The sequence below is a fragment of the Chionomys nivalis genome, chromosome 21 (genome assembly GCF_950005125.1).
Source record: "Chionomys nivalis chromosome 21, mChiNiv1.1, whole genome shotgun sequence".
NCBI lineage: Eukaryota > Metazoa > Chordata > Mammalia > Rodentia > Cricetidae > Chionomys > Chionomys nivalis.
In genome coordinates, this window is record NC_080106.1 from 21,659,827 (window position 1) to 21,801,066 (window position 141,240).

At 47.1% G+C, this 141,240-nt stretch overlaps 6 protein-coding genes across 11 annotated transcripts in view; 2 read left to right on the plus strand and 4 right to left on the minus strand.

Moving 5' to 3' along the window:
• Positions 1-1,722: 1,722 nt before the first annotated feature.
• On the plus strand, positions 1,723-36,362 carry Lrrc36 (leucine rich repeat containing 36). Its single transcript, XM_057753653.1, has 11 exons — positions 1,723-1,939; positions 5,758-5,846; positions 16,033-16,160; positions 18,243-18,291; positions 21,146-21,586; positions 24,552-24,838; positions 27,751-27,916; positions 29,397-29,542; positions 30,454-30,577; positions 33,107-33,221; positions 36,073-36,362. Exons 1-11 carry the CDS (start codon positions 1,815-1,817, stop codon positions 36,296-36,298), a joined length of 1,896 nt encoding a protein of 631 aa, XP_057609636.1. The 5' UTR covers positions 1,723-1,814; the 3' UTR covers positions 36,299-36,362.
• A 2,787-nt stretch (positions 36,363-39,149) lies between these two features.
• On the minus strand, positions 39,150-42,890 carry Tppp3 (tubulin polymerization promoting protein family member 3). The gene is made up of 4 exons (XM_057753866.1): positions 42,736-42,890; positions 40,070-40,264; positions 39,796-39,949; positions 39,150-39,677 (listed from the first exon to the last, which is right to left on the minus strand). The coding sequence occupies exons 2-4, from the start codon at positions 40,255-40,257 to the stop codon at positions 39,489-39,491; spliced, it is 531 nt and encodes a 176-aa protein (XP_057609849.1). The 5' UTR covers positions 40,258-40,264; positions 42,736-42,890; the 3' UTR covers positions 39,150-39,488.
• A 1,069-nt stretch (positions 42,891-43,959) lies between these two features.
• Positions 43,960-68,597, minus strand: Zdhhc1 (zinc finger DHHC-type containing 1). Of its 6 annotated transcripts, XM_057753947.1 has the most exons (13): positions 68,351-68,597; positions 59,594-59,672; positions 57,753-57,799; positions 55,914-56,156; positions 50,282-50,457; positions 48,486-48,587; positions 48,037-48,161; positions 47,794-47,952; positions 47,448-47,560; positions 45,001-45,083; positions 44,717-44,810; positions 44,503-44,581; positions 43,960-44,393 (listed from the first exon to the last, which is right to left on the minus strand). In XM_057753947.1, the coding sequence occupies exons 4-13, from the start codon at positions 56,154-56,156 to the stop codon at positions 44,131-44,133; spliced, it is 1,437 nt and encodes a 478-aa protein (XP_057609930.1). In that variant the 5' UTR covers positions 57,753-57,799; positions 59,594-59,672; positions 68,351-68,597; the 3' UTR covers positions 43,960-44,130. The 6 variants fall into 6 exon arrangements, with proteins under 6 accessions (XP_057609930.1, XP_057609931.1, XP_057609928.1 ...); XM_057753948.1 differs by lacking the exon at positions 59,594-59,672; XM_057753945.1 differs by lacking the exon at positions 57,753-57,799 and having other exon boundaries at positions 45,001-45,080.
• Positions 68,598-88,302: 19,705 nt separating this feature from the next.
• Hsd11b2 (hydroxysteroid 11-beta dehydrogenase 2) lies at positions 88,303-93,705 on the plus strand. Its single transcript, XM_057753966.1, has 5 exons — positions 88,303-88,672; positions 91,723-91,935; positions 92,052-92,237; positions 92,349-92,486; positions 92,625-93,705. Exons 1-5 carry the CDS (start codon positions 88,408-88,410, stop codon positions 93,026-93,028), a joined length of 1,206 nt encoding a protein of 401 aa, XP_057609949.1. The 5' UTR covers positions 88,303-88,407; the 3' UTR covers positions 93,029-93,705.
• A 495-nt stretch (positions 93,706-94,200) lies between these two features.
• Atp6v0d1 (ATPase H+ transporting V0 subunit d1) lies at positions 94,201-139,245 on the minus strand. The gene is made up of 8 exons (XM_057753733.1): positions 139,006-139,245; positions 108,354-108,525; positions 100,506-100,684; positions 99,118-99,197; positions 95,399-95,476; positions 95,097-95,273; positions 94,926-95,003; positions 94,201-94,817 (listed from the first exon to the last, which is right to left on the minus strand). Exons 1-8 carry the CDS (start codon positions 139,133-139,135, stop codon positions 94,656-94,658), a joined length of 1,056 nt encoding a protein of 351 aa, XP_057609716.1. The 5' UTR covers positions 139,136-139,245; the 3' UTR covers positions 94,201-94,655.
• A 710-nt stretch (positions 139,246-139,955) lies between these two features.
• Positions 139,956-141,240, minus strand: part of Agrp (agouti related neuropeptide) — a 65,883-nt gene continuing 64,598 nt past the window's right edge. Inside the window, exons 3-5 of the mRNA XM_057753319.1 lie at positions 140,555-140,687; positions 140,329-140,411; positions 139,956-140,138 (exon numbers count right to left, since the gene is read on the minus strand). Coding sequence (XP_057609302.1) covers positions 139,956-140,138; positions 140,329-140,411; positions 140,555-140,684 — 396 coding nt within the window. The 5' untranslated portion in view covers positions 140,685-140,687. The remainder of the gene's footprint in view (positions 140,139-140,328; positions 140,412-140,554; positions 140,688-141,240) is intronic.

Here is a 141,240-nt window from a genome sequence, read left to right on the forward strand (position 1 = left end):
GACATAAGGCTTAGGACACACCCAGAGACTCAGGTGATGATGGTGCACAGGACACACAGTTTAGGACACACCCAGAGACTCAGGTGATGATGGTGCACAGGACACACAGTTTAGGACATACCCAGAGATTCAGGTGGTGACAGTGCACAGGACACATGGTTTAGGACATACCTAGAGACTCAAGTGATGATGGTGCACAGGACACACAGTTTAGGACATACCCAGAGATTCGGGTGATGACAGTGCACAGGACACATGGTTTAGGACATACCCAGAGATTCGGGTGATGGTGGTGCACAGGACACATGGAAAACACTTGCCTGTTTTGTCACTGAATTTTTTTCTAGGAAGATCAAGAAATGGTGATCTCAATAAAAACCAAAAAATGTCCATGTCAGGGGAGCAGAGGGCAATACAAGAAGTAGGAAGAAGGGCTTAGCTGGTAAAGTGCATGCTGGGCAAACATGACGTCTTCATTCTAGGTCCCAGAACCCATAAAAGGTCAAGGTCTGATGAAGCAAAGATAGGATGATGCCTGGAGCTTGCTGACCAATCAGTGAACTCCAGGTTCAGCGACACACTCTGTCTCAAAAAACAAAGTGGTGCCAGCTATAGTGGCTCACGCCTTTAATCCTAGCACTTAGGAGGTAGAGGCAGGAGGAGCTCTGTGAATTTGAGGCCTATATAGTGAGACCCAGAACAGAGTTCCAGGAGCTAGACAGTAAGACTGTCTCAAAAACAAATAACAATTTAAAAAAAAAAAAGGTAGTGAGCAATTTGAGGAAGATTCTTAAGTCATCCTTTGACCTACACACACACACACGAAGAGACAGATTTGAGTTGAACAGTGTTTATAAGAACCAGTTGCCTAATGTACTTTTTTCTTTCAGGGCATTCAGTATTTATGTTCACTCCAAGATCTGAACTTATATTATAACAACATTCCTTCATTAGTGGAAGTGTCCCGACTACAACCCTTGCCCTACCTCAAAGAACTAGATTTGAGACTCAATCCTGTTGTGAGGAAAGATACAGATTACAGGCTTTTTGCCGTATACACGCTGCAAACTCTGGAAAAACTAGGTGAGATCCTCCCTCCTCTTGCATTCCTTCAAGAACTTTAGTGAAGTAAGCTGCCTCTTAACCTTTGGAAGTTGAGCCAAAGTGTGCACTGGCAGGAGACATTTGTTTATCAGTCAACATTTATGGAACTCTGTGTTGGCAGGATGTATGACATGTACTTTTATTGTTTATTGAATGACCATCTATGATTTTATCAGTTACTTCCACCTTTAGTCTTGTTCGGCTGATGGTTTCTCCACTACTTCCTCCTCGACAGAACATTTCTAAGTTGAGACTTATTTTTCCAGGTGCCCAGTTTTATCAATTATAGTAGTAAAAGAAGTCCAGTGCTAGTTTGCAAGGGACAAAAACTATTCCTGAGAATGTGCTAGGCTGCATTTATTTCCTTATAATTTCATTGCTTAATATATATTTTCTATTGATAAAAAATTTAATTTCAAATGGCCCTGGAAAAGTTATTGTTGGGAAACTAAGTTAAAAAAATATTTCAGAAAAATGTGACATTCGGTCTTAACATGAGATTGTTTGCTGTCCAAACTTTGCTTTCCTGAAGGAGTGCTTGACCTGGGTAGCAATTGTTGCTATGACATCTGAGTTACTGCTTGCTCTAGTGACAACATAATAGAATTGTGTTGTGACTTGTCTCTAATGCTTGAAGATGGGTCTGGTCTTCAGTTTTTCCTCTGTAAATATGGTTTTCTGACCTACTATTATTGACTCTGAAAAAGAAAATGCTCAGACCCCGGTTTCTGCCTGCAGATGACCGAGCCGTGCGTGATAGTGAGAGGAAAGCTGCCAAGCTGCATTTCAGTCAGCTGGGAAACAGGGAAAATTTTCTTTTAGAGGTGGAAAAAAGGTAAGAAAAAAAATCTCTTAATTTTTTTTTTTTTTTAGTTTTGTTGAAGGGAGTTTTTAGTTTTCTTTCCTTACTTTCCAGCAGAATTCTCAGATCTGGAATAAAATTGTTTATTTACAAACAGGTTCATAGGGAGGAGAATCAAGCCCTCTTTGTTCTTGAACTATAGTTTCTTTTGGATGTAATTGCTGTAAATTCTTCATCATTGTCACAATGTATCAACAGAGACACTGCAAGATTTCTACCCTCTCTTGGCAGAATTACCACCCATGCACGGTCTTTTCTTATTGAACTAGAATTTCATCACCATAGGCAAATTTCTAACAAAACAAAAACTCTACAGCATAGAGACCTCGAGGCTCTCAAGTATCTAGATAGTTTTCCACTTCTTGTTATAAAGTCCTCCTAAAGGAAGATATATCTGCTACACTAAACCCTGACTTTTGAGAGTTAGCCTTACTAGGGCTGGTGAGATAGCTTAATTGGTAAAGGTACTTGCTACCAAGCCTGGCAACCTGAGTTCAGTGCCTGGGACTCACATGGTAAAAAGGAAGAACTGGCTCCTGAAAGTTGTCTTCTGATTTCCATACAGATGCTGTGCACACGCATGAATGTACATACCACTCTGAAATGAACACATGTAATTTTAGACTTTTTAATTAGCTACATTAGGTTTTTTATTTGATAGAAATTATTCATGATGTAAATAATTTTTTAAATTTTATATATATATATATATGAATATGAGGTTCTATCTGCATGTATGGCTGTGTGCCAGAAGAGGGCATCAAATCCCACTATAGATGGCTGTGAGCCACCGTATGGTTGCTAGGAATTGAACTCAGGACCTCTGGAACAGCAGTCAGTGCTCTTAACTGCTGAGCCATCTCTCTAGTCCCATGATGTAAATAATTTTTAAAAAGTCAAAATTAATCTATTTTGCTACTAAGAGTTAACTATTTATAATACTTTTCTGTGAATTCTAAATACACATGAGTATATTTATATTTATTAGTCTGTCCATTTGGTCTAATGTATTACTCACCACCTAGAAATAAATACTAGTTATATTTCTTGTGACTGGGGAGGTGATTTACTCAGGAAAAGTGCCTGCTGCACAAACATGAGGACATTAGTTTGGGTCCCAGAATCCATATTAACAACAGCAACAAAAACAATAAAAATAAAAATAAAAAAAACAGGCATAGTGGCACATGTCTGTGACCCCAGTGCAGAAGCAACAAAGACAAAAGGATCTGGGGGCTCACTGGCCCCCTAGCCCAGCCAAATAGATGTGCTTCAGGTTCCAGGGAAGACTAAGTCTTAAAACAAATAGCTGGAAAGCAGTCAAGGAAGATAACTGACATCAGTTTCTGTCCTGCACAAATATACACTCACATGAACACACACACACAATAAACAGAGTAATGTTGTTAGATATATGTGTATGTTACATGTACATGTGTGATTTGTGTGTAATATGTGTATGTATGCATATCTGACTTTATAGTATTTTGCTTCCTATACATACGGTGTTTAACAAGATATCATAAGCATATATCCACATTATTTTTCTATTCTTCATCATAATAAGTCTGTTACTTATCTATTTACCTTTAGTATTCTTTAGTACTGAGGATTGAATCCAGGTCCTTTGGCTTCTTAGGCAAGTCCTCTACCACTGAGCTATTCCCCAACCCATATTGTTTACTACTTATTTTCTTCCCCCTAATTAGAATATAAACTCATGAAACTAATGAGATTAGGACCTTGTTTATTGTAGTATCTTTAGTGCGTGCCTACAGCAATGACTGGTTTACGGAAGTTGTTTAAAAAAAAAAGTTTGTTTAATGAGGAAAACTGGGGCTGATCAGATGGCTCACCGGGTCTAAAGGTGCTTGCTATGCAAGTCTGGTGACCTGCATTTGATCTCTGGAACTTCTATAAAGATGGGAGGAGAGAAGCAGCTCCACACAGTTGTCTTTTAACCTCTGTACACACACAGTGGCATACTTGTCCATGCATTCACATTATGCATACACAGTAACGGTGATGATAATGATGATGAATAAATGAAGCCAATACCTGCTGATCTGACATTTTCTTTTCCAAGTAATCTTAGCTTTATTTTTTATTATTTGTTTATTTATTTGGTTTGGTTTGGTTTTCAAGACAGGATTTCTCTGTATAACTGTCCTGACTGTCCTGGAACTTGCTTTGTAGACCAGGCTGGCCTCGAACGCACAGAGATCTACTTGCTTCTGCCTCCCTAGTGCTGGGATTAAAGGCGTACACCATCACTGGCTTATTATTTTAGCTATCTTTGTTCTGCTATTTGTTCCATGGTATAACCTTCAGAAAGGATCCTTAATTTTCTATTTTTTTCCTTGTCTCCATATTTTTAAATGTAATGTTTATTGAGGATAATTTACATAAAAATAAAATTTATCTTACTGTAAACAAATGGAATTTTAAAATATTTATATATAGAATATATATATAGTAAACCAAATCCTATTTTATTTTATTATTTTTTTTTTTTTTTGATTTTTCGAGATAGGTCGAGACAGGATTTCTCCGTAGCTTTTGATTTCTGTCCTGGAACTAGCTCTTGTAGACCAGGCTGGCCTCGAACTCACAGAGATGTCCACCTGCCTCTGCCTCCCAAGTGCTGGGATTAAAGGGATGCTCCACCACCTCCCGGTCCAAATCCTATTTTAAATATATTGTAATTTACTGTTTACTATAATAAGATAGAGATAGATCAATATATACTGGGTGAAATTTCTACTTAAAAAATGCCATCATTAATCTATTAAAGTTACCTTTAAGTGACTGCTAAACCAGAGGTTAAGATGTTCTACTTTGTCCAATATCACAATGTCTTATATGGTCCCCAGTATATTAGATAGTTCTTAAAGACTCTCTGAGTCTCAGTTTACATACCTATAAAAGGGGGATAATAGTAGAGGGGATTTTTAAAAATTATTTTAATGGTTTATTTTGTGTATATTAGTGGTTTGCCTGCATGTATGTCCATGTAAGGGTGGAAGATCCCCAGGAACTGGAGTTATAAACAGTTGTGATGTGGTTGTTGGAAATTGAATCTGGGTTCTCTGCTCTTAACTGCCAAGCCCTGTAGAGGGGCTTTTATGATTAAAAAATTAATGAGTATTAAGAGCCTGCACACGGCTACGTTTCCTGTATTTCCCAAATAACTACCTCAAGTACAACACTTCCCTCTTTTATCTGTCTTTCTACCTAATAGCTACAGTAGCCTCTTCTATAATTCGTGTTAGCAGAACCATGTGACTTAACTACGCTATTTTTATTTTAAAAACCATAGCTTCTCTATTCTTTTTTTTTTTTTTTTTTTTTTTTTTGGTTTTTCAAGACAAGGTTTCTCTGTAGCTTTGGAGCCTGTCCCGGAACTAGCTCTTGTAGACCAGGCTGGCCTCGAACTCACAGAGATCCGCCTGCCTCTGCCTCCCGAGTGCTGGGATTAAAGGCGTGCGCCACCACCGCCCGACCCTGCCTCTCTATTCTTTAGACTTAAGTTTCAGTTAAAAAAAACCAGAACATTCTGAATTTTCCAACTTTTCCACTTAAAAGTTGGTGTTCTTTTTTATCATAGTTTTCATTATAAATATTATGACTTAAAAAATTGTGGCCTCTACGTAGATATCTGTAAAGTATGGTTATGTTAATATGTCCTAGAGCATTGGGGAAACGAAGAGCGAATACTTTCTAAGCAGCATAGACAGGCGATATCAGAAGGAGCGTTCTTCTGAGCCTAAATAAGTCTTTGTCCGTGACAGCTCCAGGGGGGAGACAGTGAAGACCTGTGTGGCAGATGCGGGCTGTGCGTCAAGAGTCCATCCTGAGATTGACACCAGGATCGAAACAGGTCAGCATTGTTTCTGTGATCGTAAAATAGCTAAGACATCAGTTGTCTTTGCTGCCATAGCCAATCTGGGGTAGAATGAAGACAAAGTAATTGTGAAAACACAAATTCAAAACAAGTTCAATATTTACTGGCTGATTTTTTTCTCTCTTTCTCAGTGCCAGAAGTACCCTGTGTTATACAGCACCTTTCAAAACACAAGCTGTAGACTCAAGGAATTCAGTTTCATCTACATCCTTTATATCTTTTGTTTACCCTAAAGCTACAATTACCCATCCCCATAGGTTTCTGGACATTGATTGTTAAAGTAATTTATTTCCTTAGTCAGAGACTGGTGATTCACCTGTATCCATTGCTGCTAGCACCCTGAGCCTCCTAGGCTTCCCAAGCAAGCAACTTCCCAGCTGCAGAATCTCTTGTGTGTGCTATACATAATTTGACTGCCTCTTCTTGCATAAGCTGAATTAGACTCCACTAATATTGTTCCATTAGCACAGGCAATGATTCATTCCATGAGTTAAAATATACAATGAGTGTAAAGTATACAGTCTGTATTGAGAGCAAACAGTCTTAGTAGACAGCCCCTTTGCAGAGGGTTTGGAAGCACCATTACTGGTGTTCCAGCACAACTAAAGTAGTTATCTCACACTAATGGCCATGCCTCCCACTGGGAGAAAGCTTTCCATCAGAGAAAGTGTATCTGGGGTGCCCTTGTGTATTTGCCTGCCATTCTCATGCCGTCTACATCAGAAAAGAACTCTACTGATAAGAGATTAGCTGTGTAGTTCAAATAGTAAAAGTTTTCAGTTGCTAACATATATTGCTTCATTTTTCTGACTTTGTAATCTATCCATGTGAACATTTATTAAGTCATTTTTCACAGAATCTCAAGATAAATTGTAATTTTTCTTCCCCCTTGATATCTCAGTGAATATAAATGATAGAACTATGGGTTTCTTTGTTTTGCATTAAAAAGTATTTTTATATTTAGAATAGATGCAATTTTTAAATAATTTTGGAAAATGCTGAAATGTATGAAAAACAATATTCTGCTTACTCAGAATCTCACCACAAAGGAGAATCATGATCCCTACTCCGGCCAATTTTTTCGTCTATCTACACACATTTGTGTGTCTGTTTTCAGATGACAAAGGTGTTTTGAAGCAAAATTTGACTTCCCCCTTATATGAGCTAATTTAGAGCTAGACTTCATTAATATGATGTAAGAATTTGCTCCCAGAGTTAAAATGTCTTAAAGTTTACAGTCTTTACTGAGATAAATTGCTGCACTAGGCAGCCAGTTTCCAAAGGTTCTTTGAGGTACCATCTGCTGCCTAATTTTTTAATGTAAAATTTATTTTGCTCCTTTGAGACATTAAAGAGTTTTGTTTCCCACTGCAAATTGTGTTTGTGCTAGATCCTTAGGGAGGATGGCCAGTAAGCTTCGTTGGTAATGCAATATGACTAATGTGGTTTTGCCTTGTTAACGGTCATGCCTCAGGCCTTCCTACAAAACAGCCCCCACCTGCTCAGTTGCTCAGAACAGTGGTTTTGAATAGGCAGGGAACGCACACTGCTTGAATTCTTGTCCTATTCTCTCTTTCTCTCTTTTTAGATAAAAATACCAATCCAAGTTCCCACTCCCTTCCTCCTCCCTGTTCTCTTATGAGAACACATAATCCTTGACACTCTTCTCCCACCCTCAAAATAAGCACACTTGGGCTTTATCTTTAGCCTCCCTGTTCTTTCTCTTCCCTTTGTCCTTGTTGATATAACCCATTTTCATTTTTGATTTTTTTTCCAAGACAGGATTTCTCTGTAGTCTTGGCTGTCCTGGAACTCACTCTGTAGACCAGGCTGTCTTCAAACTTAGAGATCTGCTTGCCTCTGCCTCCTGAATTATGGGATTAAAGGTGTGCCTGCCGCCACCACCACTCCCACCACCCTGACACATTTTTATTTATAAAGTAAATATATTTATTATTTGTTCTCTATTTTCTCATTTATTAAAAATACTAGTCTAGCTTGACAACTGTACCAGTGTCTCACCAGCCCCTCATCTCTGTTAACTAGAATCATCTTGGTCTAACATTCCAGCCCCTCTAACTAAATGTCCCCTCAAAGCAGACAAAACCTAACGAGGTCCTTGTGTTTCATGGGAATCATCCCACCTCTGCTATCATCCTGGCTCATAATCACATGGGTGTTGTCCTAGTTTTCTCTATATTGCTATGATAAACACCACTACCAAAAGCTACTTGGAGATGAAAGGATTTATTGCCTTACAGTTTGCAATTTACAGACCATCATGGAAGGAAGCCAGGCAGGAACTCAGTCAAGCAGGGCAGAAACCTAGAGGCAAGTACTGAAGCAGAGACCATGGAGGAACACTGCTTTCTGTCTTCCCTATGACTTTCTCAGCTTGCTCTTTTTTTTTTTTTTTAAATAGAACCTAGGACCATCTTCCCAGAGGTAACAATGGCTGGGCCCCCCACATCAATCATTAGTCATGACAGTGTCCTATAGACTTGCTCACAGGTCAATCTGATGGAGTCAGTTTCTTGATTGAGGTTCCCTCTTCTCAGATGACTTCAGCTTGTGTCAGATTGACAAAAAACTAACTAGCACCAGGTTTCATGCTACTGTTCCTCCAAGTTTATATCCTTCAGTGTGATCCTGAGGCCTCCCTCCCTCCCTTCCTTCTTTCCCCCTTCTTTCCTTCTTTCCTTTCTCTTCCTTCTTCCTTTTTCCTTTCCCTTCCTTCCCTCTTCCTTCCTTTCCCTTCCTTCCTTCTCCTTCCCTCCATTCTTCCTTCCTTCCTTTTCTTTGTCTTTCTGTCTCTCTGTCTGTCTCTCTCTGTCTGTCTCTCTGTCTCTCTCTCTCTCTCTCTTTCAAGACTGGCCTTGAATCCAGAGATCTGCCTGCCCCCGCCTCGAGAGCTAGGATTAGAGGTGTGCACCGCCACCGTCCAGCTTTTCCATTTGTTAATAGTCTGTATAACAGGCATCTTAATACTCACTAAGTACAAATCTGGCCCAGGCAATGTCTATGATCTCATCTCATCCCATCCTCATAACCTTGATGTTGGATTGACAGGTAAAGAAACTGAAACCCAGACAGATGAAATAGCCTGTCCTACTTATACAATAAATGGCAGAATTTAGGTGCCAAATATGGTCTATATCATCAACATTCTTTCTGTGACTTTTTCCCCATTCATTTGGTACTTTGATGCCAGATTAATTCCCTTAAAACACAGCTGAGGTAATTAATTATACACTCCTATGCAAAGATTTGATGGCTCCCAGCCAACTGCTACATTAATTTTAAATTTCTTATGCTGGTATACAAAGTTCCCCCAAACTTGGGCCTCATCTCCTTTCTCCAGCCTACCCTGAAGCCTTATCTCTTACTTGTCCACTACAGAATACATTGCTTCAACAAAACCAGACAATTTCCTCATTGTAAACAGGAGACTGTGCTGTCATTTCCTGGCCTCCAAGACCTGAATAATCACCCAGAACTATATTAATTACAGCACTGTTTGACCTATGGCTCAGGCATATTTCTAGCTAACTCTTACATCTTAAATTAACCCATTTCTATTAGTCTTTGTATTGCCACATGGCTGCGGCATTACCTCATTTTCTCCATGTCTTGTTTCCTGGGTGACTGGGTGGATTCTGATTGACTCTGCCTACTCTCTCTCTCTCTCTCTCTCTCTCTCTCTATATATATATATATATATATATATATATATATATATATATATATATATATCTGTTCGGATTTCCTGTCTGGCTTTACTCTGCTAAGCCATTGGCCAAAACAACTTCATGCATTAATCAATAAAAGCAACACATATACAGAAGAGTACCCCACATCACCTCCTCCCCCATTCAGTTCTTCCTGTCTTTCCTCTGCAAACTAATGCATTCCTCTGGGAACCTTATCTTTTCTTTATGACCCAGCTCAAAGTCTTTACATTTAGCAAAACCTTTCAAATTTATCAACAAAAACATTTTTTGATTTTTAAAGTCAAATGCCTATTTAATATGTATTTGGGTGCATGTACACATATGTGTAGAGACAAGAGGTTGATGGGCCTTTCTCAATCTTTCTTTACCTCACCTGTTTTTTTTCATTTTGCATGTGTATGTGTGAGTGTTGTACATGGGTGGTGTTTGTATATGTGTATGTATGTGAGTGCGCATGTTTGGGCAGGAGCAAGTATATGGAGGCCAGAGGTTGATGTCATGTTTCTTCTTTGGTCATTTTTCATCTTGTATATTAATTAAATAGGATCTCTCACTTGAACCCAGAACTTGCCAATTCAGATAGCCAGCTTGCCCATTAGGTTCACAGGCAGGCTGCTGAGCCCACCCAATACTTATATAGATGCTAGGGAATCCAAACTCTGATCCTTATGCTTGCATGGCAAGTACTTTAATCCCTTAGCCTCCTTTCACCCTTCCCTCCTCCTCCTCCTCCTCTTCTTCTTCTTCTTCTTTTTTTTTTTTTTTTTTTGTCAGAGTGTCTTGCTGAATCTAGAACTCACCAATTCAGTTAAGCTGGCTGACTGGAACTCTCTATGTAGAACAGATTTGGCTTGAATTCATAGAGATCTTCCTGCCTCAGCATCTTGAGTACTGGGATTGAAAGTGTCTGCCACAAGCAATAGATAGAGATGCATGCCTATAATCTCAGTTCTTGAGCAGCAGAGGCAGGGGAATCATTGTGAGTTCCAGACCAGCCTAGTCTACAGAGTGAATTCCAGTACAGCCAGAGCTACATAGTGAGACTCTGCCGTGGAGGAAAAGAAGTGTGTACCACATGCCTAGTTCTTCTGTGACATTTTGTGTGTGAGTCACCCCCAGAGACCACTTCATACACCACAGCCAATGCAAAAGCATGAGGATTTTATTAATTCTGTCATGACAGGGTCCCCCAGCATTCGGGAAGCCGAGGGACCTCGAATAGCTGGTACAATCTACTTTTAAAGGGGCCACAGAAGCAAGGGGGGTTGTTCTTTGACTATTCTGGTTGGCTTATTTGAAAGGGCTATTACCAATAATTGACTGGAGAGCTGTTGCCAGATCAGGTGAGGTAAGAGGTCATTTTGACCCCGTTTCCCAGGGGACTGAACCAAAACATACGTATATGGGTAATTGTTCAGGAACTGAGTACGTGCGAGTGTAGCTGTTAGGTCCTTGGTTCCCAGGGGAGGAGGGGAAGCACTATGGCACAGAGGCTGAGAGGATTCAGAATTGTCAAAAATGGCTTCAGGATTGTCTTAAAGTCTTACAGTAACAGTCCTGGCTGTCCTGGAACTTGCTTTTGTAGACCAGGCTGGCCTCGAACTCACAAAGATCCACCTGCCTTCCAAGTGCTGGGATTAAAAGTGTGCACCATCATTGCCCGGCTTGTTAACTCAGTTTCTTAAGGGCATCTTGATTGCCTCTAAAACTTGAAATTATAATGAAAAGGATACTATAAATATCCTCGTACAAATTTTGCTTTGTTTTTTTTTTTTTTTTTTTTTTTTTTTTTTTTTGCTTTTTCAAGACAGGGTTTCTCTGTGGTTTTGGAATCTGTCCTGGAACTAGCTCTTGTAGACCAGGCTGGTCTCGAACTCACAGAGATCCGCCTGCCTCTGCCTCCCAAGTGCTGGGATTAAAGGCGTGCGCCACCACTGCCCGGCAATTTTGCTTTGTTTTGAGACAGGGTCTTTGTTGTTGTTGTTGTTTTGTTTTGTTTTTTGGAAACAGTGTTTCTTTGATTAGCCCTGGTTGTCATGAAACTCACTCTATAGACAAAATTAGCTTGAACTCAGAAATACATCTACCTCTACCTTTATAGTGCTGGGATTAAAGGCATGTGCCACAGGTCTTTCTGTATGGCCCTGGCTGTCCTAGAACTTGATGTCTAGACCAGGCTGTTCCTAACCTCTAATTCATATAGATCTGCCTGCCTCTGCCTCCTGAGTGCAAAGATTAAAGGTGTGAACAACCATACCCAGCCCTCCTTGTACAGATTTTTCTATAAACATGTCTTCGGTTGCTTGATATTATACAACAAAAGTTGTGTAGACAACAGTCAAGGTGTCTGGAAGCCTAGAGCAGCCTAAAAGAAGGATGAGCAGCACACTCTGACTGGCACGAACAGCTTTCCTGAAAATGTGATTGGGTAGAATCTGATCAGATTATAGAGAACAATGAATACTTTATTAAAGAGAATTTATACCATGTGGGTGGCACATGCCATGAATCTCAGCACTCGGAAAGCAGAAATGGAGGCTTTCTGTAAGTTTGAGGCCAACCTGAGGCCTATGTAATGATTTCTAGACCTAGACTATGTAGTCAGAGCTACATAGTGAGACTGTCTTAAAAGACAGAGAGAATTTTATCCTATGGGTGTATGTATATAGAACACACGAATTTGGATTTCAAAGGGACTCTGTTCATTCTTTCAGCCAGTCCTTTTTGCCTTTAAATAAAATCACACTTAAAACCCAGCTGGGATAATTAATTATATATGCTTATTTAAAGAATATGTTTTGTTTTTAAAAAGCAAAGAAAAGCCGGGCGGTGGTGGCGCACGCCTTTAATCCCAGCACTTGGGAGGCAGAGGCAGGTGGATCTCTGTGAGTTCGAGGCCAGCCTGGTCTACAAGAGCTAGTTTCCAGGACAGGCTCCAAAACCACAGAGAAACCCTGTCTCGAAAAACCAAAAAAAAAAAAAAAAAAAAAAAAAAAAAAAAGCACTAGAGGGAAACCAAGTGCTGGGATTAAAGGCGTGCGCCACCACCGCCCGGCTTATGTTTTTTATTTTTATTTTTATTTTTGGAGACAGGATTTCTTTGTGTACCCCTGACTCCTGGAATTTGGAATTAAAGGAGTGCCTCTGCCCCCATCCCCCACCCCAGCTACCTGGGTTATCATTTTGGTCTTAAATTTCCCTGACTTCACAAAGGCCTTCCTGCAAGTTGTCCTCTGACCCCCAACATTACACTGGCGCACGAGTGCCCACATACAGAGAATAAATGAGTAAATATGTAATAATAGAGAAGACCTTGATGTGTCTGTTAGATATAGGGATGAACCACTGAGGTGAATTTCTTAAAAATTGCCCCTTACCCTGTGTGTGTGTGAGTGTGTGTTGTTTACCACTGTTTACCTTAGTTTTGAGGCAGAGTCTCTCCTGTCCCCACCCCTCCAACACTAGGATTACAAACACGTGCCACTACATTAGCTTTTTATGTGAATTCTAGGGATCTTAACTGGGTCCAGGTACCTGTCTAGCAAGTACTTTATTTACTAAGCCATCTCTCCTGCCCATGAAGCAATTTTTTGTGACCAATCTTTCTTTGCTTTTTTTTTTTTTTTTTTTTCCGAGACAGGGTTTCTCTGTGGTTTTGGAGCCTGTGGTAGCACATGCCTTTAATCCCAGCACTTGGGAGGCAGAGGCAGGCGGATCTCTGTGAGTTCAAGGCCAGCCTGGTCTACAAGAGCTAGTTTCCAGGACAGGCTCCAAAACCACAGAGAAACCCTGTCTCGAAAAACCAAAATAAATAAATAAATAAATAAATAAATAAATAAATAAATAAATAAAAAACATAAAACAAATAGAAAGAGTGAAACGATAAATGCAGGGTAACTAGCAATCTCTGCCTACAGTGCAGAGGAGAGCAGTTTAGCTCTGTGTGTCTGCTGGGCAGAACTTGTGCTAGGCTAGCAAGGAAATGACACAATAGTGTCAAATCTTCATATACTTCCAGTCAGTCCTGAGCTATTTATCAGATCTAATTAGGTCACAAGTCAGGCTGAGACAAGAACGCTACTGTGACAGAGACAGAGAAGTGGGAAGGAAACAGTAGCTCTCAAATACTGACTTGGGGCCAGGGAAATGGTTTCTAGATGGGAGATGCTTGAGTGGGCATTTAGTGGGCATAGCTGAGAAGAATAGGCTGTCACAAAGAAGCGGTAAACACACATCTGAGAAATGAGGAAATGTGTCAGCAGTAAATCCAAGTGACAGGTCAGCAAATATTGGTATAACAGATTAGGACGCTGACTCAGCTCGTGACTGGCACCCAGACCAAGTTGCTAAGCACCTCTTTACTAATAACTGTGTCCATGTTTATACTCATGTGAAAATGGGTAGCAGTTTGTTTTAAAGAGGCCTGAGCATCTGTGTCCCTAGAGAGGTAACTCAAGCTAGATTCAGTCAAACGAGGACCCATCTGAAGATAAAAATAATAATGGGAGGCAGAGGCAGGAGTTCGAAGCCAACCTGGTCTACAAGAACTAGTTCCAGGACAGCTGGGGCTACTATCACACCCTGTCTTAAACAAACAAACAAACAGACAAAGGATGTTTTGATTTTGGATCATTTAGACTTCAGTTATTGCTAAAACCCGGGAGGTGTGCTAGCACTTGGCAAAGAACTCAGACATTGGAGGATTTCCTTAAACCAAAAATTAGGTTGAAGGAAAGAAAAGGAACCTGGAAATGGGTGTTAAGCGCTGCACAGAAAAAGCCATCTTCTGCAGGGTGAGGATGAGGGCGGCCCAGCCCAAATCAGTTTACTTTTCTCCGGTGATCAGATTGCTCCCACCAGTCGGCTTCACCTTGTTTTGCCCACAGTGCCATAGTGAAGGCTATGAAAGAACACAACATTTGAGAGTTTCATGTTATCTTCAGAAAGTCAGTGATAAAAGAGTTATCTTGTATTTTCAGACATTTCAAACCCAGAAAGCAACTAAAAATTGGCTGCATCTCAGAGTCCCAAATGAACTCAGGGGCTGTTGCTCAGAAGGCTGCCTTTGCCATCTGTGTTTTCATTTGCACAGCTCTTGGTAGTTTTCTGTGTTTTCATTTGCACAGCTCTTGGTAGTTTTCTGTGTTTTCATTTGCACAGCTCTTGGTAGTTTTCTGCTGCCAGAAAACTTGCAGAAGAGCACATTGCTTGAAGAAGGCCCAAGATTTTGAAACTGTCTTGATTCTTGCACAATCCTGCTAAAAAGAATTTCCCTAAACCAATGAAAAAAAAAAAAAAAAAAACCTTACACTCAAAAGTTCCTCCAGAAGATGGCGGCTGCCCTAGAACTTGTAAAGGCCATGCTTGGGATCCTCTTGCTTCAGCCTTTCCCGTACTGGGATAAGTACACAATTGTGTGCCATCAAGTTCAAATTGTAACTTCCAGGGTTCCTACTCTTGGGAGTTACATACTTCCTATTTTCATTTTTTTTAATTTATTTATTTATTATGTATACAATATTCTGTCTGAATGCCTGAAGGCCAGAAGAGGGCGCCAGACCTCTTTACAGATGGTTGTGAGCCACCATGTGGTTGCCGGGAATTGAACTCAGGACCTTTGGAAGAGCAGGCAATGCTCTTAACCACTGAGCCATCTCTCCAGCCCCCCTATTTTCATTTTTATAGTTGTTTCTCTGATTGTATGTAAGAAATACTGAGATACCTAAGAATTTAGTATTCCTTATGAAGCAGGTTCTGGTTAGATGTTCTTTTTTTTTTTTTTTTTTTTTTTTTTTTTTTTGGTTTTTCGAGACAGGGTTTCTCTGTGGTTTTGGAGGGAGCCTGTCCTGGAACTAGCTCTTGTAGACCAGGCTGGTCTCGAACTCACAGAGATCCACCTGCCTCTGCCTCCCAAGTGCTGGGATTAAAGGCGTGTGCCACCACCGCCCGGCTAGATGTTCTTTTCTTACAAATGAAGAAACTAATGATGAATCAGTGCAGCCTGCGGATTAGAGCCCTGCAGATATAGAGAGCCAGGAGTCTATTCTCGATGCTTGCTGTGGAAGGAGATTGCTGAATCACTGTCAGGCAGTATTATTTACTCATGTAGGAAGTGTGCAAAGTGCTATTTGCCTTCCAGATGTCTGCCTATAGGTCAAAATTTGTGCGACCATTGCATATCCATCCATGATCTTGTTTTTGCTTCCCTTCAATGCTGAAAGACAGGTGGTATAAGTTTCATTATCACTGTTGAACTAACAAAGAGAGAATTCATAGTGCTGAAGCAATTTGCCCAAGTTCACATGATTTCTACATGGTGATGCCATGAATTAGCACCCAATCTTGTGACTTCCCCTCCAGTATCTTTCTACAAGACATGCTGTCTTTGAACTCTGTCATAATTTCATTGTATTCCTTTCCTTTTAATATAGACTCAAACAAAGGACTTTTTATTCCCTTCCCCAGCCGGGAAATAAAGGATTCAATAACCAGTACTTCTGCAAACCAGGGTAGTGGCACACCAGCTCAAAAGTTCGACGTTTGTCCACTGGGAACACAGGTAATGTATTCACTGCCCTGCTGATGTATTAATTAGCCAAAGACTAATACTATTTGTTTAGTGTTTATATTTACCTATGTACCCTTAGCACAGTATGTAGGTATTGGTCCTCAAACAGGGATGCATCTGTTAAAAATTCAGAGCTGATTATAAAATTCCTTCTTTTTACCAAATACCTCCATCTCTTGTTCTTTGATCTCTCACATTTTCTACCTCTGCCTTTTAATTCAAGTCTTATGTATCAAGGTGGCTTTCCCAAAAGCTGCCTCTTCTGTGTAATTATCAGAAGGAAAGGGATAATGTGGCACAGGAGTGACAGGCAATGAGAAATTAGAGGTAATGTCAAATTTGGGAAAAATTAAAAATAACAAGTTTTCAGAGAAAAACATGGTAGTAGAATCCATGTAATCATTTTATTAAAGTTATCGTGTGTGAGCAAATATGACGTCAAACAGAACTGACAGCTTCTCCCTTTACTTTGTCTTTGATAATCTTATAAGCAACAGAACTGTGGAAAACAGCCAGAGGGAGGGTGAATGGGGAGGTAGGTGACCAGGGCTGTTTTAGTGAAGAGAGAGTGAGTATTTTTCAGTATATATGTGTGTGTGTTATAACACCTTCTAATTTTAAATACAGGCTAGCATTTGTTTCTTTGTTATTGTAAATTTTGTAAATTCTACTTGGGTGCTAGGAAACTATTTTTGTTGCTTTTTAAAAAAATCTTGCTATTGATTTAAGGAAACAGAGATAATATATATTCCAATTTACAGTTAAATAATATTTCTCAGAAAAAAAAACTCTCTAGAATTAATTCCTGAAACAAAGAGAGAGAGAGAGAGAGAGAGAGAGAGAGAGAGAGAGAGAGAGAGAGAGGAGAGAGAGAGAATTGAACTTATTTCTGGCCACGTAAATTGTATATGTCGTATACGTGATGCCTGGGTGTGCTGGACTAGAACCCAAGGCCTTGGACATGCTTGTCTAGCCCTGTGCCACTGAGATATATCCCTAGCCAAGAAAATGAACATTTTAAGATATTTTTAAATGCTTGTTAGGTGGCTTTCTTTTTGCTTTCAGTTCTTGCCTAGTTATGCTTCAGATTAATTTACAGTTTTTTTTTTCTTTATGTTTTTCAAGACAGGGTTTCTCTGTAGCTTTAGAGCCTATCCTGGAACTAGCTTTTGTAGACCAGGCTGGCCTTGAACTCACAGAGATCTGCCTGCCTCTGCCTCCTGAGTGCGGGAATTAAAGGCGTGCGCCACCACTGCCGGGCATTTACAGCTTCTTAAAACTCTAGTAGTTGCTTGGCATGATGGGCACACACCTACAGTTCCAACACTTAGGAGGCAGAAGCAGAACTGTAGCAAGTTTGAGGATACCCTGATTATACAGGGAGCTCCAGGCCAGCCAGGGCTATACAAGACCTTGTCTCAGGAGAAAAAGAAAAACAAAAATTCTTGTTAGTTTCTGTAGCTGGTACTCAGGTTTATTAGAAAATGAAATAAATAGAATAGTCCTTCCAACAGAAAAGATAAAATTGGAGAAAATGATGTGGGTTGCGGAGAGTGTTCAGTGGGTAGTGTTCGCTGCACAAGCACGATGATGTGGGTTTGGATCCACATAAGGTTGTGATTGGAACCCAAGTGCAGGTGGCACAAGGTGCGCAGGTGGATCCCAGCTCACTGACAGGCCAGACTAATCAAATAGCTGCGTAACAAGTTTAATGAGAAGCCCTGTCTCAAAAACTAAGGTGCACAGGAACAGGAAGACATCAACCTCTGATCCCTAGCTCACAAGTGCATCATCACAGGGAAAAGAAAAAGTGGCCTTATCTAATTCGTGTGCAGACAAAATACAGTAGTTCAGTGTTTTGGTGTGCCTGTTACCTTCTTAGGACAGTTTGTGTTTTCAAGGAGTCTTCTTCCCTGCTCTAGACCAACCCTGGAACCTCCTCGTGTTGACCCCAGCTGGAAGGTCTAGTTCCCTCCCCTCCAGGGATGAATGACCTTGGAGGAAAGACTCCCAGTCTTGGGAGCTCACGCCTGAACAAATGCCTTTCTTCCTAAATCTTCAAACTTTTTTTAGTTGCAGGAAGCAACAAGAAGGGAGACCAGTGACACTCACAAGGAAGACGGTAAATATCCCGCTCACTGGGCATCCAGAGGAGTCTGGGTGGGGAGAGAATCGCAGCAGCTCTGCTCTGGGCGGCTAGCCTGTTTTCCCAGGGACGGGGGCTTACAGACGCTTTTCTCCTCCTAAAGCGAGTGTTTCTTTTTCTTATGTTTCTTGCTTTCCTTTAGAGTTGTTGTTTTTCTACTTGTTCTCTCTCCCTCCCTCTCTCTCTCTTCTCAGATTTTTAAGTTATACCGTTTGAATATTTTTAGTATTATTCTCCAAATGACAATATGTTCTTGACTTATACAATTTAAAAATTGTCAATATAGTGATCTTTTTCTTAAGTTTTCTCTCAGGTAATTTAAAGACCTTAAAGTATCTTCATCCTTTTAATCTTCCACTCCCCAAAGATATTAATCCTACAGACCTTTCCTTCTGCTTTCATGAATTGAACCTAAGACTTCATGTATTCTGGTCAAGGACTCCACCCCTGAGCTACATTCCCAAATAGAGTTCCTATGTTTTCTTATTCTACATTCTACTTTTTTTTTTTTTAGGATTTATTTATTTATTATGTATACAACATTCCTTCCGTGTATGCTTGCATGCCAGAAGAGGGCACCAGATCTCATTATAGATGGCTGTGAGCCACCATGTGGTTGCTGGGAGTTGAACTCAGGACCTTTGGAAGAACAGTCAGTGCTCTTGACCTCTGAGCCATCTCTCCAGCCCCTTCTGCATACTTTTTAAACCCCACAAGATGTTTTTATACAATTTTCATTTAAATTTATCTTTGTTTTCATTTCTTTCTTTAGCCCAGACATCTTATCCCTTGTAGAATCGTTATACAGTCATAATACATCCTTCAATGTGGGCCTTTTGGTGATGAACTCTGGTTTCTTTGTTTCTTTTTTTGTTTTTTGTTTGTTTGTTTGTTGTTCTTGTTCATGTTTGGTTTCTTTTTTTTTTTATTCTTTTTTAATTAAAATTTCCAACTGCTCCCCGTTTCCCATTTCCCTCCCCCTCATGTTTGGTTTCTTGAGACAGGGTTTCTCTGTAGCTTTGGAACCCGTCCTGGAACTAGCTCTTGTAGACCAGGCTGGCCTTGAACTCAGAGATCTGTCTGCCTTTGCCTCAAGAGTGCTGGGACTAAAGATACGCGCCACCACTGTCCAACTCTGTGTGTTGAATTCTTAATTCCAAATTTTTTTCTTCTCAGTCCTTTTTTTTCTCTTCTCAGTTATATATGTTTAATTTAGTCTAAGTCACCTTTTCTAAGAAAAATGTAGGCTTTTTTTATATTTCCTTAAACAGAATAAACTTAGGTGCTTTATAGCTATATGGTATATATTATTCATAGTATCTGAGATCTTTATAGGTCTATGTTTTTTCTACTGCTTTCATTCATGTTAATGCTTTTGGGTTTTTTGTTTATTTTTGGTTGTTTGCTTTTTATATTTTAGTAATTATTTGAACAAAAAATTATTAGTCTTATATGTGTTTGTCTTTTCCAGAACAAACTTCCATTTGCTTTTGCCAAGTATTAGAATACTATCAGTCTGGAACTGCTTTAATCCCAGCACAAGTCACTCTCAGAAATGGCTTATTTTATCCTTAGCACTGCATCCTGCCCACATTTCCTTCCGACAATGTGTGTGAGCTATGGGGAAGCAGTTGCCATGTCTCTTACCTTGGGCAGAACCTATGCTTTTGTCCCTTTTCACCCTAAATGACTTTGGGTAAATGTGATTTTCTGTCCTAGCACACCTTTAAAATTTTGTTTATTTGTTTTGGTTTTTTGTTTGTTTGATTCCTAATTTGGACCTAGAATTTCCTAACTATCTTCTTAGCTCTTTGTTGGATTTATACCATCCCAGGAAGATAAAATATATAATTTGTCATTACTTAAAAAACCAGTTCTTTATACCTAAGTTATTTTTGTTACCTAAGTAAAGATACTGTTCTATGGCCTTTGCCATGCGATGTATGTTGACAACGGGTGAGCCAGTCCTGTAGGTCCTAGAAACACAGGGCTAGAAGAGTTAGTGTAGCTAATTCAGAAATGACATATTTTATTCCTAAGATATCCCATCAAGCACTACAGACTCTGAAAGTACCAAGGAGCACAGAGCCTGCTCCTTTGTCTACTGTTCTACTTGCTAAACTGTGAGACTTATTGAATAGCAAATAGCTGTCTGAGAGAAATTCTTCAGAATTAGGATAGCACCTAGGCCAGGGATTTTCATACATTTTGCATTCTCTACTATTTAACTAGCTTAGGTATCAGTTCCCAGTGGGTGAACTAAAACCTCTGGGTGTAGTTTAATAGTGAGAGAAGGCAAGGAGTCTATAAAATCATAGACCAACTGTTGTCTATAAACTCAATGCATAAAGCTACAGTTGTTGTCACTGTGGAAGTATGCCAACTTTTTATATGAAATTGCTGTCTGGAAGCCATGCATGCAAGTATGGTAGCACACATCTGTAATCCCAGGAAATGGAGGATGCAAGAGGGTTGTGAATTCCAGGCCAGTCTAGGCTGCATAGACAGATCTTGTCTCAAAGAAAAAAAAAAAAAAAAGCAAAAACACTGCGTAGAAAACTCTGAAACTACAATTTTAAGAGAACGTTCTTAGGTTATTCTATTATTTTGAAGTTTGTCTCCATAATGATACAGATTCTTTATTGTTTACAAGATGTCCTACATGTCTTGTTGTCATTGTCCCTGTGGACATCCCTTCATCACTTTGCTATCATCTATTAGAATTAGAAACCACCTCCTTTTAATACCCTATCCTAGTGAACAAAGATACCCAACTGGACCAAGATGAATTCTCATTATGTTTTGTTTTGTTTTCTTTGGTGAGGCTTAGAATTCAGACACTACCTGCCTCATCAGTCCACAGTCCGATCTCCAGAGAAGATGACTAGAGATGGCTACCGAGTATCTTTTTTAGACACTAAGTCTTCAGGTTCTTCTCCAGAAAAAGACTTGATACCAAGACCTGACACCTATCCATGTATCCATGATGGCTCATTGGGTAAACGCCTGGATGTGGGTGATTCTAACCAGATCCTTCCCTATCAATTACCTTCAGATGTCAATCTGGACTGTTATGATAATCATTATTCTCAAACTCTTTCCCTGCACGGAAGTCTTGTCAAAAAGCCTCAAAAAATCAAGAACTACCGAGAATATAGCATAAAACCTTCAAATGACATAAAAGCCACCTCATCCCATTCCTGTGGAGATTTACTAACTTCTCTGTCAAACCCCGACTCCAGTACAGGAAGGCTCTTGAAGCTTAGTTCAGGTAATAGCTGTCAGTTTGCAGTCTTTTTAAACACATGAATTTTGGATTTTATTGAAACTGAATTTGTGGTTCTTCAGTTGTATATTAGGGTCATTAGTGGTTCATGGAATTTCCAGAAATCTGGAGGGTTTGGGTGCAACATGATGGATAATTTAGAGGAAAAAATATAGAAATATGAGTTTTACAACTACATGTTATTTTAGTTAGTGGCATCGCAAGACCTATTCCCAAATGCATCTAGTTCTCTCTGGTCACCATCATCAACCTCTGGCCTCCACACACATATGATCACATGTGAACATGCACATACATGCACATGTATGGTGAGGAACAACAAAAGAAAAAGAGCTAGTCTGGGTCTGAGTTGAGCATGGAATGATGCAAGTGTAGGAATAGGAAAGTTCGCTCTCAGGAGAAGATAGTTTCAGGATAAGTCATAGAGACTGGTCTTTGGCTATTAATTTATTCAACAAAACTCATTGGATACCTACCATGTGCTGGACACTAGTCTAGTTCTAAGATAAAGTAAAAGCAAAATCTAATTCCATGTATACGTGATCATAAGTTATGTCTCTAATTTTATTCTAACAAGGTAAAATAGATAATAACTTAACATATAAATATATCAATTTATAAGTGCTATGATGGAAAATGACAAGTATATAAGAAATAATAAGGACGAAGCAATGTTTCAGATTGGATGCCAAGTCAGACTTCTATGTTGAGGCATCATAAACATGAGACTCGAGTGAAATGAAAGTATAAGCTATATAGATAACTTGGGGTGGAACTTTCTAAAGTGGACACAGCAAATGAAGAATTCCTGAGGCTGTGTTTATGGAACAAGGAATCTAGTATGGCGGAGTAAGGGAAATGAAGTGTATAGACAAGGCCAGAGTGATGGCCAAACATTTATCCCGGGTGAGATGTATGGTTGGAAGATTTATAGTAAAGGATTCTCACTTACGCATTTCTCTGAGGGGCTAGGAAGTGAGTTAGGTTGGTAAAGCACTTGCTGCACAAACCTAAGGATCTGAGTTTAGATTCCCTGGTGAAATCTGGCCAGGTGTGGTGATATGCACCCCTTATTCCAGTGCTGGGAAGGCAGACACAGCAGGAGCTGTCTGTAGGGCTCTCTGGCCAGCTGCACCTACCAGTTTGGTGAGGGACCCGTCTCACTGCACAGTGACTGAGGAAACAGCCATCATCATCCTTTGGCCTCCATGCAGACATGTGAACATGTACCTGCACATGTATGAGATCTGGGATGAGAGAAAGAGACAGAAAACCAGAACAAGAATTACTCTGGATACTGAATTGAGAATAAAATGGGACAAGAATGGAAATAGGAAAACCCATTTAAGAAGTTAAAATTTAGATAAAAGTCGGTAGCTTCAACTAGAAAGACAGTGAAGGTAGTGAGCAGATGACAGATTCTGACTATATTATAGGAAAAATGCCCTTGAATTTGTTGATGGACTTGGAGTAAAGTGTAGGAGAAAGAGAGTCAGTGATTCTGAGGTTTCAGCCTCGCTTACGAGGAGAATTTATGATATAAAAAAGACTAGAAGAGAAATGAGTTTTAAGATAAATATTGAATCTTGTTTTATATACCTTAAGTTTGAGGTGCTATTAGAACTTCCTGGAGGGGCTGGAGAGATGGCTCAGCGGTTAAGAGCATTGCCTGCTCTTCCAAAGGTCCTGAGTTCAATTCCCAGCAACCACATGGTGGCTCACAACCATCTGTAATGGGGTCTAATGCCCTCTTCTGGCCTGCAGGCATATACACAGACAGAATATTGTATACATAATAAATAAATCAATAAATATTTAAAAAAAAGAACTTCCTGAAGATGGCACCCTAATAATTTGACGTAATAGTGTGGATTTCAGGAGGAAATGTAGTTGGAAATATAAATTAGAGAATTTTGCAGGGACAGATGACATTAAAACTGTGAGTGGATGAGCTACTCATCTAAGGAATAAACTTAGATAGGAAAGAGATCCAAGATCTTGAGTCTTGTGAAAATTTAAAGTTGAATAGATAAAGACAAACTACCATGAAGAGTGAAAGAAAAGGAGAAAGCCGATTGTTACGCTGTGGTGCTAAGTGAAAAATATGTGATAAGAAGGAGGAAGTAGTATTCTATATTGGAGGCTGCTGGGAAGGAGCTGGACTGGCAGTTATTTGGAAACACAAGGAATTAGTGAATAGCTTCAGGGGATACATTAAAATAAAAGCTCCATTGAGGTGAGTTAAAAACACACACACACCCTGGAAATGAAGCAACAGAGAACTGAGTACATACAACTCCTCAAGGAGCAGAGAAATGGAAGAGGGGATGGAATCTTATAAGACTGATAAAAATCACCGGCAGAGGGATAATTAATAATGATGTATCAGAAAACAGAAGAGCTCCTTGTCTAGTCCACAAGAGATGAAATTTAGTCATCTGGTAAAGAAGCAGTTAAGCAGCAACAGTTACAAGAAGGAGGCAGGGGGTTTATTCAGACAGCCGATAAAGTGTAAGTCAGTTGATAAATTCAGTGGTGAGATTGGTAGGGACATTTTCTTTGGTTTTCTGTTTTCTTGATGAGATAAAGGATGGAGGAGATGATATTCAAAGCTGGAGAGAAAAGAAATGTGAAATAATTCTCTCAGGAAATAAAATGAATTGACTGGAGTAATATATAAGGAAAGCTGGGCAGTAATAAGTGTCCAAATAATCTAGCAGTCATGAATGAAAGTGAGAAAGGTCAGGACAGATGTGCACTGTTCTCTAACCACTGCTCTGGTATACGCTGGGAACATGTAGATAGTTGAATTTATTCAGAATTGAGGTTTGGTCAGATAGAGGGAGACAAAGAAAGGAGTTATGTTAAAGAGTGATTATTATAACCCTAGATACCAACAGCTGTAAGAGAGTTGAAAGGCAGGTTCATTTGCCAGGCTTTTTCTCCACAGATCTATATGCCACGACCCATTTCAACAGTGACCCTGCTCTGCTGGCCAATGTAGAACAACAGTTATCTAGCAGTCTCAGGGATTTTGCACCAGCACCTGGTTCTTTCCCAGGCAACCGTGTCCTTGGAAACTCTCTTCGGACACTGCTGTTACCTCCTGGGACTCCAGAAAACAGGGAAATTCCAACGCAGAGGTCATTAAGCGGAGGATTCAAGCGGAAGGACAATGTTCTTGCCAACCTGAATCTGAAGTGTGGTTTCCAAGAAGCTACAGGCAGCGAGGCGCAAGTATTGACTTGTTTGTGTGTGTACAAGAAACACAAAGGCTCAAGAACAGAATGTGCTGCTCTTGGGGTTTCCAGTGGTTCCACCAATATTGCTAGAAGTTTTAGGGGATTTTCAAAGACCTGTGGCCAGCACTACCAGGCTATAGCCTGTGACTCTTTTGCCCCTAGGAAGAGTTATACCACTTTTCTATTTGTTCAGCTTTCTATCTCAAGGGAACTGATTTACTCTGAAAGCATAAACATGGTACATGGTAGGAAGACACTTGAGTAACTAACTGTTCCTGCAAGAGTTTACTAGCAGGACAAAGTGGAGACATTGTCACAAGTAGCTAACTTACTTGAAATGGCTTTTACAAAATCTTTTTCTCACATTATAGAACAGGCTGACCCTGAACTCACAGATCTACCTGCCTCATCCTGCTCAGTGCTGGGATAGAAGGTGTGCATCACCAACGCCCAGCTAAACATCATTATTTTGCTTTTCTGTACAGATACTCAAATGATTCTATTCCCCGCACTAAAGTATCCATAAGCAAGTGAATTAGATTTCCAGGGGATTTTTAGCTGAAAGTGACTCTGAGAATCAAGACCTGTATTTTCTGAATGTTAATTTTTCTGCAGGTCTTATTGCCGCCAGGGAGCCACAGCTCTGAGAGCCCGCGATCCCTGTCATGGGAATCGTGTGTCAGTCGTGTGCTGCCTTGTAAGGAAGCAGAATATTTGGTCAAAAACTCTTTCTAATCATTTTAAGTTTTTAGTTGTTGGAAATCTTTTTGCACGTTAGGATGATTTAATGGAAATTGACGTTTCTTAACCCTTTGAATCCTTCCTGGTCTGTTTTCAGAACTGCGGAGCTGAGAGCCGGGTACAGTTTGCCTAGTTTGTGCAAGGCCTAGGCGCTCTCTCCTACATCACAGTAAAGGAGGAACATGGCGGCCTCTGAGACAGTCGTAGTTTTTGTTCACTAAAGGGGGCAGTCTTGCAATACTTTCTTTAGTTCCTGGCTTGTTTTACATTCTCACCCACAAACGCCCATTTGATCAGACAAAAACACTAACTGTGATAATATATTTAGGGTAAAGTCCCAGGAACACTTAGGATACTGGGATGTTTTATTACTAAACAGTCTAGGAAAAATTTTCACTTCTATTTCATGTCACATTGTTAAAAATCTCAACATTTTTGGATTGTCTTTAATATTATCATTTTTTTCCTGTTAGACATTGTTTTTCTTAATATGGAAAGCTTTCAATGTGCTGACTTAATATGAGCATAAAAGCAGACAGTTTTTTCGCTTTTAGTGGAACCCAGGGCTTCACACATGCTAGGTCCTTGACTGCAAATTATATGTATATATGCTGTTTGGTTTCTGAAATCTGAAATTCTCAAATTTCTAAAGTTAAACTGGATATGGTGGAGTCTACCATCAGCATTTGGGAGGCAGAGGTAGGAGGATCAAAAGTTCAAGGCCAGCCTAAGCCCCACGAGACTCTGTCTCAACCAACAAAGAAAAGAAAAAAATTAAAACCAGTAACAGTAAATTTTATTTTTAAAAAATTTCCATAAAGTAGTTTTTTATATGACTTAGACTCTGTTATGCTTTAACCCCAAATCAGGTTAACTTCTCAAATGACCCCCTTTTGTGTCTTTCATAAATCCACAGTCCTTACGCTGTACTGATCAGGACCAGGCCTAGACTTCCTGGAACATGTTTATCCTCGTTGTAACGCCATTCCCTACCAACCGTAGCCCACACACGTGACTCAGCTCATATCACTGTCTTTGGGTGCTGTGTTTCATTACCTAATAATCATCTTTAGTTTTTTACATCAAGCAAAATTGAGAAATAATTTGACTGTCTTTAATGTATGTCATACTGTGTGTGTGAGTGTCTGTGTGTGTATGTCTATGTGTGTGTGCATGTCAGTGTGAGTGTGCATGTCTGTGTGTGCATGTCAGTGTGTGTGAAAGTGTGCATGTCTGTGTGTGCATGTCAGTGTGTGTGTGAGAGTGTTTATGTCTATGTGTGTGTGCGAGTGTGTGTGAGTGTGCGTGTCTGGATGTGTACTTGTCTGTGTGTGTGCATGTCTGTGTGTGTGAGTGTGCATGTCTATGTGTGTGTGTGTGTGTGTGTTGCTGGGGATAGAACCCAAGGCTTTGCACATGCTAAGCAAGCCCTGCTGAGCTACCTCTCTAGCCTGCATTAGTTCTTGAAGTCCACAAAACTCTCTAGGAAAGACTAGGAGGTAGACATATAGAAAATGCATAATATTATGCATGTCAGCTTAGAATGAAGACTCTTACTATATAAATCTATCTATGGTTTCTTTGAATAAAAATATACCATTAGTACTTAACAATGACATTTAACTCAAAATTCTTATAATGTTAGAGGGCATTTATGTTCATTTAAAATAGAAGCTTATTATGAATTTTAATTTCTTATTAAAGTGCTGTCAATTTTATCTTATTATATATGGTACTTCTTAAAAATGCCCTGCCGTTTCATCTTCTTTTTGTATTACATAATACATTGAACCACACGTATAAGGACTAAATAACACATTTTTATTGTTAATAAATTCTGAAAACCTGCATAGAAAGTCATGATAGTGGTTCTGCTGCTTTTGAAATTTCTTTGACAGCCTAGAGATGAGGCTCAGTGGTACAGGGTCCTGGGTTTAATCCCTAGCACCATCAAAGGGAAAGAAAAAAGAAACATGAAATTGCCTAGAATATCTCATATGTTTGTCTTGAACATGTAATATGAGATTCATATCTAAACCAAAAGATGAAGCTTTTTTACTTTAAAAAATTATTAATGCTTTAAATGTCTGGATCCTTATTTCCTTTGTTGTGTAAAAATGACACAAATGGTACTGGTTTTGGTTTTGTTTTGTTTTGTTTCTTGAGCCTCTCTCTAGCGACCTGGGCAGTTTGCATGGTTTACCAGGAAACCATAGTCCCCCGATCTCCGCCAGAACCCCCCACGTGGCCACTGTCCTCAGACAGCTCCTGGAGCTGGTGGATAAGCACTGGAATGGCTCTGGCTCCCTCCTCCTCAACAAGAAGTTTCTTGGTAAGTGCATAGTTCTTTGTGCAGTTAGGAAGGCAGGACCTTGCTTCTGCTCTGTGGTTTTTTAATAGTCATCCAGTTCCCTTAGCCTGCAAGGAAAAGTGTGTACACTTAACAAAATTTTCCAGAAACACCACGGTTAACAATTTTTTTTTGTTTTGTTTTGTTTTTCAAGACAGGGTTTCTGTAGCTTTGGAGCCTCTCCTGGAACTAGCTCTTGTAGACCAGGCTGGCCTCGAACTCACAAAGATCCGCCTGCCTCTGCCTCCCGAGTGCTAGGATTAAAGGCGTGCGCCACCACAGCCGGACCAAATTTTTATTTTGTTACATTTGTCTTCCCTATTTTTTTAAATAATTTTGCAAGTTGTTTTGTAGCAATTGTTTTCCCCTTCCTATGGTGTGTGAGCTCATGTGTCATCTTTGCTAATATACTGCATGATCAGATATATGTAATTGAGAGTAGTTATATTAATAATTGCAAAATTATGTTATGGTCCTTTGGAAGTGCCAGTAATAAATACAGCATAAATTAGGTTTGATTATCAGAATTTTGCAAAGACTATTGAAATGGTGATGTAAATAATGAAATGAGTAAATGCCTTGGGCCCTTTTTAGGGAATACCTTTTAGGGACATGGGGCAAATAGTTTTATGAATGTTGGTTCCCGGTGTTTATTTGTTGTTTAAAAGAGAAAAAATTCAAGGAACTTTTGCTTTTTAGTAAATCTTTAACTAAAAATGAGAACCTTGAGAGTTGTTTTGGCTGTAAAAATTATTTGTAATTTATAAGGGCTGAGCGTATCTAGCCCAGTGGTAGAACACCTGCCTGGCTCGCACTAGACACATCCCATTTCCTGAAAGACCTTAGCTTCAGTTGTGTGTACGCTGGTGTCTGCATGTGTACGTGGTGCCCAGAGGCCAGAAGAGACTGTCAGGTGCCCTGAAGCTGGAGTTACAAGAGCCTGTGAACCACCTGAACTCTGGTTTTCTGCAAGAACAACAAATACTCTTAACTGCTGAGCCATCTCTCCAACCCCCACACCAAATTTTTTAATTAAAAAATTATATGGGACGAGGACAAGAGAGGGCAATTAATGTGTGTATGAATATAATAAAATGTGTGTGTATATATATATAAAACTGTCTTGATAAACCCATTATTATAAATAATTAATATGGTAATTTTTTAATTCTAAAGGGACATAGAGGAGAAAGAATCAGCCTTCCTTCCTATGTTGACCCATTGTTGCCATTTTGTAGGAAATCACCCCTCCCACACACTCGGAGCAGAATCTCTGGACTAGTGCAAACAGGAAGGGCTGTGTGTATCCTCCACAGAGGATTCGGGGCACAACGCCTCTTACAGCCACTTAAAACTCACGTCAAAAGGCCATGTTTAGATACAGAGCTGGCCGTTACTGACTTGAAATTCTGTGCTTTAGTTTTTAAGATTGGCCCATGTGCCCAACCTGAATTTTTGGCAGGTCCTGCCAGAGATTTGCTTCTGTCTTTGGTTGTGCCTGCACCTCCTCAGCAGTGTCGCTCCCAGCTTGAAGACAAGGCAGGGAAAGCCTTCTGCTGGAGGGAGAGCCAGCTAAAGGAAGTCGAGCGGCTGGTTCCTAACGACGTGGTATGGCTCCCTCATCTTTCTCTCCTCTTTCTTCACTAGAAAAACATAACATCCTGACTAGAACGGTCCAGGGCCCCAAGGAGCATAACTACTGTAGACATTTAGAAACTCCAGAACCAAAATGTGAAAAAGTCAGGCAGAACGATCAGGAATACGGAACTCGTTAGGATGGGAACAACATGCAGTCTTCAGGGATGACTCCTTCATTCTAGTCCAAATCCCAAAATCCTAAAGAAATGTGAAAGGGCAAGGAGGGGAAGCAGACGAAAACTCTTGAGTAAAAGTGTATAACACCACCCTGTTGAAGGCCATGGTGTGATCCCAATGATGGAAGGCAAATGCCATCGTTCTCCCTTCTGATGGAGCAGAGAGTCTAGGACCAGCACCATATTTGAGTATCTGGCTGCTGGATTCAGGAGAAGATGAAGAAACTCTTTAAAGTTTCCCTTTTCTTAGCTTCAGTGCATTTTCAGACAGCATGTTCAGCACTAGAATCTTCAGTTGATGACTCAGAATGCCAGCCCCTTGCAAACCTACCAGTGTTCAGCAAGAATTGCAGATTACCGGCAAGAAAGATAGGCCAGAAGGTGGTGGCGCTCGCCTTTAAATCCCAGCACTCGGGAGGCAGAGGCAGGCAGATCTCTGTGAGTTCAAGGTCAGTTTGTTCCACGGAGCGAGTTCCAAAGAGCCAAGGCTTTTACACAGAGAAACCCTGTCTCAAAAAACAAACAAACAAAAAAAGATTTTACATTTGACCAGTTTGAATGCTGCCCTGGAACTTGTTTACCCATGAACTGAACTTCTAGTGAGGTCTCATAGCTGCACCTTCCCATTCAGTCTGTCACAGAGGAAATGGCACTGCTAAAAATTCAGACTCTTAACACGCTGATGTGTTGTTTTCTGGTCTAAAGGAAAATTTGAAGCAAAAACTGGTCAAAGTGCTGGAGGAAAACGTGATTTTGTCAGAAAAAATTCAGCAGTTGGAGGGGGGTGCTGCCGCCTCAGTTGTGAGTGGGCACCCATCTCATTCACACGGTAAGTTAGGAAAGCCATGTGTGAGGTTGCCCAAAATAATTGTTGCTAAATGGCCTGTTTAATGAGCGTTGGCAACCAAAACTCTCATGGCTGCCTTTGGTTCTCCTTGGCCATTATTTTTCCTTAGGAAATAGTAGAAATTGTAATCTTACCTCAGAGAGTTATTTATTTTTGTGGTGCTAGAGAATCCAATCCGGGCAAAGTCCCTCGCTTTGCTTCAGAGAATTGTAGTGCAGATGTCTTTGAATTACATATGAAACGCTGTGTTCATGTAAAACATACATGAATGTTGTTTTTAAATCATTACAGCAAGAGAAAATGTATAAGGAAATACAGATCCATGACCCAGCAATGACTACCATCAGTATTTATGAATTCTTTCTTCCGGTTTACCTCCATATGATAAACATTCAACTCAAAATTTTAAACTATACCCTGATTTTTTTTTTCTCTATGTAACAGCCTTGGCTGTCCTGGAACTCACTTTGTAGACCAGGCTGGTCTCAAACTCACTCACAGAGATTCACCTGCCTCTGCAGGGATTAAAGGTGTGCACCACCACCACCTAGCTATACCCTGATTTTTTTTCAGGATAACTTAATACAACACAATATATTCATCTTAAACTTACTCTAATGAAAATCTAAAACATTTCTATAACTCCAGAAAGTTCCCTTACATACCTGTGCAGTCATTTTCCCCTCTGTACCCCAGGCAGCCATAGAGCTATTACTACATCCTAACTTAATGGCATAGGCAGCTCCCACAATGTTGCCTGTAGCCCTCATTTTTCTATCAAACACCATATTGTTTCTAATACTTAATAACTATAACGTTGCATTTGCTTACAATAGTGACTGTTTAATTATAATATGGAGAGAAAGTTAATGATTCTAAAGAGATTCTGACTATTCGAAAAAAAGACCTAAGGCAGAAGAAAGCCTAGAATGAAACTGTTTCTCAGAGACCACCTTTCTTCCCTGGTGATGGGACTAGGACTCCTGATACATATGCTATTATATTATATTATATTATATTATATTATATTACATTATATTATAAATAATGCTGCTGTCAAAAGCTGCCGCACAAAAAGTACACGTCTACATCTGTGTACAAATGTATACAAGTGTGTACATTTCAATTATTTTCCTAGGAAAAGCCAAAAAGAGCATAGACATTTTTGAGGGTTTTCATACACATTGCTAAACCTCTCTTGAGAAATGTGGTTTTGATAATCACATCAGTCACGTGTTTGTGCTCCCTTCTCACTCCGTCTCTGTAAATACTACTTCGTTTGTTTGTTTGTTTGTTTGTTTGTTTGTTTGTTTTTTGAGACAGGGTTTCTCTGTGTAGCCCTGGCTGCCCTAGAACTCACTCTGTAGACCAGGCTGGTCGTGAACTCAGAGATCCACCTGCCGCCGCCTCCCAGGTAGCAAATGCTACCTTTTAAGTTTGTGCTTAGGCTGAGGTGGCTGGCGCACCCCTTTACTGCCAGTACTGAAGGCAGAGGCAGGTGGATCTCTGAGTTCAAGGCCAGCCTGGTCTACAGAGCAAGTTCCAGACAAGTTCCTGTTCAAAAAATAAATAAAATCTACCCTCTACTTCAAACCTCTAGCTCAATTTTTGTAAGTAAATACAGGCACTCATATTGCTATGAGAAACTTGACATGGAAGCATTGAGCCACCACTGTTAAAACTCAGCCCAATCTGACGTTCACAAAACACAGATGGTCATCAGTCTCCTCCCACCTACTTCAAAAATAATCCTTTCACTCAGTCGCATGCACCGGTTCTGTACAGTAGCTTCCGGGGGTTAGTGAACTTACAGCAGCCCTGTTTCCACCTTCCAGACCTTGCCACTGAAAACATGATCCATGGGAGCATCACCTGGGAGCTTGCTAGGCAAGGGAGTATTGGCCTCTCCAAGGGCCTGCTGAACCAGAATCTATTTTCAATAGAATCCCAGGCGATTGGTACGCTTACTAGCATTCGCAAAGCGGTACTCCAGAAAACTGGCTCCTCTAGGACCAGAGTCCCTGCGCCTTTTTGCCTTCCTCATGACTGTCGGAGAGGCGGGTGTAACTGTCTTGACTATCACTGAGATATTACAGCTTGAAAATCTTGCAGATTGACACAGTTCTAGATGTTTCCACAAACTTGGTAGGGAGAAAGGGCGCAAGTTTCCCAACCAAAATGTAGAATGCAGGAGATTGAGTATTGTTTCCTGGGTCCAGCAGTGAGGGCAGGTGTGTCACTGGAACCTCGTGGTGGTCCTGTGGGCTCTGGTGAAACTCAAAGGCTGGTCTAATATGTCTAATTGTACGTGGCTGAGCTGTAATTCAGGTCTGTTACCAAATCCATATTCCTGCCAAATAACTCCTGTCTCTAAGGGAGGAAATGATGAATAGCAGGTGGAGGGAAGTACTGGGAAGGGTGGGGGCTGGTTGAGATGTCCCCAAGTACTTGAGCTCTACCGAAGGTGAGCTTGGAGTTCCTGCTCACTCCTGGCTGTTGTACCCTTTGTAGATGATCTTCTGCGCAGGAACCAACAGCTGACCCTACAGGTGGCTTGCCTGAACCAGGAGCTGACTCAGCTGAAAAGGCTGGAGGAGACAGTTGCTCTTCTCCATGAGAGTCAGAGGTAGGAGCGGTCTGACTGGCTGGCTTCAGAGCCTGTGTTCACTTCTCTTTATCTGCTCTGCTTTTCTTGGAAACTAGACTCAACACCTGTGTAAATGAGTGTATGGAAATCTCCCATGCTAGGCCACGTTAACTCAGAGATCAAAGGACAGCTTTTAGTACTGCCTTCATACACCAGGGACAACCCTTTGCTGGCACTGGTGGGTTGGAACTACTCAGCAGTTAGTTTTTCAGTGGCTACAATGGGACTTTAGGGTCAGCCAATTGTTTTGGTCATTACATACCCCTCAGATCAGTCATCTGGCTCCTCTGGAAAGTGCCTGTTTGCTATTGAGCACAGAAGACTCACTAAGAGCACTCAGTAGGGAGTAATAGGGAAAGAATCCAAAGTAGCCCTGCCTCTTCACAGAGAGCACCTCCTGATGGGTTGGGGGAAGGGCTTAAGGCAACCAGCAGTTAGAACTTTCACTGATGTTTAAATAACCAAACCTCCTACCTTCAAACTCAGACCTCATCACTGATTTTCAGTAGAGTAGCATTAAAACCAGAGGGTCAGATCCAGGCCCTTTCTGGATAGCTTAAAACAGTCAATAATAACAACAAACCACCCCATAACTTTTCATTTGGGTATGGTAGGACATGGCTATAACCCCTGTGCTTGTGGTAGTAGGATGGTCAGCCTTGGCTACATAGTAAGTTTAAGGCTAGCCTGTACTATCTGAGACTCTATTAAAAAAAAAAAAAAAGAGCAAGCAACAACAAAACTCTTTATAACTATTCCAAGCTTTGAAGAGTAAAGAAAGGTCAAAGTCATGGTTCTGCATTGGAATTACAGGAAGGATTTGTTGATTTGCTGAAATGCAGAATTCTGATTGGCACTATAGGCTCCGAGCTTGAGTATTTGTGTTTCTGATATTCCCTGTCTGTGCTATAGCTGTTGGTCTGGGGCCCACGCTGCGCGGTAGAGCGTCTCCTCTAAGGGATGAACACTCAAAATACCTATCTCAGATTAACTTGAAACAACTCTGTTTTCCTAAATCACTCAACTTGTTTATTTCATTTTTACTTTGGTTCTTAGGGAAATTTTTTGGTTTGTTTGTATAGTTTTATTAAACATGTATATCATCTTAAAGTCAAATCCATAAATAAGATTGAGAAGTATCTAGCCATTTCCTTCCCCTCACCAGCCTTCTACAGCGGACTCTGCTGCTGCTGTTATCTGCTCAACTTTTATAAAAAAGGAACAACTTTTGCTGGGCAGTGGTGGTGCACACCTTTAATCCCAATACTTGGGAGGCAGAGGCAGGCGGATCTTTGTGAGTTTGAGACCAGCCTGGTCTACAAGAGCTAGTTCCAGGACAGGAACCAAAACCACAGAGAAACCCTGTCTCGAAAAACAAACAAACAAACAAAAGGAGCAACTTTTATAAAAAGGTGTTACTTTTTATATTCACTCTTATCTTTAACTTTAAAAGTGTCATAGTCTCTGCCTATGTGCGCTTTGCATGTCTGTGCGCCAAACTCATGGAAGCGGGAAGAGGGTTCCAGGACCCCTGGAGCTGGAGTTACTGATGTTGGGAGCCACCGTGTGGTGCTGGGAACTGACTGCCGTCCTCTGGACGAGCAGTGCTCTGTGAGCCCCCTCTCCAGGCCTGCTTTAATATTGTAAGTTATTTATTTATTGGGAAAGGGAGAAAGGATTGAATATGCTAGACTGTGGGTGGAAGTCAGTGTACAGGGTTGTTTCATTCCCTCTACCATGAAGGTCCCAGGGATCAGATTCAGGTCGTCAAGCATGATTACTGCATCTTTATCCACTAAGCCATCTCATTGACCCAACATTTTTACCTTAAAAAAAATCAGGTCACGCAGGGCAGTGGTGGTCCACACCTTTAATCCCAGCACTCAGGAGGCAGAGGCAGGTGGATCTCTGTGAGTTCGAGGCCAGCCTTGTCTACAAGAGTTCCAGGACAGGCTCCAAAGCTACACAGAGAAACCCTGTCTTGAAAAACTAAGACAAAAAAAATCAGTTCACAGTGGCCTGAGTTAGCTCTCAGTCCTTTTTATGCCTGCCTAGTACTCATTGTGTGGTTATCCTTTTTTAAAATTAGTCCTCTATTATAAAATTACCAGTTAGATGAACAATATTTGACTGCAAAAAATAGTCCAGTATGAGCTGAGGGGTGTGTGTACTTAGCAAGTGTGAGGTGCTCAAGGTCAGTTCCCACCTCCAATCCCTGAAAACAAAATAGTGCTGTAATTAATACTATGGGTATAATTTTTTTGAGACAGGGTCTCTCTACATAGCCCTGGATATGCTGGAGCTTACTATATAGATCAAGATGGTCTCAAACTCACAGAGATCCGCCTGCCTCTGCCTCCTGGCTGGGATTAAAGGTGTGCGCCATCACACCTGGCTGTATACATCATCTTTTGGCTTTTAGCGTTATGTGGTAATTCAGAGTCCAAGAATGCAGTACTGGCTTGTACCGTTAGTTAGCTACAGAGGCAAGCTAATAAAAGAAGCAATGATTCTTGAGTGGGAATTGCCGGGCCTGATAGGAGCCGGTGCCCTAGTGCTTCTACTTCTCATCAAGAAAGTGCTTTGGAAAGAATGGACGAACCACTCCATAAAATGTGAAATATAATTGCTCCAGTCAGTCTGAACACAATCACATGAATTGTAACAAAGGAACTGTAGGTCTGCTTTAAGATAGTCCACCCTATAAATTGGACAGTTCTATTGAAAGATGTCACTTCATTGTGTATTTGTCTTTAGAAGTCATTTCAGACCTGAATGGCATCTACTTTGCTTTTGTGATTTCATGACTGCCTTTTCCCCTGGGCCTCAGATCCCTGGTGGTAACTAATGAGTATCTGCTGCAGCAGCTGAATAAAGAGCAAAAAGGTTATTCTGGGAAATCGCTCCTGCCTCCCGAGAAAAGTCATCCTTTGGGGAGATCGTCGCCCTTTGGGAAAAGCACGCTGTCTTCCTCCTCACCAATGGCACACGACACTGGTCAGTATCTAATACAGAGTGTCTCAGAAGCTGCCCCCGAGCCTAGTTTGTGGAGCTAGCCCTGAAACCTTCACCACCAGCTCCCTTCCAGCCATGGAGGGCTCTCGGTGCCATTGTCACGGTGTTGGGTAGTGGTGTTTACCCCAAAGATTAAGAAAAAACTTTTATGATTATATTGTCCCTCTTTTATTTCTATTTGTTTCCTCCCGTTTGGTCATTCTTTCCTTCTGCCCACACAGATTGTTAGACACCATTTCACACAGAAACATTTGATTGAAAATGTCAGAAAAGGAAAAACAGAGGATACTTTTCAATGTCCTTTGAGGCTGTGGCAGGAAGTTACAAAAGGACATCTGTCAATGTCTTTTGTGTTAGATGAATTCCAGAGACTCTGAAACATTTGGAGTCTCCTCTGCCATGGTGCAAAGGTATCCACTCTGGAGGAGCCCACAGCCTGGTAAGACTCACATGATGGACATCAGAGGTTGGTCTAATGAGAGCTTGGAAGAAGAGCTTGCAGATTAGGATGGTTTCAAGGAGATGATGGAGAGCCTTCTAGACTAGGAATGCAGAGTCTGGTGACCCTTGAGGAATCAGGGATCATGGGTCAGGGACAGAAGTGGGACATGGTAACCTAAGAGTATATGATAGGACATCCACCAGTCCTAGCCTGGAGAGTGCAATGTCAGGAAAACGTCTCCAGAGGACAGTCAACCGAGACCTGAGAATAAACAGGTTATTAGGCAAAGCATAGGATCAAGGACAAGAACAGGAAAATAGGAGCTGTGCTGTGTCACAGAGTGGCATGTCTCCAGGGCTGTGGAGGGCAGAGGAACTTAGCTGCATGGCTCCTTGTGGACTTTCCAGTAAGGAGCAGAAGAGTAGGGCTTGCATTTAAAAGGCTTCCTCTCTAAGGAGACTGGGTTACAGTGAAGTAGAACTGGCCTAAGCACAAAGAAGCTGGACAGCAGAAGCAACAGAAACAGGCCCACCTCACTCGGCTCGTGAGCGTGCCTGGGTTCAGTGTCCACTTCACACGTGAGGAGTGTACTTACTTTGATCCTGGTTAATCAGGGATCTTAAGCCTCAGTGGTCTACTTCTGTGTCAGCTTTCTCCGGAGCAGCTAATGTTGCCAGGAAACAAATGCTCTCAGACCTCTTCACCTGTTAATCCATGTCAGAAAGGGAGGCAGGGGACTGAGACACTGTCTCATGTTCCTACTCAGATGCCATGCAGGGAAGGAATCTCACTGCTACACTCACGCTGTGAAGCCCCCGTGTTTCTGAATTAGAAATAAATCGACAGACATTTGGGTTTATCTGGCTTTAAAAAGGAGCCAAAAAATTTTTGTGTGCATGATCCACAAGGGCCATCTTCTCCTTGTCCCATGAAGAAATCTCCATAGAGCTTAAGGCTCAGACAGAGAGGGGAATGTCTGGGTTGTCACATTTTAGAAACACAACTCAGGGTGCAAATCAATCTACTATGCAGACCATCATGGGCAAATCCCATAGTTCTTGTCCCCCCCCCCACTCCTCCCTGCCTCTAGTGTGATCATCTAATGGTGGCAGCCCAGCATCTACTCAGAGCACTCCCTCTCTCCCTCCCCTCCCTCCTTCCTCTTCCTCTCCCTCCCTCCCTCCAAGTCATCCCACCACTCACAGGAATGAACAGGCTGCTCCCCACACACACCCTGCAGCTCTCGCTGAGAGTGAGACCAGGTATGGACACAGGTGGACCCATTTGCTGTGAGGAGCTCTCAGTAAGTGGGAGCTGGAAGGATTTACAGATCCCATAACGCTCACTGTGGGAAAGCTTGCAATCCAAACAGACTTCCCAGGCTAGATGAAGGGACCACTCCTTTACTGCTGGGGAGGAAGAAGCTGAAACCCTACCCAGGTAGCTTGAGAGAATAGGGACAGCCCAGTGAGGAGCCAGCCTGTGCCCTCTGCTTTCCAACCGACCTTTGTCCCTGTCCATCTCACACCATTTGTCTGCATCTCTCATCCCTACATGGTTTGCAGGGCTTGAGCCCAGTCTGAGCAGCAAGCACATCCCAGGACAGCCTGTGGGATGGAGGGACACACAGTTACATTCCCTCACTTGTGCTCAGGTCAGAAGCTGCCCTCTCAAGGACAGGCTCCAAGTCTCCGTGTCACAACAGCAAGGAAGGAGAGTTGGCAATGAAGCCTGTGCTTGGGAACAGCTCTGCCCAGACACCAGGGACTCAGAACTGATGATCTGGAAGGAAGCAGAATGGCTCCACCTTCCCCATCAGAATGGTGAACAGACGGAAGGGAATCAGCCAGAGTCCCTCACTGGGACCCCAGGCTCATCATTGTCCGTGAGGCTCCGTTCTTTTGAGAAACAGTGTTGGGGTTTGCTGTGCCAGAACAGGGCTGGCATGAAAGCAAGGCGCTTACAGTCCGGGCCTCATCTGTAGAAGTCTTTCTTCCCTGGGCCTCAGTTTCCTCAGCCATAAAATTAGGGAATCAACCGTTTATTCTCTCAGGTTCCTTCTAGCCCTGACTATTCTGAGATTCTGGGCTATAGCCCAAAATGTCTTACCCTAATAGCCCCCTGCTGGCAGCCATCGTACTGAGTCCTGGTGCTGAGCCTCTGCCAAGGCTTGGCTCAGGCCAAGTGTGCTGTTTCATCCTTCCTTCTGCTGTGCAGACTGAGGCCCTTAGCGATAGGACAGCGGGCTGTGATGGCATCACTCTGGGGTCAGGGCCAGCAAAACACTTTACATCTCCCTGCGGCTCCGCTCTGCACTAATAGAAGAGGATCTCATCCATTCTCCTGGGCCCAGCTGCCAGTGGGAAGGAAGAGCCCAGCAGGGTGGATTACAGGAGGTGGTGAGACTGAGGGGCTGCAAAGACCCATCACACCCAGTCAGTCCATACTGGTACAAAAGGTATCTTTATTGAGGTCTGGGTAAGAACTAGGCACTTGGCCAGAGCAGCAGCTTAAATATGAGGCAAGCAGGCAAGAGTCAGCCATACCTGGGACCAGGCTGGGGAGGTGAGGGTGTAGGCACTGACTCCCAGACAGAAGTCAGGGAGACAAGAAGAAGGAAGGGATACAGAAGTCTGGGTCAGAGGCCTGGTGGGATGGCCCTGGGACTAGGCAGGAAGCTCTTGGTGGCAGATCCAGCAGGGAGGGAACCAGGCTTTCTTGTTCTGTGTGACCCTTGACCCAGGCTTGAGCCTCCAGTGGAGCAGCCTCACTGGGGGCCTTCCCAGGTCTCACTTCTTCACCTTGGCATCATAGGTGCCGGCATTCTTGTAGGCGCTCACGTAGCCACTGTCGTCCAGGATGTCCTGCCGTCCAGCAATACCCTTGCCCTTGCCACTCTCATCGAAGCGTTCCTTGTGGGAACCTGTGTACTTACTGGTGTCAGTCAGCCGGTCCACAGCACCTCCTGTTTTTGCTTTCTGTTTGGACAGAGTTCCAACAGGGTCACCCGAGAGGGAAACTGGCCCATCCTACCCACCCCACTTCAGCTGAGATTCCCCACATCCCTCTCAGCAGCAGGGCTAGCAGGGCACTTACAGTGACACCCAGATTGGCTGGTTCCTTGCCTGCTACCAGCTGGCAGATGGCATCAAAGGCCTCTTCCTTGCTCTTCCCCTTGAACCTCTTGGTCGCCAGCTCCTCCAGGGCCTTCTTGAACTCCTCGTAGTTGATGACTCTAGCTGACTTCGCCCTGCCAGGCCCCACGTGCACCGTAAGGATTCTCCCTTCCTGATACCCTCCCTGACCCCAGCCCCCAACCCCCAACTCCCCACTTTCTGGGAACACGAGAAACGGGCTGCCCAGCACTCACTTGACTTTGGAGAAGACGATGTCCACATCCGTGCCCGTCACGGCCTTTCCGTCAGCCACCTTACAGTCCTTGCACAGCTTGGCCCAGTTCTTGCCGTTCATCTCTTGCCCGCTGGCCTTGGGGTCGCCATGGATGGCAAACTTTCGGAAACTCTCCTCCAGCCCAGCTACATCGGTGCTTGCTGCCATGCCAACCCTGTGGGAATCCACCTCTGTCACCGCCTGAGACCCAGACCATCCCTGCTGCCATCTCAAAACCAACAAGGGGTGAGCTGGCTGCACGCCTGGTACAGTCCCTCAGAGAGAGGGGGCACCTTGTGTCTTCTTGTGCCCCAGAGCTGAGGAAGAGCCACAGGCAGAAAGGTCCTGTCACACTCAATGCCAGTTCTGGTTCTCAATAGAGCTCAGGAGATGAGATCATGATGCCCACACAGCACTGAGAACAGAGTGGCACTGTCCAGAAGGGCTGTGCGGGTAGCAGCTAGGGCATGGCTTTGTCTGTCCCTGGCACAGAGTTTGCTTGGGTGGAAGGGGGGGGCAGGAAAGCCCTCCCTCCCTAAAAGCTCCTTGTCAAACTGGGTCAGTTCCAGGCAAGGCTGGCGTATGGGCAGGTATTTCGTGAGGGCAGTGTCTCTCTAAGGGTCATGAAGACCTAGAGAGGCCCAGCCTAAGCCTGACAAGGGAGCAGGAACAAGGGCAGTGGTGCATGCCCTAGGCAGTGGTGCATGCCCTAGGCAGTGGTGCATGCCCTAGGCAGGGGTGCAGCTGGCCCAGCCCTGGCCTTGTTACTATTTGCTGTTAAACAAAAACATGAGGGGAGCAGGAACTTGGGTCTGGCCTGGCCACAGTTTGTGAAGCCTGGAGACAGTTGCTAAGGGAGGTAGTACTGCTTGGAGAGTGTTGCTAAGGGTAGGATGGTGTCAGGGCGGCTTCAGGGAGAAGCTCCCAGTGCTGCTGGGTTGGGCTGGGCTGGGCTGGGGATCAGGGGCCCACGGGTGGGGCATGCCAAGCACTCCCTAAGCCTAGGGCACAACCGTGGCTTCCTGGCCCCTTGCCACTGATTGAAGCTGAGCTCCCAGTCTGTGGAGCTTAGGAGTGGGAAACTGGAAGCAGCCTAGGTGGAGGCTTCTAGAATAGCCCCTAAAGTCCTCCATGCTAATGGGACCATGATCTTGGTGCTTCAACCCTTCACTGAAGCACACATCCCCTTGTCTATACTTCAGCCCTCCACTAAGGTCTTTTCATCACACCCGGAGGGCGACCACACCAGTCCACATCCTCACAGCTCATAAGCACTGAGCCCTGGCTCTCCACACCCTCAACCATGTACCCCCTGACCCTACCCACAGCCCTGCACTGAGGCCTCCTCCAGCCACACCCAAAGCCCAGAATTTGACCCTTTTTTCCACTTCCATCTCGGCGCAGACCCTAAGAGTCCTACATTGGACCCCCTCTCCAGCATACCCTCAGCCCTGCACTAAAGCGCGCCTTCCTAGCTCCCTCCTGCACCCCCCCGAGCCACCCTCACTCAGCTCCCTCCTGCGGCCCTCTGACCACACCCTCAGCCCCACTGTGAAACTGCCACTGCAGCTCACGCCCTGTACCTCACTTGCGTCCCCATTTTGCATGCTTTTCCTTCACATCCTAAAGACCCCAACCACACTCACTAACCTGACTCTGCACCCACAGCCCTTACAAAGGCCCCCTGACCATACCCTGGAGCACCCCCCTTCATCCATATACCTGCAGCTTCTGACACAGCCCTGCCTTGAACCCCCCCCCACAACGTCCAGTCTATGCAATAACAATGTTGAACACCCACCACCACAATCCATACTGCAGCTTCCTGACCACACTGTCGCTTTTCCTACAATTATCTGTATACCTAGAGCTATTGACGCAGACTGCCCCAAAAGCCCCTCGGCATCCCCATATTCCTGCATCATATTAAGATATGCCACCATCACCACACCCACTGCAGCATCCTGACCACACCCTCATTCTCAGCCACCATCTTTGCCTTTTAGAACAAAAGTCACCAATGACCACAACCCCCCACCCCCCACAGCTTCCTCTTCTTCCACTACTATACTAGTAAGTAGACACTGAAAGGCCCTTCCTGGTGACCACACCTGCTCATCCGTAAGTTGCAGTTTTTAAGACGGGGAAACCAAGACTCCACATTGCAGGGGACCTCTGTGGGATGTAACCCAGATGGTACTGCGCTCCCTTTGCCTCTTCCAAGGTGCAAACCCCAACCGGGAACCCAAAGCCCTGCACTTGGTCACCAGCAGTAAACATACCCAGGGGAGTTTGAGTGCTATGTGATGCTCGTCTCAAGGATGGGAGGATCCTGAGCCTATTGCTCATTTCTGTCTAGAGGAAGATGGATTTGGGGGCTGTTCAGGTGGAACAAAATCACAGACAACTGCTCTGGGGTCTGTAGACCTTGGATGGAGTGACCACACCTCTGAACTGAATCCGCCTGTCAGCTCCTGCTGGGACAGCTGCAGTCATCAATCAGCCTAGCAAGGAGGTGGGGGTAGGGGTGTGTGTGGAACGCTTGGGGCCAGGGCCGGGGTGCATCCAAGGTTGGTACAGGCTGCTCCCACCCACCCCTCCTTGTGGAGGATATTAATCAGGGTGGTCGATGTTCAGTTCTCCTACCGGCTTCTATCTCGTGGCTGCTCCTGAGTGTGCCTTCGGATAGACAGGACCCAGGAACTAATCGACAGATGCTGGAGACCAGGAGGCTCCACAGCTCCGCTCCCTGCCGGCTTCCGGACGGGACTGCAGCTGGGGCGGCTCCGTGGTATTATCCCTTGTTTCTCGGTCACCATAGAGACGGTGAGTCCCACCCCCTAGGCAGTCTCGGCGGGAGAGTGACCAAGGTCACACTGGCTCCTCCCACCAGACCCCGCCCTGTGTGCTCTGTAGGCTAAGGGCCCTTGGATTTGCGGTGACTTCCCCTCCCCTTCAGCGCGGTCCTCAAGCAGCCAAAGCTGCCCTCTGCAGTCCTGGATGTCCTAGGTTAGGAACTTCCATGGCCAGTGGGAAAAGAGCACCCTAAAGCTCAAGTGGGGTCCCCAGCCCTTAAAGGACTTCTCAAAGAGTCATCCTGAGACTGTTTAGAAGCTGAATTGAAAAGACTGAATTGAAAAGAGCGGGATCATCTCCCTCACTGACAAGGACTACAGCTAACTAAAGACCACAGTTGTTGCCAGCTACCCCCAGGTTCTGAGTAGAGTCCAGATTCTGGCCCATCGGGGGAAGATCGGGACAATCAGTGGATCATACATACCTAGCCCTGGAATGCTAGGCGATGACGACCACTGTCATGAAACAATTCCGGACTTTTTTTTTTTTTTTTTTTGGTTTTTCGAGACAGGGTTTCTCTGTGGTTTTGGGGCCTGTCCTAGAACTAGCTCTGTAGACCAGGCTGGTCTCGAACTCACAGAGATCCGCCTGCCTCTGCCTCCCAAGTGCTGGGATTAAAGGCGTGCGCCACCACCGCCCGGCTCCACCTCAGTCTTCAACTGCAAATACTACTTAACTAAATAACATTGCTGGGTGTGGTGGCACACGCCAGTAGTCTGGGTATTCAGGAGACTGAAGCTGTGGATTCAAAATGCTGAGGCTAGCCTGGGCTACAAAGGAAGCTGGAGAAGGAACGGAGTGGAGGGAAGGCGAGTAGTAGTGCTTGAACATGAACAAACCCCGTGTTTGATCCCCGACCCTTAAAACAAAAATCCACTCCAGGGAATCTTCCACCTCTCCTGACCCACCCCACACTCTGCCCCAAGTCAGCTAGTAACAGTCACGGTCGGCTTCAGGAAGACCACGGTTCTTTCCATTATGAAAATAAGCCCTAAGCCCACAAAAGCATTTAAAAAAAAAAAAGTTTATTGGAGCATCAGGGCTGGTGGAGTGGATATTGCTGAGTATTGGGCAAGGGAGGCCGATCCCGCCGGCCTTGAGGCCCGCATTCGGTGCGACAAAGATGGGGTGTTGCATAGAGTCGGGCCGGCCATTCCTCCACGGCCCTGCCGCCTCTAGTCCGCACTAAGGCAGGCTATCTTCACCGCCGCCAAGTGACCCGGGCTCGCCGCTGCTCGGGCTCACGAACACGGCCGGCGAACGTGCCTGTAGCGCCAGCCCAGACTCTCGGCCCCTGGCTCCTGGGGCGCCCAGCGCGGCACTGCCCAGGCGTGTCTGGGCCACTGGAATCTCTTCCATGGACTCGGCTGATGCGGAGTAGTAGGCGCCTGGGCTGGCACCGGTGGAATCCGACGAAGAGCTGGAGTGGCGGCCAGGGGTCCCAGTCTCTGCACAGTGAGGAAAACTTTACTGAAGACAAGGGCTGCAGCTAAGGCTTTAGAACCTTTCCCTCCCTCGAACTAACCCAATAGAATCCAACCTGAGAGGAGTGCTCACCCCGTAACCTGGGCAGCGGGGGCTCCAGGTCCAAGACCCCAGACCTTGGCAATCTATACACACGCTGCTTCCTCTTTTTCTGCAGAGACAGAGGGGGTGTGGGCCACTTCCCCAGACCTCATTTTGCCCAAAGCAGCAGAGGTACTTCTAAGAGTGGAGGCTTCTTTTCCATCTCCCTCTTCTTGGGCAGAGGATCAAACCCAGTCCCTCCTACCTGGGGTTGGATCCGTGGAGGCAGAGCCAGTGTGTCTGAGGAGGAGGGCAGTGGTGGCTCCACTTGGCCTTGGGTGGCAAGAAACTGGGAAGGACTGAGGTAAAAGCCAGAGAGCAAGCTCTAGATGCTGCCCCGGAGCCCTTGCCTGCTAGAGGTTCCTGTCCTAGCAGGACAGAGAGACACTGATCCATCCAAGACTTTGCTAAACTGGCCCCAGACACGTTTTGACCCTGACCTACCTCCCTTTTTCCCACCACCCATGGGGACAGCCAGGTAGTACTTACTTGGCATTTAATGCTGCCGGCGTGGCCTGGCCAGAGGGCTCTGGACGCACATGGCTGAAGTTCCTCAGGTAAAACTCCATCTCCTCGGGAAAGAGGGGGTCAGAAAGGCTGGGAGGCTATGTCTGGAGCCACAGCCTCCTAAGCCCTGGGCACACCTTGTCACTGGCCTCTCTAGAAGCTTGGTGGCCTCATGTCCCAAGGGTCTAGGGCTGTCTTCCTGGATCTCAGATGGGCTAGGAAAACCCTTCTGCAGGGTAAGGTTTCAAGCACTCATTTCCATATCTCACGCCATCACAAGGACTCTCTTCAGCTAGTCAAACTCCAGTTATTCTACTTGAGGAAGGCTGCAGCCCCTCGGGTACAGTATGCTTAGCCAAGAGATTCTTAGGGACAAGACACTCAAGAGTGGCCCTCATCTGCTCCTGGCTCCTCTTCGGGCTACAGTCCTCAACTAACTTGTTCAGAGGCCAGGAGACCAGTTTGTGTGCTCCAGCACTAAGGGGTCAGTTCAGCTGCATACTGAGTACATCCCTCGCTCCCAAAGAACCAGGAGGATATGGGTACAATCATTGTCCCTGCTCCCCAGAAGGAAAGGGTACAGGTGAGGAAAGAGTGCCGCAGCCCTGAATCTTGGTTCATACAAAGAGAATTGAAAGGCGGTCAAAGTAACAAACCCTGAAGCAAAGGGCTGGGAGTGACTGGGCCGGCACCTCCGCATGCCCGACGCCTCCAGCTTTTCTGGAGAGAACTGCAGGTGAAGAAATAAAAGCCCGGGAAAAGCCAGCTCAGGAAGGGCGTGGGGCAGAGGGCAAAGGGCGGGGCCAGTGAGCTGGAGGGAGCACCCAGACAGCTGTCGCCTACTAGGCAGGCGTTTCCATGGTGACAGAGGCGTCCTGACTAAGTCAGAGACGACACTGTAACAGAAAGCCGTCTCTAAAACAAGCCTATGTTTTGGGGGCAACGGCTCCAGAGAGGGGCCCCTCCCAAATTCCTGCTGGGCGGGGGTGGGAGGCTGCCTGCTGGGTCCCTGAGAGTTTTAGGGACTAGGATAAGGCCCAGCCAACTACTGGCTGGCTGCACAGGTACAAAAACTGAGGCCACAGATAAAGTCCCATGCTCAAACTCTGCCCAAGATGACTCTTTGGGGAGGGCATGGGGATACCTGTCCAAGCAGAGCGGCACAGGCCAGAAACTAGTCCCAGGTACTCACACCTTTCTCCCCCACAGCACCCAGCAGAGGGGACAAAGGCTACCTTGGACCCCTAGTCTGCAGGATAGAACAGAAGCCAGGCCCTAACCAGCTAAAAGGAAGTCTGAAGATATCACCAGGAGGTGCCCACTCGGCCTTCCCTCCTTTCCTCAGAACTGACCCTCAGGTTCCTTCCTCAGAAACCTTCAAACATTTGCACATTCCTGAATGCACTTTGGAAGCTCTCAGTCACTACATTCTCTCTTCTGTAAAAGAGGACAAGCACCCGGCGCCTATGGGGCAGGCTTCCCTCGAGTTATCTACAGACAAACGGAATTGACTTAAACGGCTTTGCTGTTGCCAAGCTTGGCCCCAAAGGTACAGGACCCTGAAGTCTGGGCATCCCAGAGCAAGTCTTGCTGACTTACTTGACAGGTACTCTGGGATGCACACAGACCAGGGCAGGTATGTGCCAGGGTGACAGGGTTCTCTAACAGTTGCTAGTGCTCCTCAGCCTGGCCCATGAGCAGGGTTCAAGCCCTGGGGATGAGAAAAGGAGAGGCGGGGTCCTTCTCCAACCCGCCCACCAGCCTGTGTTTGTATCTAGTTGCCATGAAGATTTGGGATCTCAGCCTTCCCAGCAAAGCCTGCCCGGGCCCCCTGCCTTCCCAGTCCCTAGGGCCTCTGAGCACTGGACCACCTCCATCTCCAGCTGCTGACCTCAGGAAGCCGGGGGCGTGGGAATGGGGATAGGCTGGTCAGCAGCTGGGCTGGCCCGGCCAAAGCCTAGGTTGCAGGGTTCCTGCTTTGTCTCCTATGTGTAGATGTCTTAACTCTTCCCAGACCAGACTTCAGTTTAACCTTTCTGAACCTTAATGTGCCCATCTCTAACAGACTGTCAACAGCTGCCCCTGTTCTAAAACTAAAATAGGATAAGAGGTAAGAAGTCAAGACTACAGAAGAAGAGACCCGATGGCTACGGCCTAACTACCCAGTTGACAACCAGGGGTCAGCTTCCTCTCGCAAGTGCCTGGTGCCTGGACAGGAGGACACGGGACTGCGGAAACACTCGAGCTCCTTTTGGCTATGTTGGTGCCCATGGACCAGCAGAGGCTGGGTCCTGCTTCCCAGTGCCCACTCCAGCTGCTGTCCTAGGCTTGCTTCGCTTGCAATAGTCTCCTCGATGGCTCTTGCTGCAAAGCCCCACTCCCCGCCACACACATACACTCATGCCCAGGTCTCTGGGCCACCTCTATACCTGAACGGGCGGCATCTTGCGGGGGCACGACTCAAGCTCCTTGTGGGTCTCCTTTGCTTCCTGGGCTGGGCGGTGCTGCACAATGTACTCATAGGTGGTAAGCTTGTGCCACACTGGTGGGTGTGGGAAGAGAAGGGTCAGCAGTGGAGAGGTGACACTGGAAACTGGAAGGGCGGGCAGCCAGTACCAGGTTCAAATCCCCAGCCACAATTATACTAAGCAGTGGGGCAAAACCAGGCCTACCACAAAGAACTGGCACTGGATTTCATGGCTCTACAGTTCAAAAAGGCACCTCCCTGCCGCCGAGACTCCCTCCCTTCCGTGTGAGCCTGGAGGAGGCACTCACTTAGATAAATGTGGAAGCAGAGCAGGTGGCCGAGCAAGGCTGTAGAAAGCAGGCCTAGGAGGATGAGTAGGGCAGCCAGGGCCAGGATGGCAGGAGCCTGGGTCTCCACAGGGGCAGCAGGCAAGAACACAAACCACACATCTGTGTGATTCTTCAAGACTGTAAGGCATAGGCAGTCTGTGCTTAGCCAGTGGCCAGGGGTGCACTGACTAAAACATGTCTGTGTCTAGAACCCACACTGACCTTCAAAGTGTTGGTTGGTACGAAGCTGCATGGGGTTGACAAAGAACTCCACAAAGACATATGTGGCCACCAGCACCAAGAGCAGAACACCCAATAAAGCAGATGCCACACTGTGTAGAAAGAGCCTGGCCCGGCCACAGGTAGCTGTGAGCACTCAGGACCTAGGGCTTGGTAACAGCCAGAAGCCCAGAAGCCAGGCTCCTGACCCCAAAGCCCCAACTCCTCAGAAGTCAAAGTCATAGAGCCTTAAGAGGTAACCACTTATCAGGCCCCCCATCTTTGTCTGGACCAATAGGACGGAAGACTCCAAACCCACCCTCATCCATCCCAAGTACCACCTTCTCAGCATGCACGCACCCCTACCCACAACTGTGCGCCACGTTACAAGCAGTCTACAATAGAGCCCAGACTCAGAGGGCATGAGTCCCCAGACCCCAGGTGACTCTCACCGATAGTTCCTCTCGCCCACGCAGTTGTTGAGCCACTTGCAATGATGGTCGAAGCCGCAAACGCACTTGTTACAGGCGCTGCAGTGTTTGGATCGCGCACTCCTGCGGAGGGTTGGGGAAGGCACCTCGCACCGGCCAGGCAGCCCACCTTGGCAGGTGTAGCGATCAAGTCAGGCCTGGTTCCTAATTACCTACAGGCACCTCCGCCCCTCCCGGAGCGCTGCAATGAGGAGCACACGCGCCCTCTGGCGGAAACACGGGGTGGGACACCTGGAGAAGGTTCTGAGAACCATGGTAGAGGGAAGAGGGGGTGCTCTGTGGGGTCCTACTCTGGAACTACATACCTAAGTAAGGTTCACATGAGAAAGAAATGGGGCGTCCTTTGCAAGCAAGGACCTCTGTGCCAGACCACACACAAGATGCAGGTACGGAACCTGAGGCAGAACGCACAGCTGCCCGACTGGTGTTTTAATTGCACTTCTAACAGCCCCATTTTGGGGTCCCTTTCTTTGTCATCCTACGGGAATTTTCCTGGCACTCTTCCAGAAGGCCTGTGTGGGCTAGCTGTAAAGGAGCCGAAAGGAGAGGTGTTCACTGTCATCTAGGGGCGTTAAGGAAACCCGTGGGCAAGGAACCCATGAGAGAATGCCACATTAGGAGACAAGTGGGGTCTCCCCCAGGAGGCACAATGGAAGACCCAAATGAGTATGGCAGGATCTCTCTCCATCGTTCATGGAAAGTAACTGCCAGAGCCACTCAGAGCACATGCTAACTGCTGCTTAGGGAATGGCAATAGGCCTTTGGTTCCTTTACACAGACCCCTCTAAGAGGCTACTTTAAGCCTTCAGTTTCCAAGAGTGGAGCTGGCCTTGGGCTACATGCTCTCCCCCAACACATACCTGAGTCTCGAGATTTCGAAACTCCAGTAATGTAGGGAAGACTCCTAGAGAGGCACTGGGATTTGCCAAAGGAGACCAGGTGTTCTGTCTCCTCAATAGTAAAATATGGAAGCAAGCCACTTGGCCTCTTTGGCCTCAGACCCCTCATGGGTAAACGTGCTGGGAGCAGGGGCTACACAGCTAATGTGGCCTTGACTCTGCTGCTCAGTATTTTTGTGGCTCAGGACACCTCCTAGCTTTCTGACAATAGGTTCTGGCTCTTTTGTTAAAGAACACGGCACTTAGCACAGAACACATAAGGCTGACCTCCCTCCTGACCCTGGGAGGAGGCAGCAGGTGCAGTGAAGATGCCACTGGCAGAGTTGGTCATTTAGACTGTGGTGCCACCCAGTGGCTCCTGCTTTCGCTACCGGAAATGTTAGCCCTTGTCCTCTCTCCCAGCCACTCTCAAGTCACTCCGCCAAGACTTTGTTGTTGTTTTTGGTGGTGGTGGTTTGTTTGAATCTGTGTCTTACTATGTAGCCCTGGTTACCCTCAAGCTCACTAAAATCCTCCTGCCTCAGCCTCCCAATTGCTGGGATTACTGGTATGCACCACCATGCCCAGTTCTACCAAGACTCTTTCTGTCTTGTTTTTGAGACAGGATCTTTCTAGGTGTCCTGGAACTTACCACGTAGACCAGGCCAGCCTGAACTCCCAGAGATCTGCCTGCCTCTTGCCTTCTGAGTACTGGGACAAAGGGTATGGGCCAGCACACCCACCCTCTAGCACAACTCTTGACTATGCAAAGTACAAGTGTTCAGGGGCACAAGTATAAGTGTTGAGCCTGGCGTGAACCTCTGGTCATCCTCCAGGCGCACTCACGGGCCACCCACTGGCTCGCACACATCCACTCACACGTCCACGTCACAGAGGTTGCAGTGCAGGTCCTCGATGACGTGTGCATGCTGGCTGCGGTTGAAGATGGGTAGGGGCCCAGAATAGCTCTTGTCCCGCACATTGGCATCGGCTGGATCGATGGAGACAGCAGTCAGGTGCACCACGAGGTGGCCAGCAAAGATGGCACCCATGCACTAGCCCAGCAGGTTAAAGATTCAGTCCGTACTCTTTAAACCGGGAGCCCACCCACCTTCTTGGACAGAGGACTTCCCTGTCCATGCAGATTTCCTTTGTACAGAGACTCTGCCTATACTATGTTCTCCTGCCCTCACCAGACATTTTTATCAGACCCCTAAACCCTCAGCAGAATAGGGTCCTATGACAATGGAGCCCAAAGGCCAGTACCATGTACTACTGCCACCAAGGGGTCTAGCCACGGGGCTTAGGCCTGCCAGTTTCTTGCCTCAGATTTCAGGTGAAAGTCTGAAGGTCGTCATCCCCTAAGGTCCAGAGACTAAAGCTGAAATTCTGAGCTTGGTTTCCTTGCTCTCACAGGAAGCAACTTCTAAGACAGAAGCCACTGCCCCCTTTCAATAGCTGGGGCCAGATGGAGAACCCCTTGCAGACAGAACTAATCTACCGGCTCCCTCCCCACCTCAAGTTCGGGTGCTTGGCACCCTACGCTGAGTGTCTGGGATAGCCTCACATGGTCAGGGCTAGCCAGGGCAGTGCAGCTAACTCCTGGAACTAACACAAGCACTTCCCATGGCTTTGTTGAGCCAAATACAGGAAATGAGCAGGCTCACCCACAGGCTCCACCCAGGTGGATACTACTTGTCCCTCCACCTACTCCCCATGAGCATCCTTTGTTCTCCTACTAGCCAGGCGGGTACCATCCCTCCACCGCTCTGTGTTCATCCTTTACCCATCACGGCAGCTGCCCAACAGCCTTTTCACTCTCCCTCGGTAGCCAGATTCCTCTCTCTGCATGAGCTAGGCTCTTCCAGAATGTGCTGTGCCACAGCTGAAGAGCTCTCTATCCCATGGCCAGGGCTATGGGTCAGCTCTCTGCCTCTTGCCTGGGTTACCTGAGAACCTCACTCTTCTCCAGAGTCTACCCTTCCTGTGTTCCAGGAGTGAGTTTTCAGAAGCCTGCACTTCCGCTCTTCCCTGCATCAAGGCCTCCAGTGACTACTGGCTCTCTGGATGAAGGTCATGCCTGAGCCCAGGCCAAAGCTCGCCTTGCTCTGGCTTCTCCCAACTCTCGCCACTCACTGTGGGCAAACATTTAGCTTCCTGCCTTCTCCTGGTTTTCCTACCACTTCACGCACTCGGCTGTTTACACGGTTCTTCCCTTTGCACCAGGCATGAGGAATATGGCAAGGGTGGGTCCTGGGCCCTCAGGAGCCCGCTGCACGACCAGAAAGCACAGGCACTAAGCAAATAACAGGTCAGTCCCATCAGTTTGTACTGATGACTTTATCTACTCAGACAGGCTCTTGCTGAAGCAAAGACCTGTATTTTGGTTACAGCCATCTTAAGTTCACAAGTTAAGTAAGCTATTCAGAAGGCTCTGTAGGGAAAGTTCTGGGATCTTCTTATCTCCCTAAGTTAAGACTGTCTATAGGCCTGCAGATCTGTGGATTCCAGGCACCAGAAGTGATTAGCATTTCCCCCTGGAAATATTTACAGACCCTCAGCATCCCCTTATCTCTTCCTAACAGCTAGGGGATGCCTCCAGACCTGACATTCCAGCATCCTACCCTCCCCCCTGCCTGTTTGCTGTATAAGGCTCCTGAGAAAAACTAAAGTTGGCAGCTTGATCAGAACACAGACTTGATGTCCATTTCTCCTGTCTCTTGCCCCTCCATTCCTCTCTTCCAGGTTACCAGGGACCCTGATTCTTGTCCTGCTGGTTGGGACAGATGGTGCCTGAACAGGGACCTGAAAACACCGTGGAGGTCTGGGAGACTTCTCTAAAGAAATGTCATCGCAGCTGACGTGTAGAAAGGAATGTCTAACAGGGCCTTGGAAGGGAAGGCAGAGGGAAAAGGGCTGGGCTGATACCAGAACCGTGCAGGCTGTCAATCAGAGGGATGGCTGAAGTATTGTCCCAGCTCACGACTGCTATATGAGGATCCATGCTGCCAAATTCTGAGCTTTCCAAGGGAATTCTAAAAAATCTAGGTGGCGCGCACCCAGCACTTAGGAGGCAGAGGCAGGCAGATCTTTGTGAATTCAAGGCCAGTCCTGGTCTACAAGAGTGAGTTCCAGGGGCTGGAGAGATGGCTCAGAGGTTAAGAGCATTGCCTGTTCTTCCAAAGGTCTTGAGTTCAGTTCCCAGCAACCACATGGTGGCTCACAATCATCTGTAATGGAGTCTGGTGTCCTCTTCTGGCCTGCAGGCATACACACAGACAGAATATTGTCTGCATAATAAATAAATATTTTAAAAAAAGAATTAAAAAAATAGAAAAGAGTGAGTTCCAGGACAGGCTCCAAAGCTACAGAGAAACCCCGTCTTGAAAAGAAAAAGAAAAATAGAAGACCTGTGCATTTTGGGTATTTATCATCCTACACTGCCAAGCAGACTGGCCCAATGGGATGTCAGCTCTTGACCTCTGACTCAGCTGGCTGCTGAGGCAAGGGCTTCCAGGAAGAGATCACTGTTGTCAAAACAGGGAAAATAAATCTGAACAGACAGGCAGACTTTACATGCAGAAAGTCATGGAGGCTGAATGAGAATCTTGAGCCTCATTTCTTTTTTTTTTCCAAAGATTTGTTTATTATGTGTACAGAATTCTGCCTGGAGATTATATATATAAAGAGGGCACCAGATCTCATTACAGATGGTTGTGAGCCACCATGTGGTTGCTGGGAATTGAACTCAGGACCTCCAGAAGAGCAGCCAGTGCCATTTTCAGTGTGTGTGTGTATGTGTGTGTGTGTGTGTGTGTGTGTGAGAGAGAGAGAGAGAGAGAGAGAGAGAGAGAGAGAGAGAGAACTCTGAACTCTGACTGCAGGATAAAAATGGCCAGGAGAAAAGGAGGGGACAGAAAGAGAGAGAGAAAGAGAAAGAATGTGAAAATGTGAGGGAGTTCAGAGTGTTCTGACTGCGGCTGCAGCTGCAGGTATCCAGGAATGGAGTACACAGGGAGATTTACTTGGAAACTAAGCAGCCATCTAGGTTAGAGAGGCAGGGAGTGGTGGGAAGGAGTGGTGGGAACTGGGAAAGAGGGTACACTCCACAGTCCTATGACTAACCGGCTACCAGCAGTGGAGGGAGGGGCGGCCCATGCAGACAGGCTGGGAGAAGGGGCTGCAAGCAGCAGGTGCATTGCTACAGATGACGCCATTTTTCTGCTCCCCTCTGCTGTCTGAGGCCCTTCCCAACATCTGCATGGGTGTGACCACTGTGCCCCACCTGCCAATCTGCCCTCCTCCTGGTCCCTAACACCCAAAGTCACCTTTGCATTCCTGAAGCTCAGGCCCATTCTGGGCCCACAGTGGGGACTTGGTCCCCACTTCTCTCTCAGAGGCCCTGAGAGCTTGCTTTAACGGAAGGAGATTTTGATGGAACCATACAGCCTTGGTCAGACTGCTAGGCTAGGTGGCTCTGGGAGCGTCCATGTGGCTCACAGAAGATAAAGAGAGACAATGAAGTAGACCAAGCCCTCAAATCATTCCGTTCTGGAAGTCACTATCCTGAGCCTCTTTCTTCATATGGTCTTGAATGAGAAACGTCCCCCATGTGTTCATGAATTTAAACTTGGTCACCAACTGGTGGCACTGCTTGGGAGGTTGAGAGCTTGTAGGAGGTGCAGCCTTACTGGAGAAGTCCACCACTGGGGGACAGGATTTGAGGGTTCATAGCCTTATTCTACTTCCTGCTAACTGTCTCTGCTTCCTGTGTGCAGTGAATGCGATCAGTTTTCCTGCCTCATGCCCGCCTACCTGCCACGCTTCCCCACCACATGAACCCTATCTAACCCCCTGGCACCATGCCCACCTACCTGCCACGCTTCCCCACCATATGAACCCTGTCTAACTCCCTGTCACCATGCCCGCCTACCTGCCAGGCTTCCCCACCATATGAGTCCTATCTAACCCCCTGTCACCATGCCCGCCTACCTGCCACGCTTCCCCACCATATGAACGCTATCTAGCCCCCTGGCACCATGCCCGCCTACCTGCCACGCTTCCCCACCATATGATCCCTATCTAACCCCCTGGCATCATGAACTGAAATAAACTCTTTCTTCTATCACTAGCTTTGGCCGTGGCATTTCGTCACAGTTGCAGAAACGTAACTAGCCCACTGCATGAATGGTTGTCACACGGCCCTGTCAAGTGTGTGGCACATGTAAGGGCTCAGTCCGCGCTACTGTGTTTGCTGTCACTGCTCTGACCTCCTCACTTCAGGAGAGTGCCTGAGGGGACCTGGGTGACCTGAGTCAGGGATGGAGCTACTTCAGACCACAGGAGACTGTCCCACCTAATCACATGAAGGCCCACGGTCCTCTTCAGGAAGGTCATTTCCTATGCACTTACCCAGCTGTTGCCCTGGCCTTGGCTCCTGTGAACCAAGAAGCCCCTGCAGACACTGCTAACGTCCGAGGATGACGATCTTCTCTAACCCCTCTACTCCACTGCCTTTGCCACTCACCAGCCCAGGGCTCTGGGGTCTCCAAGAAAGCACACTTGGATTAACAGCTGGAGCCCTTTATGTTCACAAACTTCCTAATAAGCGCTCATTGTCATCCCAGTCCTTAAAAGCAAACAGAACCCCTTCCTGTGGACCAGAGAGCTGCATTAGCTCCTCTGAGCAGCACAGCCCAGAGGAGCCTGAGCTGAGAGGAAGCCCCGTGGGCATGTGCTCTCGAGCCTATCCCATCTCCCTCTCTCAGGACTCCTCTTCAGGAGGCTGATGCCAGCAGACAGTGAAGGAACTCTCTGATGGGGCACACGGGGGTTTACTGCATCCTACACCCTACCTTGTAGCCATGCCTTCTGTCCTTGGGGGTTGCAACCAGGGCTAAGACAGCCAGACCATATGGCTCAAGCAAGTTAGTGTTTGTCACTGTTCCCAGGAGCTTGCAGGGCATTTCTATGCCACCTTTTGCCATAGCAACCCTCATCCTAACACCAATAAGTGTGCAAATATTCCTAGGCATAGCAAAATAATGTCTATAAATAAAACCACATTTGAAATGGACCGAGAAACTTACTATGTGAGAAAACTGCACCGTGACAAATCCCTTCACAGTGGAATAACTGCTCCCTAACTTGCTGTTTCAAATGAGCGCTGAACCCAGGACCTTGCACATGCTGGGCAAGTACTCTACCAGCTGAGCCATGTCCTCGCCCCCTCATTTCCCTTTCTTTGCTCAGGCATAATCAGTCTGAAGAAGCCTTAGGAGTCTCTGTCAGCCCTTCTCTGGAATTCTGTGCTCTGAGGAGCTTTGGGGCTGCCCACTCACTTTATCAGAGGAAGGGTCAAGTGAGAAGTCCAAGCCAGGCAGAAAATCAGCTGAGTCGACTCTGCTCTACACCACAAGCTCCCTAAGACCCTGAGCCCAGCCTCAGGCTTCTGCCTTCTGCTACCTATCCACCTCCCCAGCTTTTCCAGTCCCATATAGTCCAAGGATACGGCATAGCCAGCAGGCACCCAGGGGTGAGGCAGGAGGGGAACAAGCACCCCAAAGCCAATCACAGCGAAGAAGAGGTAGAGCAGCCAGGCCACAATCTGCAGCGGGTGGGGGGGCCAGCTCCATCCGTTCCGGCGAGACCGCTGGCCCTGCAGTTCTGGGGAAGGGCCACTGTCCTGGGAGGGCGCTGTCCACACGCTCTTCTCAGGGGCTGTCTTGTTGGAGGGTTTGTTGCAGATGTTCATCTCCAGGGGGAGAAGAGTAGACAGCATTAAGCCCCAAAAGGCCCCGTGGGAGCACAGGGCCCTGGCTGCAGCCACGATTTAGCAGGAGCATAGTGACCAGCAGGGCTGTGCCCTCTGCAGGGGAACCTGGGGTCCTAGCTTGACAGAAATAGACAGTTCTCTAAACCTTGAGAACAGACTCTGACCCAGCCTAGCCAGGTCAAGGGAGGATGGTTCAGACTTACTCAGGACACTGTGGCTGCCCATTACTCAAAGTCTTCCCTCTCCACAGCCATAAGAGTGAAACTCAATAAGACATGTTCTCATCTGGTAACAATATCAAGCTGGGGCCAGGGCGATGAGAACACATGCTGATTCTGTTAGGATTAGTCACCTCCGTCCCAAGATCCAAATCAAGTGTCAGAGAGGGCCCCCCCATCCTCTGCTGAGGGAAACAGGCAGTGGGGGTGTTCAGAAAGGAGATCTGGCCTCCGCTGCTTAGCAGACACATAGTCTCTTTAGGACCAGGGACCAGGAACTTCTCCCCTGTGCTGCAGAGGGGCTCTCTATGGCTGCTTGGCCGAGGATGAGCCCGCACACAAGGGAAGGGAGGATTCTTCTTGGATTTCTTCTGGCAGAATAAATGATCATGCTTCTTCCAGCCAATTTACCAGAAGGGTAAGGGCCACTGAGAAAGCTCCAAGCAAGGTCAAGCCTTGGCCACAGCCAGACCACCAGATGGCAGCAACCCCCTACCCTGGCCTGCCTTGCCCAGCTGCTGACCAAGGTGGTAGGAGCAGTAGGACTAGTTTGTCCTTACAGGAGAAGAGTCCTGCCCACCAGTATCTTCTGGACTGACAAACTAAGCAAACACTGTCACACCTCAGGAAAGAGGCCAGTTCTGAGCTCGTGGTGGAAAGGCCAGGAGCAAGCAACAAAACCCAGGCAGCTAGATTCTCCTTTCAGGGGGACGTACCCACAGATCAACAATCTCTATTAGGATCTGAATCTGCAATGGCCTCCTATTTAGAGGTGCAGTCTTGGGGGAGCTTTTGGAAACTCTGAGAGGAAGGACCCAGTTACGGGAAATGGGTCTCTGGAGATGGGCTTAGGGATGTTGTCCCTGCCTACCTCCTGCCTTGCTCTCTACTGCCTGGTCTGCTATGATGTAAAACAGCTTCCACCACCATGGAAAGAGCTGCTCCACCACGATGGGTTGGCACCCTCGGAAACAATGAGAAATGCATCCTTGCTTCCTGGCAGCTCCTGTCAGGTCTGTCATCGCAGCTACGCCAAAGCAGACAATAAACTGACAAAGCAAAGGAGGGCACCGCAACACTTCTACCTGGAGTGACTGCCTTCACAGGCCACAGAATGTAACCGGGCCATCCCTGCCCACGACAAACATCCCCTGATACAGGAAGATTTCCATAGGGTCCCCAGCAAAGTCAGGGGCCCTTGTGTTCAGTCCTTATGAGGACGGTCACTGTAATCTAGAGTATTCTGCCATCCCCATGCCTGCCGCCTCCCTACACTAGTGTCCCTCTGACAGTGAGCATGCTGTAATTCATTCACCTCTGTCCCCAACGTCCCCACCGCAAGGATCAGGAGCTATACCTTGTATATAGTAGATGCTCACTGAATGTTCGATGACTTGAAAACTTCTGAAATAAAGCAAATGTGTGTCAGATAAATGATATATGGTCCTGGCCAAGCAGGCCCAAAGCAACTAAGGTGACTGACTGTCTTGTCCTGACTCCATTCTGTGGTTGCTTAGACTGTTCTCAGCAGTCCACCCCAGCAGTCACATCTGCTTTGGCAGTACACTTGGGGTTTCCATGACCCTAACCAGAGTCCAGATGTACTAACAAAATCATTAATGTTTACGCAAACCTAAACTGAAATAACTGAAGGTATGGTATAAGTCAGAGTAATTGTTGTGTTGTGTCTGAAATAACTACTGTGTTTGTGCCTAAATGAATGTTGCAAGGTTACTCTGACCTTCATCTGACATTGAAGTCACTTTGGTTTTTGTGGTTTTTGTCTTTAAAATCACTGTACCCCGAGCTTCAGCACCAAGAGACTTTAAAGCATGAACCCACTCTGGGTCGCAGGCCAAACTGAAAGAACTCCATATTCTTAGGAGACTCCCCGCTTTGGAAGAAACAGGTCTAGGTCTGGCTTTGGGCTTTGCACTTATTAGCTGAGAGGACCATATTTACTCCTCTGGAAAGTAGGGGTATGGGTGCCCCCTAGGCTGCATAGTTTAGTGATACTGCAGGCAATCCTACAAGTAAATGCACACCACATGGTACATGTAAGTACCTCAAATAGCTCTCTGGCTTGTCTTCTATCCCTAGGCTGCAGCTACTGTGCATGATCCTACAAGGTCCTCCAAAAGGAGAGGACTGGTTGAGGTTGCCATAGGGACAAGAAAACAGACAATTAAAGCCCGGACTTGCAGGCTGCAGGGTAGCTCAGTGATAATGGACTTGTCCAGCATATGTGAGGCCCTAGATTTACTCTTTTTTTGTTTGGTTTTGTTTTGTTTTTTGAGACAGGGTTTTTCTGTAGCTTTGGAGCCTGTCCTGGAACTCGCTCTGTAGAACGGGTTGGCCTCAAACTCAAAGAGATCCGCCTGTCTCTGCCTCCCGAGTGCTGGGATTAAAGGCGTGCGCCACCACCACCAGGCTTTAGATTTAGTTTTTAGATGCACACATGCACACACACACACATGAGTACACACACTCTTGCATGTAGGATGACTCAGAAAAGTACAGTTATTGCAATCCACCATATGATAAAAATGATAGGAAAACCATTTAGTTGCCCTCAGAAAGAAATGTGTATTTTTAAACCAAACACTATTACCCAGACTTTAGCAGGTTTATCCACAATTGTTATAAAGCTGAACTGCCAACATTTGTTGACCAGAATATTTGACTTGCATTAAGGCTTTATATCTTTGTATATTCAATATCCACACATACAAGGTGTGGTGCACACACCTTTAATTTCAGGAGGCAGGCAGACCTCTGTGAGTTCAGGGACAGCCTGGTCTACCTGGTGAGTTCCAGGGTAGCCCTGATCATACAGTGAGACTGTGTCTCACAAACAGAGGTTCTCACAGACAATGGGGAGACAGCCAGTGCCTGGCTCCTCGCCCTATTTTTTCACTCTCGAGCTCTTTGTTTATCCTACTTCTTCTAAGACAAGTTATCTCTATGTAGCGCTGGCTGACCTGAAGCTTGCTGTGTACATTAGGTTGGCTTTGAACTCACAGAGATTCACCTACCTCTGCCTCCCAAATGCTGGGATTTAAGGTGTTTGCCACTATGCCTAGCCAAAACCATATATTTTGATACCTTTTGATCCTTAAGAGGGAGAAAAGTCTAACATTCAGAACTATCATAATAGAAAAAAGAAAGAAAATCGTTCCGAGGCAAGCTCTTACTTACTATGTAGCCATAGCTGGTCTTAACCACCTGCCTCTTCCCTCTGAGTACTGGGATTACAGGCATGTGCCACCACACCCAGCTGCAAAGAAAGTGTTGAGAATGAAATAATCTACATCAAAATAACTTCTTCTGCGTGCATGTGTGCACTGTCGTGTGTGTGTGTGTGTGTGTGAGTGAGAGGGGTATGCGTGGGCACGCCTACAGAGGCCAGAGGATAACCTTGGTGTTACTACTTAGGTGCTCTCCGCCCTTGTTTGCTTATTTACAGCAAGTGTGTGTGCACATGTGCATGCGTGCAGGGTTCCAGGGTCCAGAAGAGGTCACCAGATCCCCTGGAACCGGAGCTGCAGGCCTTTATAGCCATTTGGTGTGGGTGCTGGAAAGCAAAGCATCCAAGTTCTCTTCAAGAGAAGCAGGTGCTCTTACGCACTGAACCATCTCCCCTGCCACAGGCTACCCTCTGAGAAGGGGACAACTTGAGCAAAGTGAGTCGCCATGTGGATGCTGGCAATTGAACCTGGATCCTCTAGAAGAGCAGCCAGTGAGCCATAGCTCCACACCCAGGAGATCTGACACCCTCTTCTAGCCTTCACGGGCACCAGGCATACACATGGTACACGGACATGTATGTGAGCAAAACGCCCATACACAGAAAAGATAGAAGAGTAATTGTAAAAACATTTATTTAAATTTATGGGCATTTTGCCTACATATATGTCCAAGGAGGTCAAAAGAGGACACAGGATTGCCTGGAATGAAGTTACAGATGGGTGTGAGCCACCATGTGGGTGCTGGGAATTGAACTCAGGTCTTTGGAAGAGCAGTCCACCATGCCTGGCTTTTCCCAAAGGTTCTGGGGATTCAACTCAGGTCTCACACCCACAAGGCAGGCACTTTACCAACTCCAGTTCCATAGTGGATTCTTAAGCATGTTCTCCACATATGTGGTGCATTAAAATAACTGCTAAATGTTTGACACAGATAGTATACAACCAGTATCTTCAAAAACCCCAACTAGACCAACATCCCTGGCCACAGGTAAAGCAGCGGAGGCCGTTCAGAGCAGGAGAGGAGGCGAAGGCTTGCTGCAGCCTCACTGCACTCTGGCAGCACAGGTCTGTCTTGAAGTCTTTTTTCCTTTTAAATGTGGTGTGTGTGTGTGTGTGTGTGTGTGTGTGTGTGTGTGTGTGCTGCTTGGAGGAGTCTGTTCTCTCCTTCCACCACATGGGTCTTGAAGTTCGAACTCAGGCTGTCAGGCTTGGCAGCTAGCGCCTTTACCCACTGAGCAATCTTTCTGGCCCGTTTTAAAGTGTTTAGCAATTTCTCATAACAGATGCTGGAAGAGGAGTCTGAAAAGAAATGAGTGACTACTTCAGTGATAGCATCTAACTTCACCAACTCCCACGGTAAGACCTGTAACGATGAGGTTTCTTTACTCCCCAAGTAGAGGGTGCATTCCTCCAAGTGGCTTTTGTAGCCAAAGTTTCCTGGGCACTTTACCTCCAAAGGTTTTGATTTGCAGGCAGTCTGCTTTGCCCAAGCCCTGGCATAGACCATGCACGCATCTCCTTCAGCTGGACACTGGGGTGAGCACCGCAGAGTACAGCTTGATTGGGAACACAGTCCTGAAACTGCTTTCTTAAGTGGATGGCCCCAAGAAATAAACATACTGCCACCCAAAAAGATAAGTAAGATAGAGTCTCACCATGACCACCCTAAAACTCATTATGTAGCCCAGGTTAGCTCAAACCCTTAGCAATCCTCCTGCCTCATGACCTTGGGAGCTGAGGTTACAAGTGTGAGCCAAACACACGCAGCTCAAGTATTTGACACACAGTTCTCTGTCTCTATTTTTCCTTTTAATTTAGTTGAAGGACTAAATAATCTGACTAATGGATTTTCCATGTATCTCAGCTTGCTGTATAGACCGGGATAGCCTTTAGATTTCAAGACTCTGCCACCATACTGTTTTGGGCTGACATTCTGATCTTGTCACTGTGCCTCTTGCCACTACCAAAACTAGGGAATTATGATCAGTCACATGTCTCTGTTTCTTTCTTTGGAAACTGCCTCAAGGTACAGGGCTGTTCAGTTGTGGTGACAGAGAAAGGGCAGGCCAATCTTAGGGTTCAAATTTAAATCAAAGGTGACAAAGAAAAAAAGACACAATTTTCATTAGAACAAACCCCAGATGATCAAGTCTTTTTTTTTTAATATTTATTTATTATGTATACAGTATTCTGTCCACAGGTATGTCTGCACAGGCCAGAAGAGGGCACCAGACCTCATTACAGATGGTTGTGAGTCACCATGTGGTTGCTGGGAATTGAACTCAGGACCTTTGGAAGAGCAGGCAATGCTCTTAACTGCCGAGCCATCTCTCCAGCTCAAATCTTTGTCCCTGGTTTGGTTTTTGTTTGTTTGTTTGTTTTTGTTGTTTTGTAATACCTAAATACCCAAAGGTCATCAGGTCAAGCCCCGTAAACACAGCTGAGCTGGCAGTTCTCTGAGGCAGATCTATGTGGACTGTACATGGGTTTTCCAGAATCACCCCCACCAGGGCAAATGTTCTGCAGTACTGGGAATTGGACCTAGGGCCTTGCAATTACACATGCATCCTCTATCTGAGCCAGCAAGCACGTTGAAGAGGACGCATAATTTGATCCCAAAGCCTAGTCTCGCCTTTATCAACCCCACAACTGAAAAGCCCTATACCTGGCAGAGTTTGTTTCTCAAGAGAGAAACAGGAGCATATGGCTGATATAATCCTAGGACTCCACAGGGGCCACAGGCATCCCTTGTGTTAAACTATCCCAGAGTCCTGAGGGAAGAAAACTCACCATCCCAAGAAGGAAGTTTGCTGCTAACAGTCTTGGAGGTAGCTTTGACTCCAAATTAAGGTATTATTGGTCTAGAGAAGGCCACCTGCCTAAGACTTCAGAGGCAGCATGGACTTCTTTGAAGTAGCAGCAACACTCAGGAACAGACACTAAGGACATCCAGGAGCACCCTGCCTGGCCTAAACCCTGAGAGAGCTAACTCCAAACTTGATAATATTTTCTATCATTGAACTGAAGGCCACAAATTCTTTTTGGCCCAAAAAAATTTCATTACAAGGGCTGGGAGGTCGGACCAAATCCAAAATGGGGCCCACAGATGAGACCAAGTATTGTCATCAGGCTTGGGGACTTTCTCTGGCTGTCTTTTCCCTCTCAACAGCCCTCTGGGAGTCCAAAATGAAAGATATGTGGCTCTGTTCCCCCAAAACATGACCAGATGGTGCACTCAGCCCTTGGCCAGGCAAGGCTTCCTGGGGTCCAGTCCTGTGCGCCCTGAAGGTATAAACACAGATGAGACTAGGTACCTGCCCTCTTCATCTTTCCTTTCTGAGGCCCAGAGAGACACAGAGCACAGCAAGGGAGCGGGTACCTGAGTATTCGGGCAGGGAAGCCTCTCAGATGGAGCATGCCAGGGAACAGTGAGAGATGAACCGTGGGGGCTGCAAGGCTGGGATCACTTGGGCCTAGGTAGGATGCTCTGGGCATTGAAGGAGCCAGAGTATGACGTGGCTTTGATTTCTAGTCTCAGTAGAGAAGAGGGCACAAACAAGACCAGAAAGGACATGGGATGAGGTAATACTAGGAGGCTGGCCCAGGAGGGCAGTGGCTTGGCAACCCTGTATTTTAGAAGGAGCTCCAGAGAGTCAAGGTCAGGTGTACAGCTTCTCCTTGCCCATACAGTGCCCCCAGCTGCGTGTTTAGTGGGCTGAGTCGTAAAGAAGCTTTGGTAAAATATTCTTGATGTGCCATCTGCTTAAAAAGAACAAAACATACAGATGCTGGCATGGATGGAAGGAGGAAATGTCAAGGAGATGCACAGATGGTCAGAGGCACAAGTATCTGCCACCTAAGTCATGGACTTGCTTGACATCTGCAGAAGACTGAAGGGGCTATGCAGGCCTGTCCCTTGTCACTACAAGGCAAAGGCCACTGCCAGTATGACAATAATCTTTCCATTTAACATTCATTTGCTAAAATCTTTATATAACATTTTAAAAATAAAATTAGGCTACTTTAATATACATGCTTAAATTCAATGAAGAAAATCTTAGCCAGAAGCGGTGACAAATGACCGGAGACAAAAGTCCAGAACTCTGGAGGCAGAAGCAGGCAAATCTCTGAGTGTGAGGCCAATCTTGTCGTACACAACAAACTGCAGACCAACCAACGTTACACAGTAAGACACTGTCTCAAAACAGCCAAAAAAGGAAAGAAAACCTCAACATTCTGAGTTCTCATAATGAATGATACAATAGTTGTATGACTGATCTACTTCCTGCCTGCCACTGCTTCAATAAAAACGACAAATTTAGGCAGTCAGGAGGCTAAGGCAGGAAGATCACTTAGCCGAGGAGTTCAGTCATCTTGGGCAACACAGCGGAATGCTGAGATCCTGGCTCAAATAATAACAATATTAAAAGCAGCCATAAATTCAGAATGTTGTTCTGAAATCCATGTGTGAGATAGCTAAAGCAACCAGACTTGAAAACCCTGGCTCTGGGGAACCTACGGGCAGCCCTGGATTCCTGAAAGATGTCTGGAGACTTCAGAATCAACTCAGTTAGTAAAGAGGTATGTCAAAGGCAGCCGAGAAACTGGGAAGGTTAAGTTGCTTAGATCAGACAATAATAATAATAATAATAACACAAAGCCAGGCAGCATGGTGTATATCTTTAATCCCAACACTCAGAAGGCAGATCTCTGTGAGTTCAGGGCCAGCCTGGTCTACATAGTGAGTTCCAGGACAGTCAGGGCTATATAGTGAGACCCTGTCTCAAAACAACTGCCATTTTCGCCCCCCCCCCAAAAAGGCTGAACTGTAAGCTTAGAAGGCTCATATCTTTAAGCTATGAATGGAAAGAGGCAGAAGAGGCAGGCTGGAAACAGGAACCAGGGCTGTCTGGAGTGGAGCCTTCTTCTGGCTCTTCACTGCCACTCACAGTTCAGGGAGCTGAGGGCAAATTTCACAAATCCCACTTATCTGGGTGTCTTCTTTACTCATGTTTCAAAAGTTAGCCAGAAAGCAACTTGGCAAACCAAACCTGAGAACACATTTAACTTGTGGCCCAGACACTTCATTTCTGTATTTATCTTACGCTCTCCTAACACACAAAAGTTCACTGCATTGTTCCTCGTAATAACAGAGCACAAAAACAAATATAAGCATGTCATGGCATATGCACACAAGGCAATGCTATGTAGCATCACAAACAAGGGACGACTTTGTTCTTAAACTGAAGTTAGGTGAACAAACAAGACACACAATTGTAGAGTGAGCTATCAAATAAATAAAAACCAAGCCTGGGGCTGGAGAGATGGCTCAGCAGCATAGCCTCTGTTGCTTTTACAGAGGACCAGGTTCCGACCCTAGCACCCACGACATGGTGGCTCAAAACCATCTTCAACCCCAGTTCCAGGAAATCAGACACCCTCTTCTAATCTCCAAGGGTACCAGGCATGCTTATGGTACACAGACATACAATGCAGGTAAAACACTCTCAAACATAAAATAAAAATAAATCTTAAAAAAAAAAAGCAGCCATAGCTCTTCCAGAAGGACTAGAGTTCAGTTCCCAGAACCCAAACCAGGAGGCCCACAGCCACCTGTAACGCCAGTTCCAAGTGATCCAGTGCCCTCCACATATGTGACAGGTAGACACATACACAAATACACATATTTAAAGCATACATTTAAAAAAAAAGACCATCAGCATTTGGGAGGCTAAGGCTGGAGAGTTGCAACTTCCAGGCCCAGCCTGGGTTACATAGCAAGACTGTCGAAAGAAACAAACAGCCCAGAAGGGATATTCAGAGATTTGTGTTGCCACAGGCACACATTACTCTGGGAAGGAATGGCAGAACCCAAATTCGGGGTAATTTCCATGAAGATACAGTACCAGGGACAGGGTTAGACAGATGTGTTTCTGCTGTGTGTCCGCTGCTATAACTCAACCTTTTTTAAAAATCATGAGCATTTACTGTTTAAAAATATATATTAGGGGCTGGAGAGATGGCTCAGAGGTTAAGAGCACTGGCTGCTCTTCCAGAGGTCCCGAGTTCAATTCCCAGCAACCATATGGTGGCTCACAACCATCTATAATGAGATCTGGTGCCTCTTCTGGTGTATATATGTTAACAGAACATTGTATGCATAATAAATAAATCTTTAAAAATAAATATATTAGCTAGTCATGGTGGTACACACCTTTAATCCCACAACTCAGAGGTGGGCAAGCTCTCTGTGGTCCACACACCGTAAGTTCTAAGACAACCAGAGTTACAAGGATAGCTCTGTGGAAAGGCCTGAATTCAATCCCCAGAAACAACAACACACACACTCATCAAATAAGCCACTGAAAGGGTGTGTGTCACCTCTAGCCCTTCGTTCTACTGTGCTGCTGTGTGAACCAGATGAGCCTGTGAGACCTAGAGGTTTATACCAGGGACTCCTGCCTAACAACCATTTGCCAAGAGAGCTTGTTCAAGGGCTTTCTTACCCATGACGGCGGCTCTGAGTCAGGCAGGTCTGTAAGGAAGAGCCATAGAACCTTCTAGTACTGTTTGGGTCTTGTCAAAGTTGGAAACAGACTTTGGGCAATACAACAGAGCTGCTGGGCAAGACAATGGTGTAGGCTTGACCAAGAAAGAGAGCTGCTCAGTGCCCCGTGGCCCCAGAGCAAGGCAGAGGTGCACCCCGCAGGAGAGGCACTTTACTGTGTCCTTGCGAGATTCCTCTGAGTAATTCTAAATCACTTTTCAGCCTTTCTCAAGGATCTGCTTTTAGAATAATTTTCACTGAGATCTAACACGCCTCAATTTAGATCACATAAAGGGGAGCGGGAGAGAAAATGCTTCGCGGGGCACATTGGTTTAGTGGCGGGTCCTTTGTAAGAGCCGTCTAGGGGCAAATACAGTGTTTATTAAAACTCCCCACAGGTGCCAGAAAAGCCTGCGGTCTTAAACTTTCTGAGAAGTGGGTATAGTTCAACTAAAGGATGCATAGCACATCATTTCCAGAAAACAGGCTAGAACTTAAAGCTCTTCTCAAAGGCCTCTCTGCTCTTTGGTTTCAAATAATGTGGCTGGGCCTTTATTTTCTCTCTCATAAACAATATGTCGAAGTCCGTTGCTATGGCAAAGAAACCCTTGAGATCACTCCTGAGTTGACATGGTGTGCAAACATCTCTGTGTCACTCTCCCCTTGAGATCACTCCTGAGTTGACATGGTGTGCAAACATTTCTGTCTCCCCTTGCAGCTGCCACCACAGACGCCAGGACACAAGTTCAGAAGAAGAAATAAGAAACAGCACCAGGGAACAGAAACAAAACCAAGGAAAGGAGGCGAGGGTTGTTGATTTTTAACCAGGAAATCAACTAGAGATTGTAGGAGCCAGCCTTGGGGAACACCCACCAAGAAAGTCATTAAGAACAAAGTTGTGACAGAACAAAGTAAGAAAAACAATAGGGGAAAAACAGGCTAATTAAACACCACCATTGCTTTTATTGCATCTCAGGGTGATTGTCTGTATACAGCTGGTCTCCCACAGCAAAACAGCCATTCCACAAAAAGAGTGACCACTGACCACCCCTCATCTAACCTAACCCTTGGTAAAGAAAGTGAAGCCTGCTTCTCAGGATCTCTGCTGCGTTGTCATCGCTCCCTTACAGCACGTCCATGCTCTAACAGCCATCATTGCCATTTAGGTAGCACTCATTCTAGACCAGGCGTGCTTGAAGCGCTTCCACGGAATTCACTTAATTGCCCGCTCTGAAGTAGTCCAATTGCTTCCCACGGCTCCCACCCATCTCTTTAATCCTTGGTCTCAGATGTAGACCCCCTCATTTTGTCTCATAGACATGACAACTCATCCCCTGTGCCCAGAGCAGGGCGCGGAGAAACTTCTGGGTTCTAAGAGGCTCGGCTGCACTAGCAGAGCTAAGCTTCAACTAATCAGCTCAGCAGCCAGAATATAAAGCCCTTATCAAAACCTGAAACTCAGGGGGGCGGTGATGGCGCACGCCTTTAATCCCAGCACTTGGGAGGCAGAGGCAGGTGGATCTCTGTGAGTTCGAGGCCAGCCTGGTCTACAAGAGCTAGTTCCAGGACAGGCTCCAAAGCTACAGAGAAACCCTGTCTTGAAGGAAAAAAAAGAAACCACAAAACCTCCAACTCATAGAACTCTTCAGTGACTCCCTTCCCTTTCTGGGATAAAAGCTGAACCGCCTCACTATGAACTGTAGGGACTTTCCTCGTGGTTTCTCTTCTTCACTGGTACTCTACTACCTGGACTTTTGTGTTTGCTTTTCCCTCTTTCAGAAATACCCTTCCCCTACTCACAATTCTGGCTCCTTTCCAACCTCCACGTCTTAGCTTAAAAGTCACCTGTAGGGCCCTTCTGAGCACTTACGGCGACCTAAGCCTACTCTAGTCACGTGTCTGGCCTCTGCTCCCCAATCCCGCCTTAATTCTCCGTGGGTTCTGGAGACTGTGGGCGTCTGTTCTTAGGCCCGACGCCTGCACAGGGCCTGGCACTCGGTGAGCGCTCAGTGCAGACCTATAACCCTGATTAGTGCTAGAAGCAAGTCCCGAGCTCCCCGGGTCGGCGAGACCGGCCCAGAGTCCTGCCAGGCACCGGAGCAGCGCGACCCGGTGGCTCGGGCCAGGCTCGAGGTGAGAAACGCCGCAGCCGCTCCTCACCTGCGCCAGATGCGGCCTGCCAAGGTCAGCCAGCGGCTCGGCCCCGTCCTGCCCGTCCACCCTCCCCAGGGCGGCCGCACTTCAGACCGTCCGGGCAGAGTCAGTCCCCCGGACCCGGAGGAGACGCGTCCCGGAGCGTGGCTCCATCCTGGACCGCGGCTGGGCCTCCGAGTCCTTCGGCCTTAGTTCGGACCGGCTGGCTCGGCAGCAGTGCCACGCCAAGGCAGGCTGGGCCTCACACGGCGCGGGGCCCGTTCCCCTGGCAACAGCGCTGGCTACGGCGCCCCACAGCGGCCAAACCGCGCTGCGTCACTTCGTTGGGGCATCCTGACTCTGGGCGGAGTTTGCCAGTGCCCCCCTGGCTCCGCAGCATGCCCATTCGTTTTTTTATTCCGTATTTTTACCCTCACCTTTCGTTGAGAAAATCCACTCCCTTCCATCATCACCCCGCAATCCACAAAGTCTTCCAATAATCCTAAAACGCGTCCTGTACGCCCCCCCCCCCCGTGTGTGTGTGTGTGTGTGTGTGTGTGTGTGGTGTGCGTTCTACCACCTCTGCCTTCTGAATGCTGGGATTATAGTAAGGCATGGCTGCCTACACTTTTAAAGAATGTGCTAGACGATAGATTCTATCTCAAAATTATTATTATTAATTATATGTGCTTGTGCTAGGTGGTGGTGGCGCACACCTTTAATCCCAGTGCTCAGGAGGCAGAGGCAGACAGATCTCTGTGAGTTCAAGACCAACTTAGTCTACAAAGAGAGTCCCAGGACAACCAGGGCAGTTACAAAGAGAAACCCTGTCTTGGGGGGGGGGGGGGAGCGGGCTTTATGTGTTTGTGTCTGTGCCCCCAAGAGGCCAAAAGATATCAGATCCCTTTGGAGCTGTGGTTGCACGCAGTTCTGAGCCCCCAGACATGGGTGCTGGGAACCAGACTCAGATCCTCTACAAAAGGAGGTACACACTGGACTACTGAACCATTGCTCCAGTCCCAAAATAGCTCATTTCCTTATTGCCCTTAAAGCATGCATAATTCTTCCTGAGAGCTCCCATCTTCAGGAAACTCAATAGGTCTTCTCCATTAGACTCTTCCTTCCTAGATCATTCCAAAGCACTTGAAAGCACACACACAGACACACACACCTTCTGTCTCGACTGGTCTCTGCTACTGAGGCTACAGCTATTGCCCCAGGCCACAAAGATTTTCAAATTGGGGCTCTGCAGGCTCCTTCTGGACCGTCCAAGGGATGGAACCTTTAGCCTCTCTTCCCTCTGAAAGGCCTCACTGTTAAATTGGATTCTTTAGAAATTCCCTCTCCCTGCTGAGTGTGGTGGTGCTGGCCTTTATTCCCCAGTGCTGGGAGGCAGAAACAGGCCTATCTCTGTGCGTTTGAGGCCAGCCTGATCTACGTAAGCAAGTTCCAGGACAGCCTCCACGGCCCTAAAATGGTAGGTTGCTGGCTCCCTCTGAGACTGGACAGATAGAGACAGAAAGCATATCTATCACTAAAAAAACGTGCAAGTCACATGTGTGCAATAAATGTGACTTAACTACGCTGTCACACGCCAGTTTGGGTCCTTAAGCAAGTTAGCCTCTCTATAATTTAAATTCTTGCTTTCAGGACTAACTGATAAAGCTCAAACTTGAAGATAATATCAAAGTTACTCTGGCTTCAGAGACACATATGACTCCTGCATTGTTATCTGGAAATGGAGAACCCAGGAGTCAACTAGAGATGGTCACACAGGAATGAAGGTGGAAGACGGGCCGACGAATGTCCACAGCAAGGAAAGGGACCCAAGTCAGTGCCTTCTAGACCCCAGACTCTCCTACCTCCTGGATACCTGTCCTGCATGTCTAGAGAGTGCCCTAGATGCAACGTGCAAGATATCCCCATAATTCACTCTTACAGGGAGAATACAGTGCAGCCATCTCCTGCACCCGCACCTCCTGGGGAGCACTACCATCACCCCATCAGTCCATCTCTGCACACGCACCTCCTGGGGAACACTGCCATCACCCATCAGCCCATCTCTGCACCTGCACCTCTTGGGGAGCACTGACATCACCCTATTGGCCCATCTCTACCTGTTGGCATCTTCTCATATGTGTTAGTGTCTTTCTGTTGCTGCGCTAGAACACAATGACCGAAGGCAGGTTATAGAAGCGTTTGTTTGGGCTGACAGCTGCAGAGACCAATCCGCCGTGGCAGGGAAGCAGGGCAGCAAGCAGCAGGCCTGGTAGCCCCAGCAGGAAAGCTAAGAGAGCCCATCATTTACTGCAGAGAGAGCAATCTGGAAGTAAAACTAGAATCTCTCAAAGCCTCTTCCTAGCGATAGACTTCCTTCCGCAAGGCTGCACCTCCTAAACCGCCCAGAACAGTGTCATCAGCTGGGGAACCAAGTGATCAAATGCTTGAGTGTATGGGGGACTGTTCTCATTGAAACTAGCACATTTCACTTTCTGTCCCCCCACCTGTAAGCCAGTAGCCTTATTTCGATGCAAAATGCATTTAGTCCGACTTCAAAACCCCCGTGGTCCTTCACGGTCTCAACACAGTTAAAGTCCAAGTCTCTTCTGAGACTCAAGGCAATGTTTGTTTGTTTTATTGCTCTAATTTGTTTGTTTCATTTTTGAGACTGTTTCCCTGGCTGGCCTGGAACTCACCCCTTAGGCCAGACGAGTTTCAGATTTACAGAGATCCACCTGCCTCTGTCTCCCAAGTGCTGAGATTAAAGGTGTGTGCCACTACACCCAAACTTCAAGGCAATCTCTTAATTGTAACCCCCTGTAAAATGAAAAAAGCAAATCACGTACTTCTACCATATACTAGCACAGAATATATATTATCATTTCAAAGGGGAGGCATGGAAACGGTGAAGGAATACTCGACCAATGCAAGCCTGGAACCCAGCAGTGGGAACACCAAACCCCCAGCACCCCTGGCGTTGTGTATCTTAGATAGCTCCGCCCCTCATGCGCACGCGCGCTCTCTCGGGCTGGTTCCTCTACCTGTCCGCAGCTCTACTTGGCAGATGTTCCAGCGCTCTGCATCACCCACATCTTGGAATCTCCCCTGCAACCCAGGTTTCATTTTGACAGCCTCATGCAATGGCATGCCAGGTCCCTCTGCCTTCTCACAGGGCCCTTACATGGGGTCTCCACCTGCCATGCTGCCTGGCCTCAGGGGTTCTCTGAAATCGCAGAGGAAGAATTGTGACCCCTTCACCAGTGCACCCTCCACGTCTCTAAAGCCAGAATATTCCTGTGCCCCTCAAGCACATTAGCGGTCACTTTCCTGGGCAGTTTATTTCCAGACGCAGAAACTTACAATTTGGAAATTTAGCTTGGGGGGAGGGGGGGTCTTTCTGCTGTTAATCTCAACAACTGCTGTCTGTCTTCCAGCATCTGCAGTGGCTGTGACATTAAGCTTACTAATGTTCTTTTTCTCTCCAAACTCCTTTCTTTCTTTCTTTCTTTCTTTCTTTCTTTCTTTCTTTCTTTCTTTCTTTCTTCCTTCCTTCCTTCCTTCCTTCCTTCCTTCCTTCTTTCTTTCTTTCTTTCATTTATTTATTTGAGACAGGGTATCTCTGTAACTTTGGAACCTGCCCTAGCATTTGTTCTATAAACCAGGCTGGCCTCGACCTCACAAGAGATCCGCCTGCCTCTGCCTCCCAAGTGCTGGGATTAAAGGCGTGTGCCACCACCGCCCAGCCAAACTGTACATTTCTACATTTCTTCTTTCTTTCTGCCCCACTTGCTCCTTTCTGCCGCAGACCACACAAGCATTAGTGACAATAGTCACTACAGGCTCAACATTATTCGGGATTGAAATTTCTCCAACAGAGAAATTAGTCTATTGCCTTTCAGTTTAGCCTCAGCCAAGGGTGGAAGGCAGCTAGACTCTTTGCCAAAATATCACAGGAATGTCCTTTAGCCCCACTACTATTGAAATCATTGCTTCCCCTGGAACCTCAGGTATCCATAGTCCACTTTGCTCTCAATCCTATGGCCTTCCAGGCTCCTGCTAGGATGGCCCATTAAGTTTCTAGTCCAAAGTTCCAAAGTCTTCCATCTATATCCACAGCCACCATCCCGGCATCAACTCCTGTATTAGTTTCTTCCTGTTGCTATGCTAATACATGGCCAAAGGCAGCTTACAGAGAAGAGTCTACTTGGGCTTTGGTTGCAGAGGGCTAATGCCTCCCATTGCTCTCCCGTCATGGCAGGGAAGCTTGGTGACAAGAGGCAGGCACAGCAGCAGGAGCAGAAAGCTGAGAGATCAGCTCTTTTTACCGCAAGCACGTAGCAGGGAGAGCAAACTGGAAATACAGTGCGGCTATAACCTATCCAAGCCTTCGCCCAGTGACATAAATTTCCTCCAGCAAGGCTGGACCTCCCAAACCTCCCCCAACAGCGCTGCCAACTGGGGAGTGTTCAAATGCTTGAGCACCTTCTGTTTAAACCACCACTGCCTGGTTCTTCTTCACTGAACTGAGACAGACCCAAGGCCAGGTTGCTCTCCCATTGAAACACGTCCTACACTCGTTTCCTTCCATCCAGGCCTGATCTCCAGCATCTTTCTTGCTGATGTCACAGCGCTTTCTGTCTCGTCTCTACGATCAGCCTGCTTACTGACAGTTCATTCTTCTCATAAGCTGCCAGGCTTATCTTTATTTATTAAAGTAAATGGCAATCGGAATAAAAGCTCCAAAGGGTGTCTATATTCTAAATACGGTAAATATGTTACCTTTCACATTTAAAGGAATTTTGCAAATGAAATGAAGTTATGGGTCTCAGAAAGGGAGACTCTAGACAATCACAAGAGTCAGGCGGTGGTGGCGCACGCCTTTAAACCCAGAACTCAGGAGGTAGAGATGGATGGATCTCTGTGAGTTTGAGGCCAGCCTGGTGTACAGAACAATTGCCAGGACAGACTCCAAAGCTACTCAGAGAAACCCTGTCTTGAAAAAACAAAAACCAAACAACAACAACAAAAATTAAAATCACAAGAGTTCTTATGGAGGGAGTCAGAAAGCCAGAGTGAGAGAAGATGGTGAGTCAAGGAAAGAAAGTTCTAGAAGCCGAAAAAGGACAAGGGAACAGATTTGCCCCTACAGCCTCCAGGGGAACTAACATTGCCTTTACCTTGTCTTTAACACAGTGAAAGACATTTCAAACTTCTAACCTCCATAACCTCAGGATAAGTCTGTGTGGTAGTAAGCCACTAAGTCTGTGGTCATTTGTCATGGCAGCAATAGGAAGCAAACACAGTGAGTTTCAAATAAGAGTAAGTGCACATATATACAACCAAGTCCGTGTTTTTATATAACTGACTGCTGTTTTTGTTTGAAACAAAAACCCTAGTAGCAGCTCAGATTCCCCCTGTGTCCCCACAAGGGGATCCTCAGAGCAGAGGATTGCTCCCACCCAAATCGGCTTTCCAAAGGTACCAGCGTTTCCTTCTCGTTCTTTCTGAATTGTCCTCAGCCTCTGGTCCCCAGTCTGGTCACCAGGACTTCACTGTCTGAGAAAGGTCAGAGAGGAATCTTCCTGCTGTATAAACAGCACCCTGCCTTGGAGAGATGGCCCAGCAGGCAAAGGTGCTTGCTGCCAAGCCTGATGACATGAGTTCAAATCCCCGGGCCCCATGTGGTAGACAAAGGAAACCAATTCCTGCAAGTTGTTCTCTGACTTCCACATGTGGACACACACGTGCACACACACTATAAATAAACAAATAGTAATGTATAAGTGTAAAAACAAACAAACAAGCAGGTTCCCATCAGTCTTGTTTAATATCCTCAAGGGAGCACCCACTTTGGTGATGCATGCCTGTTATCCAGCACTCAGAGATAGATCAAGAGGAGGATTGTGATTTCAAGGTGAGCCTAGGCTACACAGGAAGACCACGTCTCAAAAACCAAAACCAAACCAAAACACCAAGAACCTCCAGGAGTGCCCTTGGCTTTGGAATTGATGGAAACACCAAAGCCTGGCTGCCAAGGCTGTGTTCGGCCAGAGTCTGTCGACACCTCGCTGGCATGTGAGTCCATTTTTGTCCCCTGAGAAAACAGATCCTAGAGCCAGCAGCGCGGGCTTGATCCTCGGGCTTTTCTAATATGCTACCCTTAGCTGGGACTGTTGACCTAACTGCTCTCTCCCCTTCTCCTTAGGGCCATTTTCTGTGAAAACACGAGACCTGTATTCTTTCTGGGGCAGAAGTCAGCCCTCAAGACTTCTTCCCACTCGGAGTTATTGCCTCTAACCCATAGGGCGGGTCTTCCCTGCCCATGCAGGAAAAAGGCCAACTATGCGTCCAAACTGTTTTAAAGCCTGGAACACGTGGAGAAGGGGGCCCGGAGTGGGCTACTGGGATTCCTGGGCGCTGGGAGAGGACACTATGGATACGGGGCGGGGTGGGTCATTCTACCCAAGCCAGGAAGAGGGCCTTCGTCAGGGCCACGCGCTCTCAGGCTTCTTGGAACTTGACTCTCGTCTCAGGGCGAGTCAGTGGTCACCTGTTTCCACCTGAGCTCTGCCAGTCGCCAGGTAGTGACATCACGTCTCTAAGTCTCAGTTTGCTACGGTGTGAAATGGGGTTATACGAACAGCTGCTACACAGGACGGCGGTGAGGCCTGAAAGTTCATCCTCAGATGAAGCGCAGCCAGCGTCTGAGGGGTTCTGGTCTCTTCGGTGTGCACAATCCAGAACCTCCTTTTCATCCTACCAGGAAATAATGCTGTTCATTTAGTCAATGACTGCAATTAAATTTAATTATCAAATTATCCTGGGTGGGATGTGGCCAGCCCGAGTTCTTCCTGTCTGGAACCACTTTATCTGGGTCACAGTACCCTCTTCGGTGGACCTGGGAGAGCATGCTTGTCCCAGTGGCATCTCCTCCCTGATTGGCACCACTACCTACTAATTGGTCTTACTGTGTCCCCTGGGAATCCACCCCACTCCCATGTCCTCACAACCTGCGGAGATCTTAAGAAGGAAGAGGAGGAAGAGCTGAGGGGATGGTTTCGTTGACAAAGTGCCGACTGAGTTCCAACCTCAGCATTCACGTAAAAGCCAGCAGGGCAATCCCAGCTCAGCTCTGGGGAGAAAGGGACCGGACAAGCCCTGGAACTCCTCGGTAGCCAGTTCAGGGGGATCGACAAGCTCCGGATTCATGAGCTACCCTTCCTGTCTCAAAGGCACTAAGTGGGCCGGCAGGATAGCTCAGGAGATGAAGCATTTGCCATGATGTTTGACGACATGAGTTTGATTCCCAGAACCCATGTGAAGGTAGGGAAAGAACTGAATCGTGAGGGTGTTCTCTGACCTTCACATGTCTGCACATGCCCTGTGGCAAACATGCCCCTTCCCGCATCATACACATACAACTAAATCTTTTTTTTTCCTTCGAGACAGGGTTTCTCTGTGGCTTTGGAGCCTGTCCTGGAACTAGCTCCTGTAGACCAGGCTGGCCTCGAACTCACAGAGATCCGCCTGCCTCTGCCTCCCGAGTGCTGGGATTAAAGGCGTGAGCCACCACCGCCCAGCCAAATCTTTTTTTTTTTCAAGACAGCGTTCCTCTGTGTAACTGCCCTGGTTGTCCGGGGAGCTCACTTTGTAGACCAGACTGGCCTTGAACTCGCTGAGAGGCCTCTGCCTCCCAAGTGCTGGAATTAAAGGCATGTGCCACTACCGCCTGACCATCTTTTTTAATTAAAAAAAACAATAATAATAAGGTGGCGAGTAACTGACACCCAATGTCAGTCTGTAGGTTCCACGTGCACACTCATCTGCACACATACATGAGGCAGCACAGGCAAACACACACACATACACACAATCAAAATTAAAATTAAAAAAGAGAAAGAAAGAAAAAAGAAGGAAGAAAAAAGGAAAGAAAAGTAAAAGTAGACTGTTTTATTTCCTTAATTCTTCCTTCCCTCAAAGAAGTTGTGTTTTGAATACTATGAAATTAGAATCAAAGCCATCAGCCTCCAAGACCTTGCCTGCCTGATAACAGCTGTTGATCTCTGTGGCTTTGCTGGCGACCCTTCCCTTTCTGGAAAGACTTGGTTCCCTCCACCAGGCAGGCTCTCGTGGCTCTAAGAACTGCCAGAGAAGCCTCCTGGAGCTCGTCCTACCAGGGCTGTAGCCAGCAGAACCTGTGGCTAGTGCTCGCACGGCCTGGAGCAGCACCATCCTCCAGAGAAATCTTTCTCTGAGCCTTGAAGTAAAAAGTGGCCTCAAGCCCAGCGCACTATGGGGCTCTACTTTCTAGCTCCTTCCGTGGAAGCCTCTGCCACTGGATGGTGATCTGATTCAGGCTTGTTTCTCCAGCCAGACCATAGGAAGGGGGACGACAGCCGGAGGGATCACATTCCTCTTGCTCACCACTGCTTCCCTAACCAATGACAGTAAGCACACGGTAAAGGCATGCTGAACTGGACATGGTGGCACACGCCTGTCATCGCAACACAGGAGGACAGGAACACAGGACAGTATATTTGAAGTCATCTTAGTATACGTAGTGAGACCCTGTCTCAAACAAATAACAATAAATAATTACATTAGAAAGAAAGGAAAAGAGGGAGGGAGAGGAGAAAGATGGTGTTACTCTTTCGTATTTTGTTTTGTTCGGTTTTCCAGACAGGGTTTCTCTGTGTAGCCTTGGCTGTCCTGGAACTCACTCAGTTGACCAAACTGGTCTTGAACTCACAGAGACCCCCTGCCTCTGCCTCCCAAGTACTAAAGGTGAGCACCGGGGCTGGAGAGATGGCTCAGCAGTTAAGAGCACTAGCTGCTCTTCCAGAGGTTCTGAGTTCAGTTCCCAGCACCCACACGGTGGCTCACAACCATCTGTAATGGAATCTGATGCTCTCTTCTGGCTTGCAGGGATACATGCAGACAGAGCACTGCTACCAAAAACAAAAAACCTAAAAAACAAAACACTAGCTTCTCTTAGATATTAAAGGAGGCGGAAGGTGAGCGCCAGCCCATTGATGGTGTTGCTCTTCTGTGAGACCTACCATAAAGTAAAACTGTGGAAGTTTCATGCAATTTCAAGAGGAACCAGGAAATTGCCTCTTAGTAAATAACCACTCACTGAATCATTTTTATATAAAAGTTGGTTTTCCTGGAGGAGGGAACGTAGCTCCAAGCAGACCACTTGCCTAGCACGGAGGAGGAGCGGCGTTGGGTGCCCAGCCCTGGAGGGGAACAGTCCACTTCCAGTATTCCTGTCCCTTCAACATAGTGAATCTATTTTTCCCACATTCCTTGTGAAGTTGGGGGAGGGGGGAGGGCCTCTTTGTTTGGGTTTGGTTTTTATTTGATACATTCAAGACATTTTGCACCCATTAATTTCCCTTGTTAAGTGGTTTTTATGAGTGTTCTGTGCTTTAAGTAAGAAGTACCAGCATCCAGGATTCAAAATAGCCTCTTAGCGTTCTTGGTGAGAGTCCGGCATCTCTGCTGTTGACGACAGCTGGTGAGGCTTGGAACACAATGTCACCCTTCCAGAGCTCTCCTCAGAGCTAGATAAAATTGACTCTGTGTCTCTAGTTGGGGACAAGGTGTTTGGAACCAGCCCCTTACACAACAGAACTGCCGGGGGGCTGCTCCAGGGAGGCAAATGAAATAAAAATCACGGTGTGTAAAAAATGTACCATAGAGTCCTAGGAACCAAAGATTTTAAGGCTTTGGCTGCCCATAATTCACTTTTTATTTTATGTTTCTTGGAAAACTAGAGGCTTGTATTTGCTGCGTGCGTGTTACCTAAGATATAGAGAAGAAAACCAAGGTGGAGGAGTGGGAAGAGGATGGGGAGGGAAAGGAAGAGGAGGGAGGGAAGAGAAGAGAAGGGGAGGAAGGGGGAAGGGGAGGAGAGATGGATCCTGAGTGCTGAGATTTCCAAGTCTATGCCAGGCCTGTTCCAGCTGCTGGCTTCTGCAGCTGACCTCCGCTGGCCCTTCCAGGGCTCCAGGGGAGGAGATTTCCTTTCAGGCTGAAATCCATCTCTCTCCGTGCTTATTTCTGTGGGGAACGGTACATGCATGCTAAACCGTTGGCTGCTCTGCCTTATTGTACTTCAGAATTGTGCATGACGGAGACACCTGAATTTCTCCTCAAATACTTGAAAGTAAATTCTGTGCTGGGACCTTTCAGGTCTGCCCCTGGCAGATTTTTCTTTGAGCGTTCCTATCTCAAAACCTTGTGTAACCCGACACAATTATCTGAAAAAGCTCAGAATCCAAAAGAACTACATTCTGAGCTAGGAATGAAGGTCAGTACTGGGAAAGAAGTGTTCTTTCCCCTGCCTGGGGACTGAGTCCTACCTCACGATGACAATGACCAATTCATGTTCCAAAGGGAAAAAAAAATGCTAACCCCCACACAGGGACCAGTGGGCACTCTTGGCTGTACTCTCTGAACAAGGAATCGCTTGAAGATCACATTACAAAGCTTTGGACCTGGCTGACAGTTAAAAATACTTCAGTAGAGCTGGGAAAATGGCTTGGCAGATAAAAGGTCTCTCTGCACAAGCGTGAGGACCTAAGTTTGCATCCCCAGAACCCACACAAAAGACGAGCACATAGCACAAGCCCATGGAATCCTAGTACACCTGTGGAAAGATGAGAGCTGAGGCTGGAGACTGCCGGGAAACTGGCTAGCCAGCGAGTTTGTGACACGTACAGGGGAGGAGGGAACAAAAGGGACCCTGTCTCAGACCAGATGGAAGTGGGGGACCAACATCCAAGGCTGTCCTCTGACCTTACACCCATGCCTACAACATCCACTCACACACACACACACACACCTTAGTTGACCACAGTGTAATCCCAGCACTAAGAAGGCAGAGGCAGAAGAACCACAGTTTTGAAGCCAGTCTGATTTACATAGTGAGTTTCAGGCTAACTGGGATGATATATTGAGACCCTGTCTCAAAAATAAATAAATAAATAAATAAATTCTAATAATCACTTTGATGCCTGGCCTTCCTGGGGCTGGAAGCAAGAGTAACTTTGAACTCCATCAGGGTTCCCTAGCTGCAAAACCCAACTCATCCAGAGAGTTAGGGTTTGAGGCTAAACGAGGTGTACATAGCTCCCTGGAATTCACGGGGTTTTTTTGTTTTGTTTTGTTTTGTTTTGCTTTTCAAGACAGGATTTCTCTGTTCTAGCCCCGGCTGTCCTAGAACTCACTCTGTAGACCAGGCTGGTCTCAAACTCACAGAGATCCGCCTGCCTCGGCCTCCCAAGTGCCGGGATTAAAGGTGTGCGCCACCACTGCTGGACTGGAGTTCATGGTTTTAGCCAATGGTTGGCTCAGCCCTTTCTGACTCAAACTTAGCCCCACACTTCCTCCCTCAAATAACCCCAAACTTAAGGAGAGGGGACAGGAAGGAGACAGTAGAATAAAGTTGGGGCTCCAGCAGATGGCCTTGCATCCTGGAAAATCCCGGGACACAGAATGCGCCCCCCCACCTCCCACCCCCGGTCTTTACGGTTAGAAACACCAGTCCTGCTCATTATTTGCATACCAGTGGTGAGAGACCTCCACAGAGAACGGCACCGCTCATAGGTGGTTGCCTTTTCGTGGAATTCGCTGGAGAAAACTGGAGGCAAGACTATGAACAAAACCCCTCCATCTGGTTTCAGTTTGTTTAAAAAAAAAAAGGAAGAAAGAAAGAAAGAAAGAAAGAAAGAAAGAAAGAAAGAAAGAAAGAAAGAAAGAAAAAAGAGCACATACAGGCCTCCCCATTAGCAATCAGAAGACAGCAGCCTGTGCTTCCCCAGGGTCATATTAGCCACCAAGGGTGGGGCAGAATTATGTATATGCAAATATGACAGCAGCCAGCCAAGCAACCGAGTTTTGTATCTGTTGCAGTTGTTCTAGCAAGAAAGGGCCTAAATGAGGGTGATGGCGGCTGTAAAGAAGCCACTTTGGAATTAGCTGTAAACATCCAGTTGCCTTCATTCCGCTTTGGGAGACTTGTTTCTGATCCAGAAGGGAAATAAATGATAGCCTTTCTCCTGGGGACGGCTCCCTGTGTATGCCCACCTCCTTTAACTAAAGGCCAGTTAAAGGAACGGAGTGGGCTCCCGGTTAAGGGCAGATTATAGATGTATAGATGAATAGGACCCAGTTTCTTTCTCCTCTCTCTCTCTCTCTCTCTCTCTCTCTCTCTCTCTCTCTCTCCCTTCTTCCTTCCCTCCCTCCCTCTCTCCCTTCCTTCCTTTCTTTTTCTTTTCTTTTTTGCTATTTAAAAAATTATTTTTATTTTATCAGCATTAGTGTTGTGCTTGCACGTATGTCTGTGTGAGGGTGTCGGGTCCTCTGGAACTGGAGTTACAGACAGTTGTGAGCTGCTATGTGGGTGCTGGAAATTGAACCCAGGTCCTAAACCCCATTATACCTGACCATTCCTTGCTAATCAGTCTATGTATCACCATCTTCAGCAAACCCTAAAAAGGAACAACAGTAAGCAAAAGAATAACCGTAAAAACAGGAGGTCAAGGTGTAGCCTGTGAGAAGGGAGGCAATGAGCTGCACTTTATTAACAAGAACATCCATGTTACCCTTTATAAAACCTGAGCAGTCGGTGCTCATAACCATGAGCCATCTCTCTTCAGCCCCAGAGCCCAGCTTCTTAAACTATAGTAGAAACACCATACAGGTTCACTGAATGGAGGGGCTGAGAAAAATTGGACAAGAGTAAAATGTTTTTTAATACACACATACACACTTAGTTCAAAATCTAACATGTAATGAATCTGAGGTGTTTCTGGCAGCCCTGGCTTGTGCTACAACATGCACAGTTACTGCAGACTTGCTTCTGAACACTGACATGCAGACCCTGCACTGTATGCACCATCATGGCATGCAGCGGCAACAGAAGAAGCCTGAGACACCTCGCTTCAGAGTTAAGACTGTGGGCATTATAGATTGAGGTGTTTCTCTATCCATACCGGGGTCTTTGTTGTTATAGAAACACAATGGCTTGGTTTTAGAGAAAAGAAGACTTACTATTTTTACTGTCAGTACACAGTGTGTGTTAAATTCATAGGTTTTTGGACCGTATTATGTTAGAGTGTCTTATTCTTAAAATTGTTATTTGAGTTGTTGACTTAAGTTTCATTTCAAAAAAATCATTAAATGAAAGCTAGGCAGGGTGACACATACCTATAATTCCAGCATTTCAGAAGCTGAGACAGGAGGATGAAGAGCTTAAAGTCAGGTTGGACTGTGTAAGACCTTATCCCAAGAAAAAACAAAACAAGTGTGGTGGTGTGTGCCTTTAATCCCAGCACTCGAGAGGCAGAGGCAGGTGGATCTCTGAGTTTGAGGGCAGCCTGGTCTACAGAGAAAGCTCCAGGCTAGTCAGGAACATAGAGAAACTTTGTCTCAACTTTTTTTCTGAGGCAAGGTTTCTCTGCTGAAACTGCTCACACCTGTAATCCCAGGATTTGGAAGCTGAAGCAAGAGGATTGCCATAAACTCAAGGCCAGCCTGCTATATAGTGTTACATAGTAACTATAGAACTATCTCAAAAACAAAACCAGAGCAGGCAAGGTGGCTTAGCTGCACAAGTCTAATGCTCTGAGTTTGGTCCTCTCCACCCACATGAAGGGTTAAAACAGAGTCCTCAGAAATGTCCTCTGACTTCCAGATGTGTGCTGTGGTATTCACACACCTCCAGATCTCTCTCTCTCTCTCTCTCTCTCTCTCTCTCTCTCTCTCTCTCTCTCTCTCTCTCTCTCTCACACACACACACACACACACACACATGCACACACATACACGCACACTGACACACACCTCTGATCCCAGCACTCAGGAGGCAAAAGCAGGCAGATCTCTGTGAGTTCGAGGCCAACCTGGTCTACAAATCGAATTCCAGTACAGACACAACTATTACACAGAGAAAATTTGTCTTGAAAAAACAAAATAATAATAATAATAATTCAACCAAGATTTAATTCTGTTTGTTTGATTGTTTTTCAAGACAGTGTTTCTCTGTAGCTTTGGAGCCTGTCCCAGAACTAGCTCTTATAGACCAGGTTGGCCTCGAACTCACAGAGATCCGTCTGCCTCTGCCTCCTGAGTGCTGGGATTAAAGGCGTGCGCCACCACCGCCCGGCCCAAGATTTAATTCTTTATGTAAAAATTAACAAATATTTATTCTTCATTAGCATACAAATTTTCACTCCTCTTTAGTAATGATAAAATTATCTATACACCACATAATTATTCTCAAATGAATTTTAATGATTTATTATCAGTAAATGCTTGATTTGTATACCTATTTTTTTTTTAATGAAGACAGGGTTTCTCTGTGTAGCCCTGGGAGTCCTGGAACTCACTTTGTAGACCAGGCTGGCCTCAAACTCGGAGATCCACCCGCCTCTGCCTCCCAAGTACTTGTATTAAATGCATGTGCCACCACACCTGGCAAGTGTACCTATTTAATATAGCTATATCTGGGATCAGATAAACATTTTTAAGTGCCTAGACATGGTGGTCCACACCTTTAATCCCAGCACACTCGTGAAGCCAAGACTAGTGAATTTCTATGAGTCCTAGGCCAGCTTGGTTTACATAACAAGCTCCAGGCCAACCCAGGCTACATAGCGAGACCGTGTGCCCCCTACCAAAAAAAATCCTTTTTGTCCGTGGGTAAAGAAGGCTATGAGTGGGAAAGATTAAGAAACCCTGACAAGGGCATCGATAGCACTTAACTCTTGGAGTTCACGTCCTTAGGTATATCAAGAGGCTGACCACAGTGTCGAGATGCTGGGAGAACAGGACTGGCATGCAGGGAACACAGAATAAGAGTGAAAAGATTATGACTGATTCTCAGTCGTAGCTGCGGACCCAGAGGATCTGACTCGGAGTCTGATTAGTCTCCCCAGGTCCTCAGCTGGGCCTTGCTTTCCCCAAGGCTGATCCAGAAATTTCTGCAGAGCACAAAATGTTTCCTACTTTCTGGGTCCCTACTCCCTAAACATCTGCTTTCAATCTTGGAGGCCATAAAATAATTCAGGAGAGCGGCACAGAAATCGCCTGGGAGTCCAGGTGATGCTCCTCCCCCAGGTCACCAAGGGGCAAACTCTCCAGGTGCTCACACTAAGTAGGGTACCTCTGAAAAGTGAGCAGAGTTTTGGCATGCTCAGAGGATATTCAGGAGTGAGTTAGTAATCTCCAGGCCTCCTATGCCACATTAGCCCACAAGCATCCGACTGTCTCTGATTCAGCCTTTGCATACATCTACGGACACCCTAGGCTGGGTTTGTCTACACAAGACCTCTGTTCCTGTCTGCAGACAAGACTCCAGACAGACCTATATCTTCTTCCCAAATCTACTTCCTGGCCAGCTGGGACAGAGGTCTTCTTTGCTTAAGATCACACCATGTTCTCTTTAGCCCATAAAATGAAGTCCATGCTGGACAGTGGTGGTGCACGTAGTTAATCCCAGCATTCAGGAAGCAGAGACAGGTGGATCTCTGTGAGTTCAAGGCCAGCCTGACCTACAGAGTAAGTTCCAGGATAGGCTCCAAAAGCTACACAGAGAAACCCTGTCTTGAAAAACCGAAAAGAAGGAGAAGAAGAAGAAGAAGAAGAAGAAGAAGAAGAAGAAGAAGAAGAAGAAGAAGAAGAAGAAGAAGAAGAAGAAAGTGGTAAATACAGCTCTGTATTGACATGGTTCTCAAAATCACAGATTTTGCACTTAAACCTAATTTAAGTGTTGAGGCTGAGCCTGAGAGGGCCCTTAGACTCTGTTCTCTTGAAGGTAAAATGTTGCTAATCAGACCTACTAAAAGGGGTTGTCATGGGGCTTCTGCACCTATCCCAGAGCTCAGAACATAAGAAGTCTGGATGCCAGTGCATGGAGGGAAGGGCATTCTGGGAAGAAGATTTAGAAAGATGGACGAGACCAACTTTGGACATGTTGAGTGCAAGTGGCCTATGCTGTCCAAGGGAGGCATCCAGGGCAGCTGGATGCGTGGGCCTGGAGTCAAGAGGGAGGCCTTGGCTGGAGAGCCGGCGTGTGGGTGTCGCCAGCATGTGTGTAGGAAGATGAGGTCATGGGTGGAGGAGGTGAGTGTGAAGCCTCCACAACCAGACGCTCATGCACACGGAAGACAAGTTTATGAGGAAGGCTGCGGAAGGGCAGAGAGCTGGGAGGAACACCAGCATCAAAGAGAAACAGAGCTGGGCAGTCAAGAGAGGCCAAAGGAACAGAGGCTGGGAGGAGACGGAGACAGTTGACGGCAGACGTGGGCCTGAGATGCACGAACAGGTGGCCCGGTGAGGGCAGGACTGGGAGCTGCCTCCGGGCTAACCTGGGAGAATAGAAAGGAGCAGTGGCAACTAAAATAACCATAGATAAAAGTGGCTAAGAGAGGAGGGCCGTTGAAAACAATGCCTGAGCCGACAGTGGCGGTAAACTGTTTAATCCCAGCACTCGGGAGACAGAGAGGCAGGCGGATTTCTGTAAATTCAAGGCCAGCCTGGTCTACAAAGCAAGTTCTAGAAAAAGGATGCAGGATTGAGGTTGCCAGTGAGAGAGGCTGCTAGGGAGCGGCCAGTGGTTCGTGGGTCCATCTGTGGTCCAAGCACAGGACCTGGTACCAGTAGAAAATCAATAAAAATGTGCTATATCGGGGTTGGGGAGATGGCCCTGTGGGTGAAGTGTTCATTGTGCAAGCAAGAAGACCCAAATTTAGTTTTCTAGAACCCACACAATGGCTAGGATTGGTGATGCCATCTGGAACTCCAGTGCTCAGAGGGGTACAGGCAGGTGAGTTCCAGGGGCTTTCTGACCAGCCAGTCTAGCTGAATGAATTGGTGAGCTCCAGGCTCAGTGGGAGACCCTGTCTCGAAATCTAAGGGGTAGAGCCACAGAGGATGACGTCCAGTGTTGACCTCTGACGTCCACATGTGCACACGAGTGATTGAGAATGTTGTTCAGTCTTAAAGTGTGTGCCTGGAAGGCACAAGGCTCAGAACTGAAATACCTCATATGGAAAGAAACTTACTATCTTTGACAGCAGTGTGAGGTGAGGTCTAGAACATGACAAAAGAACAAGTCATTGGCAGGAAATGGAGTGCCTCTGCCACTGTGCCCCAGGAGAGAGGAGAGGGGGTGTATGAGTGTCATACAGGGTAGGACTCCCTAGAATCCGGCTATATCTGAGTTCAATCTGTTTTTTACAGATGCACCCTCCCAGAAAGTCAGCAGATGGTGCTAGTGAGTCACCGGTCACCAAAGCAGAGAGCGGCCAGCCTTTTCTATGCTAGTTACAGACGCTTGGTCCTCCAGAGCCCGGGGAATGCTATGGTTGGCTAACCAGGCTTCTGATCAAAAGAGTGAGGTTGGGACTGGGAGTCAGGACAAAGGGTTAAGACTGCCGTCAGAGTGCTTGGAATCAGGTAGCTCCAGGAGCTCTACTCCTGGCTACCCTCCATTAACCTGCCCTTCTAGATCCTGCCTTATCTGCTGGGGTTCCTGCCCTCTGCTCACCCCACCCACCCTCACTCCTCTCCCACGGAGGCCCCTACCAGGCCAGATTCCTGATTCTGGCAGAAGTTGGTGCTCTACCCCAAGGCAGGCTCAACCTGGCACCAGGCCTCAGACAGGGCTGGGTTGGCCCCTCCCAGTTATGACTGTCTTGAAACACCTTCCACTTCTACAGCACCTCCACCTGATGAGGGGAAGGGTCAGTGGCTGAGGAGGCCACAGGGAGTTAGAGTACAGATCCTAGGAGGGAGGGGCCGTGGTCTCTTGATGTTTGGGGTGGGGGAAGCAGGTGTCATATAAATGGGACAGGTGGTGCAATCTCATCAAGACTCAGAAGAGTCCCGCCCAAAGTGGTGCACTGTAGTAGATAGAAGCAGCCTAGTCCTCCTGTGCTCCACAGTCAAAGGCAATTCCTGCTACCTCGTCTACTCTCAAGCCGATCTCTCTCCCACCCAACCCTGGGCTTCCTCGTGCACTTTACAGGAGCAGAGTAGACCCCTGCTTCCCAGACTCCTCCTCATCTTGTCTCTCTCTCTCCTCATCTCTGTCTAAACTTGCTTTAAGTACTTGTACTGTGAGCAAATGTGACGGTCCCCTAGGACTCGGCTTTTTTTCTCCCCTTTCCACCACAGGGGAAGTCCTTAAAGGGGCTGAGACTGGAGAAACTGTAGCTGGAGTCTAAGGAGGGTAGCCAGATCTGGGAGTGCTGATGGATGCAACTTTTACAGTTAAAGCAGGGGACATTGTTCTCTTCCGGGCCTGGACGACAGACATCAGTGGTTTGGGAAAAGAATTGCTTCCCTGCATTTTAGAAGCAAGATGACCCAGATAGAAGGAGAGCTATATGAAACACACATACCACACACACACCTACACATGTAAGATCACGACACAGGGCACAGAACCCTATGGACACAGTATGTAGAAACAAAAGAACACAAGGCCGCATACCCAAGGTCAGGAACACACACACCTCACTCAGGCAAATCCTGCCACCCAGGCCAGGGTTCCACCATCGTTTCTATTTACAGAGGGACGGTAGATGGAAGCAGATGAATAGTTCTGAGTGGAGACGGGGTCTCCACCCGGAGTTCCTCCCCTCAAGTGGGTCTGGACTCCAGTTCCTTCTTAGAGATTTCTCTGACCCATCAGAAGCCCATGCCTGGATAGAAGAGCAGCTTCGGAAGGGATGTTTTCGTGTAACTTTGGGACAGAGTCTGGATACAGGAGAGAGAATGAACCACAGGACAAGCTGTGATAAGGAGTCCACAGCCTCTCGGGACCCGGAGGGACAGAGATGAGGAACTGAGCAAGATCTGGAGGTCCACAGAAGCAGGGATCTCCACTGCCATGGTCTGTGCCTACTCTCTGCATAGGGCCTGGCACCCAGCTATTGGCACTAACCCCCAACGCCTGCCAGAGCCCTGGCACACATGTTAGGCACAGAGTGCCAGACATGGGGGTGGCAGGGGGTGCCAGGCCACACACAAACAAGGACCTTCATACACACAGGGAGGGAAGTGCACCCACACAGTACTTATATCATCCCCTGAGGACTCAGGGTAGCAGGTCAGGGACCACCCTGTCCTGACATTTCTTCCAGGTGTTCCCATTAGCTTGGCTCTTGGGGAGACGGTGGGTGAAGTGCACTTAAAAGGAGACTTTGATGTTCCTTTGACTTCTCACTCGTACCCACACACATACACTTGTGTGGTGTCCCCAGTTCTAGACTTTGGAAGAAAGTGGGGAGGTGAAACAGAAACTCCCAAGAATCCCGGCCTCGCGGTCACCCTTCTCCTCTAGCTATGGCTGTGAACTTCTCAGACCTCAGACAAGAGTGCACATTTGGGTGTGTGCACCAGAGACCCAAGGCTATGGCACCGCAGGTGTGGCTGGGAGCTGACTCTGGCTGGTTCCACGCAGTGTTCTGGATCATGGCAACCACAGCGATATCAATGTGGAATACTTGAATGAAAGTTGATGTTAGTGTGTGTGTGTGTGTGTGTGCGCGCGCGCGCGTCCGTGCGTGAGTGTGTGTGTGTGTGTGTGTAGTTAGGTGTTCTGAGGAAGCGTGAGCAGAGTGTGCACACCTGAGCGCAGAGGCTCAGAGCCCTTGGCGTGCCAGTAGGCGCGCAGGAGTGAATGAGATGCAGGGAACAGGGTTGGGCAGACTGGCCCTTTCCCTGGAGAAGCCGGCGTATGACGGCTCCGCCTCGTGCAACAACTTGGGACTTTGTTCCGGCTTCTTCGAAAGCGGATCTAGCCGAGGGGGCGGGGGCGGGGGGGCACCTGCCCGGCGTGGGGTGCCGAGATAGAAGTGCAGGAAAGCCCACCCCAGCTCCGCCTTCGCCCCGCCCCCACCCCGCCCCCGGGGGCGCTTTATAAGCTGGGTCCGAGGGCCCGCAAAGAAAGCGAATATCCCTCCTACCCCAGGCCGTGGTTTCTACACTCCGTGTCCCGGCCCTGAGTCCCTCTCCGCGCTCCCCAACCCGGCCCCCGCCCCGCCCAAGCCCGGCCCGGCCCCGCAGTCATGGAGCGCTGGCCTTGGCCGTCGGGCGGCGCCTGGCTGCTAGTGGCCGCCCGCGCGCTGCTACAGCTGCTGCGCTCAGACCTGCGTCTGGGCCGCCCGTTGTTGGCGGCGCTGGCGCTGCTGGCCGCGCTGGACTGGCTGTGCCAGCGCCTGTTGCCCCCGCCGGCGGCACTCGTGGTGCTAGCTGCTGCTGGCTGGATCGCGTTGTCCCGCCTGGCGCGCCCTCCTCTCCTGCCCGTGGCCACTCGCGCGGTGCTCATCACCGGTGAGTGCGCAGAGCGCAGGGACTCCAGGCTGGAGGGCGGGACCGTACACCTAGGGGGATTCCCTTGGGCTCCATCAAGGCGGACTCCGCAGCTCAGATGTGAGAGTCCTTCACTCCGAGATGCAATAGAGTGCGCCAAGTAGGAAGCTCCGGGCACCTCACCAAGTCCGGGTTAACTACCTGCGACCGCGGGAAGAGTAGGAGGGAAAGTTAGGTAGGGAGTGGGCAGGTGCTCAAAGAAAACGAGTGACCGAGGAGAGACAGAGTTTATGCAGTGCTGGTCCCTAAGAGACCAGGTGTGGAGCAGAGGACAGTACTCTAAGGGACAGAAGACCCGAGAAAGGAGAATGCCATTCCTTGAACTCTGCCTGGCGTCCCCACGTCAGTGGAACACACTGTCGGCTGTTCTCTAGAGACAGAGCGCTCAGACGCCAGTTCTGCTCCTCCTGACCTCCACTGGCTGGAATCCTTGGAGCTCTGAACCGCCTGAGGTCACAGCAGCTGGATAATAGCTGCTGCTTAGATCCAGTTACCCACTGCCAAAACTGCAGCCGTCTGCACCTAGCACTTCATCCTGCCTAGTCCTGGGTGCCCGGGAAAGAGGCTTTGGAGGGCTGGACTCAGGTGTCTCTGGTGCCTGGCTGAGCTCTCTTTGTCTGGAGCAGGGGATAAATCTGTCATCAGAGGGAGGGAAGGGGAAGGGGGGCTGCAGACCCAGCAGGAAATGGGGAGGGGGAGGAAGGCCAGGGGGCATTGGTCCATTGCATGGGAGGAGGGGCAGCCTTATTTCTTCCCCAACCACCATGGCGGTTCAGAGATCTTGGTCCTTTATGGGTGGTCTGTATGGTCGGATGGGGCTGGGAGAATTTAGGAGGAAATCCTTGAACTGGACCTTGGAGGACGTTGGGTGGAGACAGGTGGAATATGAAAGGTGTCTTGGATCACAAAAGGTGTGGGACAAAGGCTTAAGACAGGAATATGCATAGGATTTGGGAAGGGGAATAGTCAATAACCAGCCTGGCTGTGGTGGATGTGAAATTTCCTTGGGAGGAGACCTGAACCTGAACGTCAAGTGAGAAAGCAGACTGTAGTAAGGTAGACGAGGGTGGCACAGAAGGTCTTCAGCAGAGGAAGAGGGAAGAGACTTCCAGGGTGAGTGGGAAGCCTCAGGGAACCCCAGAGTCAGGAGGCTGAGGAAGGAAAGGTACCAAACCCTCTTGGAAAGCAGCAGGGACTAGGTTATAGGATCCCTTCCTGTTCTCTCATCTGAGCTATTTCACCAGGTCCTAGGCCATTTCAGGTTCTACTGGCCGGGCAAGGCAGTCTTTCCTAAGACCTCACTTAGGTCTTCAGTTCTGCAGTCAGTTCTAGTCCTGAGCTCCAGCAAGAGGTGAGAAATGGGATGCTTTCTGTGACCTGGGCTCCCTTTATCACTTCCGAGCTCAGCGTTTGGGAGTGAGGACTGCTCAGCCTTCTCCTGTGTAAGACCGGAAGTTGGCGGCTAGCTTCCTGATGCCTGCAAATTCTGGGGTTTTCCCAGTCACCACCAAGCAGCAAGGCACTTAAGTGACCGGGTCCTGGCCACCCTGCCAAGTACACTGAGCCTTCTGCCTGCAGAGCTGTCTCTCATTCCTCCCTGAGAATGCCCAAGAGCTGTTTGTCAAATCCATTCCACAGCTCAGCCATGGAGTCAAGTTTGGACTGTTTGGTGTGGAAGGGACCTTGTGTGCATGCATGTGTATATCTTTGTGCGGATGAGTGATGGGTCAAGCTCATGTGTGAACATCCAGGCAGGTTAGGAATCTCAGCATGTGAGCAAGAGGGTAAGATGTGGGGGTGACTGTTGGGACCCCAGAGCTAAAGCTCTGGCAGGCTTTAGTGGAGTGCTAACTGCTCCAGAAGGGAGCAGAGGCAAATGTGTGTATCTGTGCACACGCAGTCCCCTCCCCCAGTCAGATTTGCCTGAGAAGGACCCCTCAACACAGGCTGGCAGGCCCCAGCCACACAAAGCCCAGTTTGCAGCCCCCTGCCCAGCTTTGTTCTCCTCTCAGCATAGGGGGCGGGGCTGAGACGAGGAGGGGTGCTGTTTGTCCAGGAGTGGGGAAGCTGAGCTGCAAAGCAGCTTTTCTGCACAGCAGGACCTCGGGGCTGGCGGGCTCCACAGCACCTCCTCCTTCACTGGCCCTCCTCCTCCTCTCACTGGCCACCCACCGAGCCAGGATCAGAATGGAAACCATCAAGGAAGCAAGGGCTTATCAGTACCAGGGACCCCCACACTGGGGCCTTGCCTGGTGGTTCTTATCTCTGCATACCAAGGACAAGAAAATGAAGCCTCCATGAGTGGTAGCCGACCTCAGGTCACACTTGGTGGTGTGGGAAGGGATTCCAGTGCAGGTCTGTTTTCTTCACTTACCGTGCATGCTTCCTGTCCTGAGAGGGAAGTGCTCTGGGGTTCAGCAAACATATATGGCCAAAGTCAGTGATTGGAATTCCAAGGGCAGATTTCAAGGGGAAGTTGGGAATGGAGCTCCAATTTGAGCCTGGAACAATAATAGGGGACTGATAATAATAATAATCGAGGCTGATAGGAGTGCTCAGGTTGAACAGGGCCAGGATGATGTCATCAGAGAGCTGTGGCTTTATTCTAAGGCCCACAGGATCCTAAGGAAGCACAAAGCCTCTGGGAATTAGCTGCAGCAGAGTGATAGTCTTTTTTTTTTTTTTTTTTTTTTTTTTTGAAAAATATCCCTCTGGCTTAGGCAGTAAATTCAGGAGACAAGATGGGGTCAGCTTAGGTCTCTGTTTCTTCTATAAAGTAAAGTTTATCAGTCACACTTGAGGGATTAGCTGTAGGGAATCAGGGAGGCGACAGCTGTCACAAAATTGTTGATGTTCAGGGCTCAGTCAAGAGGACAAACTTATAACACATTTATTTGTAAGGAAGGAGGGTTGAGTGTTCAGGAGCCTAGATTCCACCCGGATACTGATGATCCTTTGCTTGTCTTGGGCTGGGCCATTGTGAAGATCATTGGCTATCTTATTCTGGTTAGGTTGTGACACTGGTTTTGGCAAGGAGGCAGCTAAGAAACTGGATGCCATGGGCTTCATGGTGCTGGCCACTGTGTTGGATTTGAATGGCCCTGGTGCCCTAGAACTGCGTGCCTGCTGTTCCCCTCGCTTAAAGCTGCTGAAGATGGACCTGACCAAGCCAGAGGACATCAGTCGTGTGCTGGAACTCACCAAGTCTCACACCACAGGCACTGGTTAGCAGAAGTGGCTCCATTAGGGCGGGGCATGGCTGGGTGAGTGTGAGGGAGGCAAGGACTACATGTTTGCTGTCGGCTGCCCTGAAGCTTCCCTCCTGCTTTTGTGCCCTCAGGCCTGTGGGGTCTGGTTAACAACGCTGGCCTCAACAGCGTAGTGGCTGATGTGGAGCTGTCTCCAGTGGCAACATTCCGAAACTGCATGGAGGTGAACTTCTTTGGTGCACTTGAGCTGACCAAGGGCCTCCTGCCACTGCTGCGTCACTCAAGGGGACGGATTGTGACTGTGGGCAGCCCAGCAGGTAAGTGCCCTTCCACTCTGAGGCACAGTAGTGAAGGAGCTGCTATCAGGTGAAGAGTGGTTTGGGGAACCCCTGGCCAAGGCTGAGCAGCCTCTTCCTCATTCTATCCAGGAGACATGCCGTACCCCTGTCTGGCAGCCTATGGCACCTCCAAGGCGGCTGTGGCACTGCTTATGGACACGTTTGGCTGTGAACTGCTTCCCTGGGGTATCAAGGTCAGCATTATTCAGCCTGGCTGCTTCAAGACAGGTGAGGGTCAGGTTTGGGGTGGGACATGCGTGTGGTCTGAGGATCTCGTGTGGCTTGGGTTATAGGCACAGTTCTCCTTAAATAGGGGCCTCCGGCTCCTCCAGCTGCTGTCTTCTGACCTTGCGGTCCCTCCTTCAGAGGCAGTGACCAATGTGAACCTCTGGGAGAAGCGCAAGCAACTGCTGCTGGCCAGCCTGCCTGGAGAGCTGCTGCAGGCCTATGGTGAAGACTACATCGAGCACTTGCATAGGCAGTTCCTGCATTCGCTCAACATGGCAGTGTCTGACCTCAGCCCGGTTGTAGATGCCATCATCGATGCACTGCTGGCAGCTCAGCCACGCCGCCGCTATTACCCAGGCCGTGGCCTGATGATCATGTATTTCATCCACCACTACCTGCCAGAGGGCCTGCGGCGCCGCTTCCTGCAGAATTTCTTCATCAATCACTGTCTGCCCCGAGCACTGAGGCCTGGCCAACCTGGCCCTGCTCCTGCTCAGGACCCACCCCAGGACCCAAACCCTTCCTTAGCGGCAGCTCGGTGAGCCACAGATGGCCTAAGTGCTCCAGCAGGAAAGGCTCATGAGCCCTTGGCCTCTTTCCTAGCCATTATAAACCCCTCAACCTTGCCCCAGAACAGCAGTTTTTAAACTGTGGGTCTGACCCCTTTGACAAATTTCTATCTCCAAGAATATTTACATTATGATTCATAACAGTAGCAAAATTACAGTTATGAAGCAGCAACAAAAACAATCTTATGGGTGGAAGTCACCGTCTCATGAGGAACTGTATTAAAGAGTTGCAGCATTAGGAAGGTTGATAACCACTGCCCTAGAATTTGTGTTAAGGAAAGCCCAGACTCCACTGCTGATGCCTAGTCTAGGCCTGGGAAGCTGAAGCTTGCTAGTGAGCCTCTGAACCTCTCTACTGCTTCATGAACCCACACAGACCCTACCGGGAACAATGTTCCATACTGCAGTTTTGGGGAACCCAGCTGGATGGAGAGTTTGCAAGATTATCTGTAGCCTTTGATAGGATGCACAGACCATTTCTCTGCAAACCTCCTCAGGGTTCTCTTGGCACCAGTGCCTCAGTGCTACAAGTTCAGAGTAAATCCCAACTGCCTCTTGACTGGCTCAAGAATTAGGTCCCCAATTACTTGCTCCCACGCCATAGGGAAGCTGTATATTGTACTTGCCTGGCCGTTGGCATTTAAAATAAAGACACATTTTTATTTCTCCTAGAATGGAGATCAGTGTTTGAAGGAGTGGCTGCCTGGTTGCCTGGGTGATAGGGTGTGATTATGTGGCAAAGACTGGGAACTGCCTGGGAGAACCTGGGACCAGCAGGGGACCTGACTGGGTCTCTCAGGCACTCTGTGGTCCATATCCCTCTTCTACGACCTCAGGCAAACAAACCACTTATCCCGATATCTGGCTTTCTGCATAGTGAGATGAAGGTAATGGTCAATTTGGGGAGTTACAGGGCTTGGTGAGGCAGTTAGGGAGCCTCTGGTGCCCCCAGAGTAAAGATACACTCCTCTCTCACAAGCCCCACCTCAGCCTATCTCTGCCTGAGCTCCCAGCAGGAAGAGCCTCCTCCAGGGACCCCCTGACACTGTGGCTGCTGACTGCAGGAAGGGTGCAATCAGGGTGCAGTGGTGGAGAAAGTCGGGAGGCAAGGAAAGGTTCTAGGATTTAAGAGGCAGCAGAGAGGAGACTTTTTAAAGAGAGGATTTTATTGTCTCAGAGGGGCAGAGCTGAAGGAGAGGGCTACAAAGCTACTTCCCCCACACCCCAAAGACACACACTCTTTAATCTTTCCAAGGGCTATTGCTCTGGGAATGAGCCACAGAGGGACAGGGAGGCTCACACTGCCAGGGCTTCTCAAGTCAGGGAGGGACATGAAAGTGACACAAGTTCCTTAGATATATCAGTGGCTCTAAATGTAGGGCTGGGGGCTCTTTGCTCTGGAGGGATCTTGGTCCATTCTTCATCAGGGGAGAGGTCTCTAATCCCTTTTAGGCCTAAGAGCAGTCCCAGAGGGGATCATGGGAACTGAGCAATCCCAGGACAACGTGCTACACCTCACCAGGTCAGACAAGTGAGCCATGGGCTTCACCATAGCACACAAAGACACACACAGTGCATTTGGGAACCTTGGGTTAGAATGCTAGAAGATGGGGATATAGTTGTCGATCTTGGCGCGGTGGCGCTGGGCGATGCACTCAGCAATCCACACAATGTTGCGGCATTCCTGTTCCTTAAGCTTCACAAAGGCATAAAAGACACCAAAGTGGAACTGATTCAGGAAGGCCAACTTGTTCAGCTTCACCTGTAGACAGATGCAGGCGTGATGACAGGTGGCTGTGGCCAGAAGTGTAAGCCCTAAGTCACAACCCTCCCTATAACCAGGCAGATTCCACAAGGGCCCTGTGCTCACCTCATGTTCAAAGAATCGGTCTTCCAGGGTCTTGTCTCCAGGATTGCTACCTGCACCCTCAAAAAGCAGTTTGTATTCCTGGTCAGGAAAAGGGAAGAAGCAGGTATGAGTGTTGCTGGGTGCTGGGGGTGCCAACATGGTCACCTAAATCTTGTCAGCCAGGGTACTCACCGGGTAGTAATCAGCTACATTCTTGACCTGTTCATAGTCATCAGCCCGAGCCAGCTGAGCCAAGCCCTCAGGGTAGAGTCGGCCACAGTGTGGAAAGAGCTTGGCACGGTCCTCCTTGGATAGCTCTGTCCCAAAAGAGTTGATGGTGATGATGAAGGCGCGGCGGTCTGCTTCAAACTGCAGGGCCAGTGCATATGTGAGGAGAGAGGGAAGATGAGGGAGACCATAGCCAGACCATGGCAGAGCTCCCCTTGGCAAGGATCAGTGGGAACAAAAGGCAGAGAAGTAGGGCAGGCACTCACCTCTAGGATAGGACACATGGCATCAGCTGTGGTCCCACCCAACAGAGTGCAGAACTTGTAGAAGGACTCCAGGTAGGCCTGCAGAGAGAACTGTGTTTGCTTAGAGCAAGGAGAGCAATGCTGGGGGACTTGTTAGGAACCTAGTCAGAGGCTGGAGAAATGATTTAGTGGTTACGAGCACTGACTGTTCTTCCAGAGGACCTGGGTTCAATTCCCAGCAATCATATGGTGGCTCAAAACTACATTTCCAGGGGACCTGACACCCTTACATAGGCATATACACAGGTAAGACACCAGTGCACATTAAAAAAACAAAAACATCCACAAACATAAAGAAAAAAGAAAAAGAAACCTAGTCAGTTTACTTTCCTCCCTCTAAGCCTTCTATGGTCAGGTTGGGTCAGCTCATTCTACGACAATTTCCCTGCACCAAAGCATCCACCAATTTCAACCGCTAACCACTCAGCCAGCAGTAGCTTGCTGACTTCTATCTAGGTTGACAAAACAGTTTCTGGCCCACTGTCTGCTTCAGGTACATGTTTCCACCCCTTTCTTTTGGACAACCAAGCTTGGGGGGGGGGCTCTGTCTTCTTCCTGCTGCTCTGCCTTCCTTTTATCTCAGTCTCCTGAAACCTCCTCTTCCCCAGACTCAGAAAACCAGGTACCCAAGGGCTAGTGAGGGAAAGTTATCCTCAGAATCCACAATTGGTCTGAACTGAATCCATAAGCCCACCTTGCAGAACACTATTCCTCCCACCCCCAGGCAGCCCCTTGGCATCAACAGCAGGAACCAAATTATCAGGTCAGTTCCTGCTGAAGGATGGTTATCGCCTATGTGAACGCAGGCCTCACAGTCAATAATTAGGTACATGGGCTGCCGGCGGAAACAAGTACTTTTTGTCCAGGCAAATTGAATCCGCTGAGAATAAGGAAAGGACAGGTCAGCCCCAGACACAAAGTCTTTCCCGATTCTCATTCATAAGGTCACACAAGTTTCTTTCCAATACCTTCCCACCCCACCCCCCATGATCTTGCAGACCCCAAGGGTAACAATTTTGCATGAAACTTCACTCAGACACCACCTAAGGTCCCATACATAGCATGGTCACAGAGACTCTGGATCCATATACTAAGGACTATCCCGAGTTGGGGTGGGTGGGCTTGCAAGGTATGAAAAACTTTCCATATTCAAGTGTGCCTTCCAAGCTGGCTTGGACCCACAGTCCTGCCATTCCAAGAGAGACGAGCTGAGACCCAGGGCCCCACAAGCACAGTGGCACTATGCAAGATGAGCTCAGTGAGAATCTGCAGGTGATCACAAAGCTCACAGGAAACAGAAAGTCAGTATAAGTCAGTAGTAAGAAAAATCCTGGAGGCCAGGTGGTGGTGGCGCACGCCTTTAATCCCAGCACTTGGGAGGCAGAGACAGGCAGATCTTTGAGACCAGCTGGTTTACAAAGCAGATGTCAGGACACCTAGAGCTATTACACAGAGAAATCCTGTCTAAAAAAAAAAAAAAAAAGAAAAAGAAAAGACAGGGAGGAAGAAAGAAAGAAAGAATAGAATCCAGCACAGAGGATCTCAGAGAACCCAATGGTTCCTAGCACCAAGGCTTGGTGGTACTTCTCAGTCCCTCCAGGAGTTAGTCCTCCATAGCCCCCCTTATGCCCAGCCAAGCTGGTTATGCTGGACTCTTAGGATCTCCTGGAGCCTGTATCCCTAGAGGAGCCTGCAGTTCCTATCTGTAAGGGAAAGCACTAGCCAGATTTTAGGTTCCATGCCCTGTTACCTAACCTGTTTGCTGAGCCCCAGAGAAGCTGACCCTATGGTTAAGGTCTACACTTTCATCCAGAGGCTATAGCAGCAAAGAAACTGGCAAGACCCAGGTACCAAGGTCACCTCCCCAGCCCCACCCTGTACCCTGGAGTCTGCCAGCCCACGGTTCTGCACCAGCTGCCTACAGTTTACCTGTCAGACATCTGAGGGTCCACCTAATCTCCCATCTGGGGCCACTGGGCTGGGACATTCATTGCCTGACAGGCAGGCAGTTCTGGCATGGGGTTCATAGTGTTGGGTTGGTGTTTATGAGCTGGTTCCTGGGCAGTCCTTGCCAGTGACTCCAGCTAAAACCAGTCAGGCCCAGTGAGGGTGTGGGTAAGGCTAATCCTCATCCTGTCTGGGGCAGGGAATTTGTCAATGAGCCAGGTGAGTGGGAGGGACAGTATAAAACTTTGTATGTATATGTGTGTGTGTACGCGTACATACATATGTGTGTGTCTGCATGTACCCCTTACCTCTACTCTGCCTTCCACCCTGCAGTCATAGGTAGAGGCTTTCTAAGAATACTTTGCTCTGTTTGAAGACTTTAGGCTCACAGTCTAACATTCACCTTTTTTTCACATTTAACTACTTTGTGTGCATGCACATGCGAAGGTCAGAAGACAATAGTGGGTACCAGTTCTTTCCTCCCACCATGTGGTTCCCAGGAATTAAACTCAGGTTGTACAGCTTGGCAGTAAACATTCTCATTTCCTGAGCCATCTTGCCAGACCAAACTTCAAACTTACCTTTTTTGATTATTGTTGTAGTTTATTTGTTCTATCACAGGGTCTTACTATATAGCCCTGGCTGTCCTGAAACTTAATACATAGACTCAAACTCACAGAGAGCTGCCTGCCTCTGTCTTCTGAGTATTAGATATGAAGGCATGTGCTACTATGCCTGGCTTACCTTTTTTTCTTGAGACAGGCTCTTACTATGGAGACCTGGTTGACCTGGAACTCACAACATACACAAGCTAATCTTGGACTCAGCAAAAATTCTCCTGCTTGGTATTTCTGAGCATTTTGAGGTATGTACCACCACTCCCAGATCAAACTTTTGATCTGCCATTCAAGGCCCTGGATGACTTGGCTCAGTGCCTGTCTCTTCATTTGGATCTCCTCCCCATTAACCATGTAAAACCTATTCTTTCACAGTAAACCCCTTGCCATCTGGCCTAGCCCATGCTCCTTGCTTATTATGTGCCATCCCTCTGCCTACACTATTATAACTTTGATCATCTACCACCAGATCCTTGCTGTATGTTGACCCAGGCTCCACAGAAAGACCAGAAGATCAGATAGCTACTTCTTAATCTCTTCCATGACTGTGTGAACCCAAGAATCCCAAGCCCACTCTCTAACCCCAGAGGCTAGCCAGTCTATGCCACAGCCTACTGGGAAGCAAAAGGCAAGTAGAAGCTGAAGATAGTGAGATATAAGGTATTGGCTCAGGGTCTGGGAACCTGAAAAGGTCATAATGAACTGGCTGTGCCTGGCTGGATTCCTCCCCCCGCGTAACTAAGCATACAATACTGCCTTTACCTAAATGCCTGTCATGTGGTATAGATCTGAGGGCTACGGCCTGGGTTATAGCCCATGACCCTCCTGGATGCTACAGGAGTGGCTGTCTAGAAGCCAGGTCTGTCAGGATAAGTGAGGGAGCACCAGCCACTCCTTGCTGATGTTATCTGAGCCTGCTGCAGACACCACAGAACAGATAACCTGTTCCATGCAACCTTGCAACCATCACAGAAGCCTGAGATGAGCCTGAAGTTTCCAGGACAGGAGCCTGGTGCACATGAATCCTGGCCCAGCATCTCACATAAATCACCCCATCAGGCCCATATACCCACCCACTGACAAGTCACCCCCCACCATGCTTCTAAAGAACACTACCTTGTAAAGCGTATTGCGGATTATCTCGATGTTCATCTCATCAAGGTCCTGCTCTGAGATGCAATCCTGGAAAAAAGCCGCTGGGGAGGGAAGACAAGGATGTGAAGAGTGGGTAAGCAGCCTAAGTGAGAGGGCCCACGTCACAAGGCCCATTAGGCTAGGTATTGGGGACCCCCAATACAGCCTGGGATACTGCCTTGGAAGCAGTAGAAGCAATTCTCGGGGCCATGTGCACTGACCTGAGCTTTTCCTGCCTCCTTGCTCCTAAAATTGATTTATAAAGGAGGCGGCCAGCCATAACATGATCTAATCGCTGCTGGGGCAGACCCAAGTTTAGACCATGCCAAAGACAGGCTTGCATAAGAGGCCATGACATTCTCTTTCTCCAGGGGCAGCTATGGATTTGGGGGCTGAAATTCACTGCACTGTATACCCTCTGAGGGCCTAATGCCCACACATGGGAGGCTAGCCTCCTCCTTTAAGTAATAGTGAGATCAGTAGCTAGGCATGGACTAGTCCCACTGCAGGACTAAGAGGAGAGGCTAGGGCAGGATCAAGAAATCTTGCTCCTATGGAGGGCCTGAAGACTTACCTGATGTCTCTCCTTTAAAGATGAAGAAACTTCAGAAGCCACAAACAGCCCAGAACTAGCTCAGAGTTACTGGGAGAATCAAAGGCAAACTAGGTGAGCAGATATGGCTGGTGCTTTTCAGCCTAGAACCTTCTGATTCAGCTCTGGTGGCTTCCGGGAATAGTTCCCCAGGGTTTAGACTCTGGCTGGAAGAGCACTAGCTAGTTATGATCCTCATGCCTTCTCTCAGCATTCTAGGCAGACAGGAGCCAACACTAGTGAGGCGGGGCTAACAGAAAGCTATTCTGACTCCCCTCCCTTCCTTGGCCTCTGACATGGACCCTGTATCCTCCCGGACACTGTCTGACTTGGCCTCTAGGACTTGCTCAGTGGAGTCAAATAAAGCTATTTGCTTCTCTTTTTCACCTCATAAGGAGCCAGTCATAGTATGCCTGCTCAGGGCCACAGTCTGCTAGATCTCTCAGGACCCCAAGGTACACAAGCCCCTCACTCTTCTCCATAAGTTCATTCAGCCTTCCTCTGAATTCTAAAAACCTGGACTATTTCCAAAGTTAGGTAGTCTAAGTCTGGCCTGTGGGTTGCCTGTCTGGCCTAGAAAAAGCAATGGGAAAGGAGAAGAAATGGGATGGGAAACAATGAGAATGGGAAGTTGAGGGAAGGGCAAGGTCAGCAGCAACAGGCAGACTCTCACTTTCTGCTTTGGGGCTGCCCCACCTCCTTTAATCCACAAAAACCCACACCGAGGCTCTAATGCTAAGACCACTGTCCAGCTGCTGTTTCCACCACAGTGGCTCACCCAGGGGCGTGTCCACCAGAATGGCATTGTAGAGCTCTGCAGGTGTCTGTGCGATGTTCACGGCCTCCATCTGCTCAAAGCTGCCTAGTGGGTGGCACTTGGGCACAAGTTCAGCGATTGAACGCTGGTGCAATGTGCCTGTGATGAGCAGGATCACGTTGTCAATCATGTAGCTATAACTGGGAGAAGCAGACAACAACAGGGCAGACTATTAGGGTAGAAGGCCTGGCCCAATACCCTTGCCCACACAACGCATTGGTCAGTACCTCCTCAGTGTAAGTGCTGGCTCATGAATGCTGTGACAGGCTCCTGAGGCACTGTCCTTCGGTACCTCTCCACTCTGGTTCCTGTCACCACGGCCACCACTACCTCCCTACCCCCAATAACAGGAACACAGAGTAAATGCAGCCTCTCCTTTGAAAGGATGCTGGATTCATGCTTCACAAATGACGGGAACACAAGTCACTCTCCTACAGTGTGACATGTAGGACACAGGAACCGTAAGCACATCATGCAGGTGAGGTACACACCCCATCCCAGGGGTAGGTGTGGTCAGGAGCTTGACAGATAAAAGGACTTGGAGATAAAAGTGTGTTCTTGGAAAGAGGGAACAGTATACAGAGGCCTGGAGGGACACACAGAGTACTGTCAAGACTGGCACAGCTGCTGGCAAGGCAGCACTATCAGCAAAGGGCTGCCTGGAGACTGAGCTCAGGCCAGGCAGAGGGTGTCAACTTCATCTCAAGCACTAAGGCTGTAAGTGGGCTGAAAACAGAATAGCATTGTATAGTTAAGGCTATGCTGGCTCTTTTGATTTGGGGGGAACAAAGGAGGGAGGGGAAAGGCTAAGGAATGGGCTAGGGAGAGGCTTCTCCAAGAAAGGCCAGAGAAGAGTTATAGAGGCCCCATTTAGAATAAAGGACTGGGTCAAGGAGACTGCACAGCTCCACTTTGAAGACAGAAAAGTACATTCCTCCTTAGAGCCAGATGCCAGTTTAAGCAATTGCTCAGGAGGGCCTGCAAGAGACTCAGAGGCTAGTCTGACTCAAGTTAGGCTTAGTCTCTTTAGGCATGCCCCGCAAGAAAACAACTCTGTCTACCATGGACAGCAGAGGGAGCTGTGGAGCTGGGGAGGGTGGGGCTGCCTAGTTAAGACTTGACAAGGAAGAACCAAGACAACTTGTCTCCAGCTGAAAAACACAGCCACAGAGGAGCTGGGGCACAGAGTTTTGTGTAATCACCTATGGGGAGGAGGGACAGCATAAAAAAGAGGAGAGGACCCCAGCTACAGTCAGGCTGCAGTAGTCCCAGGTATGACCCATGCTGTTATAAGTAGTAAACTCAGAGTATAAAGGAGCTGGATTAGGCCCCAGGAGAATGTCCTTAAAGGCCAGGCCAGGCCAAGAAAGGGTAAGGACTAAAATGTGAACTGTGAACTGGGCCCTGAGCACAGGTCTTGTTCTTTTTCTAGGTGGGCTACAGTCCATCCCTATGATAAATCTTGAGTACCTAGTGCTGAGACTGTTTTAGAAAGGCCTTGGTAGCCCAGTACCAAGGGAATAAAGGGGAAAGGTGGGTGATCCAGAGCCCATACCTCGGCTTAAAGAACCAGCCACTGGGGCATTCCTATAAGGCCCTCAAGGAAGGTGTAAGAAAATGTGCCAGCTCCTGTCCCAGCCCAACCCATACTCTTTGTGCCTGTGCAGCGCCCACCCAGTTTAATGTCATTACAACCTCTGGTCTCCTGGGCCTGGGGCTAGGCAGCGGCCCTCTTTCCATACTCAATCTGTCTGGGTCATTACAGGATATACACTGAGAAGAGACAGTCCCCCCATAAAAAAACCAAGGGCCTCAGGCAAGGCCCACATGGCCAGCCTCCCATCCCTGACTCCACAGAACTGGCAGAGTGGGGCACAGCAGAGAGACTGGGCCTGCCAGAGCTTTTTGTGCTTTGGCCTCAAACTGTATCTCCTCCACTCTAGAAATCTCCTGCCATTGACATCTTCTGTATTTCATAGCCCAGGACACACATACCATCCCTCATTATTTAACCTGCACCCAATCCAGCCCCCCTAAAATCTATGTACCTCCAGAGACAGCCACAAAGACCCCACCCCAGAGCTTAAGAATGCCCCTTTTCCTCTTAGACCTTTGGAAATGTTGAAGAACAGCACATCTCTTGAACCTACATTATTCAAGTGACCCGTGGCTTTAGCAGCGTGGCAGATAAAACCCAGAGTGGGCTATTACCAGGCCTATCTCAGCATCAGGCTCTAGCCCCACAGCCACCGTCCACACACAGCTACCTATCGCTAGTGCCTTATACTCTAGTTCTAAACTCCCCAGCTCTATCTTCTTAGAGCAACCCCACAACCCAGTTTCTCATTCTAAACTTACCCTCTTGTGCCCACAATCCAGGGTCTCCTTTATCTGTTTAGACCAGGGGCAAGGCTGGAATAAGAGCCCAAAGGTATCTGAGTATTTCTGAAGGTCCTGGCCCAGCCTCAGAAGAAAACCCTGTGGATCCTGTAGGGAGATGCTGCCACCTGACTTCACTGCGCTAGCCTTGCCTTCCAGTGAGTGGAAGACGCTAGCTGTGCTTCCCATTCCAGCTCTGATAGTCTGCAGAAGCCAGCAGTGGCTCTCCTCCTTTCTAGTTCCCCAAGACTCTCTTTCCTACAAGCTTTAGTTGAGCACAGAAGGAAATGTTGGGCCAAGTAAGGGCCACTCAAATCATAGCACTCAGTCCCTTCTATTCCTCCTTCTACTCAAGCCAGGCCAGCCTCTATCCTGTGCCAGGCTGAGCACTTCCCTCCCCCTGGGCCAACTGTAAGGTTGTTGCACTGGAGGCCCCTATTTCCCTTCTTGCACAGTAAGGCTCAGAATTCTCTTTCCTGGGAGATGGAAGACAGGACAGGCCTGGCCTGGCAGAGATGATAAGATCCAGTCATACACCTTCCTACCTTCAGCAAGCAGAGAAACGCCCCCCCCCCCCCCCCCCCGCTCTCTGCTTAGCTCCAGCAGCTGCCTCCCTGCCCCCAGAGAGCTGCTCGGTCATGTCTCCCCTCATTTGGCCTCAAAAGAGAGAATGAAGTTCCAGCTGGTCAGCATCTCCCTCCAGAGGAAGACAGCTGGGGAGTAGATGGCCCTCTGCCTGCCAGGCCAAAGAGGCCCTTTTGGGGTGGGGGGTAGGGCAGCCTATAATCCTCTGCCCTGAGGCCCTCCCTTGCTTGCCCTGTGCCTCCAAATAGCTTGAGCTGGGAGAAGTCTCAGGCTGGAGTTTAGGAAGCTATTTCCTTCAAAGAAGCCTTTAGAGTCCCTAGCCGACCCTGTCCCTCCTCTGTGCCCTTTGGTGCCACCTGCTGGAGCACCATGGCTTTCCAGCACTTGGGTTGGGAAGCTGTGTGTAACCAGGTACTTCTGCCAACTTCTCCACCTGCAGCCGCCAAGGGTCCTCATTTGTTGCTAGTGATAGTATCTGTATTCAGTTTCCATCTAGGTCCCGAAGAGCCTCACCCAGGCTTGAAAATGGACAGGGGTTTCTTTTTTTTTTTTTTTTTTTTGAGACAGGGTTTCTCCGTAGCTTTTGGTTCCTGTCCTGGAACTAGCTCTTGTAGACCAGGCTGGCCTTGAACTCATAGAGATCCGCCTGCCTCTGCCTCCCGAGTGCTGGGATTAAAGGCGTGCACCACCACTGCCCGGCAGGGGTTTCTGCTATGGCCTCAGCGCCTCACCTCTTAAGCCTCAAGTTGCCCTTTGCAACCAGAACGAATGAAATACGGTCCACGGAAGAGACAGTATCTCATCTCTGACCTCCTCCAAGGCCCACTTGGATTATCCCATCCGATTTGAACCTTTGGGGCCCTGAAGAATCCCTCACAATGGTGCTTTTCCCCAAGCCAGGAGAACAGGGTCAGTACTGGCTCTCTCTTTCCATGCTAGGGAAAGACAAAGGAACAGAACCCAGAGCAGCCCTAGAGCCTTAGTCGGCAGAGACCTGTAGTCCACCCGCACACTCAGCTTACTGGGAACAGTCAGGATAACAAGGCCTGGGAGAGCCCGATGACTGCTCTATGACCAAGCATGTCATAAGAGGATAAGAGATGCTTTGGTAGGCCTATTGGACACTTGAGGCCATTGTCCTAGGACAAAGCTTCCTTCCAGTTGTCCACTTTAGCTGATGGCAATTCTCCCAGATGGTACAGGTTAACCACAGTTCCTGCCAGTGGGCTACAGGCAGGTGTTATCCACTGGGGATGGCTCCTGCTAGAGGTTTACTTGTTTAAAAACAAGGGCATTTAGGGTCCACCTGAAGATGTACCAGAGACCAAGCTTACTCTCCTAAAAACAAGTTTCTCAACTTTTCTTCCAGGGCTGACTGTTCTATGGAAAAACATCATGGAATAGGCCAGATAAAGATCTTCTTCAAGGTAAAAACAAAGCAAAAACAAAAAACAAAAACCCGAATACAAGTTCTATTCCAAGTGTCACAGCAAGTTAATGGCTAGACCTGGCAAGAGCCCTTGGTATGATGGCATACTAAATAGGTCACCACTATAAAACTGAGCGGGGTCGCCTCAAGACCATATGCTAACAGACTCTCTTCACTATGCCAGACAACCACCTCTACTGTCACTGTCTGTTCTCTCAGCACCACTATCCCTCTGAACCCTCGGAGCTTCCTCCTGACACTGGCTCTGGACTCAGCTAGAGTCCTTCAGTCTAGATTCCCACCCTAGTTCTTCCCTCAAACACATTTCTCCTCAGCCAAGTAGTCTTCCTTGCAGGGAACCAGTCATGAGTCTCCAGCATAGAGCCTAAAGGAAAGCTCCATTCATCTCTTTCCAAAATTCTATTCACACCTGACTAATCTGTTAGGGCAATGGAAGAGAAAGAGCAGCTGAGAAAATAGGAGTTAAGTTAGTCAAATACGAGAAAAGAAACTGCTGGGGGCTGGACACTATCAATGGCCAATCCTGGAGACCTTGGCCACATTAAAGGCCTTGATGTGGAGGGACTTAATTTCTAGGAGATGACTGCAGGCTTGAGTGCTAGGAGAGGTGAGGGAAAAGATAAGGAAATGTGAAAATACAGGTGGCATGAAATGAGCTTTTAAGGGTGGTTAACAATGCTAAGGTTCAGGTATATAGTGCTAGAAGCCCATGGAGGAATCTGAAAGGGAAGGTGATAACACAGAAGGAAAGAGGAGGGGCCACTCAGGGTCCAGGAAGGGGTAAGGGAATTCTGAATGCTGGTAGATGGATCTCAGGGAAAGGAGGGTAGAATGGACTTATGGGGTGGGATGCAGATGCAGTGTTGGAAAGTGTACTGGCTACTGATTACACTGTAGAGGAGTAGGTGGGCCATCTGCCCAAAGATGAGGAAGCAGGAGGCAAGAGAGGAATGATGTTTAGGATGGGGAGGGGTCAACCTACTCTTGGTGGGAGTTGCAGGATGCTGACTGGGGACAGCAAAAAGGTTACTGGGCAGAAACAAGCCGAGGCTAGCTGAGTAGGTAAGCATGTATGTCTGTTAGTAGGAATGACACTCCCCACACCCCACCAAATAGCTGGCTTCCCCAGCTTTGCTCCCAGCAGTGGAGGTGGAGGGAGGATAGCTCCAGGCTGGAGGCTCTGGGATTCCTCCAGGGCTGGGGGGCTGCCAGTCGGGTGGGACCCTAAGTCGGGCAGCCAAGAGAGTTGCAGATGTTGGCAGAAGACAGCTCAAATGATAGACCAGGGAACCTCAGCTAGGGAGGTGGAGAAATGAAGACAGAGGGACAGCAGGGAAAGAAGCAAAGCCCGGTGTCCTGTTGAATCCAGGACCCATGCCCTGCAAGGAACTGAAAGTGGGCTGGAGAACCTGAAAGCTGTGGGTAGAGGGTGGTGGCCTGACTCAGCGATTTCAGGAGTGTAGTAGTTCCAGGTGGTGAAGAGCAGTCATCAGTGAGGGGTGGCTGATGTGGAGAGCAGAGGAGCAGGCACTGGGGATGAAGGGGTCATGGACAAGCAGCCACAAGCTCAGACTAGCCAGCACGTGGCTGCAGAGCTGTTCCTGAGTCGGGGTAGATGGAAGGCTATAAGCCACAACTGCCCATGAATGGAAGAGGCACGGAAGTGGTGGATTCAGACAGCTTGCCACAAGATAGTACTTGGCTGCTTTAAGCACACTTGGTGCTTGGAGCCAACCTCCAGCAAAGAGTTGGCGGCTGCTCTGTCTCAGTCACACTCAGAGCCCTCTCCAGTTTCATAGCCTGGCAGGCTGACACCAAAACAGGCCAGGGTAGATGCACAGGCAGGTGGGTAAGTTGGCAGCAATAGGGATAACATCTACTCTCTGACCACTGGCATGGGGTCAAGCTTCCTCCAGCCAGCCTAGCTGGCAAGACCAGAACATCCACCAGGAAGCTGAAGGAGCCTTGTGCAAACAAGTTGAAGGTGAAGGCTGAGGGCTGAGCTCTGGCAATAAATTCAGTTTCCTGGTATGTCCTTGGCTCTGGCCTTGGGGCAAGGGATACAGGCCCAGGCTAGGAGTTAGGTGACAGATGGTAGAGTGATGTCTCTCTCTCTTCTCTCTCTCTCTCTCTCTCTCTCTCTCTCTCTCTCTCTCTCTCTCTCTCTCTCACACACACACACACACACACACACACACAGAGTGGCAGCATATGATCTACTCCATTTCCCGGTCCCACTAGGTGCATCTTAGCATACCTTGACAGGAGAAAGGTGGTTTGAGCATGAGCCCAGCTAGGACTCCCCAGGAAAAAGGCTTGTTTTCCAGCTTATGAGAGTTCTCTGCCCCTTTTACCTGAGGATGAGCCCTCTGCCTAAATACCCATTTGAGTAGATGGATTCTGCAACTGGCTGCTCTTGGCTAAGAGGGGGAGTCAGGCTAGGCAGCCAGCATATAACCCTCTCTCTGAAGAAACAAGTGGAGTAATGTGTCTGGTCCCAAGAGGGCAGGGAATGGGGAAACCAAGAAACTCAGATTATGAAGATACATTTCCTAACAACATACACTGCACAACACACTCAGAGGCTGGCCATTGATCATACTTCAGCTCACCACTTGCATGAAGCTGCCATCTAGGCTAGAGTCATTTGTCTGCCAGGATCTGGCTTACCCTCCTAGGTCATTCCTTCAAAGGCAATCTTTCTACTTTTCAGAGTCCCAGGTACACAGGACTAGTCCAAGTAGCTTTTTCAAGTCCTGAAGTCCAGGTTCTTCTCTGTTTAGCTTCTCTAAAAGCTTGGTATAGGCAGAAATCCACCCAAGGGTCCCACAATGAGGAAGCGTGGTGCAACCAAGGGTTATTATAAACATGAGGGCCTAACCACTTTAGCTCTTGAGAAGGAGGACAAGGAATTCAGTCTCCTCCAACTCAAACCCATCCCTGTCTTTCTAACCTGTCAAAGTAGATAGAGAACAGGCCTCAGCCTAAGTAGAGGCAGAAGGACTGTATGGCCCATCCCAGGCTCTTCAGAGTTCTGTCTACACCTGGATCTTCAACTCTAGCATGAGGGAGCAGGAGAAAACCTGTTTGATGTGGATGCTATAGATTGAGTAGAGGAGCTCTAATTTTCCCAGCTTTTGCGACTTTAACACCTCCACAACAATGATGGGACGGGAAAGAGACTGGTAACAAAATTTTATGACCTGGAGTTCAGGGTTGTTGAACAACCAATCTAGTTATACCACATGAGAAGATTTTACCACATGAGAAGATTTTAAAGACATTCTTTAACAAGACTAGCCTGACAGAGGCACAATAGCTGTTGGCCTAGGCCATTCTGATGCCAACTTCTGCAGATATATAGTTACCCTGCCTAGCACTATGGGTCCACTCACGTAATGAAGTCCAGGAAGCTGGCGAGCGGCTCATAGGCATGGTTTCTCATGTGGCGGAACTCCACTACCATCTTCTCCTTGAGCTTGTCGTCGATGACTGACACTGTCAGAGGTGATGCTTCATTGGCCAGGAAGTTGCCATAATCTGTGCTCTGCAGGTGCAGCTTCAGGTCTGAAATCCAAGGGCAGATGAAAAGGGCTAGGTTTTCTGAACCTTACTCAGTGCCCTAAGTTTCCATCTCTAACCAACTCTGGGCCCAGTTCCTCCCATGAAATTGTATCCTTCTGCCACCTGACTTCCATCGACCTATTGGCTCAGTACCAATTTACAAAGTAGTCACGCTAAAGTCTAGATGCTCCAGACCCTAGGAACAGAAGCCAGCATACTGAGTCCCACAGTACCAACATAAATGAAGTAATTGTACACCAAGATGATGAGGTTGGGAAACCTCAATACAAGGTGACATTTACAACCTGTAGCCTTTGAGACCCTGATTCAGAACAGAATATAACAGGGCTCTTCTCCCTAGGGCATTAGGATTGGAGGGGCAAAACATTCAGACATAAGGCACATTAAAAAAAGAAATACCTAAAGCCGAAGGGGGTAGAAATAGAGAAACAGCACAAAAATATGGCTGAGCAGAGAAGGCCATGCTGGGCTTGGCTACAGCAAAGGATAGGGACTAGGAAACATGAAGGAAACAAGTAGGACACGGAGCGAGTGAAGAGGGGCTTGAGGGGTAAATGTGTGCCCTGGGGAATGGCTTCCCTTAGCAGTGGCTGGAGGCAGATAGGCTAATGCTATGAGTCCTCTTGAGCTCTTAGAGACACAGGTGATAGAATATGATTTGTCCCAGCCTATTCCTCACACAGTAGTCAGTGATTGTGCTATCTTTGAAATGCTGGGAACTGAACTTGGGGTTCATACATACTAGGCAAGTATTCTTTCACTGAGGTAGTCCCAGGTCTGTTTTATTATTTTATCTTATTCTTTTATGTGTGTGTGTGTGTGTGTGTGTGTGTGTACACATGGTTTTACAGGTCAGAGGAAAATCTTGGATATCATTTTTCAGGCTCTATCTTTTGTTTTAGACAGGGTTGCTCTCTGGTCTGGACACTGACAACGTAGGCTAGACCAGCTGGCCAGTGAGCCTACAGGGACTCACCTGCCTTGCCTCCCATCTCACCATTACTGGTACAAAAGTACATGCCACTAAATCCATTGTTTTACACGGAGTCTGGGGATCTGAAGTCAGGTCATCAATGCTTATGAAGCTTTACCAATTGAGCCATCTACCCAAGTCCCTTATTTTATTTATTTTTGTTTCTTTAAGATAGAGTCTCACTATGCAGCTTGGTTGCCATGGTCACTATGTAGACCAGGCTGGCCTTGAACTCATAGATACCCCCTGCCTCTGCCTCTCAAATTCTGGGATTAAAAGCATGTACCACTATGCCTGGCTGCTTTGAAACATGATCTTGTTATGTAGTACAAGCTGGCCTAGAACTTACTATGTAGACCAGACTAGCCTCAAACATTTTCAATCCTCCTACTTTAACCTTCCAAGTGCTAATGTTGAGATTCCAGTCATGAACCACCACAATTAGCTTAGAGTGATCTGTTTTTAAAAATTTTATTTATATATGTATGGAGATATGGGTGAGTGCTTACATGTTCCCCGACATGTAGTGTTATTCTGTACCTACAGAAATCAGAGGACTTCTGCAGAAGCTGGTTGCTTCCTTCCTTCTGCCACATGAGTCCAGGTATTGAACTCAAGCTGTCAAGCATGGTGGTGAGTGCCTTTGCCTGCTGACAGTGGTCCTCTGCCTCAGTCCCTCTCAGTTGGCATTTAATTTCAAGAGGGAGTCCCTGCTGAAATGGAGCCCCATCGAGTTGCCCACAATCGCCTCCTTGCTTCTCTCCTCCTCTTGACTCCAGGCACATCCTCCTGTCAGGGTCCTTTCTCTGTTCCCTAGCCTGGTCCTTCAGACCACTTCTTAAACAAAAGAGCTAAAACCTCTTCTGCCATCTGGTACCTAAACCTTCACCTGTGTCATTTTTCTTTGAAGCACTTGATCCTACCCAGTGCAGGACATATAAACTCTATAAGGATAGAGACTCCGGCCCAATGTAGTACTCTGGAGCCTAGAACAGAATAATCACTGGCAAGTGTTTATTTATGCTATGAAAACTACTGAAGAATGAAAAATTGGGAGAGGTTGGGTGAAGATGGCAGAAAAATTATTCCTAGGTTTATATGTGGTTACAATGGAAGTACCAAGGCCTGTGGCTGAGAAAAAGATCTACTGAGAATGAGACCAAGGTTTCCCCAGGTGCTCTGAGAGAATGGAAGGTGGATAAGTCGTCCATAGACTTCAGGCACCTCTCTAATGCCCTCCTACTTTATCACTTCAAAAGTCTCCATGGGTGGTGGTGGCACACGCCTTTAATCCCAGCACTTGGGAGGCAGAGGCAGGTGGATCTCTGAGCTCAGGGCCAACCTGGTCTACAAAGTTCCAGGACAACCTGGGATACCCAGGGAAACCCTGTCTCGAAAACAAAAGAATGTCTCAATGGTGTTTGGCTTTGTGGTACACACCTTTAATCCCAGTACTCAGGATGTAGAAGCAGGAGGAGTTCGAGATCAGCCAGGTCTACATAGTTAGACTCTGTCTCAAAACAAATGAACAACAACAAAGAATGTCCACTTGCAGTCAAGCATGCAAAAGGAGATGGAAGAGCAAAGGTGGCAGAATGTGGAGAGTGGGTACAAAAGTGCTGGAATGCATTCTTTCCACCTCTATGTCTGGGGCTGGTGACAGACACAGCTTAGGTTTCTGTGGTCCTTAAGCACTAACAGAATGGACCTTAACTTCTAGAGGCCTACAGGAGGATCTGCTGTCTTCATCCCACTTATATTCACTCTTTTCCCCATGGCTACCTTAAAGATGATAAGAAGAGAAGGCAAAGCAGGTTAAGAGAATTCAGCTATCTTTTGGTGATGTGTGCACGTGCTCCAATGTCTCTGCCCCACGGCAGGTGCAATTGCCCTGCTAAGGGGTTCTGTTCTTCCCTATTTTCCCAATCTGGCTACTCTGAGAGTAAGGCATAGGTAACAGAAGGTATTCAAGTCAGAAATGCTTGGGTTGTTGTAGTATTTCAGATAGGTTTTGCAGAAAAAGCCTACTTCTATTGATAGCTACTGACATAACAGTATATTGCCTGCATTTCCACCTCCACATTGTAATAACCTTGAGACTGGGCAAGTATACAATCTTTTTAAAAGAAAAATGGAACTGAGGCTGTAGCTCAGCTGGCAGAGATCTTACCTAGCATATATGAAGTCCTGGGCTCAATCCCCAGCACTACACAAAACCAGGTATGATGGCACATGTCTATAATACCAGCATTCGGGAGGCAGAGACAGGAGGATCTCTGTGGGTTCGAGGACAGCCTCGTCTACAAGAGCTAGTTCCAGGACAAACCCTGTCTTGAAAAACAAAACAAACAAACAAAAAAAGAGAAAAAGAATCAGAAATAAGCACGGGGGCGGGGGCAACAACAACAGACAAACAGACATAACACTCAGGTCTAAGAACCCTTGTCTAGTAACTTCTTACAGTGCACAGCCATGTTGCTTCATAAGTCTGTCAGCTTTCTGAATTACTCTGAGAAGCGTAACTTTTCCTTTTCTTCTATCTTACAGAAGCATATCTTCCTTAACATTTTGGGTTTCACTCTTCTAATGCCCCATTTCCTACCATGGAGCTGTAAACAAACAAGGCTGTTTTTCCTTTTCTAGTCTCCTTCTCCAGGCAGCTACTAAGATTTACAACTTGGTGCTGGGGAGGGGGGAGGTTCTTTGAAACTCTAATAAAATAAAAACTCTCTTAAACTTTGCCTTGGGCGTTGGTGGCAAATGCCTTTAAACCAGGCAGGATTAATTAATTAATCAAGAGGCAGAGGCAGGTGGATTTTAGTAGTTTGAGGCCAGCCTGGTCTACAGAACAAGTTCCAGGACAGCCAGGGCTGTTACACAGAGAAACCCTGTCTCAAAAAACAACAATAACAGTAATAATAATAAATAAACTTTGGCTTTGCTAGACCAAAAATGTCATTAATGCCTCTGAAATGGTTTTTGTGGCTATGAAACAAATGGTTAAAAATATCAATGGTTAAGAGCACTGGCTGCTCTTCTAGAGGTCCTGGTTTCAATTCTCAGCAACCACATGGTGGCTCACAACTGTCTATAATAGGATTGGATGACCTCTTCTGTCATGCAGGAATACATGCAAGTAGAACACTCATATACATAAATAAATCTTTAAAAAAATAAGCAATCAGCCAGGCGGTGGTGGCGCACGCCTTTAATCCCAGCACTTGGGAGGCAGAGGCAGGCGGATCTCTGTGAGTTCGAGACAGCCTGGTCTACAAGAGCTAGTTCCAGGACAGGCTCCAAAACCACAGAGAAACCCTGTCTCGAAAAAACCAAAAAAAAAAAAAAAAAAAAACCAAAAAAAAAAAAAAAGCAATCTTACAGGTACTGAAGTGAAGCAAACTTGTTCATGCTCTGATTTATATATATTGTATCTACCAATAAACATATTGCTACTGGGGGGTGTGAGGGAGCACAGTCAAGGAGTTCTAGTCCAGGGCTTCCAAGAGCCCAGACTTATACTAAGAGAAGTTCCAGAGCTGACAACAGTTAGAAATGGTATTCCGGTTTAGACCATCAGCTAGGCCAAACTGTTCACTTATCCATGCAGCCATTGAGAGCCTAAAGTGATCTTCAAGACAAAAGACTTTCCCTTCAGCTCACAGCTTGGGTCTAGAGACCAAGACAGAGGCACAGGAAGACCCCAGGGTAAAACTCAATCCTCTGACTGGAATGCCTCCTTGTCGGTGGCCCCATTGGTTCTTAGGGTAGCAAGCATAGCTTCAAACCATAATCAACCCATGCCCCCATCGCTCAAGTCTAAAGCATTAAGGGTCCAGGCCTCTGCACGTTCTGCCCTTTGGTGCTCTGGCGTATGCTCTGAGAGGATTCCCTAGGCAAGTTGTTACTTCCCACTGAGGACCCCAATAAGCTGTCCAGTAGCATGAAACTTCTCTGTCCCAGGCTCTGCCTTGCATCACACTTCCATTCTCTGCAAAGGCTAGTTCAGCAACTTCCCCACTGCCAAACACTTTCTTCTCTTAAACAGTGACACTCCATCAAATACCTGGTACTCAGGTGACAGTTTTTGCCTCAGAAGGCCTGGAAACACACAGGCCATTAAATGGTCTTATTCCTATGCCAGGAGCAATCTTTGTGCAGGACTTTTCAGCCACGCCCATTTCATAGACTTATCAATAAAAAGTCTCAAGGAGCCAGAACCTTGTCCAGAGTCTCACAGTCAGAGTATAGAGCAGATGGGAAATCATGCAGAACCGATAGACGCTGTCGGTCCCCACCTCAGGCCTCTTTTGTTCTCTGAGCCTCCTTGACTACATTCTTCCATATTTCGTGTCTAGGGCATGCCTTTCAGGTATGAAACCAGATGCCCAAACAGCCTTTAGACCTGAAGAGTCAGCCAGTGGCAAAGAAACTGGCATGTAGGCCAGTTGGACACTCACTGTCCACCTGTCAATAGCAGGCATAGGCCTAAACTATCATGACTCAGTGACAAACCCCTCTAGTATCACTTTTGACACCAACCATTACTACAGAAGCTAGAAATGTATGCTTGTGATTGAGCAGGGCAAAGCTGGGGTTCTCTGCTTTGTACAGACCCGCCCCTGGGACTTCAGAGAAGCTGCAGAGCAAACACCCCTGATCCTCCATTGCTGCATTCTGCTGACGCTGCAACTGAGGAAGCCGTGGCTGTGAGAACTGCTGGAATGCTGGCGGCTGGGTGGTTTCTGCTGAAGTTTGTCAGATCAGAGCAAGCCCAGGAGACTACTGAGAATCCTGCCTGGGGCTGCAAGAGTCTGCCGTACCAGGAAACTCATTTTTAAAGGCCCCTAGAGACAATGTCAAAGGGCTGTTCCAGACCACTTTCTCTGGCTAAGACCCACATTTCCCTGTGACCCAGGGAAAAGGGACAGCCTGCCAGCCAAGAAGGCAACTTGGAGAGAGGCAGGCAGGCTGATCCCTCAGCTCGCCCACGAGGGGACCACACAGGGCTTCTAAACCAGTTCTGACCCTGCTGGAGAAAGCTGGCGCCCAGACACAGTGGCTGGCAGCCCCAAGTCCTTCAGACAGGCCTGGCCAGGGCTAGGACAAGCTGGGTTAGGACACTTTTCCCTCAGTTTCCTGCTCTCCTGAGGGCTGTGGAGGAGGGGATGTGAATAGCGATAGGATCCAAGCATAGGAGAGGCCTGGAATTTATAGATGCTTTGTGGGAAACCCAGCCACCTGGCCCTAGCCCAGCCCCTCAAGGGCACCCAAGGACAACAGAGGCTAGCTCTGCTGTGAGACCTGGGTTCAGCAATCTAACAGCATCAGTGATGGCCCTTGAGAGGACCACACATGCCTCATCTGAGGTATGAGCTGGATCCTCTAAGGACAACTCTGGTCTCCCCACAAGCCCAGCTGTCTACCCTAAATCCAATCAGTGGTCCAGCAACAGTGGTGCTGGCCAGTTTGGGATCTCTCATAGTAAGAATTCCTCAGAGTCTGATTCTCAAGTTCAGAAAGATACTGTTGCTATCAGGACATTCTTGTTTCAGTGTGACCTAAATCCTAACTCAGAGAAAGCAGGCTAATTCAGTTTCTCTGTGTTCCTGGTCTCTACTCAGAACCCTGGGCTTGTTCTTCTGCACCCCAACCCCAGGACCATTCCAGAACTTCTATGCTTCCTAAGTTCTTGCCTTAGATGTTCTGGCAACTATCCCCCACTAGCACCATCTCCAAGTGTCGTGCAGGCTTCCTACTCTACTCCTCAGCTCTCAGTTCCCAAGTACACACCAACCCCAGAGTGAAGTCATCCATCATCTTTACTCAAGAGGCTTTGTGGCCCTGGGGCTTCAGCTGTACTTCCCCAACAGCCCAAGGTCTCATGCCCCCAGCCTTACACTCCTTTTGCCCTTGACTCTCTGACTTAACAGCACCACTATTCCGACAACAGTCCCTACTATCTAAGCTCCCTGAAAATGCTCTAGGGAAGTCCTTAGGAGGCCTTATTAAGAAGCCCTTGAAGTAGAGGAAACAGAGCTGTTTCCTCAAGCCCAGCCAGGAAGACTGAAGAAGGATGATACACCCCAAGCCTCTGCTCTCCCTCTTCCACAGGGCATCCTCTGTCATTTTGAGACTGTGTCAAAGGCCACTGTCCCAGCTCCAGCAAAGCTCTTTGGAGTTACCATTGAAGACCAAAGACCAATATCCACCTGGCATTGCTATTTAGCTTATAAGCCTGTACCACCAGCTTCAGGCTAGCCTCACAGCTTCCACCTGTCCTGAAACCCCCTGGCTTATCCCTAATCCCTAGTCTCCTCTAGTCATGACTTTTCAGTAGGAAGGCTCTGGTCCCTGCTGACACTACTGACCCTCCTAAACTACCCTAGGCTCCTAAATAGTACAGTGGCATGCCCCTGCCGCCCCCCACCAACGTGACGACTGCTCTCCACTCTGTATGATAAAGTATTGGCTTGGCCGTGACTCAGCCAGGCTGTGTGAGGTGGACCTAAGCAACCCTGCCCCCACCCTCTTCCTGAGGCATTCCCTAAACCTGCCAACCCTGAAGGGGATCTTTCAGGCCATTCAGCTGGCTCCCAGGGACACGGAGCACATGGGCTCTCCAGCACTTTAGCCCCTACAGCAGTTCTCCAAGGACCTAGGCAGGCAGGAAAGGAAGGTCATGGCCTATGCCAAGGAGGTGGTCCCACATGCCCAAGGGGACTAACACACTAAGCAGAGTGGCCTAGTTCTACACTTACCCATGGCCTCATGGTCCAGAGGGTCTTGCTGGCCAGCTGGCCAGAGTGAAGTGTAAGAGGACAGTGTGTTCCCAGACTTCACTTCTGCTTTTCCAGAGGTTACTCAATGACGCTCTCCTGGGGAGCTCAGGAGTTTTCAGGAATTATATGAAACCAGATGCTAGAACATGTTTCAGAGAGTCTAATGTGCCAACCCTGCAAGGGTGGCTAATTCATGGGCCTGTTCTACCTTGGTTCTACCTTAGATCCAAGTGAGGGGTCTACTTTGAAGGAACAAGGATCCCCTCCCGATGCTATTACTTCTAGAGGTTCAAAATGAGAAAACACAGGATGGACAGACATGGACAGATGGCCAGTGCGGTGATGCAATAGAGTTTGTGCCACCCTAACACTTCTGGGTGAAGATGTTGTGCCAAAACATCCCCACTAAGCTCAGGGGAGTTTCTTGGGTCCATGTCAGCTCTAAAGCAGATGTGTGCACTGGCTGGCTGAATCTGCAGGGTCAGAGTGCCACATCTGGAACACAAGCGTGGGAGCCTCTGCATGGGAACCATTAACCCTGGGCTTACCTAAGGCCTCAGCACAGACTGAGTATTCTCTCCACTTTAGCCTCAGAGCCTCCATTATGACCTACTGAAGGTACTCGAGACCCTCAGGTTAATGCCAACTGATACCTCTGTGTTCCAACTCTTCCTATCAAATGCCCACATTCTCCCTCCCCACATATTACCTGCTCTTCCTTGCCACCCCTAGAGTGTCAAAAGCCCCTTATCCTGGCCACAGCTGGTTTATGCTACACTTCCAGTTCCTCTACAGACCCACTTTGCCAAACCATTGGTTTCAAAATACCACTCCAGAGGCAGAGAAGAGGAAATATTGTGTGTGTATGTGTGCATGTGTTTAAATATAGGGCTCTCTGTGTAACTCAGAATGGCCTCAAATTTAAAATCCTCCTGCCTCTGTCTCTAAGTGCTAGGATTAAGGCATGTACTTACCACCATGCCTGGCTCAAGACAAAAGAAAAATTTGAGCTTTGGAGCCATAAAATGTGGGTTCAAATCTTTTCCTAGATCTTGGTCCTGTGTATTTTATAGTACATCTCTACATCCAGACTCCTGGCTGGTTGTCCAGCACTTACATTGGGTGTCCCTACCCCTAGGGCACCTGTAAAGACATTAAATTGAAGTAATGGTATAAAGACATCAACCAGTACACTATAGACCATCTTTTCTAACAGTCAAGACTACACACAAAGCTTCCTAACAAACATTTTCAGCCCAACAGTCTCCACTCCAGCTGCAGCTCAAGCTGCCTTATTCAGTCCCACCAAAGAATTCCCACAGTCTGTAGCATCTTCCCACGGGCTCTAGCATGTCATCCATGTCCTTGCATGTAGAGATCCCTATACCCCATAAGCATGCAAACACACCAGCACAATTCTACTATTTACTAGAGATGAAATAATAGTGCTAGCTCAAGATTTAGGGTGCCTATCAAGTCCATATGTTACTTCACCTACCAATAAGATCATACAGAGCTCTGAGTAGCCCAGAAATCTAGACAGAGGTTGTGACCCAACTCTGCCCCATAAACTACACCCTGGGCTGCTCTGAGCTACATACAGCCCCAGAGTCTTTGGAGCAAAGAGGAGGTAGAGCAGCCAAGCGCAGCTCCTGCTCCATGGGAAGCCCTGGGACCTGGCAGGCCAGCAGAACCTGGAGTCTACTGCTGACACAGCCATACACAGTTATTGGGTTTCAGGTGGTGTAAGGCAGGGCTCTTGCAGGGAAAGGACAAGGAGTTCTCCCTCCTTGGTATCTGGACCTGAATTTTATTTCATGTTAGAGGTTTCTAAGTTAAGGTAAGGCATTGATAGCAAGGGGTGGGACTAACTCACAGAGGTGGTCTAGCTGATACTAGTGACACCATCCACCAACATCAAACATGGGGGGAAGATCACTCCCCATGTTCAAGAATCATCAGGATGTCTGCCCCAGGTTAGCCACCCCACTCCCAGTTCTGGGACAGGTGGCAGGTGGTAGCAGAGTCACATTTAATTACCCACATGATCTTAGGAACATCCCGTCCCCGTAGCTGGGACAATGAAAGCAAAGCATCTCTCATAACCTATGAGGAAGTCAACTCATCCATGAGGAAGGGTTGCAGGCTTCATGTGCCAAAAGGAGGGGCAGAGCTGGTTACTGCTGCACCCAGGGCAAGTTCCAAGAAGTTCTCCTCTACCTAAGAGGTAATCCAACTGGACAGCCTGCAACAGGCTATTCCCTCCTTGGTCCTAAGGCTTCAAAGGACTGGTATAACCAAAAAGACACAAGGTTCCCCAACCACAACCTAGCCTGACAGCCAAGGGACCTTACCCTGGGAGTAGGGGCCACACTTCTTCTGTGGCTACCATGCACTCTGGCCTTATGCAAACTTTCTTTTGCTACTAGTTATAGAATCTGCAAACTGGAGTAAATCTGGGGCTGTAAGGAAAACCGTTTTGCATTTCCCAAAGATGTGAATCTGTCTGGGTGTGAGTAAGAGAGGCAAAGTGGTCTCACTTGGCTAGGTGCCAGGCAGCCAAATGAAGGCCATCACTAGCAGTGAGCTGTGCCTAAATTCTGGCTCATATCCATGTCTAGATCCTGAGTTTGCTGGACCATAGCACCTGAGTGATCCAGTCAGTTCTTGATGCTGGGCTCCTGTTTCACACATAGACCTCTGGAAGAAGGACATGAAGAAAAGCTAAGGCTTGCTCAGATGGAGAAGTGCAGCTCCAGAGGCTCTGATCTCTGTGAGATTATACCAAGATCCTCGCAGGAGCAGCCTGCCAAGTCCATAGTGCTCAGAGACAGTCTAGTCCAAAGGAGAGACATAAGAAACATTTATTTTGCTTTGGCCTCAACCTTATAGACAGGCTCAAAGGATCAAGCCTCATTTATATATGTTAAGATATGCTGCCTTCAGTATGAAACATCATTCCCTAGAGCTCATGGAAACTGCACAGAGCAGCCCAGGTCAAGGGCACACCATACATATGACTTACAGAGCCAAGACACTTGGACCAGGCAAGAAGGTGGCAACATCCTGAGGTAACCATCCAGATGGGTCCTGTTCAGTACCCTTCATTTACCTTGCCTTTTGGTTGTTCTGAGTAACTCCACTAAGAACACAATAGACATGTGTGGGGCAGTAATAAAAAGCTAGACTGGATGTTGATCAGCACTGTGGTCCTGGACTAGCCTCTGACAGGGCAGTGGTTCCATACTTGGGGAGCTTCATAGTTTCAAAGGAAGATCCAATGGTTCAGCAGTTAAAAAGTATTTGTTACTCTTGCTGAAAACCAGAGTTCGGTTCCCACATCAGGTGATTTCATAACTGCCTGTAACTCCAGCTGCTGGAGGTCCTGACTCCTTTGGACTCAGTGGGTACCTGGACACACATGCACAGACACCCCTACATCCCTACACACACACACACACATACATTCACTCCCCCTCTCTCTCAAATAAAAAATATTTTCAAGAAAACAAAAGCTAGATCCAAATGATGGAAGCTACTGGAGGATGTGGAAGCATACAGTCCCGGCAAGGGTTAAAAGATCCTCCAAGATTCTCTGTTCCCCCCTGACCTGGACAGGTGCAATATAATCTGAAACTTAGAAAGTAGATAAAATGAATGAGCTGCCACAAGTGACCTGGAAGCCTCAGGGTCCTGTGCAGCAGAACATAGGTTGCATCTCACCTAAATTCCTCAACTCCCAACTCATTAACTCTAATCTAGATTCCTTATGGCAAGACCTGAGGGATTGGCAAGGGCCCCAGAAGCAAAGGTTCTTTCCACTAACCACCCCTTACTGAGTCAGAGGCTAGATATACACAGGTATAGCTCAGGGAGCCTTGAATAAACAAATTAAATAGTAAATGAAGGGAAAAAGTGAGAATCTAAAGTGACTGGATCTGAAGAGCCAAAATAGATGTTAGAAGACCATGAGTAAAGTCCTTGGGCTTTATCTTGGATCTAATTTCCCAGATAAAATAAGAAGGTAGAGAAGTTATCCCCAGAAACCTGTCTGGCTCTGCCATATTCTAGTCTGGTCAGGCCCAGGTCACTCTGACACCCTGTAACACAACCTCTGAAGGCCACTCAGAGGCTCCGGTTAGATTGGTGGCCTAGGCACCAACAAAGCAGCCTTGACAAGACTAGTGGCAGATGCAGGAAAGATACTGGGAGATTTAAAGTCCTCAGAGCTCAGACAACACGATAACAGAGATGACTCCTCAGAAAGGGGTTTCATAAACCAACCAAATATGAAGTCTTGGCTGAGGTCGAGGCCTGATTTCATTCCCTGAAAGTCTAAGGACAAGCAAGTGCTCTTGGCTAGACTAGAACTGGTCCAGCAATCAGTCAGAGCTTTCCCTCCCAGAACCCTCCCTTGCTGAACATGTCTGTCTGTCCTCAGATGGTCAGTCCAGTTCAGGCTCCTGAGTATATCTCCACAGTTCATCAGGAAAGCTGCAGGATGCTGGGTATGGATAGGTAGAAAAGGAACCCAGTATGAAATAAAGTGATCTTTCATTTTTCTGTCTCTTAGGAGGAAGGAAGAGAAGGGAAGAAAGTCAACCTTGGAATACTGCCTGAGGCAGAAGCAGTGACCTCAATGGAAAGGCACTCAAATGAGAACAGAGGGTAAGGAAGAAGAGTTGTCAGTCACCTGTTAATGGCACCACTCTTGGCAGAATTAGTGGGCCAACATTGTTGACCTGGAATTTAGTACTATGCTTATCTCTCTCAGAGTTGCTTCCACATATATACTGTATGTCCCAAGGAAACTAAGGAGAGTCTGTACTATGGATGAATTCTCGGTGAAATCAGCAAGGATGGAAAGCTGGTGACCGGTATATTTCTAGGAGCCTGAAAGGCAAGGTCTTGACCTCTGAGGAGCCTCAAGCTCCTACTTGAAACCCGGAAGACATCTTAAAGCTCATAAAATAACACACTGCCGGGCGGTGGTGGCACCGCCTTTAATCCCAGCACTAGGGAGACAGAGGCACGCGGATCTCTGTGAGTTCGAGGCCAGCCTGGTCTACAAGAGCTAGTGCCAGGACAGGTTCCAAAGCTACAGAGAAACCCTGTCTCGAAAAACTAACTAACTAAATAAATAAATAAATAAATAAAAGATAACACACTGTGGTGGCTGCTATTATAGCTCGGAGAGATACCAGAATGACCTAGATGCAAATAAATGATGGTAGTCAAGGTTAGAGCATCTTGTACCAGGCATCAGGACAGAGAATATTAGAGAATGTCCTCTGGTCTTCTTCCTATCCTTGGAAGATGGGACACAGGGAGAAAAGAACAGAAAGAATTAAACAAATAGAAGACAGTGAACCATGAACCCTATATCTAAGAGGCTAATTGGGGACCGGACCTGAGTGACAGAAGTAGAGCCATGGGCAAGTGTTGTACAACAGAGCACAGGCCCAGCCATGCTGCTTCTCCCGGCATGATCCTAGCGCACCCTCTTGTGGCAGAAGGGGGAATGGGTCTGTGGACAACCATGAGAGGATTGGTTCTTGGCGAGAAGAGGGTGCTCCAGCTCCAGTCCCTCTCAACACATCCATCATGCCTCAGACGCTGGGTCTCCATCTCCCCCAGCCATCAAGCCCCTGCAGGCATGAGACTGCTAACATCTGCAGAGAGGTGCAGAAATGTGTCATAAAGAATGGGGATTTAAGGGGCTGGAGAGCAGTTTAAAGCACTTGCACTTGCAAAGGACCCAGGTTCACCTCCCAGCACCCACATAGTGGCTTATAACCATCCCTGACTCCAGTTCCAGATCTAACACCTTCTTCTGACCAGGAGTGCGCATGGGGCACATATATACATGCAGGCAAAACATCCATACACTTTTTTAAAAAACGAATAGAGGCTTGAGAGATGGCTCAGCAGTTAAGAGATCTGGATGCTCTTGCAGAGGAGCTGGATTCCCAGCACCCACATCAGGGTTCACAACCACCTGCTACTCCAGTTTCAGGAGATGCCATGCCCTTTTCTAGCCTCCTGAAGAACCAAGCAAGCATGTGGTGGTGCACAAGCAGACATGCAGGCAAAACATCAATACTTATAAAAATAAATAATTTAATCAATTAAAAAAACAATAAAAATTTAACTCAGAAGTAGACATGTGTCTGGAAAAGCCAAAATGCATACCAGGGCAGTATGAGTCTGGCATGAGAAACTGGTCTACATTGACACAGACAGTTTCCTGAGGGACAAGGCTAACAGGATGTGGAGGGAGGCTTAGTCACCTCAGCCCTCCATGTGGACTCTTGTTTTCTAGCTCAGCTAGACCCTTCCAACTCTCTACTTCTAACTCTTAGAACTGTTTTGTCTCTACTGACACTTATTACTCAGAAATAAGATCTGTGTCACAGTAACCCCTTCAGCATGTAGTCTTAGCTTCTCCCCTAGATTCAAAATCCTAGGACCCTGCTAGTACCATTGAGTCTATCGCTCATCCAGTCACAAAAAAAAAAAAAAAAAAAAAAAAAGTGAGCATCCATTCTGTTTACTATTGCACTGTCGGCTTTTGTTGTTTTTCAAGACAGGCTTTCTCTGTGTAATAGCGATGGTTGTCCTGGAACTTGATCTGTAGACCAGGCTGGCCTCAAATTCACTGAGATCCTCCTGCCTCTGCCTCCCAAGTACCTGGACTAAAGGTATGCACCACCACCCAGTAGCACTGTTCAATCTACAAGTAACAGTTTGCCAGAGAGTGATCTCTGTTCCACTTTACATACACTCAGCATTAACTAGCTGGCCAAAAGCTGCACAATACCTAATGCCTGTCCCCAAGAACAAGAGAAATTCTGGTAATCAGAGAGGTCTTTTTATTTACTTTGTTTGGTTTTGGTTTTTTTTGAAACAGGGTTTCTCTGTGTGGCCCTGGCTGTCCTGGAACTTGCTCTTTAGATCAGATTATTCTCAAACTCACAGAAATCTGCCTACCTCTGCCTCTCAAGTGCTGAGATTAGAGTGCACCACCAAGCCTGGCTGATCAGAGAGGTTTTATAGTCCTGAACCTAAACAGGCATAGATAACTTACCAGGAGAAGTGACTAGGGGACCAGAGACAAAACTATTAGAGGCAGACCTAGGCCCTCAGGGATGGTGGTTCTGTTTACCTCATGCCTACTTGCTTTTATGCAAGAGACACTCTGCTATGTTTCATATGACTACCTAAGAAAGTAGGGATTGGGTACCATAACACATGCCTATAATTCTCGTACTTGAAAGGCTGGAGCAGGAGGATGTTGATTTCAAGTCTGAGCTACATAATGAGACTATCTGAAAATAAACACAAAATAAAGAAACCAGGAAAGGCAGACTATTGCATTAAGATGATTTTAGGCAAAAACATTCAAAATAAGTGATTAACAGAACACAGTGGTGTATGCCTGTAAACCCGGCACTCAGGAGAAAGAGTCAGGAGGATCACTGCCAGTGAGTCCAACCCTGACTACAAAGTAAGACCTTGTTTTGAAAAGGTTTCAAACAAAATGGAAAAATAAATGAGGTGTTGAGGCATTTCCCTTTCTGCCACCCTGAAAGCCTAGTCTACAGGGTCCTCAATAGCTGACATTTGCCTAATTTAAGTGGCTGCATTTAAAATCCCATACAAGAATTTAGACACTGCTTCCATCTCACAAGCCACGCCCAAGACATTGCTGAGTAAATCCAAGAGAAAGTATATTATCACTCGCCATAACAAGTTCTGACGGGCCTTCCTGGAGCAGCTTGGGTTTCAAGGCACACTCTTACTGGCTCGACCATAAACAGCTTCCCAGATAAAATCTGGTGAAAGTGTACACTAGTGCAAGATGTAATCTAACAGGAAATTAGGGATGGGGATGGGGACGGAGAGGCAAAGGAAAGAAAAAATGGCCAGGCAAGACAAAACTTGCCAAGGGCAACTTTATTTGGTCAGGGACCCTGGGGCTCTAGCCCAGGAATACATAAGGAGTCTAGGCCTGGCTTGGGTCCTCAAATATTCCCTAGATTCTAAGATTTCAGGTGTAAAGAAAAAGGGCTTGACAGAACCTCCTTAGGTCTCAGATTAGCCCTATAATGCTGTGAACCACAATCTCTGGAAGGCATATGTTCCAAGCTCACCAGCACAAACCTTAACGTGGATGACCACTGTCCTAATTTTCCTCTCTGTCCTAGTTTTTCTTAAGTACCTTCACCAGATGCTCTTTTTTAAAAAATATTTATTTATTTTATATATAAGGGTGTTTTGTTCATCTGTGCATCATGCACCTGTCTTGTGCTTGTGTGGTGGAGGAATCCCCTGGGAATGGAGTTAAAGACCATTATGAGCTTCCGGGTGGATGCTGAGAATCAAATATGAGTCCTCTAGAGGAGGAGCTGGTGCCCTAACAGTTAAAGAAAACATAAATTAGGCATTGAAAAATGTTCTCCCTCCTAACCTCTCCAATCTCTCCCAGAGGTTATAACTCTGGATAGTGTGGGGCCTTTGCTTCCAAATACTAGTCTTGTGCATGCCTAATGTGTTCTACAATGGGATTGCGCTACATGAAATGCTTTGCAACTTTCCCCTTAACGATGTATTTCTAAAACAGCACTTTAAAAACTTACTGCAGAGCCGGGCGGTGGTGGCACACACCTTTAATCCCAGCACTTGGGAGGCAGAGTCAGGCGGATCTCTGTGAGTTCGAGGCCAGCCTGGTCTACAAAAGCTAGTTCCAGGACAGGAACCAAAAGCTAAGGAGAAACCCTGTCTCGAAAAATCCAAAAAAAAAAAAAAAAAAAACTTACTGCAGCTGGGCAATGATGGCACACGCCTTTAATTCCAGCACTTGCGAGGTAGAGGCAGGAGGAGCTCAGTGAATTCGAGGATAGCCTGGTTCACAGAGCAAGTTCCAGGACAGCTGAGACTGTTACACAGAGAAACCCTGTCTCAAAACAAAACAAAACAAAACAAACAACAAACAAAAGCCCCAACTTACTGCTAGTGTTACTAGTGTTCCACTGCATGGCTCAACTACTACCCTATGCTCATCTACAAAACTCAATCACATAAATGGGGTTACAGGGCCATACAGCACTGATACAGGCAGTGTTTTGACAAGATGACAATTTTGCCTAACAGATTAGTGGATGCACATCTGTAATCCAAGCACCTCAAAGATGGAGAAAGGAGGATCAGAAGTTCAAGGTCATCCTATTCTACATAGCAAATTCAGGCCAGCCTACACTACATAGAGACCAGGTCACCTCAAAATCCAAAACAGACTAACAACAAAAACTGTGTGTGTAGATATAAATATATCTCCATATGTATGTATCAAAAATCAAGGAACAGAGTTGAAGAGATGGCTCAGAGGTTAAGAGCACTGACTGCTCTTCCAGAGGTTCTGAGTTCAAATCCCAGCAACCATATGATGGCTCAAAACCATCTGTACTGAGTTCTGGTGCCCTCTTCTGCCCATAGGCATACAGGCAGGCAGAACACTGTATACATAATAAATAAAAACAAATCTTTAAAATAAAAAAAAATCTAAAAGAAAGAAACAAAGCAAGAAGAAACAAACATACACCCCATAATCACACTGAGAGATGTCAGCAATCGAGGAAAGGGAAATTCCGGCATATTTCTCACTCTGCCTTGTTGCTAAATTAGGCCCCATGCCAGATGTCTTTGTTAGGCCACACTTGCCCACATTTAGCCCACAGTTACGACTTTTCTCTAGTCACCTGGCAGAACTCAAGAGCAGGACTGGGCTTCTAAGGCAGGCTGCCCTGGCTTCAAGCCCAGAAATAGCTGAGAATGTCAATCTCCTTCCAGCCAGTGTACTGATGATTTCCAGATTGGTATCTTAATTGAGTGCTACTTCCCCACATGCCTACTGGACTCCTTCCTTACACATCTGAGAGGCAATGCCTCCTCTTCTACAATATCCACACACAAGCTGTTTTATCCTCAGGGGTCCCCCCACCTCAGAAACAGCTTCAGGGTTTATCTGAGTCTTTCTTGAAGTCAGAAGCCTGACTTCCAATACCTCTTACCTGATATCTAACAAAAGTAGGTTTCATCCCCTTTGGATCTCTAACCCAGTCCTTCACCCCCTTCGTTCATGCTATCACCCAAGGCCACCATCCTCTAGTCTGACTTCTGAGAATCCAGATCAGGTTTCTGTTTATATCCTACAACCAATCCCGACCTCCTCCACAACACCCCTCTGCTTCGTCTAGAAAAAGATGAAGGTCCAGAAGACTCACGGCAATTTCTGCCTCTCCCTAGCCTCTATCCCCAGTTTAGATACCTCATTCTCTAGAGGAGCAGAAACAGCAAGTTAGAAGAAAGCAATCAAAGCAGCAGGCACAGTCATCAATGATCCATCCATACCAGCTCCTTCATCCTTGGGCACCAGGGTCTCTTCATACAATTAAATCATTGCCCAAGGTAATTGGAACAATACAAATACTGAGAGAAAAGCCTCAGGCATATGTGAGGCTCAGTCACTGAATGACTCACATTTATTCCTTTCCTTCCATAGTATAAACTATCCTTGGGTTACTGCCTTCTGTAGACATTTCTCCAATGAGCCCTGAACACCTCTCTTGTTGCTCCCTAGATTCTTAGGGTGGTGACAGCTCTTCCTTTGAAATACATCTGACTCTGATGCACTGAGGACCGAGCCAGCTGATCTTGCTGTCTAAGCTGTAGTCATGTCATTTTAGAAACCCTGTTTAGTCTCCTTTGGCAAACAAAATGAAACACATAAATATTTTTACGCATAATAAATTGCAGTAAAGAAACTGCAGAGTATGGTAGCCCATACCTTTAACCCTAGCACTTGGGAGGTAGGCAGGTTATTTTTTGAGTTCAAGGCCAATTTGGTCTACAGAGAGTTTCAGGATAGCCGAGGATAAACCTTGTCTCAAAACAAAAACAAAACAAACAAAAAGAAATTATTTTGTGTTTGTGGTTTTGTTGTTTGAGACAAGGTGTGCTTATGAGTCAAAGTTGGCCTTAAACTCATTACCTTCCTCCTACTTCAGTATCCCAAGCACTAGGCTGAAATAAAAAGTCTGTGCCCCATGCCTTTATGTTTATATTCACTGTGGCTGCACAAACCATGAGCATGTGTGCAGATCAGAGAAAAGGAATAGAAATCAGTTCTTTTCTTTCACCACGTCAGTTCTGGGGTTGAACACAGGCAGTTAGGGGTGGAGCCATCAAATTGACCAGCAACTCTTTACAAATTTTTTTAAAGATTTATTTTTTATTTTATGTGTATGAGTGCTTTGTCTGCATGTATATGTGTGTACCAGTTGCATCCCTGGACATCAGAAGAAGGCACAGGATTCCCTGGAACTAGAATTACTGATGGTTGTAAGCCACCATGTGAGTGCTGGGAACCCTGGTCCCCTACAACAGCAACAAGTGCACCTAACTGTTGAGCCATCTAGTTCCCAGCCAGCAACTTTTTTTTTTTTGTGTGTGTGTGTGTGTGTGTTTTTTCCGAGACAGAGTTTCTCTGTAGTTTTTTTGGTTCCTGTCCTGGAACTAGCTTTTGTAGACCAGGCTGGCCTTGAACTCACAGAGATCCGCCTGCCTCTGCCTCCCGAGTGCTGGGATTAAAGGCGTGCACCACCACCGCCCGGCCAGCCAGCAACTTTTTTAAAAAAGATTTATTTATATATGTGAGTGCTCTACCTGCATGTACACCTCTATGCCAGAAGAGGGCAGCAGAACCCACTATAGATGGTTGTGAGCCATCATGTGGTTGCTGGAAATTGAACTCAGGACCCCTGGAAGAGCAGCCAATGCTCTTAACCGCTGAGCCATCTCTCCAGTCCCAGCCATCAACTCCCAAGACATTCCCCATACACTGACTTTAGTCAAAGCTCTTAACTTTCATTCCTCTTGACCATATGCATGTACTTCTGAGGTACCCATGGCCCTCCACACACCAGCAGGACATCAACCCAGACACAGGCCCCGCACACACTCCATGTGTTCTACTCCTAGTTGTAAAGCCTCTCTGATGTGCTGTGTTCTTGTTTTGTTAAGTCTAATGTCACTAATTCTCCCTCAGGTGTTCTCACTCCCTTAACTAAATTAATTAATTATTTATTTTTGGTACTGGCTTTATTGATATTAATTCATTTACCATATAACATGCCCATTTAAAGTATGAAGTACATGCCAACGGGTGGTGGTGGCGCACGCCTTTAATCCCAGCACTTGGAAGGCAGAGGCAGGCAGAGCTCAGTGAGTTCCAGGCCAACCAGGACTGTTACACAGAGAAACCCGGTCTTGAAAAATGGGGTGAGGGTAGCCAGGCTTGGTGTGGCATACCTTTAATCCCAGCACTCAGGAGGAAGAGGCAGTTGGATTTTTTTTGAGTTCAAGGTCAGTCTGGTCTACAGAATGAGTTCCAGGACAACCAAGACTACATAGAGAAACACTGACTCCAAAAAAACAAACAAAAAGTGTAAAGTACCAGTTTTCAGTTTTCGCTCATCACAATCAGAACATTTTTATCATCCTGAAGATTACCGATCTCTCAGGGCCTTTGGCCACTTAGCAGTATTCCTTCTTCATCCCACTCCCAACTTTGCTTAACTGAAGAACTTTCTGGAGAAGGTCCAATCTCTGGTCTCTATTCTGATTCTCTACTCTTTGGGGGACTTTGGTTACAACTCTACTGCAGTCCCCAAAGCTGTCTTTCAAGCTCACATCTTACACACTCGGCTGGCTCACGGATGCTCGACCCATCTCACTTTTCCCTACTGTCATTTCTCTTACATGCTGCCATCATTTCATTCTGTCATCTACACACTTACCTAACCCACACAAAACTTAATTCCTTGCTTGTTTCTTTTCTTTCTTTCTTCTTTTTTTAGACAGAGTCTCATATAGTCTAAACTGGCCTCAAAATTGCTACATAGCTGAGGAATGGCTTTGTACTCCTGATAACCCTGCTTTCCCAACACCAAGTGCTGGGATTACAGGTGAGCACTACCACAGACTCAGCGTTTTTTCCTCCCTCATTCTTTCTAGTTCAGTCTCATCTTATTTCTTCCTAAATTTCCCTACAGTATTCCCAGTCAATGTCATCACCTCTGGTTGGATGGCTGTAAGAACCTACAGACTGGGGGTGGGAAATGGGTTCAGCAGTTAAGAGCACTTACAACTCTTTAAGAAGAACTGAGTGCCAGGCGGTGGTGGCGCACGCCTTTAATCCCAGCACTCAGGAGGCAAGAGGCAGGCGGATCTCTGTGAGTTCGAGGCCAGCCTGGTCTACAAGAGCTAGTTCCAGGACAGGCTCCAAAACCACAGAGAAACCCTGTTTCAAAAAAAAAAAAGAAGAAGAAGAAGAAGAACTGAGTTCAATTCCCAGCACCCACATGGCAGCTCACAACCACTGTTATAAGATCCATCATCCTCTTCTGACCTCTAAGGGCACCAGGTATGCACATAGTGTGCAGACATGCGTTCAAGCAAAACACTCATATACATCTTTATAAGAGAAGAAGAAGAAGAAGAAGAAGAAGAAGAAGAAGAAGAAGAAGAAGAAGAAGAAGAAGAAGAAGAAGAAGAAGAAGAAGAAGAAGTAGTCACGTTCAGTAGTTTTACTCAAGGTCCTCCAGCTTTTGCATCTTTCAAGAGTTGATTTCCGTTTAACTTTCCAGCCACATTCCTGGTCATTCCACAATTAATCAACGCCAGATGACATGTAACTAATGAAGGACAACATCAACATCTGTATCTTCAGTTTCATAAAACTGCTGGACTAGCCAAACCCAGCCAGGATTTCCAGTGTTTCTTCACATCAGACTATCTCTTATGAAATAATGTGAGACCACAGAAGGAAATGTGAAGAGAAATTACACCAGAGCAAAGAAGAATCAACGTACTTTTGAGGGGCTGTGGGGATAGCCCAGTTGGTAAAGTGCCTGTGGTGCAAGCATGGGGATCTGAGTTTAGGTTGCCAGCATCCACCATTAAAAAAATCTGAGCATGGTGTCAGAGTCTGCAACCCCAGTACTTGGATGGTGGGAGTAGTCAGAGCTCATTAACCATCCAGCCTATGTATATAGTGATGAGTACCGGGGTCAGTGAGAAACCCTGTCTCAAAAACTAAGGTGGAGAGAAGTCAAGAAAGACACCTGAGCCAGTTGTGGCAGCACATGCCTTCATCCTTATACTTGGAGGCAGAAACAGGTGGATCTCCGTGAGTTCTAGGCCAGACTGATCTAAACAGCAAATTCCAGGATAGCCAGTACTACATAGAGAACTCAATCTCAAAAACAAACACACACAGACACTTCTACATGCAAGCATACACATGTGAATGAGTACCCCACATGCATATATATACACATCCACATAAAAGCACCTATCTCATACACACACAAACACTAGAAAACAAGTATTCTGAAAAATAAGCAGCATAGCTGTTTTAGTTAGGATTTCATAACCAAAAAGCAGGTTGTGGAGGAAACGATTTATTTGGCCTACACTTCCATCTCACTGTTCATCACTAAAGGATGGCCAAAATCGGGACAGGAACTCAAGCAGGGCAGGAACCTGGAGGCAGGAGCTGATGCAGAGGCATTGGTGAGGTGCAGTTTACTGGCTTGCTTCCCATGGCTTGCTTTCTTATAGAACCCAAGACCATAAGCCCAGGGATGGCACCACCCACAATGCACTGGGCCCTCCCCCAGTGATCACTAATAGAGAAAATGCATTATAGCTGGATCTCATGGAGGCATTTCCTCAACTAAGGCTCCTTCCTCTCTGATGATTCTAGCCTGTGTCAAGTTGACACCCAAACCCGGCCAGTACAACATCTTATGAGGGCTTCAACCATAGCACCAAGTAGCTAACTCACTGGCTGTGAAAAACTATCCTCAGGACCATTTAGTCCATGTGAAAGTTGAACTGGCCCAAAGGCCATGCAAAGCCCCCACTCTAGACTAGAAAACTTGCATTCAGGTCGTCATTAGCTGGGTGTATAGCATTATCCAGAAGGCCATTTGCTTTTCTGTGTTTTCCAAGTTTCTGAGGGACAAGAACACTAAATTACCAGAGAAAAACCTATGACTGGCCTAGTAGTGATGAGAACCCCTAGGATTCAGGTTGTCATCTCTAAATATTATTTTCCAATAAACAAAACCATACCTCTTGAAAGAGACAGTGACTATACTTTTAGGTCAAGAAATGTTCATATGTGATTAAAATACTGACATCTCAGGTGGTAAGTGCATAAGGCATACAGAAAGCCCGGGATGATGTCACACACCAGTAACCCCAGCACTCAGGAAATGTGAAGAGGACTACGAGTTGAGGCTATCTCCAAAAAGTCTTGAGGGGTAAAAAAAAAAATTCCTAGGAGGCTGGGGAGATGGTTCACGGTTCACTGAATAAAATGTTTACTATACAAGCATAAGAATTGAGTTCAGGCCGGGCGGTGGTGGCGCACGCCTTTAATCCCAGCACTTGGGAGGCAGAGGCAGGTGGATCTCTGTGAGTTCGAGACCAGCCTGGTCTACAAGAGCTAGTTCCATGACAGGCTCCAAAGCCACAGAGAAACCCTGTCTCAAAAAACCAAAAAAAAAAAAAAAAAAAAAAAAAGAATTGAGTTCAGAGCCCCAGCACTCACATAAAAGCAAGGCATAATAGTACACACCTGTAACCCCAGTGCTGGGGGAAAGCGCAAAAACAAGTGAATCTCCGGTGCTCTCTATCTAGCCAGTATAGATAAAATGGCAAGTCCCAGGGTCGGGGAAAAATCCTGTCTCAAAAAAATAAGATAGAAGCCGGGCGATGGTGGCGCATGCCTTTAATCCCAGCACTCGGGAGGCAGAGGCAGAGGCAGGCGGATCTCTGTGAGTTAGAGACCAGCCTGGTCTACAGAGCTAGTTCCAGGACAGGCTCCAAAGCCACAGAGAAAACCTGTCTCGAAAAACCATGCATGCACAGGTGAGCACAAAAATGCACTCACAAGTTCGAGGCCAGCCTGGTCTACAAGAGCTAGTTCCAGGACAGGCACCAAAGCTACAGAGAAACCCTGTCTCGAAAAACCAAAAAAAAAAAAAAAAAAAAATGCACTCACATATGCAATATATTCCTCCCAACACACGCACACAGCTTGGCAACCAAGCCTAATAAACTCCTACTGAGCAAGAAACAATTTTAACATCAATACGTTAACTGATATAAGTTTAAGAAATAAGATTCATTAGTTTTATTTTGCATGTGTATATGTGTTCATGTGTCTAGCTACATGTATGCATATGGTGTAGAAACCAGAGGTCAATGCCAGGTGTCTTCCTTAGCCACTTTCCATCTTATTTTTGGAGACTCTTACTGAACTTGGAGCTCGCCAATTGGCTAGACTGGTTGACCAACAAGCATCAGGGTCTACTTGTCTCCTCCATGCACTGGGGTTACAAAGGTTCATTGGGAATCTTATTTTTATATGGATGCTGGGGAGCTGAACTCAGGTACTCATGTTTGTGTGGTGTCTTAGGGTTCCTATTGCTGCAATAAAACACCATGACCAGAGTAACTTGTGGAGAAAAGGGCTGATCTGGCTACACATCCACTTAACTATTTATCATCAAAGGAGTCAGGACAGGAACTAAGCAGAGTAGGAACCTGGAGGCAGAGCTGACACAGAAGCCATAAGGGGGTGTTGATTACTAACTTGCTCCCTCTGGTCTGCTTTCTTATAGAACCTGGGACCACCAGCCCAGGGGTGGCTCCACCCTCAATGGACTGGACCCTCCCACATCAATCACTAATTAAGAAAATGCCCTACAACAAGCTTGTTGCCTGCAATATATTATGAAGGCATTTTTTCAATGAGACTTCCTCCTTTCTGATGACTTTAGCTTGTTGACAAAAAAGCCGGGCAGTAGTGGCGCATGCCTTTAATCCCAGCACTCGGGAGGCAGAGGCAGGCGGATCTCTGTGAGTTTGAGGCCAGATTGGTCTACAAGAACTAGTTCCAGGACAGGCTCTAAAGCCACAGAGAAACCCTGTCTTGAAAAATTTAAAAAAAAAAAAAAAACTAGCCAGTACATCTGGGCAGTGTGGTGGCGCACGCACTTGGGAGGGAGAGACAGGCAGATGGATCTCTGTGAGTTCGAGGCCAGCCTGGTCTACAGAGCTAGTTCCAGGACAGGCTCCAATGCTACAGTAAAAACTTGTCTTGAAAAACCAAATAAATAAACAATCAAATAAGCAAATAAAACTAGCCAGTACACGTGGCAAGCACTTTTACCAGCTGAGCTATCTTCTAAGGCCTTCAGTAGTGTTATGACAAACAAACCACATTTGTCATCTGTGAATAATGCTTAAGGACTCATTTCATCCATCCATCCATTCATTTCTGAGAAACGGTCTCATGGATCCTAGGCTGGACTTGAACTCACTATGTAACCAAGGGTGATCTAGAACTTCTGATTTTCCTGACTTCACCTCTGGAGGACTGGGATTACAGATATATGCCATAATATCATGTTTTTTGTGGTCTTGGGACTCAAAGCAGGGTCTTGTACATGCTAGGTAACCACAATCAATTTAGTTATATCCCCAGGCCAAGAATTCATTATTTTAAAAGCTAGTGCATGTGGGACTCAATAATCCTAGTGTCTCCTATATAGACTGTATTTCAAAGTAACCAAATAACTGATCATTAAAAGCTCCCACTGGTGGGTATAGTGGTGCATGTCTTTAATTCCAGCACTCAGGAGGAAAAGGCAAATAAATCTCTGTGAGTTTGAGGCCAGTCTACAAAGAGAGTTCCAGGAAAGCCAGGGCTACGCAGAGAGATCCTGTCTCAAAGATAGATAGGTAGATAGATAGACAGACAGACAGACAGACACATGGATCAATCCCAGACATAGAACTATTTATGCAAGCAATTGCGGAAGAAAAGAGAAGCAGAGCATCAGTTACTGTGTGAATATGAAATGTCCCCTCGCAGGCTCGTGTACTGATGAGCTGATCTCTAGCTAGTAGAGCTACTTTGGAGGTGTTAGGAAGTAGGGACTAATGGAAAGAAATAAGTCAATGAGGACAGAGCTTTGAAAGCTGTACTTGGTCATGGGCCTCTTCCTTTGACTTCCTTTGCTTCCTGACCACCATGAGATAAGCAGCACTAGTTCTCCCTGTCCTTAATGCTCATCCTCACCACAGTCTAGAGACAGTGCAGCCTGCTGAACATGTACTGAAGCTTCTAAAGTCATGAGCTAAAATTCCTTCCTCATTTACATTCTCAGATTGTGTGTGTGTGTGAGTACAGTTACACACTTGCTATAGCATGCCCACAGGAGTCAGTGGACAACCTTGTGTCAGTCCTCATGTTCCACTGGTTTTGAGTCAGAAAGTCTTATTGCTAGTTACTAAGTTCAACAGGCTAGGCAGCCTGCAAACTCCTGGAGATTCTCTTGTCTCTGCTTCTCATCTCCTCATAGGAGCATTGAGATTATACATACACTAACATGCCTGGCTTTATCTGGGTTCCACAGAACCGAACACAAGTCCTCAAACCTGCTTGATAAAAAAATACAATCTAATACAATCACCATTTTGCTTTCTTGTTTTGTGGTTTTTTGTTTGTTTGTTTGTTTGTTTGTTTTGAGACAGGGTTTCTCTGTGTAGCCCTGGCTGTCTTAGAAATCACTCTGTAGACCAGGCTGGCCTTGAATACTGAGCTCTGCCAGCCTTCCTCTAACTTCTGGATTCTGGGATTAAAGGTGTACCTCCACCCAGCAGGGATGATTCTTTTTCATACTCCTGAAGAGACAGATACAACGTACAATATGGAATAAATGGGCACTGGACATCTTAAAGAGACAGTTCTATCAGAGGGGGAAGTCAATGGAGCAGATACGCTGCTGGAGTGGGTACAATACTTGTCATATATTTCCTGTTCTGTTCTGTTTGAGTCAGGATCTCAAGCCTGTCTTGAACTCATGATTCTCCAACCTTCTTGAGTGTGGGATTATGGAACCACCATTGCACCTGTCTTGCAAAGCAAACAAACACCCTTAGTCCTGCCTCTGCCTTCTGGAAACTGCCCAACACCTGAAACATTCTTTTTAAAATCACGCTAGACCATACCTAAAGCTCTTACTGGGGAGCCGGGTGTGGTGGCGCAAACCTTTAATCCCAGCACTTCAGAGGAAGAGGCAGAGAGATCTCTGAGTTAAGAGGCCAGCCTGATCTACATAGTGAGCTCTGGAATAGCCAGGGTTACACAAAGAAACTCTGTCTCAAAACAAAACAAAAAAAGTACCACTCTGTAGAGGTCGGAAGACAACTGTGGGAACTCAGGTCACCTAGCTTGGCAGCAAGTGCCTTTACCTGCTGAACTAGCTCACTGGCCCTCTTTTCTGCTTCTGATCATGTTCTGCCCTTAAAAGTCCTGTGCCTCTCCAATATACAAAGTTCCTAGGATACCAAACCTAAGACAAAAAATTTCTGGAAAAGTATCCTTGACAAATACCACCGGAATAACGACTGAATGGAGGAGACGACATTCTAGTCAACCATGGCCAGAGTTTCAGTGATGAAGTTGGCAGCCGCCTATGGTACCTCACACCTGTAAACCAGCACTTGGGAGGATTACTGCTAATTCCTGTCGAGCCTATGCTATATGGTAAATTCTAAGTCAGCCTGGGCTACAGAGTGAGACCCTGTCCCAAAAAACAAACTAACTAACTAATAAGGGGCTGAAGATACAGTGCAGCAGTTAAAAGCACGGCTGCTCTTCCATTCAATTCCCAGCATTGACTCCAGCTCCAGGGAACACAGCTCCTTCTGTGGCCTCCAATGGTAGGTACCCAAACTCACATCCACATGTCCACACATACATAACTTTAAAAAATAAACACATGCCAGATGGTGGTGGCATCTGCCTTTAATCCTACCACTCAGGGGTAGGCAGAGATGACAGGTGGATCTTTGAAGCCAGCCTGGTCTATAGAGCGAGTTCCAAGATAGGCTCCAAAGCCACAGAGAAACCCTGTCTTGAAAAAAACAAAAAATAAAAACCCACAAAAATATAAAATCAATTACAGCTATTTAGGAGGCTAAAAGGGAGGGGAAGATCACAATATCAAAGCCAGCTTAGGTTATAGAGTACAAGCCAGCCAGTGTAAGTTAGAGACTGTCTCAAAATAAAAGTAAAAAAGATGGCAGAAAGCCAGGCGGTGGTGGCTGCTCATGTCTTTAATCCCAGTACTCAGGAGGAAGAGGCAAGGCGGATCTCTGAGTTTGAAGCCAGTTTGTTCTAGAGAGTAAGTTCCAGGACAGCCAAGGCTACCCTGTGTCCAAAACAAAACAACAACAAAAAGAGGGCTGGGGGCTACAGTTCGATGGTTAAACTACTTTCCAAGTATCTACAGGGCTTAAATCATAATACTGGAAAAAAGGAAGGTGGTAGTGGGGCAGTGTTTGTGGGGGAAGAAGGAAGCAGAGAGAACAACAAGGCAAGTAACAAGACAATATAAGCTAACACTGAATTCGGACTTTGCCCTTACTGGGTTCTTGGGGTTGGGCTGTGTTTTACACAAAGTAGCACTGTGACCATCCATCTCACAGCCTTTGAGACAGATGCTGCTCATATGCCAAATGAAGAGTTTATGTCCAGACATGTTAAACCATTTGTCTACAGGAATTCAGCACTTGGCAGGTTGACTCTGAAGTCCGATCACCTCTGTGTATACTGTGTGTAAAGGAAAAGGGTAAACCGGGCAGTGGTGGCACACACCTTTAATCCCAGCACTTGGGAGGCAGAGGCAGGCGGATCTCTGTGAGTTCGAGGCCAGCCTGGTCTACAAGAGCTAGTTCCAGGACAGGCTCCAAAGCTATAGAGAAACCCTGTCTCGAAAAGAAAAAAAAAAAAAAAAGGGTATGTGTGAAAGAGTAAGGGTCTCTAAATGCCACCCTGAAAGTTTGGATTATATTCCACAAGGGGACCATTGCTAAACAGTTCAGCAGGAAGAATGCCCTAATGTGTTTATTACTGATGATGGGTCTGCTGGAAAGACAGGAACACAGGCTCCCAGAAACTGCACAGGGGAGCAGGCAGCAGTTGGAGTAAGGAAAGACAGAAGAGAAGCCAAAACAGGGCAATAACGTTCACCTTTGCATTTACCCAATCAAGGATCTTCCTCAAAGAAAAAGTTAAACATCTTTGTAACAGGGAAAACAAAGAATCTTCCTCCAGTTCTAGTCAATCCATAGAACTTATGTTAAGTGCCAAGTAGGTGTTAGGCTGTGCCCCAGGCGACCTCTCTATTTCTCCTCTTCCAACAGTGGAGTCAAACTAGGGTTCATGGCTGGTTCCCACAACCCAGCATCTTGACATATCCTCTCCTCCCCATTTCACTCATCTAATGAAGGTGAACAACCCTCCTTGCAGGTTAACATGAAAACCATAACGCGCACTGCTGACTCTAATGTCAGTAAGTATCCTATTACTGTAACACTATTTTTCACTTGACAGGTCTAGTTTTCAAGATAAACAATATTTGGATGAGTTCAATTTACCTCGAGAAGTTTTTGACCAGAAGGTTCTTATCAGGGTGAAACACCAAGCCTCCTCCTCCAGCTAGAAGTACTTTTCTTCAAAGGAATCATTTAGGACGAAGAGGCAGGAAGTCACATCCCCACCGTTCACTACCACCACGTTGGAGGGTCTGGAATTAGGAACAGCTCTAACGTAGGACATTTGCTACGATGGGCCTGAACGTCATCTTCCTTTAGAGTACTGGTTCCCTACCTTCCTAATACCTGCGACCATATGATCATATAATACAGTGCCATATGTTGTGGTGACCCCCAAATATAAAATTATTTTCGTTGCTACTTTAGAACAGTAATTTTGCTACTGTTATGAATCATGACGTAAATATTTGTGTTTCCCAATGGTCTTAGGCAACCTGTGGCCTATCCCAAGGGGGGGGGGTCCGCGACCCACCTGTTGAGAACCGCTGCTCTAGATCCAGTGTTATGAAAGGAGAATTGAGTTTGTCACTCTTGTGTAAGAAACTGTTGTCTCAACAGGCATGGCCTCTCGCTGGGGGGTGGGTGGGAGTCAGGGCCAGACACTTGTGCACGAACTTCAGATTTACAGGGCTACCTCCTGCTTTCCCAAACACTCCATCTGGACGGCCAGCGGTTCCTAGTTGGGAGGAACCTCCCACCAAACTGGCTTAGCAATTCCCCAGGAAGGCTCAACCCTCAGACCAACACCGAAACACAATGATTCCAAAGACCTTGGGGGAGGGGAGAGGCTTTTCCTCCTAACTTCCCCATGCACTGCCACCCGACAGGCCTAGGGTTGGGCCAGGGTGAAGAGGCTTGAAGGCGGACACTACGCGCCGGCTAGTCAATCCTCAGGGGCTCGTCCTTTAAATTACAGGGCTAGCTCAACGAGGTTAGAGGTAACCCAAGCAGAGACAAACCACTGCGGTTTTAAAAGTCTTGTTTATGTCTGGGCCCCCGCGCCGAGTCGCAACTACAGGTAGACTCCCTTCTGACATGCCCGCCATCCGCTCGCGGATTCCCAGAAGCCTCGCACGCCCTTCAAGACCCTCCGTTACCGGCTTCCCGGCTCAGGGCGGCCTCCATTCCGGCCTTTCAAGGCCCCTCAGTCAGCCCAGACCCGCGGCTCACCCTCGAGAGTCTCGCACTGCACCAGGTTGAGGTAGTCCGCCTGGCTGAGCACCCCGGCCTTCAGGCCGCGCACTAATCCCTCCAAATAGCCATTGTCCACGTTGAAATAAAGCTCCGGGAAGAACGACATGGTTGCGGCGGGGACGGCGGGGGCGGCAGGACCAGAGAGCCCTGATCAGCCCGCAAGCAACTCGACTCCGAGATCAGCTGACTCGGCGCCCGCAGAGGGCTGTCAAGTGCGTCAGGTGACGCAAAGCGTCTCACGTGACCACAGCAGGCGGGCTCTTAAATGTATCCAGCTTCCGGGTAGCCTGGCGCGCAAGCGTAGCTCAGGGGTGAGCGTCTCGCCGTCCCCAGGGCGCCTGCGCACTACAGCAAGGCTAGGCCTTGGACGCCTAGCAGAGAGCAAAGCAACGACGATGCTGTAAGTCGACCGCGTGGTGGCGCTAAAACCCGCAGGATTCGAGCAGGGGCCCTCAATTTAGTTTTCCCGAGTTAGGCGCTTCTGTCTGGCTCGGTCGGGGCCAACCAGGTAAAGGTGAGCATGTGTGCTGTTTTTTACGCTGCCGAGGCTGCCTCCTACCAGACGGAAACGAAGGTCCAGAGAAGGTTTTGAAACCAATGTTTAGCCACTAGCTAGACTTTACATCCCGTAAGCTGACCTGCGCCCGCTTTCCCTGCATTTGTCGCGCTAGAGTCTCTGGGGCTGGCGTATGACCTCCCGCTATCTCTACAGAGGTCTGGTGCCTTAAAAAATCGCCCGTCTACGTGGCTCAGAAGATGAAGTATCCTAGACCCCGAGGTTATATTGTGTGTAGTTCCGGCATAACGACGCCCCCTACCCTTCGGGGAACCCAGCAACCCATCGATAACCACATGCAAAATAACCACAGCTTTAGGATTGGTCCTATCCTTTATTCGCGTCCCTGCCTTTGCCCAGCATCCGTTGGCTAGGTGCGGCTGCAGAGATTCGTGGCAGTACCCAGTTTGCGACAGTAGCAAAAGGCATTGAAGAAGCGGCAGTAGCACGTGGCGCACGGGTCGCAGCAAGGAACTTGCTGTCCCAGGCAGGACTCGTGCAGCCTTACACAGCGACGCGGAGAACGAGACTCGCGATTCTGTGGATCTAGCACCTGCATTCATAGGGGGACAAGAACGTCTGACCGCAGATTCAGGAAACATCTCCCACCCCGATCCCAGTAGGATGGCAGTGGCGTGTGGGGCAGGGATGGTCGGCCCAGCTTGGATGGTCCGGAAGTGGGGAGAGAGGGTGCTATCTGATGATCCCTACCTGCCACTTTATCCCTTTCCCTGAGGCGTTACCTCCGCCAAAGCTTCTGCCTTCCGCAGCAGAGCCTCTTCTGTTCGGTCTGCAGTTGTCCTCTTTGGGCCATTCAGACTTAGACCTGGGGCAGAGGATGTGAGGGGCACGCCCACCATGCACCAAGCACCCACCTCGCAGGGTTGGGATTGGGATTTGGGAACAAGGGTTTAGCCCATACAGGCAGATTGCCCTAGTCCCACCCATCCCCAACCTGACCATACTCACCTGGGAACTCTGGGAACAGGGCCTGGCCAGGCCTTCTGATGCCTTCCAGGGGTGCCAAGCCCATCTGGATCCCCAGCGTGGGAGGCAGTGCCAGCAGCATAACACAGCTCAGCAGCATTACCGTCAGCATGGCCTGGCTCGGCAGGAAAAACCCCCCATTCAGTTTCTCCTCATCTTTAGAATACCCTACAAATGCTGAGAGAGACCCTCCCGGAAAGTCAGAATTTCTGCCTAGCTTTTGCACTTACCTTTGCTTGCTGATCCTTGTGCAGAGAGTTCCTGGCCACTTGTGCCTGGCGCTTATATGGCAGAGTCTAATAAAGCCTGAACCATTGAGAGAAGTACCTATCTAATTTGACATAAGCCTCCAGGAACCAATTAAATTTTGGGAACAAAATAGGGTGTCCAGACCCCAAAATTTCCCTAAGAGCAGAACCTAGGCATGGGTCAGGCTAGAGCCATTAGCAATAATGAGGCAGGCGGCCCTGTGATCTTAATTTAATTTCTGGCCCCACAGATGCTTGCTTAGCCTCTTTATGGCATGTTGTTTCCTTTGTTCCAGGAACTTTGGTCAAGGACACCAAAGGGCCAGTGAGTGTCACCAGGCAGGAGTGGAGTAAAAACCTAGACCCAAGGTTTCTTTGGAAGACAGGTCAAAAAAGCTCTCCCAGCTAAAATCACACCTT

Bases quoted from the DNA above. Each gene is read 5' to 3' on its own strand.
- Lrrc36 (XM_057753653.1), top strand. From the start codon at position 1,815: ATGCTCAGACCCCGGTTTCTGCCTGCAGATGACCGAGCCGTGCGTGAT. The intron at 18,292-21,145 runs GTAAATATCCCG...GGTGAGGCTTAG, and splicing joins TGACACTCACAAGGAAGACG to AATTCAGACACTACCTGCCT. The intron at 33,222-36,072 runs GTAGGAGCGGTC...CCTGGGCCTCAG, and splicing joins CTTCTCCATGAGAGTCAGAG to ATCCCTGGTGGTAACTAATG.
- Tppp3 (XM_057753866.1), bottom strand. From the start codon at position 40,257: ATGGCAGCAAGCACCGATGTAGCTGGGCTGGAGGAGAGTTTCCGAAAG. The intron at 39,950-40,069 runs GTGAGTGCTGGG...GGGGCCTGGCAG, and splicing joins ATCGTCTTCTCCAAAGTCAA to GGCGAAGTCAGCTAGAGTCA. The intron at 39,678-39,795 runs GTAAGTGCCCTG...CTGTCCAAACAG, and splicing joins CAGCCAATCTGGGTGTCACT to AAAGCAAAAACAGGAGGTGC.
- Zdhhc1 (XM_057753944.1), bottom strand. From the start codon at position 59,656: ATGCCTGTAATCCCAGTACTCAGAGGGAAGAGGCAGGTGGTTAAGACC. The intron at 47,561-47,793 runs GTGAGTGCCTCC...CACACCCACCAG, and splicing joins CTGCTTCCACATTTATCTAA to TGTGGCACAAGCTTACCACC. The intron at 44,394-44,502 runs GTGAGCACTCCT...CTCACTGTGCAG, and splicing joins CCCGCTGCCCAGGTTACGGG to AGACTGGGACCCCTGGCCGC.
- Hsd11b2 (XM_057753966.1), top strand. From the start codon at position 88,408: ATGGAGCGCTGGCCTTGGCCGTCGGGCGGCGCCTGGCTGCTAGTGGCC. The intron at 88,673-91,722 runs GTGAGTGCGCAG...TATTCTGGTTAG, and splicing joins TCGCGCGGTGCTCATCACCG to GTTGTGACACTGGTTTTGGC. The intron at 91,936-92,051 runs GTTAGCAGAAGT...TTGTGCCCTCAG, and splicing joins GTCTCACACCACAGGCACTG to GCCTGTGGGGTCTGGTTAAC.
- Atp6v0d1 (XM_057753733.1), bottom strand. From the start codon at position 139,135: ATGTCGTTCTTCCCGGAGCTTTATTTCAACGTGGACAATGGCTATTTG. The intron at 95,477-99,117 runs GTAGTGTTCTTT...TTCTCTCTGCAG, and splicing joins TCCGCAATACGCTTTACAAG to GCCTACCTGGAGTCCTTCTA. The intron at 95,274-95,398 runs GTGAGTGCCTGC...CTGGCCCTGCAG, and splicing joins CCATGTGTCCTATCCTAGAG to TTTGAAGCAGACCGCCGCGC.